The following is a 144179-nucleotide window of genomic DNA, read 5'->3' on the forward strand; positions in this document are numbered from 1 at the left end:
AGAGTTTAAAGGCCAAAAAAGTCATTTATTTATTTGTTTGTTTGTTTGTTTGTTTATGATGGAGTTTCACTCTTGTCGCCCAGGCTGCAGTGCAATGGCACGGTCTCAGCTCACAGAAACATCTACCTCCCAGGTTCAAGCAATTCTTCTGCCGCAGCCTCCCAAGTAGCTGGGATTACAGGCACCCGCCACCATGCCCAGCTAATTTTTGTATTTTTAGTAGAGATGGGGTTTCACCATGTTGGCCAGGCTGGTCTACTCCTGACCCCAGGTGATCCTCCCACCTCGGCCTCCCAAAGTGTCAAGATTACAGGCGTGAGCCACTGCACCCGGCCCCCTTTTTTATTTATTTATTTATTTTTTTAAGACTGAGTCTCACTCTATTGCCGAGGCTGGAGTGCAGTGGCGCAATCTTGGCTCACTGCAACCTCCAACTCTGAGGTTCAAGCAATTCTCGTGCCTCAGCCTCCCAAATAGCTGGGATTACAGGCACCCACCACCACGTCCTGCTGATTTTGTATTTTTAGTAGAGATGGGGTTTCACCGCGTTGCCAAGGCTAGTCTCAAACTCCTAAGCTCAAGTGATCACTCGCCTCAGCTTCCCAAAGTGCAGGGATTACAGCCATGAACCATTGCTTATTTTTTAAAAGAAAACAAACTTGAAAACATACATTATCTGAAGCAGAAGGATTATTTTAAAAGATACAAAAATTTAAAATAGACGTAAATCAATAAAAATAAGCAATGGGGAAAAGACTCCCTATTCAACAAATGGTGAATGGTGCTGGGATAACTGGCTATCTATATGCAGAAGAATGAAACTGGACCCCTACCTATCACCATATACAAAAGTTAACTCACAGGCCGGGCGCAGGGCTCACACCTGTAATCCCAGCACTTTGGGAGGCCGAGGCAGGTGGATCATCTGAGGTCAGGAGTTCGAGACCAGCCTGGGCAACGTGGTGAAACCCTGTCTTTACTAAAAATACAAAATTAGCCATGTGTGGTGGCACATGCCTGTGATCCCAGCTATTTGGGAGGCTGAGGCAAGAGAATCACTTGAACCCGGGAGGCAGAAGTTGCAGTGAGCTTAGACTGTGCCACTGCACTCCAGCCTGGGCAATGGAGTGAGACTCTGTCTCAAAAAAAAAAAAAGAAAAAAAAATTAACTCAAGACAGATTAAAGGCTGGGTGCAGTGGCTCATGCTTGTAATCCCAACACTTTGGAAGACAGAGGTGGATGGATCACTTGAGCCCAGAAGTTCGAGACTAGCCAGGGCAACATGGCAAAACCCCATCTCTACAAAAAATATAAAAATTTAGCCAGGCATGGTGGCATGTGCCTGTAGTCCCAGCTACTCATGAGGCTGAGGTGGGAGGATCACTTAAGCCAGGGATGCAAAGGTTGCAGTGAGCCGAGACTATGCCACTACACTCCAGCCTGGGTGACAGAGTGAGACTCTGTCTCAAAAAAAAAAAAAAAAAAGATAAATTAAAGTCTTAAATGTAAGGCCTCAAACTATAAAAATATAGAAGAAACCCTAATATCATAATACCCTTCTCGATATCGGCCTTGGCAAAGAATTTATGGCTAAGTCCTCAAAAGCAATTGCAACAACAACAAAAATTGACAAATGAGACCTAATTATACTAAAGAACTTCTGAACAGCAAGAGAAACTATCAACAGAGTAAACAGCCTGCAGAATGAGAGAAAACATTCCCAAACTATGCCTCCAACAAGATCTAATATCCAGAATCTATAAGAAACTTCAATCAACAGCAAAAAATAAATAGCCCCATTAAAAAGTGGACAAAGGGTATGAACATAACAGACACTTCTCAAGAGAAGACATACAAAGGTCAACAAACATGAAAAAAATGTTCATCAACACTAATCATCAGAGACATGCAAATCAAAACCATAGTGAAATACCATGTCACACCAGTCAGAATGGCTTTTGTTAAAAAGTCAAAAAATAGCAGGTGTTCACGAAACTACAGAAAAAAGGGAATGCTTATACACTATTGGTGGGAATATAAATTAGTTCAGCCACTGTGGAGAGCAGTTTGGAGCTTTCTCAAAGAACTGAAAGTTAAACTACCATTTGACCCAGCAATCTCACTACTGATTCTTTACCCAAAAGAAAATAAATTGTTCTACCAAAAAGACACATATACTCATATGTTCACAGCAGCACTATTCACAGTAGCAAAGACGTAGAATCAACCCAGGTGCCCATCAACAGTAGGCTGCATAAAGCAAAGATGGCACACATGTACCATGGAATACTACAGAGTCATAAAAAAGAATGAGATCATGTCCTTTCCAGCAACATGAATGCAGCTGAAAACCATTATCCTAAGTAAACTAACACAGGAACAGAAAATCAAATACTACATGCTCTCACTTCTAAGTGGGAGCTAAACACTGGCCATTCATGAATATAAAGATGCCAATAGACACTGGGGACTACTTGAAGAGGGAGAGAGGGAGGAGGCAAGGGTTGAAAAACTACTGGGTACGAACCTACAAAGAACTCAAACAAATTTACAAGAAAAAAACAAACAAAAAAACAAACAACTTGGACTCGGGAAGGGGAACATCACACACGGGGGCCTATCACGGGGAGGGGGGAGGGGGGAGGGATTGCATTGGGAGTTATACCTGATGTAAATGACAAGTTGATGGGTGCTGATGAGTTGATGGGTGCAGCACGCCAACATGGCACAAGTATACATATGTAACAAACCTGCACGTCATCCACATGTACCCTAGAACTTAAAGTATAATAAAAAAAAAAAAAAAAATCAAAAAGTGGGCAAAGGATATGAACAGACACTTCTCAAAAGAAGACATTCATACAGCCAACAGACACATGAAAAAATGCTCATCATCACTCACCATCAGAGAAATGCAAATCAAAACCACAATGAGATACCATCTCACACCAGTTAGAATGGCGATCATTAAAAAGTCAGGAAACAACAGGTGCTGGAGAGGATGTGGAGAAATAGGAACACTTTTACACTGTTGGTGAGACTGTAAACTAGTTCAACCATTGTGGGAAACAGTGTGGCGATTCCTCAAGGGTCTAGAACTAGAAATACTGTTTGACCCAGCCATCCCATTACTGGGTATATACCCAAAGGATTATAAACCATGCTGCTATAAAGACACATGCACACGTATGTTTATTGTGGCACTATTCACAATAGCAAAGACTTGGAATCAACCCAAATGTCCATCAGTGACAGACTGGATTAAGAAAATGTGGCACATATACACCATGGAATACTATGCAGTCATAAAAAAGGATGAGTTCGTGTCCTTTGTAGGGACATGGATGAAGCTGGAAACCATCATTCTCAGCAAACTATCACAAGAACAGAAAACCAAACACCACATGTTCTCACTCATAGGTGGGAATTGAACAATGAGAACACATGGACACAGGAAGGGGAACATCACACACCGGGGCCTATTGTGGGGAGGGGGCAGGGGGGAGGGATAGCATTAGGAGATATACCTAATGTAAATGACGAGTTAATGGGTGCAGCACACCAACATGGCACATGTATACATGTGTAACAAACCTGCACGTTGTGCACATGTACCCTAGAACTTAAAGTAAAATTAAAAAAAAAAAAAAAGAAAAACTACTGGGTACTATGCTCACTACCTGGGTGATGGGATCAATCATACCTCAAACCCCAGCATCAAGCAATATACCCATGTACCAAACCTGCTCATGCACCCCCAAATCTAAAATAAAAGCTGAAATTACTTTTTTAAAAAAAGAAAGAAGATTTGGGGAAAAAAAGAATAAAGTTTTCCATATGGAAAAATAAATAGAAGTCAATTTTCTTCCTCACGCTATACACAATAATTTTGGGTGCATTAAATATCTAGGCGCAAAAAGCAGGAGGTGTTTTCCCCAAGGAAAATTTCTAAAGTCTATGTAGGCAGTTGCCTGCTCAGACTAGAATGTATGTCAACAATTCAGAATTACTTTTTTGAAGATCCCAATCTCTAGGTACATTTTTAACTGTAATCAAACAACTCATATACGAATATAAATCTTTGCATTTGCTTATAACCAATAGCAGAGAAAAGCTTGCATTGGTTTTGAATCACAAAGCTCATGAATCAGAGATAGGAGGGTTAGGCTGTGTAAGGATGAAAAAGTGGTATCTGCTCCTCACCCATTACAAGCATCATAGCTGACACTCCCATAGCAAAAGGTTAACGAGAGAAAAGCATAGCAAATGTATTTAATAAAAGGTCTACATGACATGGAAAACTTCAGAAATAAAGACCCCAAGACCCAGGTGAGACGTGAAGCCAGCTGGACTTCTGGGTTGGGTGGGGACTTGGAGAAATGTTCAGTCTTATAAAAGGATTGTAAAATGCACCAATCAGTGCTCTGTAGCTAGCATTGTAAAATGCACCATTCAGCTCTCTGTTGCTAGCTAGAGGTTTGTAATATGGACCAATCAGTGCTCTGTAAAATGGGCCAATCAGCATGCTGAAAATGGACCAATCAGTGCTCTGTAAAATGGACCAATCAGCAGGACATGGGTGGGGACAAATAAGGGAATAAAAGGCCACCCCAGCCAGCAGCAGCAACCCGCTTAGGTCCCCTTCTATGCTGTGGAAGGTTTGTTCTTTTGGTCTTCACAATAAATCTTGCTGATGCTTACTCTTTGGGTCCGCACTACCTTTAAGAGCTGTAACACTCACCACGAAGGTCTGCGGCTGCATTCTTGAAGTCAGTGAGAACAGGAACCCCCTGGGAGGAACCATCTCCGGACACACAGGAAAAACCATGTGTTTCTATGCTAAGGCTGATAAAACGAGTGGGTAGCTGTGGAGAAACACAATTGGGTAAAAGGGTATGACCTAATGCCAATACACCAGGCGGACGGGAGGAGAACCTAGCAAGGCTTGGCGAATTATTCTTGGCCTCTCTGTGTGTCGCATGCTTTCCCCTGGATATGGGACAGGACTCCTCTGTAATGAGGGTCTTGTAATCTACCTGCAGGGGAGTGACCTGTCCAGGTTTCATGACTTGCTTTGCGGGAGAGAAGTTGTAGTCTCTACGACTTACCTAGGAAAAGAGGAATTCTTAGGGAAGAGAAGGGAGAGGAAGAAAGGAGAGTGAGGGATCAGAAGGATCTTGCTTCTGAGGCCCTCCCAATCTTCTTCAGTTCAAAGTTCTCAGCATGCCAAGATTCCATAGTTTGAGGTACCATGTTTTAAGTCCCAACAGCCATTAAGAACTCTGGTTCTGGGCCAGGCATGGTAGCTCATGCCTGCAATCCTGGCACTTTGGGAGACAGAGGCTGGCTGATCTCTTGAGGTCAGGAATTCGAAACCTGCCTGGCCAACATGGTGAATCCCCATCTCTACTAAAACTACAAAAATTAGCCAGGCATGGCATTGCATGCCTGTAATCCCAGCTACTTGGGAGGCTGAGGCATGAGAATTGGTTGAACCCAAGAGGCAGAGGCTGCAGTGCACCAAGATCACACCACGGCACTCCAGCCTGGGCAACAGAGTGAGAATCTGTCCCAAAAAAAAAAAAAAAAAAAACCTCTGGTTCTGGAACCAGACAGATATGTTTCAAGCCCAGTTCTGCCACTTTCAATTCGTGTGACCTTGAATGAGTTGTCCAATTTCTTTAAGTCTCGGTTTCTTAATCTATAATATGGGGATAATAGCAGCTGACAGACTAAATGAGAAAATACCCACAAAATTCACCCACAGCCCAGCGCATCCTGAACTCCTCAACAAATGTTAGCGCTCATCATGGAGCCATGGGAGCCAATGAAGACACGTGGTCTCAGATGTTGTCTGGGGTCCGTTGAGGAGCAGAAGCTGAACACAAGGTCTCCAGGCTCCCTGGGGGTGCACCTTTCTCACTCTGAGAATGCAACCAAGAGTCCGGATTTGAAACTTGTCCCTAATGCATACAGAGGCTCCTGCACTTCAGCTGCCCACCCAGTCCTGAAGAACATCCAACAGATGCTTGGAGCTCAGGTGTGGAGTATGGCAGTCACCTCCTCCTGGGCCCCCGCTACTCTGTCATCTGTCCCCATCCCCCAGTCCACTCCTAGGTCAGACTTCCCAAATCACAGCCTTCATCAATGATTGCAATTATCTACTCAAAAACCTGTTCCAGGCTGGGCACTGTGGCCTGTAATCCGAATGCCTTGGGAGGTTGAGGTGGGAGGATTACATGAGGCCAGGAGTTCAAGATCAACCTAGGAAATATAGCAAAACCCCATCTCTACAAAAAGTTGTTCTTAAAAATTAGTCAGGCACAGTGGCACATGCCTGTATTCCTAGCTACTCTGGAGGCCGAGGTGGGAGGATCACTTAAGCCCAGGAGTTTGAGGTTACAGTGAGCTATGATCGCACCACTGCCCTCCAAACTGAGACCCTCAAAAAAAAAAACAACAACAACAAAAAACCTGTTCCATCTTCTCTTGTGCCTGATATTGAGGGGCTTCTATAGTATGACTCCATCTTACTGAACCAATCTTATTTATTCCCCTACTCCACATCATCAAACTTCTCCTTAGACCATTTACTCTTACTCCCTGTTCTGTGAATATGCCACCCTCATTTCTGCCTCTCAGCATTTTCCCAACCTGAAGTCTTTCGCAATCCTCTGTCTCCCCAACCTGATCTAGTAGCATAGATACTGCTAGAACCTATAGGCAGAATGTCTAGAATTTGTAACCTCCTGAAAGCATTAAAAATAATAAAATCTAATGTAGAACCCTCTGCTTTTCTTTAATTCATTTGTAAAATATTAGGGTGTATATCCACCATACTCATCATACCAAAGCAAATCACAAATGGATCAAAAATTTAAATTTTTTAATGCACAAAAATAGTTGAAAAGAAACATGAGCAATTTCTCTTATGCTCTCAAAGTAAGTAAATCCTTTCTAAGCATGACACAAAACTCATTGCTCTACATTCCTTGTCTGTTGTCAATTCTTTTTCACCACCCCTCCCTCCTAAAGACTCTTCATTCAATAGAGAAGCAAGGAGGACCTTGCCCAGAACTCTCTCCCCACAGCACCCAGTGTGGTTCTGAGTTATCGTCCTCTAGGGAGAGGCACTGTGGGGGATGAGAGACAGAAGAGAGGAGACAACATTATTTTCCAGAGAGAACTAGGACCAGACGCACTGGGAGATGTGAGACTGGCGCTCCTGGCCAAGTCCTGAGAAGCACCTGCATTGCACCGCATGCAGAGATACATGGTGAAAGCTTCCTAGAGTTTCCCGGCAATGAGCATGTCGGAACCTTCCACTGCAGGGCTTCCAGCTGAGATTTTTGGTGCCACCTTCCCTGACCTTTCAAGTTTTTGAGTAGAGAATTGCAATCATTGATGAAAGCTGTGATTTGGGAAGTTTGACTTGAGAGTAGACTGGCCAGTGGGGACAGATGACAGATGAAGGCCTGACTTCCCCAGGCCTTTCAAGGATATGTAAGCCCTCATTCCTTTTATTAAAACATTTAACACCATTCTATGTATAGAGTAGCTTCTATTTTCCTGACCAACCCCTGTCTGATACATTTATCTTTTGGGAATTTATCCTACAGTACACTCATACACATATGAAATCATGTATATTTAAAAAAAAAAAAAAAAACTTGGCTGGACGCAGGGGCTCATGCCTGTAATCCCAGCACTTTGGGAGTCCGAGGCAGGCAGATCATCTGAGGTCAGGAGTTCACGACCAGTCTGGCCAACATAGTGAAACCTCGTCTCTACTAAAAATACAAACACTAGCCAGGCGTGGTGGTGCATGCCTGTAATCCCAGCTACTCAGGAGGCTGAGGCATGAAAATTGTGTGAACCCTGAGAGGCAGAGGTTGCAGTGAGCCGAGATGGTGCCACTGCATTCTAGCCTGGGCAAAAGTGAGACTCCAACTTAAAAAAAAACAAAAAAACAAAACAAACAAAAAAAAACACCTCATTATTTATAATGGCAAAAGATTGGAAACAGTCTTAAAGTATATCAATGGTGGGCAATTTAAAATATCATGATGCATCCATAGGATAGGATGCTATTTGCCATTAGAAAGGTACAGCGCTTCATGTAGCCATGTGGACTGATCTTCAAGGTAGGGGGAAACCCACAAAATTCAAATTAGCTTATATTATATGCCACTATTTGTACAATATGTACAGTAAACAAATGCACAGAATGTCTCCCGGAATATACATAAGAAACCAGTGACCCTGAGTGCCTTATGGGGAAAGTTATGGATTTGATGCCCAAGAGTGGGAGGTAGAGCTATGTTACTCCATATACCCTTTTTCACTCCTGAATATTCTATCATATGGATATATTTGCCAAAAATAAAACGACTAATTAGCTATAAGATTACCTAATCTTTATGAAATGCCACCAAGGCATCTATAGACAGAACAACATATTTTCTTCCCTTTTTCTATTTCTCAGATTTTAAATTTCTTCCTGAAACTTAAAACAAATTAGAAATAGGGAACTTGACCTTCTTGTTAGAGTATCTGGGAATAATGCCTATTTGCCTTTTGGAAGATTAATTTCCTACATCCATTTACACTGCCTAAAGCATATGCCCCAATGGATGAGGGAGAAGCTGGATTGAGATTTAAATGCTTCCTTGTCTTGTTCCAATACAGGATTACTTAAATTTCAAATCCATGCACTTTAACTCATTGAGTGGAAGTGCCTACTGCCTTCTGGGCAATAAATTCTAGAGATTGATTTGGTTCTTCTCATAACTTCTTTCTAATTAAAAAAGAAAAAACTAAAGCAGGGATAACCTTGATTACTTGGGAACAAAATCCAATTTTTTTTAAATTTGCCGCTACTCTCCTCCTTGCCTAAAAACTGGAAGTCTGAAGTGGATACCCTCCAATGAACAGTGACCATTTCCATTCCAATAACACTACTAAGGCTGGAGCTGAATACCATGAGTCCTAAAAATCCCAGATTCTCTATTCATGATCCCAGAGCTGTAATAAAGTATCTCACATGATTCATCATACAAATATCGCTATTTTAACTCTTCTGTAAGACCTTTTCTAACTATTCCAGCAAAAGCCTCTTCTTTCTTTAAGCCCCTGTAATATTATATATAATTACAGTAATTATTATTATTTTGATTTTATATCACTTAAAAAGTTGGCCATTCACCAGTATACTCAAATATATTTAGATGGCCATTTTTTAGTATTATTACTATTAATAGTTTCTAGGCTGTGATAAAGAGAAATTTTCTGGCTACTTCTGATATTTCCACATAAAGACAATAGGTATGTTTTCTTCTGCTCTGTATACAGTATCTCCTGTCTTTCCAGTTACATGTGTCAATAACTCCACCTGCCTTTTTTCACTTAAGTAGTTTTGAGCTGGGTTTCTCTTGAAAAGGCAGGATCCTTGACAGGTCCCACTCGCACCCTTCTTCTGTGGAACCAACGGTGTGTGCAGCCACACACAGCTCTCCTTGGAGCCATTCTCCTCACTCAAATCCTAATAAAATAGTCCCCCCAACACTGATGATAACTTCTACACCTCACTTCGGTTGTTCTTCCTTCAAATTCTGCCTCAGGTGCCTTCCTGGCTTAATCGAAGTGAAATTTCAATGGGCCTAAACCACTTTCAAGCACCTGAAGGAAAACGGTATATTGCAAGAGATTAGGGTTGAATTGTGTCACCCAAAAAGATATCCCCATGACCTAACCCCAATACCTGTGAATGTGACCTTATTTAGAATTATGGTACTGCTGGGCCCAGTGGCTCACGCCTGTAATCCCAGCACTTTGGGAGGCCGAGGCGGGTGAATCACTTCAGGTCAGGAGTTACCAGCCTGGCAAACCCCCGTCTCCACTAAAAATACAAAAGTTAGCCAGGTGTAGTGGTGTGTGCCTGTGGTCCCAGCTACTCAGGAGGTTAAGTGGGAGAATCGCTTGATCCAGGGAGCCAGAGGTTGCAGTGAGCCAAGATCACACCACTGCACTCCAGCCTGGGTGACAGAACAAGATCTCATCTAAAAAAAAAAAAAAAAAGAAACAGGGTCTTTACAAATGTAATCAAATTAAGATGAGGTCATTAGAGTGTGTCCTAAATCCAACATGATTGGTGTCCATATAAAAAGATAAGAGATACAGATACCCACACATGTAGAGGAAAGACAATGCAAAGAGATGCCAGGAGAATGCCACGTTGCAACAGAGGCAGAGATTGGAGTTCTGCATCAACAAGTCAAGGAATGCCAGTGATTGCCAGCCCTCACCAGAAGCAAGGAGAGGCATGGATGGGACAGACTGTCTACCTCAGAGCCCTCAGAAGAAATCAGCCCTGCTGACACCTTGATTTTGGGCTTCCAGCATTCAGCGATGTGAAAGAATGCATTTCTGCTGTCTTAAGGCACCCAATGTGTGGTACTTTGTAACAGCTGCCCTGAGAGACTCATACACAAGGGTGCTGGGCTGCCTTGTCATGCTCAGAGGCAGTATGAACTTGTCCTTGACTATAACAAGACCCGGTGGCCACACGCAGCCAGGCCCTTGAGCACTGCAGGCTGTCTTCTTTTCCTCTAGGCTCTATTCTCCCTTCCACATCTGCTTCATTCCTCCCTCTCTCAACACAACCTTCCAGAGGGGCAAGGCCATGCTGTCAGCAACTCCATGCTTTGTCTCTTAGAACTTCTGCTACTATATAGAGACTGATTCAACTCTGTAAACACTGGGTAAAAAAATCTAGGGAAGGGCCCAGTTTGGGTCAAGAGCCCCCTTGAGCCAACCAGTTGTGGCAGGGCAGACATGATCACACTGCACAAAATAGTTTCTTGAGCAAATGTGATAGAAGACATCTTCCAGAAGCTTCTAGAGGAAAGGGACAATGCTTTTAGACTTCAGTGCTACTTTCTTCCTCATATGTAATCCTTCCCAAGAGTTCCCTCTTCAATCTCTCCTCACTACCGCCCCCCCACACACACACCCTTGAGGTCCTTTACTTTCTGAAGTATTGTTAGAGAGAGCAACCATTCAACCATACAATGAACAGAAATGTGTATTCCATTCTACAGCGTCTTTTAAGCTAATCTTAACTTTTTATTATAGCAGTATACCAGACTATATTCTTAGAATTTTGTCAATAAGTTAGTGGAATTGCATGTGGTAGAAGTTTTTTATAAATCTTATTATTTAAAAATGTATCAGCCGGTATTCTCCAGTCACTATACCTTGATTTTACAACTGTTGATGGCTGCCCTTGTTCCTGGTTTGTGGTTCATGTTTGTTCAAGCTAAACACGCTCTGAAGATCCACTGGAGGACTCTGTGTTCTTAGTATCAATTCTTCCTGCTTATCTGTTGCAGCCCAAAGCGAATGGGACTGACATTGTGGATCTGAGGCTTAGGCTTCGCTCTGATGAATATATAACCCTTAACCTTACTAGAGGCAGCCGAGTGGAGAGCCGTGAATGGTTTTAAGAGAATCCATCACCACTACTGACAAATTAACTTAAAGCATGTTCTTCTGACAGAAATTCAATAGCATCACCTTTTAATACAAAGCACAGCTCAGTGATGGGTGGGAATAATCGGATGTCGGCTCTACTTCTTTATTTACTGAAGGACAAAACCCAATACATTGAATTAATTGATCACACCATACAACTGAATTCTATGAGGATTTTGGGAATTTTCCCTACCGTTATTATTGATTAGATCAGTCAAAATAGACTAGAGTATGCCACAGTAATAAACAATTCCAGAAATTCATTAGCTTTAAACATTATTTCTCACCCATGCCCACAACTATTGCAGATTGGCTGGAACTCTGCTCCAGGTCATCTGCATTCAGGAACACAGGCTGGCTCACGCTCTGCCATCTGGAATGTCACAGATTGCAGTGACAGGAGGAAGGGAACATGGTAAATTGTGCTTTAGCTCTTAAGGGACTGACTCTGCCTAGAAGAAACACCTGTCACTTCTGCTCATATTTAATTGGCCAAGTGAGCCACATGACCATTCCTATATCCAAGGGGGCATGGAAGTACAATCCTGCCATGCTGGAATATTGGTGAATGTCTGGAGTCCTCATGTAGCTATAATCCACCTCTCCAGTCACCAAATGATCAGTTCAGTGTTTCTCTCTTGAGCAAAATTCATTTATTCTCTCCCCAGGAGACACAGCTTAAAAGTCTCATTCAGTCATGGATCAAGTATCTCTGGGTAATGCATGGTACTATCTTCATCAGGAGCGTGTTAGTTTGCTAGGGCCCGCATAACAAAACACCACAGACCAAGAAGCTTAATAAAACTTTATTTCTCAAAATTTTGGAGGGTGGAAGTCCAAGATCAAGGTATCTTCAGGTTTAGTTTCTCCTGGGGCCGCTCTTCTTAGCTTGCAGATGGCCGTCTTCTCACCGTGTCCTCACATGACCTGTTTTTCTGTGTGTATGCATTACTGGTGTATCTTCTTCTTCTTATAAAGACACCAGTCCTATTGGATCAGAGCCCTGCCTTATGACCTCACTTCATCTTAATGACCTCTAAAGGCCCTGTCTCCAAATGCACTGGAGGTTTGGGCTCCAGCATATGAATTTGGGGGGACACAATTCAGCCTGTTCAGGTGATAGGCAGTCAGTAAACTGGGCCTGGGTGTGGCTCCTCTTATTCTGGAGAGTTATGCAGTAAAAAGACAAGTTATCTACCCTGCACACACCTAACTTACAAAGATAAAACAGGGAACAGATGACTCCAACAAACATTCCTGTGTGGAAAGAGGAAAAATGGGAGATATACAGCAGACACTGGCCTTTAGCAACTCTGGAATAGCTTGAACCAATATTGGCAGGTCTACCCTAGGTCTGAGGATATCAGCCCAGTCCTTAAATATGTTCTGTGCAAGAAGCCTTGTTCTCCATGATTCTCCATGGGCCCAGCTTTCTTTCCCATCATACTCTTTGACACATCTGAAGTAGGCACCGGGGAATACATTTTGCTTGAGATCCACACAGCTTTCTCAGGCCACTTCCCACCCTAAATGTTTGGTGGGCCAGGGGTTCTTTTAAGTCTTTAATACTTGGAATCTCTTTTAATTCAGTCTGGTGATTCCTTTGGAGGTACACCTCTTACAACAACTTAATCTACTTCTTAGCATTGAATTTCAGAAAATTCCAGGTGCCAACAGCCACATTCATGGTTCCCTTCAAGACATATTGTAATGGATAATGTTAGGCATCAACTTGATTGAATTGAAGGATGCCTAGGTGGCTGGAAGAGTATTGTTTCTGGGTGTGCCTGTGCGGGTGTTGCCAGAGGAGACTGACATTTGAGTCAGTGGACTGGGAGAGGAAGACCCTCCTTCAATGTGGGTGGGCACCATCCAATTGGCTGCCAGTGCGTCTGGAACAAAGCTGGCAGGAGAAGGGGGATGAGCAGCTCGCTGAGCCTCCTCACCCTCTCTTCTGCTGCTTGAGGCTTTACTTCCTCTCCTCCTGCCCTTGGACATCAGACTCCACTTCAGTCTTTGGATTCTGGGACATGCACCAGCACCCCCTGGGGTGCGGCAGGGGTCTTGAGCCTTCGGCCTCAGACTGAGGGCTACACCGGCAACTGGCCTGGTTTTGAGGCTTTCCGTCTTTGACTGAGCCATTACTAACTTCTCTCCTTCCCCAGCTCATAGACAGCCTATCATGGGACCTCGCCTTGTGGTCATGTAAGTCAATTCTCCCTAATAAACTCCATTTTATATGTACATATATCCTAATGGTTCTGTCCCTCTGGAGAACCCTAAGAGAGATTTTGGTACTAGGAGTGGTTCTAGAGCAACAGGGTTTTAAGGATGGGTTTCCTTAGTTGGTTTTGGGATTTTGGGAGTTGACTCCCTAATTTGATTAGACCTAAAATGCTAAGGACTCTACTTCTAATAGTATGGAGAGCACTGATTATCCTTGGCGTGAACTCTTTAGAGACTTATGCAAGATACATGCATTTGATTCTCCTGGTTCCCAGCTCTGAAAGGCAAGAAGTTTGCTGACTCCATACATGATGCCTTTGAACATTTGCAAAGAACCAACGGATATAATGAAGTAGGTTGTTTGCTCCTAAGTTCACTGGATGAAGTGATGAAAGAAAAAGGTGAGCTCAGGGATTCTAACTCCCAGCTCCAGAAGCACATACATAGCCTAAAAGTTCCTAAGGGTGCCCTGGGTGAGAATCTTCTCTGCTGTAGACAAAGAATTGAAGTTGCTGAAAATCAAACACAAGCTCTTATCGTGTGAGTGGCTAACCTACAACAAAGGTGATCTCTCAGCCTCGCCGCTGTCTACCGTCAAAGTGAGGGCATTGATTGGGAAAGAATGGGGTCCTGTAAGTTGGGATGGGAACGTGTGGGAGGACCCTGATGAAGCTGGGGACACAGAGCTCCTAAATTCTGACAAGTCTTTTTTTCCAGAGGAAGTGGCTTCCCCACCCACAGTGGTGCAACCTCCTCTCCCCACCCACAGTGGTACCAGCCTTTCCAACTTTTCTGAGGTTAACCTTGCATTGCCTGAGAAAACAGCGATGGCCTCCCTGAGGCAGTTGCCAGGCAACACAACACTGATTCTCCTAAGGACCCACCCCTAACACCCCTCTTTGCTTCCAGACCTATAACCAGACTCAAGTCCCAGCAGAGCTTAGAGGTGAGGTTCAGAGCATAACCCACAATGAGGTGCACTTCACTCCAAAAGAAATACTTGAGCTTTCTAATTTATATAAATCTAGGGAACAAGTAGGGGAGTGGATGTTAAGGGTGTGGGATAATGGTAGAAGAAACATAAAGTTGGATCCGGCTGAATTTATTGATACAGGCCCACTAAGCAGAGATGCTGCATTTACTATTGCAGCCTGGGGAGTTTAAAAAGGTTCTGATCGTTTACTTGCTTGGTTAGCTGAAACATGGATCAAAAGATGGCCTGTGAGTGAGATGCAAATGCCTAATCTCCCTTGGTTTAATGTAGAGGAAGGGGTCCAAAGGTTTAGGGAGACTGAAATGCTAGAGTAGATTTGTCACTTTAGACTTACTTATGCCAACTGGGAGGATCTGGAAGACATACCCTTCACCAGTACCTTGCAAAATAGATTTGTGAGGGAAGCACCTGCATCCTTGGAGAGCTCTGTGATTGTTCTCTGTATGCCAGATCTTACAGTGGGAACTGCAGTCACTCAGGCTGAAAATCTAAATGCAATTGGGATCCTGAGGTGGCAGGGGCCAAGTGGTGGCACTCAACCATCAAAGGCAAGGCCAGCATAGTTGCCATCACAGAGAGCAGAAGCAAAGTAACAGTCAGAATAGTCTGACTTGTGTAGCGCTCTGGCAGTGGCTAATGAATCCCGGTGTTCCTAGAGGTGAAATCAACAGGAAGCCTACTACGTTCTTACTTGATCTGTATAAGCAGAAAACTTCCAGATTAAGTGAATAAAAGACTAATTTGAATTATAAAAACAAAGAATCATGGCCCTTCAGTGAATTTCCAGACTCAAGCCAGTTTACAGACCCAGAACCCCTTGAATGAAGGGAAGGCTGGGTCCCCTTGAAGAAGAACCCCACTACACAACCAAACATTTATACTGTTAATCTTCCTCCCATCCTACACCAAGGGACCTCCAGCCTCTTACCAGAGTAACTGTGCATTGGGAAAAGGAAAATAACGGAACTTTTTGGGACTACTAGACACTGGCTCTGAGCTGGCATTGATTCCAGGAAACCCAAAACATCACTGTGGTCCTTCAGTCAGAGTAGGGGCTTATGGAAGACAGGGAACTAATAGAGTTTTAGCTTAGTTCTGACTTAATCATGGGTCCAGTGGGTCCCCAGGCCCATCCTGTGGTCATTTCTTCAGTTCCGAATGCATAATTGGAATAGACATACTTGGTGGCTGGCAGAATCTCCACACTGGCTCCTTGACCTGTGGGGTGAAATCTATTATGGTGGGAAAGGCCAAATGGAAGACATTAGAGCTGCCTCTACCTAAGAAAACAGTACATTGAAAACAATATTGTATCCCTGGAGAGACTGCAGAAATTAGTGCCACCATCAAGGACCTGGAGGATGCAGGGGTGGTGATTCCCACCACATCCCCATTCAACTCTCCTATGTGGCCTGTGAAAAAGACAGATGGATCTTGGAGAATGACAGTGGATTATCTTAAGTTTACCCAATTGGTGACTCCAATTGCAGCTGCTGTATACCAGATGTGGTATCCTTGCTTTAACCAAATTAACACGTCTCTTGGTACCTGGTATGCAGCTATTGCTCTGGAAAATGCCTTTTGTTCCATCTTTGTCCATAAGACCCACCGGAAGCAGTTTGTCTTCAGCTGGCAAGGCCAGCAGTACCCCTTCACTCTCCTATATCAGGAGTACATCCACTCTCCAGCTCTGTATTAGAATCTTGTTTGCAGAGATCTTGATCACCTTTCCCTTCCACAAGACAGCACACTGGCCCATTACATTGACGGCATTATGCTGATTAAACCAAGTGAGCAAGGAGTAGCAACCACTCTGGACTCTACTGAGATATTTGCATGTTAGAGGTTGGGAGATAAATCCAACTAAAATTCAGGGACTTTCTAGCGCAGTAATATTTCTAGGGGTCCAGTGGTGTGGGGCCTCTTGAGATACTTCTTTTAAGGTGAAAGGTAAGTTGTTGCGTCTGGCCTTATGTGCCTGGGATGTTTGTCCCCTCCAAATCTCATGTTAAAATGTGAGCTTCAATGGTGGGCCCTGGTGGGAGGTGTTTGGATCATTGGGGCGGATCCCTCATGAATGGCTTGGTGCCCTTCCCATGGTGATAAGTGTATACTCATTCTGTTAGTTCACATGTGAGCTAATTGTTTAAAAGCCACCTCCTCTCTCTCTTGCTCCCTCTCTCACTATGAAATGCTGGCTCCCTTTCACCTTCTGCCATGAATGGAGGCTTCCTGAGGCCCTTACCAGAAGCAGATGCTGGCACTATGCTTCCTGTACAGCCTGCAGAACTGTGAGCCAAATAAACCTCTATTCTGTATAAATTAACCAGTCTCGGGTATTCCTTGATAGCACTGCAAATGAACTAGTGCATGGCCCCTCCCACAACCAAGGCAGTGGGGCATGACACCTACTCAGCCTATGTGGATTCTGAAGACAACACATTTCTCATTTGGGTGTGTTACTCTAGCCTATTTATTGAGTGATCTGAAAGGCTGCTACTTTTTTCTTTTTTTTTTTTTTTTTGAGATGGAGTTTCACTCTTTTACCCAGGCTGGAGTGAAGTGGTGCAACCTCAGCTCACTGCAACCTCCGCCCCCCGGGTTTAACTGATTCTCCTACCTCAGCCTCCCAAGTAGCTGGAATTATAGGTGCCTGCCACCACGCCCAGCTAATTCTTGTAGTTTTAGTAGAAATGAGGTTTTGCCATGTTGGCCAGGCTGGTCTCGAACTCCTGACCTCAGGTGATCCACCCATCTTGGACTCCCAAAGTGCTGGGATTACAGGTGTGAACCACCATGCCCAGCCAAAGACTGTTACTTTTGCATGGGGCCAGGACAGAAGAAGGTTCTACAACAGGTCCAGGCTGCTGTGCAAGTTGTTCTACCACTTAGGCCATATGACCCAGCAGATCAACAGTGCTTGAGGTGTCAGGGGCAAATAGAGATGCTGTTGGGAGCCTTTGGCACGCCCCTATAGGTGAGTCAGAGCACAGAACTGTAGGATTTTGGAGCAAGGCCCTGCCATCTTTTGCAGATAACTACTCTCCTTGTGAGAGACAGCTCTTGGCTACTGGGACTTGGTGGGAACCAAACATCTGAGGCCAGGCACGGTGGCTCCAGCACTTTGAGAAGCTGAGGCAGGAGGATTACTTGAACCTAGGAGTTCAAGACAAGCCTGAGCAAAATAGCAAGACTTCATCTCTAAAAAAAAAAAAAAAAAAAAAAAAATTAATTTAGCGGGCAAACTCAGGAGGCTGAGGCAGAAGGACAGCTTGAGCTGAGGAGTTGAGGCTGCAGTGAGCCACGGTCATGCCACTACTCTCCAGCCTGGGTGATAAAGCAAGACGCTGTCTCCAAAAAAAAAAAAAAGGAAACATTTGACTGTGGGCCACCAAGCTACCATGCAACCCGAGCTGCCTATCATGAACTGGGTGCTTTCTGACACTTCTAGTGCAAATGCACTCCATTATTAAATGGAAGTGGTATACATGTGATCAGGCTCAAGCAGGTGCTGAAGGCACAAGTAAGTTACAGGAGGAAGTAGCCCAAATGCCCATGGTTTCCACTCCTGCCACCCTGCCTTCTCTCTCCCAGCCTGTACCTATGGCCCCATGGGGAGTTCCTTATGATCAGTTGACAGAGGAAGAGAAGACGAGGGCCTGGTTTACAGATGGTTCTGCACAATTTGTAGGCACCACCCAAGAGTGGAGAGCTGCAGCACGACAGCCCCATTCCAGGATATCCCTAACGGACAGTGGGGAAGGAAAATCTTCCCAGTGGGCAGAACTTCGAGCAGTGCACCCGGTTGTGCACTTTGCTTGGAAGAAGTGGCTAGATGTTCAATTACATACTGATTCCTGGGCTGCAGCCAATGGTTTGGCTGGATGGTCAGGGACTTGGAAGGAACATGATTGCAACATTGGTAACAAAGAAAATTGGGGAAGAGGTATATGGATGAACTTCTGGGTGGTCAAAAAAATGTGAATATATTTGTGCCCCATGTGAGTGCTCACCAAAGGGTGACCTCAGCAGAGAAGAATTTTAATAATCAAGTGGATAGGATGACCTGTTCTGTGAACACCACTCAGCCTCTTTCCCCAGCCACCCCTGTCATTGCTCAATGGGATCATGAACAAAGTTGCCATGGTGGCAGGAATGGAGGTTCCTGGGCTCAGCAGCATGGACTTCCATTCACCAAGGCTGACCTGGCTATGGCCACAGCTGAGCTAAATCTGCTGCAGCGGAGACCAACGCAGAGACCAACGCTGAGCCCTCGAAATGGCACCATTCCTCAGGGTGATCAGCCAGCTACATGGTGGCAGGTTAATTATATTGGACAACTTCCATCATGAAAGGGGCAGCAGTTTGTCCTTACTGTAATACTCTGGATATGGATTTGCCTTTCCTGCATGCCGTTCTTCTGCCCACACTACCATCTGTGGACTCACAGAATGCCTTATCCACTGCCATGGTATTCAACACAGCATTGCTTCTGACCAAGGAACTCACTTCACAGCCAAAGCACTGTGGCAGTGGGCTCATGCTCATGGCATTCACTGGTCTTATCATGTTCCTCATCATCCTGAAGCAGCTGGTTTCAGAGAATAGTGGAATGGCCTTTTGAAGTCACAATTACTCTGTGAACTAGGTGACAATACTTTGCAGGGCTGGGACAAAGTTCTCCAGAAGGCTGAACATGCTCTGAATCTGCATCCACATATGGTACTCTTTTTCCCATAGCCCGGATTCATGGGACCAAGAATCAAAGGGTGGAAGTGGAACTAGCACCACTCACCATTACCCCTAGTGACCCACTAATGAAACTGTTACTTCCCACTCCTGCAACATTATGTTCTACTGGCCTAGAGGTTTTCATTGTAGAGGGAGGAATGCTACCACCAGGAGACACAACAATGATTCCATTAAACTGCAAATTAAGACTGCCACCTGGCCACTTTGGCCTCCTCCTGCCTCTAAATCAACAGCTGAAGAAGGGAGTTACAGTGTTGCCAGGGGTTGTTGAGCTTCACTACCAAGATGAAATCAAACTACTAGTCCACAATGGAGGTAAGAAAGAGGATGTCTGGAATACAGGAGATCCCTTAGGGCATCTCTTACTGTCCTGCCTTGTAATTAAGGTCAATGGGAAACTACAACAGCCTGATCCAAGCAGGACCACAGACAGGTCTGGGTCACTCCACCAGGTAAAAAACCACAACCAGCTGAGGTGCTTGCTGAAGGCAAAGAGAATATGGAATGGGTAGTAAAACAAGGTAATTATCAATACCAGCTACGACCACGTCACCAGTTACAGAAACAAGGACTGTAATTGTCATGAGTATTTCTTCCTTATTTTGTTAAGAATTCACTTGTGCATATATACACCTGCATTAAGTATCTTTGTTTTATTTCCTTTCTTATTCCTTTATCATGTAACATAAGATTTATTGGCTTCATATCAGCATTTAAGTATTGTTAATTTATGTAACAGTATTTAAGTTAAGGATTAGTGCATTTTCAGTTGTACAAAAAATAGTTGTATGTAATAGAATTATGACTTTGTTACTGTCTTTATTTGGACATTACGTATGAGTTAAGGAGATGTGTATGGGCGCCAAGTTGACAAGGGGTTTACTTGTGATGGTTATTATTAGGTGTCAACTTGACTGGATTGAGGGATGCCTACAGGGCTGGTGAAACATTGTTTCTGGGTACGTCCATGAGGGTGTTGCCAGAGGAGACTGACATTTGAGTCAGTAGACTGGCAGAAATAGACCCACCCTCAGTGTGAGTGGCACCATCCAGTCCGCTGCCAGCATGACTAGAACAAAGTAGGCAAAAGAAGGTGGGATTAGTTTGCTTACTTAGTCTTCTGAATCTCTTTCTTCTTCCCATGCCAGATGCTTGCTTCCTTTCCTGCTGCCCTTGGACATCAGATTCCAGGCTCTTCAGCCTTTGGACTCTGGGACTTGCACCAGTGGCCACTCAGTGGGTCTTGAGCCTTTGGCCTCAGACTCAGGGCTGCATTGTCAGCTTCCCTAGTTTTAAGGGTTTTGGACTTGGACTGAGACACACAACTGGCTTCTCTCCTCCAGCTTGCAGACAGTCATCATGGGACTTCACCTTCTAATTGTGTGAGCCAATTCTTAATAAACTCCCTTTTATGTATACATATATCCTATTATTTCTGTCTCTCTGGAGAACCCTGACTAATACACATGTCTTATGTGGATCTTTACTCTGGTACATGTTAGTCTTTACAGAGGTTTTAATAATGGTGTGATGGCCATGGAAATATATTCAGATGAATGGTTTTTAATAGTAGATATACAGATCATGCCCTTTTCTGCAAAACTCAGTTTTAATATTTTTATTGCCAAATGGTTCTCTCAATTTTATCCTATACTGTTTGAAATCTAAAATCAGATTGGGCACAGTGGCTCATGACTATAATTCCGGCACTTTGGGAGGGTGAGGTGGGCAGATCATCTGAGGTCAGGAGTTCGAGATCAGCCTGGCCAACACAGTGAAACCCTGTCTCTACTAAAAATACAAAATCAGCTGGGCGTGGTGGTGTGTGCCTGATGTCCCAGCTACTCAGGAGGCTGAGGCAGGAGAATCGCTTGAACCCAAGAGGCAGAGGCTGCAGTGAGCTGAGATTGCACCACTGCACTCCGGCCTGGGCAACAGAGTGAGACTCCGCCTCAAAAAAAAAAAACATATCAGTCAACCTTTCCAACATTGCAATTCTGAAATGCCTAATTAATTCCTGCTTGGAATCCAGCTGATTCCTTCCTGAACATGTCTTTTGTAATACCTTGTGAAATGCAGCCGATAGAAACCAACACACATTACTAATATTGTGTTTTCCTGCCTCTTTCCCTAGACCTATAAATTTATTAGCATACAATCTGCCTTCCAAGTCACTGTGGGCAATCTTTTTACCAAGGTTTTTGTCTTTCAGACTTTATAACAATTTCTTCACTGCCTACCACTTGTCCTGCAAGCCAATGACAAATTATAATTTTTTGTTACGTTGGTACCCCACTCCTGGTAGCAATTTTTATATTAGAATAAGCTAAATTATACAAGTAAGAAATAACCTCAAAATGTCCATGGCTAGAAATAATAAATAATTCTTTCTGTCTCAAGTTACATGTTCATTATACATCAGCTGGTGGGTAGCACAGAGCAGACTCAGCTCCATGTCATCTTCACTAATTGACAGAGTTAACCAAAGGCTTCACAACCTGGAATTATTATGGCAGGAAGAAGTGAATTTAGTTGCTGCACTAGATCTCAAAGACTTCTACCCACATTTTACTGACCAAATCAAGTCACATTGCCATACCTACTTTCAAAAGGTTGGGAAAGTCTAATGTTGAGTGTCCTGGAAAATACAGTATCAAAACAGTAAACAGTCCTTATGTTTATCACCGGTTTTTGTTTTTGGTTTTTTTGTTTGTTTGTTTTGTTTTGTTTAGATCGAGGTTCTTAAGAATAAGCTCCAAATGAACTTTCCACAAGACTACACCTAAAAAGGGAACACCAGTTTTAATCTGTGTTTCTACATGTGTAAGGATACCTAGGATCATTTCCCAGACTTATCTTAAAAATGTATGTTCCACTGCTTTTGAGATGCTATGTAAAACCAGAATTGTGCTTCCTAATAGTTTTTTATTTTTAAGATGGGTAAAAATTTCAACAGACTTCTTCACTGCAGAACTACTCAGGAACATCTCATGGAGCTAGAATACCTTGAAATACACTTTAGAAAAAAAACAGCTTTCATTTCTAAAAACATAATTCAATAAGTGAATTTATTCTGTGTTATATATAAGTTTTGTTTCTCAGGTGAATTTACCCTGAGATTGGTTCTTTTAGAAGATACGATCCATGATGTCCAAAGAATTACCTATAAATAGAGAAGCTCTCTCTCTGTGTTGGGGAGCCAGCTTTAGCATGTCACAGTTACATACGCTGCACTTCTGTGACTTCGGGAGGCATCTGCCCGCTAGTGTAAAAAGACGTGATGCTTCCATATAGATAATTATCCCACGACAGATTCTCTATGCTGTCTACTTCTGACCACAGATCAGGCAACTGTGTGGGATTCAGCCTCTTCTTTTCTACACGATGCTGAGTTTGCCCTTTTAGAAGTTCTTTTCCCATAAAGATTATCCTACCATTTGTATTAATGTGATTTTATTCACTTAACAATAGAAGAAAGGTATATCTATATTCCATAACCTCCATGGGCCTGACCCAAACTCACGTGTGCAGCCTCATTGATTCTAACCTACTCCACACATCTTATCTGTTGCTGGAGGCTTTCTTGACTTTTGGCCACAGTGTAACTACCATGCGCTGGATTTCTCTATGAAGCACCAGGAGGTTATCTACTCACTTAAAGCTAGTTACCATTGTGTTTATGACTTTAGAAATGCAAGACTGATTTAGCTCCTGATATTAAACGGCATTATGAACAACTTAATGTTTGACATATTTTCCAGAATGAATTTCCTCTCTTTCTGTTCTCTTGTTTTATTTACTTCAAGAAGAACATCGAGAGCTTACTCAAGAAGGATAATGCTCCATGGTTATGTCTTCTCTGGGAGTTGCAAACAAGACTCAGTCAGCCTGCCAAGCATATGCATATGGGTATTCCGATGTGAAACAGAAGCTTCACTGATCAGTGAACAGAATGAACCACAGCTGCTAGTTTAGATCTGGCTCGAATCAAAAGTTGTGACTTTTGCCATCTCCAAGGGCTGGTTAAAGCTCTGATTCATGCATGAACCACCCAGTCCATATGGGGTAGGCAACACAGCTTGAGCTGGAACTTTCTATTCAAATTGTATTGAGTCCAGGAAAATAGTGCATCTCAAACCAATCCATCCTCATTTTTTGATGATTACATGAATAGATGAATAGCATAATTTAAAGCTACATGCTTTTAATCTCTGAAGATACAATCAGATTTGCTTTAGGTAAAATTTGCAGACAGCTGCGAAAAATCACCCTTCCAACCAAATGGCCCATCTTTATCTCATTTAAATGAAAGCATTAGTCTCTGACAGTCCCCTACCTTGCATTAATATGCCCTCAGGAATAAGTCATCAAGCCTATGCTTCTCAAACTTTCCCACGAAGGCACCCCTGACAGAGAGTAAGGTGTATTAGTAAGAAGAGAGTAAGAGTGTATTAGTCCATACCTGTAACTGGGTAATTTATAAAGGGAGAGGTTTAATTGACGCACGGTTCTGCATGGCTGGGGAGGCCTCAGGAAACTTATAATCATGGCAGAAGGCGAAGGGGAAGCAAGGGCACATCTTACGTGGTGGCAGGAGATGGTGGGGGGAAGTATCACACTTTAAAACCATCAGCTTCAGCTCTCCTGAGAACTCACTCACTATCACGAGAACAGCAAGGGAGAAATCCACCCCCATAATCCAGTCATCTTCCACTAGGCCCCTCCTCTGACATATGGGGATTATAATTCAAGATGAGATTTGGGTGGGGACATAGAGCCAAACCATATCAAAGGGTAGCCAAAAGGGAACCCAGAGGGCATTTCTGAAGAGGGCAGAATTCCTCTGAAGAAGTTCCTCTTTTATCTTCTTTTTTTTTGAGACAATCTCGCTCTGTCGCCCAGGCTGGAGTACAGTGGCACTATCTTGGCTCACTGCAACCTCTGTCTCCTGGGTTCAAGCAATTCTCTGCCTCAGCCTCCGGAGTAGCTGGGATTACAGGCACCTGCCCCACTAATTTTTGTATTTTTAGTAGAGACAGGGTTTCACCATCTTGGTCAGGCTGGTCTTGAACTCCTGACCTCGTGATCCACTGACCTCAGCCACCCAAAGTGCTGGGATTACAGGCATGAGCCACCACATCCGGCCCCCGTTTTATCTTATAAATGTAAATAAATTTTGTGTTCTACTCTGTAAATATTTATGATTATTTTAGTACAATATTAAATACTGACTGAAGTACATATATCACTCAGAGTCAGGTCAAGAAACAGAAACCATGCCCATTATTTTAACATAAAATTTAATAGAAAAAGTTGATAACCAACTATTAGTGACCTAAAAAAAATGTAGAAAGAGGGCACTGAGGTAGCAACGCAGAAAACAAAACAACTAACAACTAGGGCTGGGGAACAAAGGGAAGATTTGAGGATTATTAAACCCTGGAAGCAGGAGCGGCCCCTGAGGGCTGGGACATGCCTCTGAGGAGGGGGCGTAAATGACTGGTGTGGGTGTTACTGTGGGGATCAATGAGGCTGGTTCTGAGCATGTGGGAAAATCTGCAATGTGAAAGCAACCACTGCTACTGAAACATCTGTTTTTTACAGCGAGGTAACCAATTGTCACTGGGCTTTGCGGTCAGTCAGTAACAGGAAACAGACCACAAGAAAGAGGTCCCTTCCTCCTTTTCCCTCCATCTTGCTGGTGCTATCTAGTGCTCCCTCTTGGCAGAACCGAAAAGGGAGCAGCTGGTAAAGCAGAAGTGTATTTCCAGAGGGTCAGCCCCAGCCTCACAAAGCTGAAACACAATAAAGCAAGGTTGGAGCTGAGAGGCAATAACTTAATCATCAGCCCAGTACTTAACTGTTTTCCAATAATAGTTCTAGTTGAGTTGCTGCACCATCTTTATTCAGCCTATGCCTTCATATGTCTCTGCCAAACATTTTACAGACTTGAAAATGCACTGGCTTTTGTCTATTACCAGCCTAGCATGAATTAGCTTAGGAGGCGTTTATCAAGGGCTACGGACACCAGCATTCCCATTCCAGTTCAGGCACTTTTCTATAACCAGGGACACACTACTTTCTCAGTTACCTCTTATTGAACATGAGGGAGTTGCATCAAATTCTCTTCAAGTCTGTTCCAATTCTGTAATTACTGGAGATTATTATGGGAAAGCTCACCTTTTATAAGCATGGCTTTTGTGCAAAGGGGAGTCCAAAACACTGAGATTTCTAAGACTTTGTTGGTCATCCAGACATAGCTAAAGGGTAGGGACTGGGAGGAAAAGAGCCTTAGAAAGGAGATGTGGGAGAAGGAAGCAAAAGCAGGATTAGAAAGGTGCTAAAGGGAAACCCATAGGGGGGTTAAGGGGAGAGCTGGTATGCTGAGCAGGGGGGAGCACCTGGCATTTTTGGGATTTGGATTACCTGAATTTTGCTTGATAGTTCATCTTATGATTTCTGGTGGCTATGAAATGTAAGCTTTATGTGATCTGTAATCCTATGCAGCAACAAGATAGAATGGCACAGGTCTACTCAGGTGACAGGCAACCTTTCTCCTGTAGTAAGGAATTAGAGTTCCAGTGCTGAACACCTAATCCTCTCTTCCCTTCAGGGCTGTAAAAATGGAGAGTGAGAGGCCTGCACATCTTGCCATCTGCCACAAAGCATTTCTTAATCCAACTCCCTTCATCTAGATGAAATACTTTGTGCTTGGCAGAATGGTGTTATTTCAATGTAATGTGTAACTTACTCCCTTGCCAAGGAAAGATTGCTTCTAACTAGATCACAGAAAAGACAGGTGTGAACCAAATGATAGACAATGTTTGGCCAGACTTTGTGTGTTTGGTGTTAATGCCTGAATGCTAACGATTCCCCCTAGAGCTCTCCCTTGAACTTGGTTACAAAACACTCTGTAATTAAATATCCCCTTTAAGATATCATGGTTAATTTAATGAGGGCCAACCCCACTGTAACAGATTGTTAATCTGAGCTGGTAGAGTTTTTTTCTCTTTGTTGCATTTTCAAGAATTTTTATTACTGTAAGAGAGTTGGTAATATTCTTTGCTAGGCTGATACGTTTTGAATCGCTTTTCATTTTATTATCACATTAGTTCCTTCTTAATGGTTTTACTAGAACTCAGAAGTCTCTGGAGTTTTAATAACCTCTCTTTTTTCTGTACTTATAGTCATGGAATTAATTTGATAAAATCACGATCCTTCACTGACTATGTCATTGGGCCAAAAGAATAAAATTCAATAAGAAGAATTAGACCTTGAAGAGTGATTGATAATTCATCTTGCTACTGATTTTTCAACTTTGAGACCTTCATTTGCTTTGCAGCAGCACAATTTCTGTCTCTTCTTTCCACTTCCAAGAATATACTTTAGGCTGAGGAATACTTTAGAATTCTTGAACTGAGGATTATTAAACTTTTTTTATATAAGCTGACTTTTTTAAATATAGGAAAATACATATTCTTACTCACCTAAGAATACAACTCTTTTGTAGCTGACTTTGTTTAAAGAACAGACAACAATAAGGTGAATTTTTAAAATCATCAAATTATCAATCAACCAATTTTCTTAGGATCTTATTTTCATGTTTATCTTCCCTGATCCATAGTGGTAGCAATTCTCTCAAAAAATAAATATCTACTAATTAAAGTCCTGAGGTCAAAATTCCTTTATTAAATATAATTTAATTGATGTTAATTAATATTTAAAGAACAAAATGTCACCTATAACATAGTCTGAAAGAACAAACATTTTTAATCACCCTTTATCTTAGACATTGTCTACAATGAGACTATCAAGTGGAAATCAGTAGTCAAATTTTCAAAGAGGAACAAATAATTAAGTGCCTGATAACAATATTAAGAATTGGGTGAATTAAAATCATAGTTACAAAAAATTCATTATCAAATGAAGGATTATTTCAGGTGATAAGAAACTTCTACTTTTACAGGTATATAACTGAATACATACATTGCTGCTACAGTCTCTTTGGCAACAGGACATTAGAATATTATTACCCTCATGTCACAATTTCTCCTCTAAATCTAACACATAATGGATGTGCAATAAATGTCTACTGAATGAATGGTTTTGTTCAGTTAATGGGTTTAATCAGTTAAAAGAGCACTGAGTTCTTCAAACATAACTCCTTGGTTGGACAAAGCTGCAAATTTTGCAACTTGTCAATTATTGATGGATTTGATCTTTTAACAATTCATTTGGGAAGCTGAATTATCTCTGGATATTTAAATAAGTAAACTATTAAGGTGATAACCAAACTAAGACACCAACTATTAATATGTTCGTTCTTGACACATATAAACTACACACAGATTTTAATTTCTTCCAAAGCATCAGGTACCCAAATAGCTTCATTGGTAAAAACTACCAAATGGTTAAAGAAGAATTAACATCAATCCTTCACAAATTCTAAAATAAACTTCAAAAAATTGGAAAGGAGGGAACACTTCTGAACTCATAAGCCCAGTATTACTCTGATTCCAAAAACAGGTAAAAAAAAGTCACAGGAAAAGAAAACTACAGATGAATATCCTTTACGAGTCTAGGCATAAAAATCCTCAACAAAATACAAGAAAACTGAGTCCAGCAACATATAAAAAATTATTTACCACAACCAAATGGGCTTTATCTTACGAGGATGAGTTGCTTCAACATATAAAAATCAATGTATTAAAAATACACCATACTACTTAATAGAAGAAAAAAACACAATATGATCTTCTAACAGAAACAGAAAAAGTATTTGACAAAATCTAACACCTTTTTACAATAACGATGTCCCATAAATCAGGAATAGAAGATAACTTCCTCATCCTCTTACCACTTCTATTCAACACTGTATAGGAAGTTCTAGCCAAGGCAATTAGATAAGAAAAAGAAAAGAAGACTCCAGATTAGATGATATAATCTTATGTATAGGAAATCCTAAGATATCTACAAATAAACTATTAGATCTAATAGATGCGTTTATAAAGGTTACAGGATGGGGCATGGTAGCCTGAGCCTATAATCCCAGCACTTTGAGAGGTTGAGGTGGGAGGATTGCCTGAGCCCAGGAGTTTGAGACCAGCCTGAGCAACATGGTGAGACCTTATCTCTATAAAATATAAAATAAAATAATTAGTCACGCATGGTGGCACACGCCTATGGTCCCAGCTACTCAAGAGGCTGACGCAGAATTGCTTGAGCCAGGAGCTCAAGGTTCCAATGAGCTATGACTATGCCACTGTACCCAAGCTAGGGTGACAGAGCAAGACCCTATCTCAAAAAGAAAAAAGAAAGGTTACAGGATGCAAGATCAATATGCAAATTGCATTTCTATACACCAGCAATGAACAATCTGGAAAAGCAATTAGGAAAATAATTTATAACGGTACATATTTAGGAATAAACTGAACAAAAGAAGTGGGAGATTTGTATGTGGAAAACTATAAAACATTGTTGAAAGAAATTAAAGACCTAAGTAAAGGGAACAACATCTCATTTTTATGAAGCATAAGACTTAATATTGTGAAAATCTGGTTATGTTTAAAAAAGTGTATAGAAGGTTACAGCAGTCAAGCAAAGATGAAAATGAAAACTCTAAAAATCATACTTTGATTAAAGTCACATCTATTTTACTTAGGGAGATAATTTTTACCATCACTTTTCTATATCATACAGTGTTAACATAAAAATGTATCACATCAAAGCTACATTTCTGTAGGGTAATGGCTAATAAAATGACCCCAAATATCACTCTATCTTCCTCTTTTGTTAGGATAATTATAATAAAATATTCTGCAATTATTTGTTTCATTAGTAGGTAAATCACAAGCATTCTTTTTTTATTATTATCATTATTATTATATTATGTAGAGACACGGTCTCACTCTGTCACCCAGGCTGGAGTACAGTGCTATAATCACAGGTCACTGCAACCTCAAATTCCTGAGCTCAAGTAATCCTCCCACCTGAGCCTCTCAAGTAGCTGGGACTACAGGCACACACCAACATGCCCAGGTAGATTTTTTTTTTTAGAAATAGGATCTCACTAAACCCTCCAGATTGATCTTGAACTCCTGGCCTCAAGTGATCCTCGTGCCTCACCCTCCCAAGTAGGTATTTTTTCATTAATTTTGCCCCACTGACTCCCTTTTCTCAGCAAGCTTTACCATCTTACAAAATATTAATATTTGATCAGTGATGTTTAAATAATGTACCAGCCACAGTTATGACAGTATCTTCAGAGACGGAGGTCTTTTCTTCAGTTTCTGCACCTTACATCTATTCACTGACTCATTGCAAATTTAACACATTTTACAAATTTTACCATTTACACATACTGTGTGTGTATGTATGTGCTTAATTTTGGAAAAACAATTACAATCAGGTCAAGGAAATAACTGTAATCTAATGTTCATTAAAGTGAAGATCAATCTCAAAAGATAAAAATAAAAATACAGCTTAATTCTCTCATAACCTCAGATGTACAAATTGATCTACAAATCTAAAGACCAATCTGTTATTCTTCCCCAAATGGCAGTGAAAAAGACTAAAGAGGCTCCTGAAGATTTAAAACACCAGAGGATAAAATTTCCATTATGTTTAATATCATTCTAGCAGTGATACTCTGGGTCTCTGACAGATTTTAGAGGGCACTGAACATATTGGATTTGAATTATAATGATCAAATCTATCAATCATTATCATAATAGATTTCTTAATTAAAATACATTTTAACTATAATGGTTATAATACCTTTCTTATAAGAAGCCTGCTTTTCAGACTTCCTTCACTAATCCATGTAAAAGGAGGGAGGCAACAGATACTATTAATAATATCTCCATTTCATATTTTAAATAGACAGAAATGAAATGCTTAGCACAATGTCACCTGACATGACAAACATTTTTAACACTAGGCCAAAGGAGAGAGAAAATAAGCTTAACAAACTAAGCATTTGGCACCTGTAATTTAGGGACTAAAAATTTCTACCCTAGGTCAAAGATTACAGGTTGAATGTGAACATAACAGTATTAAAGCTCATACAAGTATCTCTGAATTGGAATGACATTTAGATGTTACTAATACAAATGGGATAAAAACACTGAAAATGTCCTCTCTGAAACAACAGCAATGAAAAAGATAGCAGTTCCTACAAAGTTTAAGAAAGTTGTTCATAAGGGCCAGGCACAGTGGCTCAAGCCTGTAATCCCAGCACTTTGGGAGGCCGACGGAATTCAAGACCAGCCTGACCAACGTGGAGAAACCCCATCTCTACTAAAAATACAAAATTAGCCGGGCATGGTGGCGCATGCTTGTAATCCCAGCTACTCGCGAGGCTGAGGCAGGAGAATTGCTTGAACCTATGAGGCGGAGGTTGCAGTGAACAGAGATGGCGCCACTGCACTCCAGCCTGGGCAGCAAGACTAAAACTCCATCTCAAAAAAAAAAGAAAGAAAGTTGTTCATAGAGTTTTTAAGTTGTCAACAGGAGAATTTTTTGAAAATAAAGGAGATAAAGAAAAAAATATTTAGAGCTAGCACATCCCTACTTATTTTCTCACCATCCCACTATCTAGCATACAGAGAGCTTTTTTCTGCAAATGGAAAATTTCACATGAATATAGGCAAATTGGAAACCTAATTCAGTGATGACACTATTTTCGCACTTTTTAAATTTCTTATGGTATTGATAAAAGATATATTTGTTCTAGTAGTTGTCTTTATATATTTATAGTGCCTTTACACACCTTTCTTCTTACCACTTTACTATCTGCTTTTCAGTCTTCACTGGAATGCTTTGACTGACACATATTAGCTATATAACAAGAAATGGTCTTTTACCATTTTCCCTTTTCTCTCTTTTTTCCTGTATCTTAATAACATTTTTTCAACTTTATCAGAACCTATGACTTTTGCATGTTTTTTCTACTCACATTTCCACTCTAGTTTTAGTCTTATTTCTACAATAAAATATATTAAATTGCCATCATTAGTCCTTTTGCTAAAATTTCCCTAGTTGTTTGTAAGTTTGATGAAGCTCCTCTTCTGGTAGATACCTCAGAAAAGATTCCTGAGTACAGTATTATTCCCTGAGTTCCTGTACATGTAGAATTATTTTTATATAGCTTTGATTCTTAATGAATAGCTCAACTGAAAGTAAAATTCTTGGTTTGCACTTTCTTTCCTTGAGTTTCTTAAAAATGTTGCTTCACTGTTACTTTGCTTTGTACATTGCTATTGAGAAAGCTAATGCCAGCCTAATTTCCTTACCCTTCTAAGTAATACTGTCTTTTCGCATGGAGGCCCTGGGGAAGTTTTTCTTTGCCTTTAAAATCTAAAAATTTTACTATACTATTATAGCCTAGAGTTGATTACTCCATTCCATTGTTCCAGGCATATCATAGGCCATTTCAATATTTAGATTAAGGTTTTCTCTTATTTCCAGAAAGTTTTCTTGAAATATAGTTTTAAGCATTAGATCTGTTTCATTGTTTTATTTTTCTTCTTCTTCAAATATACTTTCATTTATTCTTCTTTCTTGAAACATAGTTTTAATATTAGTTCTGGTCCATGGGTGGTAGTAAATCTTCTCTTTCTCCTCCTTTGTCTCCTCCTCCTCCTTCTTCCTCATTATCATCTTCTTCATCTTCATTGTCTTCTTCGCCTTCCCTCGCTCTTCCTCTTCTTCAGTTTTACAAATGTTAGATCTGCTTTGCCTCTCTTCCAATTCAATCACTTTCTATCTGACCCTTTTACTCCTGTCTTTCTCTCATTGTTATATTCTTGGTTGTTTGCCTACCTTTATTTAATAGTTTTATTAAAATTTCCAGGTACAAATGGCTTCACTAATAAATTTTACCACTGCTTAAAGAAGGAATAATAGCATTTATGTGTCTAATTCTACATAAACTCTATCAGAAAAGAGAAAATAAGGAAACACTCCTGAACTCAAATGGCTAGCACTGCCCTGATACTAAAACCCAAAAAAGACCTTTGCAAGAAAACTAAAGACCGCTATTCTTTATGAATATAGGATACAAAATTTATCACCAAAATATTAGCAAATGAAATCAAGTAATCACAGGAAAGATTATTCATTATAACCAAGTGCAATTTATCTGTGCAGTACACAGCTAGTTCAACATTCAAAAGTCTATTAATGTCATTCATCATGTCAGCAGACTAAAAAAGAAAACATGCGATCATCTTGACAGAAACAGAAAAAGCATTTTGAGGAATGCTTTTAATCAAATGATTGACATCAATTCATTATTTGTAAAACCTCAGCAAACTAAGACTATAATAGAACTTTCTCAAGCTGATAAAGATTATGCTCAAAAAAGCTACAGCTAAAGCTAACATAAAGCTTCATGGTGAAAGATTGAATACTTTCTTCCTAACACACAATAAAAGGCATGAATGTCTTCTTTCCCCACTCTTATACAACATCAAAGTGAAGATCTTCACCACGGCAATAAGGGAAAAAAAAAAAAAAGGCATACAGATTAGAGAGGAAGAAATAAAACTGTCCCAATTTGTAAACAAAATTATGTACATTAAAAATCGCAAAGACAGCTTGGCCAATGTGGCAAAACTCCATCTCTACCAAAAAATACAAAAAATTAGCTGGGCATGGTGGGATGTGCCTATAGTCCCAGCTACTTGGGAGGCTGAGGTAGGAGAATCACCTGAACCCAGGGACCGAGGTTCCAGTGAACTGAGATCACACCACTGTACTCCAGCCTGGGTGACAGAGTGAGACCTTGTCTCAAAAAAAAAAGAAAATGATAAAGAATCTACAAAGGAACTACTAGTAAGCTTAGCAAAGTCATGGTCAGTATACAAAAATATATAAATATATAAGTATGTAAAAATCAGCTGTAATTCTATGTACAAGGAATAAAACAATTCTAATCATAAGTTGAAGTTTTTTAAATACCATTCACAATAGTGCCCAAAATATAAAATACTTGGGTACAAATCAAAAAAAAAATGTGCAAGATTTATATACTGAAAACTATAAAACACTGATGAAAAATTTTAAAGACCTAAATAAATGTGAGATAGACCACGTTCATAGATTAGAAGACTCGATATTGTTCAGATATTAATTCTCCCAATTTAATAGATTTAATTAAACCCTTTCAAAGTCCCAAAGACTTTCTTGTAGAAATTGATAAGAAATGCCAATGAAAAGACAAAACAATTTCAATATGCAAAACAATGTTTATAAGGAACAAAGTTGGAGATGCACCATCCAATTTCAAAATGTACTATAAAGTTGCAATACTTAAGACTGCATAGTATTGAATAAAGGATGGACACATAAATCAGTGGTACAAAATATACAGTTCAGAAATAGACTCACATTTACTTTGGCCAATTAATTTTCAACACAGATGTAATGGCAATTCAATGGAGAAAGAATAGTCTTTTGAACAAATAGTACTGTACTAATTGGGTAGCCACATGCAAATAAACCAACCTTAATTCAAACCTTACCCCATAAAAACTAACCCAAAACAAATCATAGACCTAAACTATAAAACCTAAAACTATAAAACTTCTAAAATTACACATAGAAGAAAATCTTTGTGACTGTAGCAAAGATTTCTTAGATATGACACCAAAACACAATTCATAAAAGAAAAGATTGATTAAATTGGACTTCATCAAAATTAAGGACTTCTGCTTTGCAAAAGACACTAGTAAGTGAACGAAAAGAAAAACTATGCTGGGCACCACGGCTCATACCTGTAATCCCAACACTTTGGGAGGCCGAGGCAAGAGGGTGGCTTCAAGCTGGGAGTTTAAGACCAGCCTGGGCAACAAAGCATGACCCCAGTCTCTATTTTGAAAAGAGAAAGGAAGAAGGGGGGAAAAAAAAAAGAAAGAAAGAAAAGCCCACAAACTAGGAGAAGATGTCGGCAAAATACATTGGACCAGGCATGGTGGCTCATGCCTGTAATCCCAGCACTTTGGGAGGCTGACGTGGGCAGATCACCTAAGGTTAGAAATTTGAGACTAGCCTGGGCCAACATGGTGAAACCCCATCTCTACTAAAAAAAAAATTTATATATACAAAAATTATCAGGGCGTGGTGGCACATACCTGTATTCCCAGCTACTCAGGACGCTGAGGCAGGAGAATTGCTTAAACCTGGGGGGTGGAGGTTGCAGTGAGGCAAGATCGGGCCACTGCACTCCAGCCTGGGTGACAGAGTGAGATTCCATCTCCAAAAAAAAAAAAAAAAATGTCTGATAAAGGATTTGTGTCCTAAATATATAAGGAATTATCAAAACTCAATAGTAAGTAAACAAACAACCCAATTTTTTAAATAGTCAAAACATTTGAACAGACACTTCACCAATGAAGATGCATAGGCAGCAAGCAAGCATATGAAAAGATGCTCCACAGAGTACATCATTTGGAAAATGAAAAATGAGACCCTAATAAGAAACCAGTACAGCAGGACAGAAGGGAGAAAACTAAGAAAACCAAGAGGTGATGAGGAAGCAGAGCAACTAGAGCTGTCATACACTGCAGGTGAGAACGTCAAATGGAACAGCACACTCAGGCAGGTTGGTGGGCCAGGCCCAGGGGCCCCCTGCTCTGTGTAGCCTGGGGTGGAATTATATGGTTTGGCTATGTCTTCACCCAAAATCTCATCTTGAATGGTAATCCCCATAATCCCCACATGTCAAGGGTGGGACTAGGCAGAGGTAATTGGATCATGGAGGCAGTTCCCCCTATACTGTTCTAGTGATCATGAGTCTCATGAGATCTGATGGTCTTATAAGCGTCTGGTATTTCCCTTGCTTGTACTCTGTCTCTCCTGCCCTGTGAAGAAGGTGCCACTTCTTTTTTGCTTCCTGCATGATTGTAAGTTTCCTGAGACTGCCCCACCAATGTAAAACTGTGAGTCAATTAAACCTCTTTACTTTATAAGTTACCCAGTCTCGGGTATTCTTCATAGCAGTGAGAGTGCGGACTAATACAGGTAGCAAGCAAACATATGAAAAGATGTTCCACATAGTATGTCATGAGGAAAACACAAAATGAAAGCCTAATAAGAAACCAGCACATTAGGATAGAAGGAAGAAAACTAAGAAAACAAAGTGCTGATGAGAATGCAGAGCAACTGGACTGTCACACACTGTGGGTGAGAATGCCAAAGGGTACAGCACACTCAGGCAGCTTCTCGTAACATTCAAATACAACCCCACTTACTTACCCAACGTCAACAAAAACTCGTGTTCACAACAGAAAACCTGTATGCAAATGTTTATAGCGACCTTATCCATAATCATCAAAACTGGGGAAAATCCAAATGTTTTTGGATTTTCCAAAACATCCAAACTGGTGAATGGATAAACAAACAGGTACATCCATACAATGGACCGCTACTCATTGATGCAAAGTACTAAACATGCAACAATGTGGATGAAACTCAAATGCATTATACTAAGGGAAAGAAGCTGGACTCAAAGGGCAATTCCATTCTGTGTGAGTCCACCTATACAGCATTATAGAAAAGGCTAAACTAATTGCACTCTAGCCTGGGCAATAGAGTGAGACTCCATCTCAAAAAAAGAAAGAAAGAAAGAAAGAAAAGGCTAAACTATAGGGACAGAAAACAGATCAGTGGTTACCAGGAAGTAGGAGCTAGAGAGGAGTGACTTAGAGGACACAATGGAATTTTGTGGATAATGGAATTTTTCCACCTCTTGATTGTGGTGACAGCTATGTGACTGCATGAATTGTCAGAACTCACAGCACTGTAAACCAAAAAGGGTGAATTTGTCTGTATGTAAATCATACTTCAATTTCTTTAAGCGTATGACTTTCATATTCTTCCATTAACACCTGGAAACATTAAACTAAAACATTCCTACATAGCACTTACATAACTTATCATTATAACCTACATGCAGAAGATATTTCTATTTTCTCAGGACAGAATATTGGTTTTTCTGAACGAAGGATTGAAAACTGAAAGAAAATACTATCAAGCCCACTTTGAAACTTTCTCCTGCTGTGAGGAAAAATTGCCTATAAATTGCAAATCACTGTCCTTCATCATTTCCCTTCACACACAAATTGAGCAGTAAAATCCTCTTTCTTGTTTTAATTTCAGCAATAGTTCATTTGCTTCTGGGAAAGAATTCATCATAATCAATCTGATTATTTTCATGTTTGCTAGCAGGTTGTATGATTTGACCAATAGTCATATGGATAATTTGAAATATTTGTTTGTTCATATCAGTCTAAACATAATCCATTGTGTTCTGTAGCAAAGTAATTCTTTATGCCTGGAAAAAAAAAAATCAGAATCATCTGTTTTAATGAAAACTCCCCTGATACAGTATAAAATTCCTGTCTTAAATGGCATTGAGTAAAACCAACCTGAAGAAATAATCACCAAATGACTGAAGACACAAAACACCTACACGTGAGCCAAACTGTGAAGCAGAATAAAATATAAATCTATCACGCACTTATCTCATCTCAGAGAACTGCTGAGCACTCAAGCGCTTCTTCTTCTTTTTGCCTAAGTGGGTGGAAATGTTTTCCTTTCATTTACTGGAAACAAAAGTGATGTAGCATCAGCAGATAGACTACGAAATGAAACATTAAAAAAAAATAAAAAAAAAAAAAAAAGATGATGCCTAGTTAAATGTAAACAAGGCACACGACCGGAGACTCCATTAGGGCATGAATTTTGCAATCAAAAACTGTATTGGGGGCTGGGCTCAGTGGCTCACACCTGTAATCCCAGCACTTGGGGAGGCTGAGCCAGGCGGATCACCTGGGATCAGGAGTTGAAGACCAACCTGACCAACATGGTGAAACCCCATCCTACTAAAAATACAAAAATTCGCCGGGCATGATGGCACGTGCCTGTAGTCCCAGCCACTAGGGAGACTGAGGTAGGAGGATCACTTGAACCTAAGAAGTGGAGGTTGCAGTGAGCCAAGATCACACCACTGCACTCCAGCTTGAGTGACAGAGTGAAACCCTGTCTAAAAAAAAAAATAAAAAATTGTATTGGGAAAAATGTAAATGTGGAAGGAAAAGGTCAATGATCCTATCAAGGACAGAAAGAGCACACAGCACATGCCAGGACCCACAGGGCCCAAGAGGCAAGACAGATAGGACAGTCAAAAATACAACAAGTTAGCAGTGGAGCGAGGACAAGAGAAGTCAGCTCAGTCAACCAGTGAACAGGAAAAAACCAGTAAGTGGAAAAGAATTCATAAATTGTAAATAAAATCAGAAATATGATCAATGTGAAATAAATAATTGTATCTTTGGAACACTCCCTCCCCAAAAGGCATGTTTTGACATATCATAAATGAAAAAGGTTAGTAGAGTGAAATGTTCTCTCAATTCGTCATTATGTTAAGAGAAAATTTGTTATTAAAAATTCCAATTTGGACTAACTGGACTTTAGGAAGGTCTTTATGGTCAAAACAGAGAAACAGAAGCTAGAAGAGAGCATCATTGAGCAGATTATTAGCCAAATCTACAATCAGCCAGGTGAGGTGGTCCCAGCCCTTTGGGTGCCCAAGACAGGTGGATCGCTTGAGCCCACGAGTTTGAGACCACTCGGGCAATCTGGAAAAACCCTGTCTCTACGAAAAAAAAAAAAAATGCAAAACTTAGCTAGGTGGTGTGGTGGTGTATGCCTATAAGTCCCACCTACCCAGGAGGCTGAGATGAGAGTATCAATTGAACCCAGGAGGTAGAGGCTGCAGTGAGCCATGATCACACCACTGCACTTCAGCCTGGGCAAGAGAGGGAGAGCTGTCTCAAAAAAATAAGTAGGTATATAAATGAACAATCTCCTAAGAGCGCTTAACAACAGCACAAATTAGATACAATTTGTCTGCTAGAGAGGTCTCAGGTGTCTGATCACAGCCCTGTCTCAAAGTTTGTGTCTGTTCCTCTCAGACAACATAGACAAGAACACTGATCGCATGGTTATTAAAGTCGCATGTGGCATAAAGTACACAGAGATAACCAAATGATTGATTAAATTTACACCCAAAAAGCCCTAAATAACCCATAGCAATGGGGCAAATCTAACATGATGAAATTTAAAAAGGAATATATTTCAGGTTCCTCACTTGCTTCAAAAACATAAAACCCACTCGGGTCAAAAATAACTCCACTTACGTGGTTTATATAAGACATATTATGTGGCATATGTGGCTTATCAGAAGTATAAGCAAACATTCCACAGAAGTTGAGAGTATGATGTCCCAGCCTCATTCAAAAGCAAGGAAAGGGGTGGTCTGTTCTCTTCTGCACTAGGTGGGCCACACCAGTGGCTGTGTCTGGCTCTAGGAGCCACATTCCAGAAAGATGATTTACAACCTAGCTTCTGTTAAGGAGAGTTACCAGCCTAGGGGACCACTGGGTTACATAAAGAACTATAAGAACAGAAGATTGACTGGGGAAACGAGAGACCTTCCGGTATTCCAAGTTTTAGCCCATAGTGAAAGTGTTAAGATTTGCTCAGCGTGGTCCCCAGAGGGTGAAATTAGGGCCAGTGGGTGGCAAATGTTAGAGAGCCAGGTTTTAGCCAGGTATAGGAAGACATTTCCAAGGTAGGTGTGGTCCCTATAATCCCAGCACTTTGGGAGGCCGAGGTGGAAGGATCACGTAAGCCCAAGAGTTCAAGACCAGCTTAGGCAACATAGTGAAACCCCTTCTCTATAAAAACGTTTTTTTTTTTTTAATTAGCCAGGTGTGGTGGTGCATTCCCATAGTCCCAGCTACTCAAGAGGCTGAGGCAAGAAGATCTCTTGAGCCCAGGAGGTCAAGGCTGCAGTGACTGCACCACTGCTCTCCAGCCTGGGTGACACAGCAAGACCCTTTCTCCAAAAAAAGAAAAAAAAGAAAAGCAAAAAGAGAAAGACATTTCTGACAGGGGTGCCTCAAGGTAAAACAGGCTGCCTTAAGAATTGGGAGCAAATGGCCTATTTCTGGACACATTTCTGCAGGGACTCCAAAAACCACAAAAGAAATATTTTAGATGAGGGCTGATGGTCATTTGGGGTTAGGAACCTAAAGGTTCCTCTCGGTGCTGTATGTGTGCATCATTTGCTCTTCACCCAATATGTCCTCTTTTAGACAATACAAAAAGCAAAAGAGAACTTGTGTTGGCTTTTATCCTGCTGTCAAAATCTGGTGCGGGACATAACGAGTTCTAAAAGGTAGCACTAAACTTTCAGAGAAGTCAAGAAAGGACAATGGGGGCCAAGGGCAGAGGGAGGGCCGCTGGAGACCAGACATCACCCACTGCAGCCAGGGGATGGAAAGGACCCACCGAGAAGGGGGCTTCTGCCCAAGGCTGCTCCCTTGCTCCTCCAGGCTGAGTCCGACGGCCTTTCGCTGCCCACCCTCTGTCTGCCTCTTGCTAACTTTTTTGGTTCTTTAAGCTGTTGGCCTAAATCTCACAAATAGTATGTTTCTGTCTTTTTCTTTTATTATAAAAACATAACAGAAAAAAAAGGGGGAAAGGCAGAAGCTAAAAAAAAATCACATCATGAACTAACACTATTTACCCAATGCAAGTCATCTGAAATCCCCTTCTCCATCTTCAGGAAAGCTTCCCTCTGAATGCTAATGGATTTGCCCTGAAGCACCCTGGCTCTGATTTCCGGAGCATTATTTACTACTGTACATGGTCATGACAGTTCAGTCTATTTCAGTCCCACAGCGTCACTGAGTATTTCTCTCTTCCATACCTGCTTTAAAAAGTTGCATCTCGGCCAGGCGTGGTGGCTTACACCTGTAATCCCAGCACTTTGGGAGGCCGAGACGGGCGGATCATGAGGTCAGGAGATCGAGATCATCCTGGCTAACACAGTGAAACTGCGTCTCTACTAAAAATACAAAAAAGCCGGGCGTGGTGGCGGGCGCCTGTAGTCCCAGCTACTCGGGAGGCTGAGGCGGGAGAATGGCATGAACCCGGGAGGTGGAGCTTGCAGTGAGCCGAGAGCGCGCCACTGCACCCCAGCCTGGGCGACAGAGCGAGGCTCCCTCTCAAAAAAAAAAAAAGTTACATCTCATACGTGAATCAAAGCTAATCTTCTATTCAAACGTGCAAGTCTTCAAAATTTTTTATTTGAAAAGTCATAGTTAAACTCGGTAAAAATTGCAAAAATTATTTTAAAATATATAATGAAGAAGAAGTCTTCCTCTCAGGTCCCAATCCCCATCCATACCTTCCGCACAGGCACAAGTGATGACCAATTTCCTGTATTAATCTATGCATGGATTATTTATTTGTGTTCGTTTTGAGATGAAGTTTTGCTCTTTTACCCAGGCTGGAGTGCAGTGGCACAATTTCAGTTCACTGCAACCTCCACCCCTCAGGTTCAAGCTATTCTCCTGCCTCAGCTGCCTGAGTAGCTGGGATTATAGGCGCCCACCACCACACCTGGCTAATTTCTGCATTTTTAGTAGACATGGGGTTTCTCCATGTTGGCCAGGATGGTCTCCAACTCCTGACCTCAGGTGATCCGACCACCTCGGCCTCCCAAAGTGCTAGGATTACAGGCGTGAGCCACCACACCCAGCCTGCACAGATTATTTCTAACACGATATGCAAGTGCATGTGTATGCTCACACACGCACACATACACGTGTGCATGCATCAACATGTGAACACTCTTCTTCACGTAAATGGAAGCAGCTCTTACACCGTTCTGCTCTTATTTTTGCACTCAAGGTGTGCTGTGCTACACCTGTCACTATAACACCAATTAACTCACACACCACTGGCACGCAGAGGAATGATGTCAGAGTAACCCACACACCACTGGCACGCAGAGGAATGATGTCAGAGTAACCTGAAAGTTGTGTTGGTTCATAGGCAATTTTTCCTAGGCAAGGGGAGCTTAGCTTTGAATTACAAGAGTAGAATTAGAACCTTCAGCAAGAAAGGAAATGGCTCTCCATATGAAGATCTTTCAGTAGTGTCTTAAGAAAATGTAAAAGGAGTGCCTGCACGGCCACAGAGGGGGGCACCCCACCTTGCCAGTCCTCACCTTGTCGGTCCTGGGCTTGCAACGAGGCATAAATCCTTCAGTGCTCATGTGCCTGTCATCCCCAAAGCAGCATCCCCACGCTATTTATCATTAGTAGTACTATCATCCCCTCAAGCAGTTTCAGCTCCCCTCAGCTACCTGCCTGGACTGCCCAAGTTACCTCCCTATGTACCAGGATCGCTTCTGTTAATGCTCAGGTTTGGAAGTTGCACATGTCTTGAGAGGGGTCCCAATAACACTGCCTTGTCTGTAAAGCTGGTTACGTTTAACCTGTGCCAGGCAGAGTGCATGTGATAGCAGAGAAGGCTGCATCTGGGGAATTCCCCATGAACTGGTGCAGGTCACTGGTGCAGGTCACTGGTGCAGGTCACTGGAAAGTCTTCCTCACAGTTGCTCCATAAATTAGCTATGTACTTCAATAGTCTCCAACCAATACCCATCTAGGCTGCATGCAGTGACTTACTAATTAAATGATGCTGTAGTTAACCATTCATAAGCTGAAGTTTTAACTCCCAGTACCACATATCGTGACTGTATTTGGAGACAAGACCTTTAAAGACATAACGACGGGGCTGGGTGCGGTGGCTCACGCCTGTAATTCCAACACTTTGGGAGGCCGAAGCCAGTGGATCACCTGAGGTCAGGAGTTCAAGACCAGCCTGGCCAATGTGGTGAAACCCTGTGTCTACTAAAAATACAAAAAACTTAGCCAGGCATGGTGGCAGGCGCCTGTAATCCCAGCTACTCGAGAGGTTGAGGCACAAGAATTGCTTGAACCTCGGAAGGAGAGGTTACAGTAAGCTGACATTGTGCCACCCACTGCACTCCAGCCTGGGCGACAGAATGAGACTCTGTCCCACAAAAAATAAAAATAAAATAATAAAGATATAATTAATATAATATATAAAATATAATAAAGTAAAAATAGCAATATGTAATCTAACACTTAAATCAAAGATCAGTGGGCACGTGAAAAAAAAAAAAAAAGCCATGTGACAAAATCACGAAGGGTAAGTGCCTGAGATGAGGCGTAGGAAAGCAGAAAGGGAAATGCCCTGCGAGGCGGAAGCTTTACCTGCCTCACAATCCTGCTAACCGCTGGCTGTGCTTTACCTGCCCCACAATCCTGCTAACCGCTGGCTGTGCTTTACCTAGATTCAGCCTAATGCATCATGTCACCCTGTCCCTCCTTTAACTCTCACAGTCCACACGAGAAACACTACAAAGCCATTTCACAGCAAACCCTATCAGACCGTGCCACTTTCATGTACCACCCAGTGTGGGATACATGTGCATTTTGTGAAATTATTCTGACATCTCGATTCTTTTAAAAAAGAATTGTGTGGCCCACTTTTTCATCCCACAATATTACAGAAAAGAAAACTAACTTGATTCCTCCCTTCCAGCTTCAAATTAAACCTAGCGATCAATGAACTATTGTTTTATCAATCCTTCCTGGATAATGTTCACACCATAATATTAAATTAGAAAAAGAAGACATCTAATTTCCCTCACCTATAAAAGTTATATGATCTTTCTGCTCATGTTCAATTTGCATCAGTCCATTGAGTCACAAGTGTTCCAACTCCAATATAATTGTAATGTGTCATTATTACAGGAGCACCTCATTCTGAAGGAATAAGGTGTTCTGCCTAAGAGGAGTCCCAGATAACTCAAGTTTGCTATTTGAGCACAGGAACTTTACTGTGTTATTTAAATGCAACTATTCTTACATGTATATAAATGTACATTTTTCTATTTAAATATATAGCCCGCATGGTCTTTGGGGGATAATAAGTTCTTTGTGTTTAATAATTGCCGTGGCAAGTGGTATTTCCATTCATCATAAAATCACTTATTTCATAAGTGGAGTTCTTCCAGGAACATGACACTCAATGGAATCAGATGAAGAGACAGGCGGAGACATTCTGAGGTTCAGCGGCAGCTCTGCTCCTGCTGAACCCACAGCCCAAGGCCCCACTGGCCAGTGGATGGAGTGAGCCCCAGGCATGGTCCCACCCCTCAGGACAGTGGCCTGCTCCCTGGGCTCAGAGAAAAGCCTGACTGTTCTCCCATCTCTCTCACAGCCATTGCCATTCCTCTGGCCTCAGTCTCATGACCTTAATTCTATCTGCGCAATCTTTCTGTTCCCTAAATTCTCAACATGGAAGCTGACATCTCATCTCTTCCTGCCGGCCACTTTGCTGGCCAGCCTACAGCCTGGCTTGCTTTGGCTCACAGGCCCAGCACTGATCCCATCTGTTGGGAAAGGGCTGGGAAGGGGCAAGGGTTGGTCCTCATAAGGCTGCTCCCTTGGCAATGAAGCAGTGTCACTTAAAAGAGGATGAGACACCACTAGTGACATATTCCCACCAGGGGCTTCAAGAACAGTCCCCCAGTTCTAATTGGCATGGAGTAAGCATCACTGTGTTAGCTCCAGCTGAACCCTCTGGGATCTGACAGACTCCAACTTTCTCTTCTGAGCATCCACACTTCCTGGCTGGATTCTGATACCGTTTATCTTCATCCATCACCTTTGCCAATATTTTGGCTACTTTGTTAGGCAATAACAGAGTGGAAAACTGCCACAGTCCCCTCGTGTTTAGGGGGATGCTAGGTTTAGACGGAGTTACGTGACACACTTTTATTGCCAAATGTTGCTTTAGTGCCTCACAGACCTGCCACGGAGGTCTGCCGAAAGGACTCAGGTGGCCCTGCTCAGACTGGAAAACTCCTCGTGGTTCAGGGTCATTTTAGGACTCCGTGCCTGCCTGTGGATGGATCCCTTCTACAACATCCCCACCAAGTGGCTGTCCAGACTCCACTCCGCATCTCCAGGAAGAAGGAACTATGCCCACAGGCAACACATTCTAACTTTTAATGACTTTGTTAAGATGGTACTTTGTATTGAGTTTAAACTGAGCTTAAACTTCATGTCCCTTCAACATCCACCCAATGACCCTACTTTGCTCCCCAAAGCCAAGCAGAACAGGTTTACTTCCAGGAAAGCAACTGAGTGTAAGAAAGATCCAGTGTTCCTGTGTCTGGCTGTGACTCTGAGCAAGTTAACTACCCTTGGTTTAAAAAGAAAAAAAAAAAGGCCAGGCGCAGTGGCTCACGCCTGTAATCTCAGCACTTTGGGAGGCCAAGGCAGGCGGATCATGAGGTCAGGAGATCAAGACCATCCTGGCTAACATGGTGAAACTCCATCTCTACTAAAAATACAAAACAAAAACAAAAAAATTAGCCGGGCGTGGTGGCGGGCGCCTGTAGTCCCAGCTACTCAGGAGGCTGAGGCAGGAGAATGGCGTGAAAGCGGGAGTGGAGGCTGCAGTGAGCCGAGATCATGCCACTGCACTCCAGCCTGGGAGACAGAGCGAGACTCCATAAAAGGAAGACAGGGCTACGTCCCTGCGGAGGAGAAGAGTATACAGTGCATGCAAACCTCTGGAACACAGTTGCATCCACTACCTTCCTTTCTTCTGCATGGCAACCCTGCAAATATGTGAAAATATCTGTCATGCTGCCTCCAAACATCCTCTCGTCCAGAGTAAACATCCACGGCCTCTTTAATTGTGTCACCTAGGATATGTTTTCAAGGCACTGACCATCCAGAATGTATTTCTGTTGATCAGTGTGACTTCTGTTCCTTTTTTCTATTTCTAGTTTTTTATCTCATCCATTCTAAACTATTGTTAGTTTAGGGACAGGCCACACCAAAGGCATCCCCCATTGTGAACCAGGAAGTGGAGGCTCAGAGGAGACCCTGCCCAAGAAGACCTCCCCATGGAGGGATGGTGCCAACTGTACCCCCAGTACAAGGGGTACAGGGACAGTGGAATTTCTGGAGCCTGTTTAGCCAACCAGCTGGACTGTCATGCTAGAGGTATGGTTGGCCTCTTCCCGGCCATCCCACTGGAGAATCCTTTGGAAGTACGGCTCCCTCCACATCCCTTCCTAATGAGGACCAAGGAGATGATGGCTGGAGCTGGGAGAAGAGTGGACAGTGACAGGGCTTGGGACTGGGGGTAGCTCTTCTAAGTTACCAGCTCCTATACTTGGTAACCCCATCTGCCAAGAAGAGCAGTCGGAAAGTGACCTTGGTTTCCCTAATTCCTTTCTAATCCTGAGAAGTAGTCTCTTCCCCTATAAAGCTCCCTGTGGTGTGAGGATATGGCTGAGGCTATGCTGTGGCTCGCCCATACCCCTAAGAACAGGACACCCTCCTGGGGGGACTGGTGTTCCTCAGGAGCCGTCTGATCACCTGGCAAGTCTGGTCCAAACGCACAGCCCTCTTGACTAGGTGGAGTTCCCCCAGACACCACTCCTAGGAGCTACTCTGTGAGTGGGGCTCCCTGCCCCTGGGAAGTCTCCATCCCTCACATGCTCCGGACACACCTTCCAGTCCTCTAGTCCTCTCCAGGTGGAGAGAGTAGCCTCACCAAGCCTGCACTGCACACTGTCGGCTCCCCTTGCCCCGGATTAGCCTTAGAAGCCTCCTTCCTCCTTCAGGATGATGTAGGGTGCAAATAACACAACATTCATGTAAAAGCAACTTATAACAGCATGGGCTTATTACTTCACATAACAAGACATCTCGCAGTAGGAGGCTCAGGGCCAGTGCAGCAGCTCAGCAGCATCCCCAAGACTCAGGATCGTTCCATCTGTCTGCTCCACCAGCCTCGGCATCTTGGCTTCCATCTTCCTTTTTCCCCACATGGTTACAGAGTGGCTGCTAAAGCTCCAGGCATTACCGTCTTACATAGCATGTTCAAAAATAGGAAGGATGCTTGCTCCTCATGTAACTCCTTCTATTAGCAACAAAAGCCTTTCCCAAAGCTCCTAGCAGACTTCCCTTCAAATCTCATTGGTAGGAACCAGGTCGCATGCCCACAGCCCACCCCAACACCCATGACAAAGGAGAATGGAATTGGGTAATTGATAGGGCCTCTCTTCCCTGAGCACATAGATCCTGACATCTGAGAAACAAAGGGTTCTGCTAGCAAGACAGAGAGGCAGGGGTAGGAGGCAGGCAGTGTCTGCACACCACCTTCCAGACCCCCTAGCGTCCCTACTCCAGGACAGGCGAGCTGCGTCAGAGGCCTGCATGTTACTGCATAGCCAGGTGAGAACAGCTCCATGGTCCAGGTGACTTACGGTGCCTTAATGAAAGGCTGGTCACACTAAGGCACATAGGGCCCCAAGGGTACTTCTTGTTCTTCTGTTTGTTGACTTCAGTAGACTCCTGAAGTATGCACTGCAATGACTATGAAGTTTTTCCCAGAATGTGTTCAGCCAGGGATAAGCTAAGAAATAAATGCAACAGCACAAGCTTGGAAGCTCCTGGACTTCAGAACACTTATTTCTTCACAGTCAGGTCTTTAACACCTTTGGCCACCGGGAAAAGTACTTTGGCAGAGGAATGGAATCCAGCTGCGTGGCTTAAATGGCAAAAACCTTCTATTCTGTTGAGCTGCAATGTATGTTGTGTACACTATCTCCCAGCAATGGTGAACACAGTGTATCTGGAAGAAAGTCTCATTTCTTAACTCTTTTGACCTTGATCTCACGTGCACTTAATGGAACTAAGGATCTGAGAGAGTCTGAACACCAGAACTAACCGAGGGTCTGAGGAGTCCACCTGAGACACCTGGGAAACACAGGGTTGTGTTCCTGGGGGTCACGCTTTTGGAGGAAGATGCATTCAGATGGGAGTTTGCTTAAGTCATCAGCCCAAGTGTTCATGGAAATCCCCATTTCTGTTTGTCACAGGTCCTGTTAGGCTATATCACCCCTAAACTATACTTCTTTTGTTTTCAATTTTATCGAGTTAGCATTGGCCCCGATTTCAATCTGTATCTGCATTTATAAAACCTACTTTTGACAGCCAACATAGTAGCTCTCATTCCCTAATTCGTGTCATGTACAAATTTGATTGATGTCCTTAATCTAATAACTGATAAAAATTTAAATCAGCCAGAGAAACCTCTAACACACTAACCTCTGCAGGAAAATCCTTACTGTACAGTTTATTTAACAAGCTACAATTTCAAAAAGCCATTAAAGATCCTGCAGACTCCAAATCACAACGCTTCCATAAAACAGCCCGTTTGAGGTTGAGAGACAAGCATCATCTAATTCTTGTGAAACTAAGGGAGATACTCCAAATATGCTAAGTTATTAATAACTCTGCACATAGCCTGATGCCTGTATTAGTCTGTTTTCATGCTGCTGACAAAGATATACCTGAGACTGGGCAATTTACAAAATAAAGGGGTTTAATTGGACTTACAGTTCCACATGGCTAGGGAAGCCTCACAATCAAGGCAAGGAGGGACAAGTCACATCTTACGTGGATAGCAGCAGTCAAAAAGAGCTTGTGCAGGAAACCCGCCCTTACAATAACCATCAGATCTCATCAGACTTACTGTCATAAGAACAGCATGGGAAAGACCTGCCCCCATGATTCAATTACCTCCCACCGGGTCCTTCCCACAACACATGGGAATTCAAGACGAGATTTGGGTGGGGACACAGCCAAACCATATCATTCCATCCCTGGCCCCTCCCAAATCTCATGCCCTCACATTTCAAAACCAATCATACCTTCCCAACAGTCCTCCACAGTCTTATCTCATTTCAGTATTAGCTCAAAAGTCCACAATCCAAAGTCTCATGCGAGACAAGGCAATCCCTTCCACCTGTGAGCCTGTAAAATCAAAAGCAAGTTAGTCACTTTCTAGATATAAAGGGGGTACAGGCATTGGATAAATACAGCCATTCCAAATGTGAGACATGGGCCAAAACAAAGGGGCTACAGGCCCCATGCAAGTCCAAAATCCAGCAGGGCGGCAAATCTTAAAGCTCCAAAATGATCTCCTTTGACTCCATGTCTCACATCCTGGTCACACTGATGCAGAAGGCGGGTTCCCATGGTCTTGGGCAGCTCCACCCCTGTGGCTTTGCAGAGTATAGCCTCCCTCCTGGCTGCTTTCATGGGCTGGTGTTGAGTGTCTGTGGCTTTTCCAGGTGCATAGTGCAAGCTGTTAGTGGATCTACCATTCTGGGGTAGGCCCTCTTCTCACAGCTCCACTAGGTGGTGCCCCAGTAAGGACTGTGGGGGGGGGGCTCTGACCCCACATTTCCCTTCCGCACTGCTGTAGCAGTCCTCACTGCCCATGAGCGCCCCGTCCCTGAAGTAAACTTTTGCCTGGGCATCCAGGTATTTCCATACATCTTCTGAAATCTAGGCGGAAGTTCCCAAACCTCAATTCTTGACTTCTGTGCACCCACAGGCTCAACACCACACAGAAGCTGCCAAGACTTGGGGCTTCCACCCTCTGAAGCAACAGCCCAAGCTTTACCTTGGCCCCTTTTAGTCATGACTGGAGTGGCTGGGACACAGGGCACCAAGTCCCTAGACTGCACACAGCACAGTGACTCTGGGCATGGACCACAAAACCATTTTCTCATAGGCCTTCAGGCCTGTGATGGGAGGGGCTGCCATGAAGACCTCTGACATGCCCTGGAGACATTTTCCCCATCGTCTTGGGGATTGACATTCAGCTCTTTGTTACTTATGCAAATTTCTGCATTCAGCTTCAATTTCCCCTCAGAAAATGTGTTTTTCTTTTCTATCACATTGTCATGCTGCAAACTTTCCAAACTTTTATGCTCTGCTTCCCTTATAAAACTGAATGCCTCTAACAGCATCCAAGTCACCTCTTGAATGCTTTGCTGCTTAGAAATGTCTTCTGCCAGATACCCTCAATCATCTCTCTCAAGTTCAAAGTTCCACAAATCTCTAGGGCAGAGGCAAAATGTCACCAGTCTCTTTGCTAAAACATAACAAGAGTCACCTTTGCTCCAGTTCCCAACAAGTTCCTCATCTCCATCTGAGACCACCTCAGCCTGGACCTTACTGTCCCTATTTCTATCAGGCTTTTGGTCAAAGCCAGTCAACAAGTCTCAAGGAAGTTCCAAACTTTCCCATATTTTCCTGTCTTCTTCTGAGACCTTCAAACTGTTCGAACCTCTGTCTGTTATCCAGTTCCAAAGCTGCTTCCACATTTTCAGGTATCTTTTCAGTAACATACCACTCCTAGCACCAATTTACTATATTAGTCTGTTTTCACACTGCTGATAAAGACATACCTGAGACTGGGCAATTTACAAAAGAAAAAGGTTTAATTGGACTTAAGTTCCACGAGGCTAAATATCTTACATGAATGGTAGCAGGCAAAAAGAGCTTTTGCAGGAAAACACCCCCTTACAATAACCATCAGATCTCATGAGACTTACTCACTTTCACGAGAACAGCAAGGGAAAGACTTGCCCCCATAATTCAATTACCTCCCACCGGGTCCCACAACATGTGGGAATTCAAGATGACATTTGGGTAGGGACACAGCCAAACCACATCAATGCCTCTATAAATCCACCAGGAACACTTCTAGAAAATGTTGAACACCTCCAAGGCCCCACAAAACCCTCCTCTACCCACATCTTCATGGCAAGGAGCTACCATGGATCCCCCTCCGAGTGTGCCCAGACCAGTAACAGGACTGGCTACAATGGAAGGCAACTGAGAGACACAGAGCAAGAGCTGCCCTCCCACCAAAGCCACACGCCACAGAAAGAACTCATTCTTCATAAGGAAACTGAAGCTAGTGGAAAAGGGACAGCCAGTAGCTGCCAAAAACCTGGCTGAAGTCCACAACATCCCATCCCCTCATCTCAGACTCACACGGGTGCTCGCTACACCATCACACTGTTTATTTTTCAGAGAACTCCACACACACTAAGATTCACTCGTTTATTTGTTTGTCTCTCCTTTCCAGAATAGGAATTCCATGAGGCCAGGGGCTTTGCGTGTCTGTCTATTCACCGCAGAATCTCAGAGATTCTTCTACAGTAGATACTGAATACATATCTGTTGAATGAATGAATGAATGTGTCCCCAGATGTTTCTCATTTAAGTGACAATTATCAAACCGACCATATTTTTATAAGTTTAGTTAAAGATGTGACCATCTTACTTCGTTACATCTCCATTAAGACAGTATGGTATTTCAGTTACAGGTGTATGACTGGGAGTTCAATTCTTCTCTGTGATAAGCACAAATGACTCAGGCTACCATTCAATATTCATTTTACAGATATATGAAGCTTGTCTACTCACATTCAAAGGTTTTCGTTAATTTGTCTTTTATCTAAATTAGTCAAGTCTTTTCTCATAAATAAGAAATATTAAGTAAGTGGCAGCTCTCAAGAAATAAAAAAGTGACCAGCAGAAATAATCTGCAACTTCTGTGAATAAGCTTTTTCTCAGTGTCTAAAATAACAAACACCATTTATGGACCAAAGACTAGGTGTCATGAGTTTTAGAAATTGGTACCCAGTCCACTGTTACATGTACCATTATCCCAATGGCAAAGACACACAGAAAGCCAAGGCTCAGAGGCAGTAAGTCATAGGTTCAAGGTCTCTTGCTGATGACAAAACCGGAATCCGAACCCACGCTGGGCTTACATTTACACAAACATGTATACAAATGTATGTATATACAGCTGAGATTCAACAAAATACAGTAATCTAGTGATGGAACAAATTATTTCTAATAAATGTTATAAAATATAAACGCCTCTCTGAATCCTTCAGAAAATTAATTTTGCCATGAAGTACAAAAAGGAAAGAGATAAAACTTAAGTATGAACAAAGTTATAGTAGACAGGAGACTGCAAACATTTGGTAATATGCACTGTCTTTTTTTTGGGGGGGAGGGTACCAAATTTCTTTATTTGAAGGAATGGTACAAATCAAAGAATTTAAGTGGATGCTTTGGTACAACTTATAGAAAAGGTAAAGGAAACCCCAACATGCATGCACTGCCTTGGTGACCAGGGAAGTCATCCCATGGCTACGGGGAAATTAGCCTGAGGCTTAGCTTTCATTATCACTGTCTCCCAGGGTGTGCTTGTCAAAGAGATACTCTGCCAAGTCGGATTCAGGTGCTCCCATCTTGCGCAAGTTGGTCACATGGTCACCCAATTCTTTGATGGCTTTCACCTGCTCATTCAGGTAAAGTGTCTCAATGAAGTCACACAAATGGGGGTCATTTCAGTTTGTGCTGTTCCAGTAGTGACTGACTGACATTTTTTTCCAAATGTAAAGCACACTCCATCGCATTCAGCCCGCTCTCCCAGTCGTCATAGTCTGGTTTCTTGATATCCTGAAGGAAGATTCGGCCACCTCCTTGGTTCTGCAGCTTCATCAGTTTCTCGGCATGTTCCCTTTCCTCATGAGATTGGTGAAGAAAGTATTTGGCAAAGTTCTTCAAAGCCACATCATCGCGGTCAAAGTAGTAAGACATGGACAGGTAAACGTAGGAAGTCTAGAGTTACACATTGATGTGGCGGTGGACGGCGGCCTCTGAGTCCTGGTGGTAGTTTTGGCGCACCTGCAAGGTGGACGCAGTCGTCATGGCGGAGGCTAAGGACAGGAGGCGGTGCTGCAGTGACAGCGGGGGCCTTGGGGCGGTCGGAGGGCGCGGTGAAGAGGTGACGGAGGGCTGGCTATGGGCGGCCAGCAGGGATGGGGGACAAGCGCCGGGTTCCGTCCAAGCACTGTTGAAGCAGGAAACCCTGACCACACTCGGCGAAGAACGGCTGCACTGTCTTTAAAAATCATTTCTCCTTATTGAGGCATTAAGCCATACTGTTTATGATGTGAAGAGCTGTTGGCCTCTTTCCTGCCCATAACCATGACCATCACTTACTCATCTTTTTATGCATCCAGGTGCATGAAAAGGCAGTAAGTACATTTTTTAAGAAAATAGCATCAAAAGCAGATTTTAAATCTACCTGTTTTTCTTCTGTTTGTTTTCTCCAACAGTTAAGGAAAGTAATGGTAATTTCTCATTCCAAACCAAAGACAATTACGCTCCTTTCTAAGGACACAGCTGTAAGTCTCTACAAGATCGGGGAAGACTAGGACATTTCAGAAAAGCACTCTCAGTAAAGTTTATGCTTGAATGGGCGGCTGGAAAAGCATCGATGTTCAGGGTCTCTTTTCACGGCCTCTAAACGTGCTCGCGTCATATGCCCACACTGTGTCTATCCCCTCCCCAGTGACATGGTCTGGAGTCCAGTGTGGGAAGGGGAACCGGCAAGCAATGACTCGTGCATCATCGTCAAGTTCAAGTTCAAGTTTCTTCTCCAACTGCAGCATCTGTGGGGAGTAACAGCTATTATTTTAGTGAGCAGTGAGTCAGAGGAAATGATCCCAAAATTTCTTCTGTACTTAAGAGTCCCTGAAAATACCTGAGCAAAAATTACTACTTGTTAAAAAGAGCATTCTGGGACACAAACACATGAACAAACAATCCACTAAAATACAGAAGATACACTGACAGCAGTTGTAAGAACATCTTCTAGTATTAATTATAAAATGTGCCATTTTTAGCAGATGTCTATCATAGATTTATAGTTTTCTCAATAAAATCAAGATGTGGCAGCAATTATAAGCAGCAGCAGTTTTAAATAATTTAGTTCAACACTTCAATATACCTTGTCTCCTATATTTAAGACATTATTTTTCCACAATTTTAAAGAGATGGGGGTCTTGCTATGTTGTCCAGGCTGGTCTCAAACTCCTGGGCTCAAGCAATCCGCCCACCTCAGCCTCCCAAAGTGCTGGGATTACAGGCATAAGCCACTGCGCCTACATTTTTCCACATTTTTAACATCTCTGAAATCAGGACACATCACACAACACTGTCTTAGAATTATAATTAGCAATTTTTTTTGTTTCTCAATAGCAATGGTGCATCCTAAAATCAAGATCTACAGTCAATGAAACGTAGGATAGTTAGACCATGAAAAAACATACACAATTCTACCAACTGGAAATACCATGAAATATTTCATAATTTTTTAAAATGTACCCATAATGTACTAATAATGGATTTCTTAAGAGTTAGCCTAACTTATACCACTGTTGTACCATTTTGTTGTCAATCTACCAACAAAGAAAAGAGTTTTTACTATTCGCTAAAAGTACTGATATTTTAATTACATCAACAAATTAACAACTACTTAAAAATTTATCTGCAGGCCCTAAAAATGTATTACCACCTTCACATGCTAAAAATACTTTTTTTCTACTTTCTTCTTTTAACTTGTTATTTTGGGATAATTTCAAACTTCCAGAAAAGTTGCAATAACAGAACAAAGAAGAACAAAGAACTCCTGTATACCTATACCCAGGTTCAATAACTTTTTTTTTTTTTTTTTTTTTTTTGAGACAAGGTCTATCACCCAGGCTGGACTGCATTGGTGCGATCTTGGCTCAATGCAACCTCTGCCTCCTGGACTCAAACCATCCTCCCACCTCAACCTCCTACTTTTGTAGAGATGGGGTTTTGCCATGTTGCCTGGGCTGGTCCTCAACTCATGAGCTCAAGCCATCTGCCCGCCTCAGCCTGTCGAAGTGTTGGGACTACAGGCGTGAGCCACTGCACCTGGCCTATGGGTTTACCAATTTTCAACATTTTGTCACATTTGTTCTCTTCCTCTCTCTTTGAACATTTTTTTCCCTAAACCATTGGAGAAAAGGTTGCATACAATATGCTCCTTTACTCCCTTAATACTTCAGTGTGTATTTTCTAAGAAAAATATTTTCATACATAATCCCAGCACAGTTATCTTCAGGAAATTTAACATTGTATTCCAATATAATAATTCCAAATAACACTGCAATTCTGTCATTGTCCCAGTAATGTTCTGTATAACATTTCCCAAAGGTATGATCCTGTCCAGGATCACTTTTGCGTTTAGCCATAGCATTCCTTTGGTCCCCTTAGAGGGAAAACAGCTCCTCAGTCTTTCTTCGGTTTCTGTGACAATAACATTCTTCAGTTATTGGACCAAGCAGCCCTGGCGGTGGGTCCTCTGATGTATGCTCATGAGCAGTGCAGTGTGTGGTCTTTGGCAACACCCCACCTGTGAGGCTGTGAACTTAGCAGGGCTCCAGACACCCAGGAGGCCCTTCTGCTCTTGATGATGGCATCAGTCACACAGTGAAGGTGGAATCCGGTGTCTCCACTGTGCAGTTGCTATTTTTCCTTTTATAATGAGTAGTTTGTGAGGAGATGCTTCGGGTTGATGTGAATCCTGTTACTCATCAGACAGTCCCCACACTTGAAGTAGCACTCACGGACAATTCTGGCCTGAATCAATCTGCTAATTCTGTCCTTTCTTCTAGACGTACAGTTGGCACTCTACCATAAGGCAGGGCTTTCCCCTCACCTGCTCTGCCTCTCTCTCTTCTTGTCTACCAATCTGCTGTAAGGACAAACACCTATATTCTTATTTCATTTGATAGGTTATAATCCATTACTGTCCCTGTGTATTCGAATGCTCGAATTGTCCTAATTGGGCCACTGGGAGGCTCTTGCCGCTGGCTTCTCTGTCCTTTGGACACGCTGTTATCAAACACTGTGAGCACTTCCTTACATTCTGGCTCAATAAAATGTTCCTGGCTTTTGTATCTTCCTTCCACAGCCCTGATTCAGCCTTTTTCTCAAAGATTCCTGATTCCTCTTAGTGAGAAGTGATATTTACAAAACAAGATCTAAGCAAAAATTACTCCTCTAAAAAAACCAGATTACTGTGGCGCAATGGATAGCGCATTGGACTTCTAAAAAAACCAGATTAAATCAAGACGAAATTGATAGGGCTTCTATGATGGTTTTAGTCCTGACCTAAATCTTATACAAGTGCTTAGAAAAACTCTTCTACATGACCTATGGCTGGAATGAGCCAAATTCTAATTGTTCATCAGAATCAATGCCAAGATAACACAGAATAAATTCTATTAAGGATGGAGGAATTTCTATTCTTTCAATAGCCAGTATAGGATTAAAAAAAAAAAAAAAAAAGTTGTGTTCCTTGAGGGAAAAATTAAATAAGCAAAGAATGAAACAATATGTGTTTTTCCAAAATATCAGAGATTTCTTATGGTAATTTTGTTCATAAAAAAGATAATTGTAAACTTATTCATGATGCTATTATTCTTTTCTCTTTTATAGTTTCTTTTATTTCCAAATGATTGTCATATGCTAAGTCAAGATAAACCTAAAAATGAAAGGAGCTATTTCCATCATAAGAAATTAACTGACTAAATTACACATAAATATGCAACGAATCTGGTGCTTGATATCATACACAAAGAGAAGCCGTGATGTGTCATGTCTGCCTAATGGAATTCAAAATTATTCATACAATTATAGGTTTCAAAGTGACATGAACTCATCCTATTCTAATTATGTCTACAAAACTTTAAACATAGTTCTCAAAGGTATAAGATAACCTAGCCCTGCCTTACACACACACCCCGCCCCCTAGGAACCCCGGTTTCACTGGACCACCAGGGTAACTCACTCCTGGCACTTCCTCCTCCCCAGGCTCCCCTCTCCGAGTCCTACTGGTTGCCCTTCATTTCCCAGACCTCTAATGCCAGGGTCCAGAGCTCAGGTCTTCAACGGCTCATCCTCGTGCTCCCCAGGGAATCTCAGCTACTCCCAGGCTTCATCTGTGCTGATACCCAACAAACGTACATCTCCAGCCCGTTCTCTGGCCCGAACCCCAGACTCCTTCTCACCCACCACTGCCAGCCTGATGTCATGCACACCCAAACATCACATGCACATGCTGACTTTCCCAGTCAGCTCCGCTTGCACCTTCCCCAGCACAGTTCAAGGCAACCCCAAGCATGTGGCAGGATGGCCCAGTGGTCTAAGGTGCTAGACACAAGCTTCCACTTCCCAAGGCAACTCCAAACTTCCAGTAACTTGGGCCAACACCCTGGGGCTACCTGTGACCCCGCCTTTGTCTCTCTCCCCATGTTAGATCTGCCAGCTAGTCCTGTGGATTCTACCTTCACAATGCACACAGAATTTGATGCTTCTCACCAGTTACTCCACGGCCTGGACATCTGCAAGAGTTTATAACCTGTCTCCCAGCTTGTACCCACCACTGCCTCCACATGGCAGCCTGTGACCCTTCTCCAGCCCAGCCAGCCCTGCATGCATTCCTCTCTGCTCACTCAAGGCTTCTGTCCTTCCAAGGGCTGGTGTCCTTCCCATCCTGCTTCCTCTCTGACCTCCCCACGCACACTCACGCCATACCTGCCTGCTTGCCGCACTGCCCCCCACCCTGTCCAAGGCGCTTTTTCCTGCAAGCCCCCTCCCTAACCTCAAAGGTCACCTTTGCAGGGATCCTGTCCCTGCCCCACCCCGCCCTTGCTTTGCTTTGCTCCACAGCACTTTTGCTTCTGCTGTATGATGCATCTTCTACAGGCGTCTCATGTAGTATCTGCTCTCCCCACTAGCATATGAGCACCTGGGGCAGGCGTGTTTTCTCTCGTACTCACTGAAATATTCCAAGTGATTAGAACAGGGCTTGCTATAGTGGCCACGCTTGTCAAATGGACAAGGGAAGGAAGGAAGAAAAAGTTATTCAGCTATGAGTTATTTTTCTTTATTAGAACATAATGATAATATTTTTGTTCATCAATTCATAACAGCCAAGCATGGTGGCTCATGCCTGTAATCCCAACACTTTGGGAGTCTGCAGCAGGAGGAATGCTTGAGCCCAGGAGTTCGAGACCAGCCTGGGCAACATAGTGAGACTCCGTCCCTACAAAAACTAAAACAATTAGCCGGACATGGTGGCACACACCTGTATTCCCAGTGACTTGGCAGGCTGAGACAGGTGATCGCTTGAGTCCAGGAGGCTGGGGCTGCAGTGAGCCAAGATCACACATGACTGCACTACAGCCTGGGCAACAGAGTGAGACTCTGTCTCAAAAAAAAAAAGAAAAAAAATTCAGAACAGAATTTGTAACTAAAATTAAATTAGTCATTCTTTGAAGTTATGAAAGTAGATAGCTTTCTGGGAAAAGTATAAATACTGGGTATACTCAGACCACATTCATTCATTCAATGACCGTTTACCAAGCAATGCCTGTGCCAGTGCAGCAGTACTGGAGGCCTGGGCCAGCTAGAAGAGGACAGGCCTGCTCCCTACTCCCGAGCTGATGGTGCAGTGCACACAGCAAGCACTGTCGAAGCCTTCAGACAAAGAAATGCACAATAACCCGTCTAAGGACAGGGCAACAAGATACTACGTGAGCGCAAAGCAGGCCACTGGAGCTCACCTCATTGCCATCAAGGACTGCCTTGCAGAGGCCGGGCACAGTGGCTCACGCCTGTAATCCCAGTACTTTGGGAGGCTGAGGCGGGCAGATCATGAGGTCAGGAGATCGAGACCATCCTGGCTAACATGGTGAAACCCTGTCTCTACTAAAAAAATACAAAAAATTAGCTGGGCGTGGTGGCAGGTGCCTGTAGTCCCAGCTACTCGGGAGGCGGAGGCAGGAGAATGGTGTGAACCTGGGAGGCGGAGCTTGCAGTGAGCTGAGATGCGCCACTGCACTCAAGCCTAGGCGACAGAGTGAGACTCTGCTGTCTCGGAAAAAAAAAAAAAAAATTGCCTTGCAGAGGAAAAGACAGCTGGCCCATAAGTTGTCAGTGCTATTCATCAACGAAGTCCAGAGCCAGGGAGACCACAGTCAGAGGGAAGGACACAGCCCCAGGCTCTGGGAAGAGCAGCAATGGTGAGGTCCAAGGGGCCAAGAGAAGGACGGAGGACTGGTACAGAGAGCTGAGGGCAGCATGGCCCAGAGGAAGCTGGAAGGGAGCAAGGGCCACTGCACGCCAGCCTCAGGGCCACAGTGTTTGGACCTTATCCCTAAAAACAGCAAGAAGTCACAGAAAGGTTTTCACGAGAACAAGATTGGTCTGCTCTGCACTTTGAAAAGATGCTCTTGGTGCATAAGTTCATGTTAAACGTGGATGTTTACAACCCCAGGACTGGCTTGACCAGATCCAAATGGGATTCCTGCTCCTTTTCAGTTAGATACATAATTGTGTGGAACTGCTACAGCACCTCTGATTTTGAGCTACAACTGCACAGAGCTGTTAGGGATCATCAGTCTGGTATCAGAAACAGGGGTGAGGGTTTACAGCCCCAGGGATTCCTGGCTCTGGACCTCCCCAAGGCTCCCCTGGCTCACTGAGTATCTATCTGGGCATCAGCTGCCATGGGAACATCTCATGGCACACTGGCTTTGTGGAGTCACCCAGCCGCAGCTGGCTATGGTTCACAGCACACGCCCCGCCCCCTCATGGCCTCTGCTGAGACACAGCTTAATGAAGGTTGAAAGTGGGGCCCTCCACACACAAAACTCCACCTTCCAAACCAACAGAAGTCATCCCAGCCTCCGCACCCCTGACCGACCCACCAGCATGGAGACGGCGAGCTGGCCAAATCTCTGTTATGACAGGGAACGTGGACACTTTGTGTCTTTCAGCTGCTCCCCTTTTTCCTTGGGAATAGTGAAATGCTACATGTTCCTTATTTCAGATTTCTCTACATACAGAAGAATGGACATTAATCACAAAAGTATTCATAAATAATAAGACTCTTATTTCCCCTGACTGAACAGCTCCAAAAAGTGAGTCAGTCTACTTCAAACATGGTAAGAAGCACCCGGAGTCGGCTCCACAGGTCCTGGAGTGACGATGACTACCAAAGGCCACTGCTGCCCCCCGCTGGGACAAGTAACCATGGTTTCATCATCCTGCCTCTCCACACAGCACGGAATTTCCAGTAAATGCTAACATTCTATCTTTATAAAGCACGGATTCAAGTTAAAGTTACTTGTCTCCAAAAAGCGAACACATTCCATTTTAGAAGTAAAGCCCAAACATCACAGGTAATAAATCACCATCAAAATTACATATCAATCTATGATCCCAATCAGTTTTCTTAAAAATGACCAGGGAGTGTGCCCTTCTACCTCATTTCACTTCTATAAGAAAAGGCTGGATACCAAAGTTTGGTCTTAATTTTAGGCATAATGAGAATTATAAATGTACAGGATACTGTCACTTTCAAGAATATTTTACAAGACTGGGCACAACGGCTCACACCTGTAATCCTAGTACTTGGGGAGGCCGAGGCAGGCAGATCACTTGATGTCAGGAATTCAAGACTAGCCTGGCCAACATGGCAAAACCCCACCTCAACTAAAAATAAAAAAATTAGCTGGGCATGGTGGCAAGTACCTGTAGTCCCAACTACTCGGCAGGCTGATGCAGGAGAATTGCTTGAACCAGGGAGGCAGAGGTTGCAGTGAGCCGAGATCACGCCACTGCACTCCAGCCTGGGCAACAGAGCAAGACCCTGGCTCAAAAAAAAATATTTTACAAAAGCATTTCTAAATTATATTTTAAAATTAAAGACTATGGCATTATACTGAAGGTCTTAGTAGTAGAAATACATTTCTCAAGCACTGAAATGTCTTATACAAAAATGCAGGTATTAATAAAAAAACAAAAAAAAGTAAATTGTCTTTGTAAAAAATTAAAATCCTATCAGCTATATTGCAGCATGTTAGCAAACATCCAATTCTGCCAATTTTATGATGGCTACAATGATAGACTGAAAAGTGAAAAGGGATTTCCTTCCATGGTCTGTGCACCAGCAATACGGTAAAAGCTTCCCACCATGACCATCTTTCCAAAGGCTAAGGAGGGCCATTTTCAGTGCAGTACTGTGGCATTTTCACTTTTGAAAGTACATAATCAAAGTTCAATATGCCATTCTTTAGCAAATCAGTAAACTGAGGTAAACTGAAACTACTCAATGCTCATCCACCCAGAAAATTATCTTCCTGCCAAATGGGAGGAATGATCAATTCAGAGGGAACATCCCATTAACTTTCCAGAGCGACTTCAGCCGAGTGGAAGTGAGTGGCTGTGAAAACTGCCAACTACATTAGACACGGGGACCTCAGAAAGCAGCTTCCAAACTGGAATGTTTAAGGCTTAGGCAAATCATTGAGAATTTCATCTGAAGCCAAAGTTTAAAAGTATGGCTGAATCTTTTATGATTAAACTTCTAGGACTCTGAATTATTTTATTAAATCAATGAACTGAAATCCAGTGTTCCCTAAAATCTCTGGGAGGCCATCACCATCACACGGGTGAGTGGTGGTGTTGCGGCTGGAAGGGCCTTCAACATCATCTAACCCCAAAGAGAGAGCAGAAAAGTGCGTACTCACCATCTGAGGCACACCAAAAATAACAACGTTCGAGTACTGCGAAAAAGTAACCTGAACAAGGTGGGAAAACAATCGGTAGATTAAATGCAAAAAGCCAAATGTTAAGCTTAACTTGTTTCACAGAAATGGGTAGCAGTTTTCCGTTTTACCAAATGGTGGGTTTTGAGAAACTCCTAAAAAGAGCAGCCCTCGTTAAGATTTCACAAGAAAAAGAATAATACATTTATGCTCTCATTCATTTTAATTCAATCCATTACAGTTTTCCAAACGCTTCCCTGTAAGTCATCCCATTTCATCCTCAGGGCGACTCCATGCAGGGCGCGCCCCAGTGGTCATGTGTCAGACAGCTAGTGACCACACTGTGACCACACTGTGACCCCACTGTGACCAGCTGGTGGCACCGGGGCCACATGTTCCTGCACCAGTCCACTCTACACCAAACCAGCTTCACCAGAACGCGAGAGACTTCAGAACCATCTGGGTTTTTTTTGTTGTTGTTGAACCATCCTTAAAATTTGAGTCCCCCTCCTCTTCTCTAAAATACTATGTAAAAAAAGTGCAATAAAATGGTCTATAGTTGAAAAACTGGGGGGAAATGTGCTTTGCCAGTTAAAATTCTTATTGCCCAATAAAAGTCTTATTTACTCTATAGAGAGATCGTTTATGCACATATGGCATAAAAAAACAATGCAAGCAAAACTCAAGTGAATTTTTGTAAGCTACTGATGACAATATTACAATGGAAAATTCTTATTTAAGAAAAAGCATTTTATGGAACATTCCTAAAGCAAAATTACAGAGCATTTTTAGGTACAAATAAATTTGGAAGTATCTTATACTTTATGAGGATAAGAAATAACCATGACAGCATGATTCTCTAGCACCCATCTCTGTGTCTCTAAATATACGAATATGCATACACACACACACACACACATACAGGCACACAAATGGAAAAATCTAATATTTATCAATAATAATTTATAGGATTTCCAAATGAGATGAAAAATCTCATTATTTTGTAAGAAACAGAAATTAGAACACAATAATTTAGTAAATAAATTCTTGGAATTCACAAGACCTATACATAAAAACTTTAAGCTTCTCTCTACAGGAGACTATTTGTAAAATGTATCAATTTTATACATTTCATTATGCCAGAATATTCGCATGGATTTTAATTATTTTTCTTTTAATACATTTTTCAGTTCTCAGTCATACTAATTTTGAATAATAAACTTTCCCTTGGATTTCTCTAGGGCCATTCTCTGCCTTACATACCTTCCACAAATCCGAAATATAAAATTTGGCAGAACCATGCACACCTTCTCGCCAAGCGCGGTATCTGGAGTACCAAACTAGCCATGGGTTTAATTCATAACCAACTGCTGTGAACCCTTCCTTCGCAGCCGCTATGACCTGTGGAGAGAGGCAGGATTTTTTCAAAATATGAAGAAAAAATGAACATATATGGTCAAACAATATGAATATCTCCTATCGATGGTTTAAACAGCCAATCAAAAAGTGCCTCCTGTGACTAAGACATCATTTAAAAATGTGTCTCTAAAGTGATACAGCTTTGTGGACAAGGTAATAGTCAACCTATGTAACTTAGTTTTCTTGATTGGTTAAAGATTTCATCTCAAGTATCAGAATAGACATTCAGGTTCACTTTGAACACCTCCATAATTGATTCTAGGTCAGCCAACCCCCGGGGAGGTTGAACAAAACATTGCCGAAAATCCACTACATCTCTCCAGCAGTGGGCTAGCACAGCAGCAGTGAAATGAATGTGTCAGGGAGGATGATCTTGTGAACAAGTAATAATGTGCAATAAAAATAACCTGTCAATGAAAAATCTGCAATTAGTTACATATTCCCTTTGTAGTTAATGACTATTCACTCAAAACTGAAAACAGGTAAAATAAAATGAAATTAATCCGAATAAAGTCAACTGTGGAATCCCACCAGCCTCCGGAGAGTGGAAAGGATATGGGGCAGTCCTGGGTTCTCTCTGCCCGTCCTGTCCTGCCCCATTCTTTAAGGGAGCATCCCTTGACTCAGCTGTTCCACCTAAGATAGCTCCCAAGTAACTACAGTGCTACAAGAAAACATTTTCTCAGAAACCACAAAGATACCGTTCAAATACGTAAAGCATTCAAATATGGATTTTAAAACTTTCCCTTTGATTTCTTGATATGGTTTGCCTCTGTGTCCCCACCCAAATCTCATCTTGAATTCCCATGTGTTGTGGGAGGGACCTGGCAGGAGGTAACTGAATAATGGGGGCAGGTCTTTCCCATGCTATTCTCATGATAGTGAATAAGTCTTACAAGATCTGGTTTTATAAGGGGGAGTTTCCCTGCACAAGCTCTCTCCTTGCTTGCCACCATCCATGTAAGACATGACTTGCTACCATCCATGTAAGACATGACTTGCTCCTCCTTGCCTTTCACCTTCCACCATGATTGTGAGGCCTCCCCAGCCATGTTAAACTGTAAGTCCAATCAACCTCTTTCTTTTGTAAACTACCCAGTCTCAGGTATGTCTTTATCAGCAGCATGAAAACAGACCAATACTTTTTTTTTTTTTTTTTTTTTTTTTGAGATGGAGTCTCGCTTTGTCGCCTAGGCTGGAGTGCAGTGGCATGATCTTGGCCCAGTGCAACCTCCACCTCCCGGGTTGAAGCGATTCTACTGCCTCAGCCTCCTTAGCAGCTGGGGTTATAGGCGTGTGCCACCACGCCTGGCTAATTTTTGTATTTTTAGTAAAGAAGGGGTTTCACCATGTTGGTCAGGCTGGTCTTGAACTCCTGACCTCGTGATCCACCCACCTTAGCCTCCCAACATGCTAGGATTACAGGCATGAGCCACTGCACCTGGCCACTAACACATTTCTTAGAAACAAATAGTGGCTCCCAGAGGGTGAGGGGAGGAGGGGAATAGAAAGTTATTTAATTGGGGCAGTGTTTCAGTTTTGCAAGATGGAAAGAGTTCTGGAGATGGGTGGTGGTGACAGTGGCACGGCAACGTGAATGTACTTCCCACCCTGAACCGTACACCTGCACATGGTTAAGATGGTAAACATGGCCGGGCGCGGTGGCTCACGCCTGTAATCCCAGCACTTTGGGAGGCCGAGGTGGGAGGATCACAAGGTCAGGAGATCGAGACCATCCTGGCTAACACGGTGAAACCCCGTCTCTACTAAAAAATAGAAAAAAATTAGCCGGGCGCAGTGGCGGGCGCCTGTAGTCCCAGCTACTCGGGAGGCTGAGGCAGGAGAATGGCGTGAACCCGGGAGGCGGAGCTTGCAGTGAGCCGAGATTGCGCCACTGCACTCCTGCCTGGGCGATAGAGCGAGACTCCGTCTCAAAAAAAAAAAAGATGGTAAACACTACGGTATGTGTATCTTAACACGATTTTTAAAGTAAAAAAAATAAATTAAATTAAAAATATCTTAACTTTCTAACCTCCTCCTGAATATTCTAGCTCAGAATCACAAAATCAGTCTCTGTGTCTGTAGCAGCTGGTGAAAGGTGAGAGTCCTGCTGGCCTTCACACTAAACGCTTCCATAGCACCAGCCTTTCCCACTGCTGCTGGAACTTTTCAGCTCATCACTGGGATAAGGCTAAGGATGGTGCCACCCTGCCCACAGAGGAACCTGCTCTGAGACACCCACTTGTCCGTCAGTGGCCTTTTGTCTTTATTTATAGGTGCCCAACTGGGGTCAAGTGAGAGAAGTTCGCTAAAAAAGTCTGATCTTCGGCTTAGTGAGGGTTAATCACTGGCTCTTTCTTATTTTAACTCTATATTACCCCCCAGGAATTATTACTTATACATGGATAAATACAGACAAATGTAGAAGCAAACAACTATGGGGTTGTTTGCATGATTTAACATGTTTCCTCTCATCATGCCACCTCTGTCGGCCCAAGTATTTAACAGACAATTTAATAATTACCAGTTAACCGTTCTTTTTCCCCTGGCATGTCAACAGCGCACTTCCTCCTTTAAGAACAAATTACATCTGGGGAAAATGAATTCCAAACATGCTGGTAGTTTAATAGTTTGGTCAAACAAACACAAAATGAAATGAGCACTCTTTCGAGCTGTCAGATTTAGTAAGTCTTTGTGTAAGCCTTACTAAATGTAAAGCAGAAATTTTAAGTTTTCGTTCCAAACCTTAAAATGTTTTAGCAGAACTCACAATGCGTCCGTCGCCACTACCGATGTCTACAAGGGATCCTCTTCTGCATTGCAACATTTTCACAACATTTTCAATCTGCTTCGTAGTTGCAGGTACAAATGGCAAACAGACTTTTCGAAGGGCTGGCGTTATAAACGGTGTGGCTACAGCATACACAGCCACCAGGGTCCCACCCACAAGCCCAGTAAGAAAGAACCCCCAGTTGCTTTTCTGCAAACTGTTGGCTTCAAAACTTGCAGGTAGAACATGTCTTGACTGACTTTCTTCTGTAAGTGTTTCTAGGGGTATACCTAGAATGAAAGCAAGCAGAAGAGACACACATAGCACCAAATCTGAAATCCAAGAGAGTATTTTTTCCTACAATTCTCACTGACAAATAAACTCATGCTTTTTAAAGGATAATTCAGCTGAATACAAGCTACATGCCAAGTGTAGGATCCCATAATAAATCCTATTAAGATATTTTGGAGAACATTATTCAATACCACGAGAAGACTAAAATCTTTTCTTTCCAACATGTTGATTTTTTGTGTGTCTAGGAGTCATCCTTAGAAAACAATGTACTCAAACTTATCGAGCAATTTATTAATTTAATATCCATTAGTACAAGTTTTAATCATGCACTACATATTTTTAGGTTCTGAGCTAACATATGTTTATTTGTTCATTGTTGTCTTATTTTTAAAAAAAATAAACATAAAGATGTCTAATTATTACCCAATTTCAAGTAGAATTAAAGGATTCCACATCAAATTTGGTCTGGCATCTACAATCCGGTTTCACCAACACAATTTTAAAGTAATAGAAGAGACAAAAATCAGATTTTACCAAATATCTCAAATAAGTATGGTAATAAAGAGACTTTTACAGCAGATCCAAAAAGAATAAAAAATAAGATCATTTTAGTACTATCACAAACATAAAATAATGCAGACCCCAATCACTGATTACAAAGAAATGAATGGTACCTTAAATATCCTCTTGAGATTTGTCCTTTAAAATGCATTTAAATGGGATCTCAGGGTTTTGAAATTAATATTGACTTGAAATTGATTTTAAAATTGATTAACGAGGAGCACAGTACAGGAGGTAAAAGCAGGACTCCTCCAGAGCCAGCCAAAGTTAGGATCCCGGCTCTGCCACCTCATTAATGAGGGGACCCTGAATCCCTTGTCCTTGCTGAACCTGTTTTCTCATCTGTAAAGTGGGGGTCACAGGGATGTTGTGAGGATGAAATGAGTGGATGGAGGTAAAGCACTTAGAACACAGTTGAATGCAATTATAGGTTTCCTATAACTGCTGTAAGAAGTTGCCACAAAATTAATGGCTTAAAATAACACCATTTATGGCCAGGCGCAGTGGCTCACACCTGTAATCCCAGCACTCTGGGAGGCCAAGGCGGGCCTCCCAAAATACAAAATTAGCCAGGCGTGGTGGTGCACGCCTGTAATCCCAGATACTTGGGAAGCTGAGGCAGGAGAATCACTTGAGCCCGGGAGGCAGAGGTTGCAGTGAGCCAAGATCGCACCATTGCACTCCAGCCTGGGCAACAAGAGTGAAACTCCATCTCAAAAAAAAAAAAAAGAAAAGAAAATCACCATTTGTTATCATACAGTTCTGGAGGTCAGTCTGAAATGAACTGGCAGGCCTGCGTTCATTTCTCGGGGCCCTCAGGCAGGTTTTCTTGTCTCTTCCTGCTTCCAGAGGCTGCCCACATTCCTAGGCTCTTGACCCCACATCACTCCAAACTCTGCTTCCGTCCTGACATCACCTTCTCTCACATGCCTGGCTCCCTCTTAATTTATAGGAACCCTCGTGATAACACTGGGCCCACATAAATAATCCAAAATAATCTCCCATCTCAAGCCCATTGATTACATCTGTACAGGTGCAGGAATTAGAATGTGGACATTCCTGGAGAGGACATTTTTCTCCCCACCACATCCATGAACTATGGCAATCTATTCCGGTGCAGTACAAATTTGAACCCAAGACACACAGAAAGCTGGCAAACAGCAGCTGGTTACCCTCAGGGCAGCCAGCCAATCACCAGTATCCCCCACTCAGCGCGGCTTTGTTCTTGATTCCTGAAGACCCTTAAAATGAGTTGTAAAACTGATTTCATAGTGGAAAACCAACTGGGTCGGGGGAGAGGGCAGTGGGAGAAAGAATGCTACTAGTACTAGTGCTAGTGCTAATGCTAGTGACAGTGGTAAAGAAAATTGACTTTAAGAAGGTGATGGCATTTGATAGAAAGCAAAAGCTTTAAATAATTTCAGTTATAATTTTGGCATTTTACGGAGGAACTTACAGGCATACCTTGAAGATACTTAGTTCCAGACCACTACAAGAAAGTGGATATTGCAATAAAGCAAGTTACACAAATATTTTTGGTTTCCCACTGTATATAAAAGTTATGTTTACGCTATACTGGAGTCTATTAAGGGTGCAATAGCACTGTTCAAAAACCAATGTATATAACTTAATTTTAAAATCCTTTATTGCTTGACATTTTGGTCTGGTTTATCTTCAAAAAAATTGTTTAAATTTTAAAAAATAGTTTATTGCTAAGAAATTCTAATGATCATCTGAGCCTTCAGTGAGTAAAAATCTTTTCATGGGCGTAGGATCCGGCCTTGACGTTAACAGTTGCTCACTGATGAGGGTGGTGGTTGCCAAAGGTTGAGGTGGTTGCGGCAATTTTTAAAAATAAGACAACAATGAAGTTTGCTGCATTGATAGACTCTTTCCTTCACGAAAGATTGCTCTGTGGCATGTGATGCTGTTTGACAGCATTTTACCCACAGCAGAACTTCCTTCAAATTTAGAGTCAATTTTCTCAAACTCTGCCACTACTTTACCAACTAAGTTCATAAAATATTCTAAATTCTTTGTCATCGTTTCAACAATGTTTACAGCATCCTCACCAGTAGTAGATTCCATCTCAAGAAACAACTTCCCTTGCTCATCCATCAAAAGTGACTCCTCATCACTGCTATTTTATCATGGGGTTGCAGCAATTCAGTCTCATTTTCAGGCTCCACTTCTAATTCTCTTGCTATTTCGACCACATCTGTAGTTACTTCCTCCACTTAAGTCTCAAAGTCATCCAAAAGGACTGAAATCAACTTCTTCCAATCTCTTATTAATGTTGATACTTTGACCTCCTCGCATGGATCATGAATGTTATTAATGGCATCTAGAATGGTGAATCCTTTCCTGAAGGTTCTGAATCGACTTTGACCAGATCCATCAGTGTGATCACTATCTATGGCGCCTCTAGCCTTATGAAATGTATTTCTTGAATACAAGACTTAAAAGTCAAAATTACCCCCTTGATCCTCGGGCTACAAAATGAATGCTGTGTTGACAGGCATGAAAACAACATTCGTGTCCTTGTATATGGCCACCAGACCTCTTGAGTAGTAACTAGGTGTGGTATCAATAAGCAGTAATATTTTGAAAGGAATCCTTTTTCTGATCAGTAGGTTTCAACAATGGGCTTAAAATAGTCAAAAATCATGCTGTAAAGAAAGGTGCTGTCATCCAGGCTTTGCTGTTCCATTTACAGAGCAAGGCAGAGTAGATCTGGCATCATTCCTAAGAGCTCTATGATTTTCTTTTTTTTCTTTTCTTTTTTTTCTTTTGAGACGGAGTCTCGCTCTGTTGCCCAGGCTGCAGTGCAGTGGCTGGATCTCAGCTCACTGCAAGCTCCGCCTCCCGGGTTCCTGCCATTCTCCTGCCTCAGCCTCCCGAGTAGCTGGGACTACAGGCGCCCGCCACCTCGCCCGGCTAGTTTTTTGTATTTTTTTAGTAGAGACGGAGTTTCACCGTGTTAGCCAGGATGGTCTCGATCTCCTGACTTCGTGATCTGCCCATCTCAGCCTCCCAAAGTGCTGGGATTACAGGCTTGAGCCACCGCGCCCGGCCAAGAGCTCTATGATTTTCAGAACGGCCAGTGGGCATTGGCTTCAACTTAAGATCACCAGCTGCATTCACCCCTAACAAGAGAGTCAGCTTATTCTTTGAAGCTTTGAAACCAGGCATTGATTTCTCTCTAGCTTCCAACAGAAGGTTGTTTCATCCATACCGAAAATCTGTTGGCCAGGTGCAGTGGCTAAGGCCTGTAATCTCAACACTCTGGGAGGCTGAGGCGGGCGGATCACAAGGTCAGGAGCTCAAGACCAGCCTGACCAACATGGTGAAACCCCGTCTCTGCTAAAAATACAAAAATTAGCCGGGCGTGGTGGCACACGCCTGTAATCCCAGCTACTCAGGAGGCTGAGGCAGGAGAATCATTTGAACCCGGGAGGCAGAGGTTGCAGTGAGCCAACATCAGGCCACTGCACTCCAGCCTGGGTGACAGAGCGAGACTCCGTCTCAAAAGAAAAAAAAGAAAAGAAAAAAAAGAAAATCTGTTTAGTGCAGCAACCATCATTAACAATCTTAGCTAGATCTTCTGGATAACCCACTGCGGCTTCTCCATCAGCACTTGCTGCTTCACCTCGCATTTTTATGCTCAGGAGATGGCTGCTCTTTCCTTAAACCTAATGAACCTACCGCTGCTAGCTTCAAACTTTTCTTCTGCACCTTCCTTACTTCTCTCAGCTTTCAGAGAACTGAAGAGAGTTAGGGCCTTGCTCTAGATTAGGCTTTGGCTTAAGGATATGCTGTGGCTAGTTTGATTTTCTATCCAGACCACTCAAACTTTCTCCATATCAGCAATAAAGCTTTTTCACTTTCTTATCATTTGCGTGTTCACTGGAGTAGCACTTTTAATCTCCCTCAAGAACTTTTTCGTTGCATTCACAACTTGGCTATTTGATGCCAGAGGCTTAATTTTCAGTCTATTTCAGTTTTCCACTGCCTTCTTCACTAAGCCTAATAATTTCTAGCTTTTGATTTAAAGTGGGAGAAGTGTGATTCATTCACTTGAACACTTGGAGCCCACTGTAGGGTTATTAATCAGCCTAATTCAATGTTGCTGTGTCTCAGGAAATAGGAGGGCTCAAGGAGATGGAGAGAGATGGAGGAATGGCCAGTGCAGCAGTAGGAACACACACACATTTATTGATTAAGTTCACTCTTATTTGGGCATGGTCTGTGGAGCCCCAAAACATTTACAATAGAAACACCAAAAATCCCTGATCATGGATCACCATAATAGATAAAAAATAGCGGAAAATTTGAAATATTGCAAGAAGTACCAAAATGTGAGAGACAAAAAGTGAGCACGATGCTGTTGAAAAAATGGTGCCAACAGACTTGTAGAGCTGCATAAACCTTCCATTTGTAAGAAGCACACTACTGAATGGGGCATGTTGGTTCACACCTGTAATCTCAGCTACTCAGGACGCTGAGGCCAGAAGATTGCTTGAGCCCGGGAGTTTGAGACCAGCCTGGGCAATAATAGCAAAATCCTATCTCTAACAACAACAAAAAAGTGCATTATCTGCAAAGTGCAATAAAACAAGGTATGCCTCTACTTGCTAAAATGGTAGTCACGCATTTAATTATTTAAGAAAATTTGGCCAGGCACAGTGGTTCATGCATATAATCCCAGCACTTTGGAAGGCCGAGGTAGGAGGGCTGCTTGAGGCCAGGAGTTCAAGACCAGCCAGGGCAACACAGCAAGACCCCATCTCTACAAAAAATAAATTAGCCATGTGTGGTGGCATGCACTTGCAGTCCCAGCTTTTTGGGAGGCTGAAACAGGAGGATCACTTAGGCCCAGGAGGCTGAGGCTGCAGTGAGCCATGATCACACCACTACATTCCAGCCTGGACGACTGAGCAATACCCTGGTATTTAAAAAAAACAAAAGAAAAGAAAAGAAAGAAAAGTCAAGGCACATTTGTCACGCCCTCTATAAAGAAATTATCCTGTGGACATTCCAATTGTACAGTACAGCCGCTAAGGGGATTTGGGTCACACAGTTCTGGAGTCTCAGAACTTAATTAGTTGTTTAACACAAGGTAAGTTGTTACTAAGGCATGGTTTTCTCCTCAGTAAAATTTAGAAATAATTCGTTTAAACACGATTCAAAATTGACCAGACACAGCGGCTCATGCATGTAATCCCAGCACTTTGGGAGGCTGAGGTGGGTGGACCACCTGAGCTCAGGAGTTCAAGACCAGCCTGCGCAACATGCCAATACCTTATCTCTACCAAAAATACAAAAAATTAGCCAGGCCTTGTGGTGCACGCCTGTGGTCCCTGCTACTTGGGAGGCTGAGGTTGGAGGATTTCTTGAGCCTGGGAGGTGGAGGTTGCACTGAGTCGAGATCGTGCTACCGTACTCCAACCTGGATGACAGAGTGAGACCTCATCTCAAAAAAAAAAAAAAAAAAGCTTTTGCAATAATATTATCCTCATAGGATTCTTGGAACAGGTAAATAATGTATGCAAAGCATTTAGCATAAGCCTAAGAGGCTAAGTAATGACTATTAATTGCTAGTATTATTCTCAATACTATCATTTGCAGGGAGGGGCTCAATTTTCAACAGCTTTGAGATATAATTCATACATATACAATTTGCCCGCTTAGACAATTTAGTGTTTCTTTTTATATTCAGATATATGCAACCAACACTACGGTCAATTTTTGAACATTTTCATTACCTCAAGAGGAAACCCCTTATCCTTTAGCTACCACTCCCGTATCCACCCTCTATTCCCCAGCCCTAAGCAACCACTAATCTACTTTTTGTCTCAAGAATCCCCTCTTCTGGGGCCCGGTACGGTGGCTCCCGCCTGTAATCCCAGCACTTTGGGAGGCCTAAGTGGGCAGATCACTTGAGGTCAAGAGTTCAGGACCAGCCTGGCCAATATCATGAAACAACATCTCTACTAAAAATACAAAAAAAAAAAAAAACAAAAAATTAGCCAGGTATGGTGACGCACACCTGCAATCCCAGCTACTTGGGAGGCTGGGGCAAGAGAATTACTTGAACCAGGGAGGCAGAGGTTACAGTGAACCAAGGAGCCAAGATCGCACCATTGCACTCCAGCCTGGGAGAGAGCAAGACTCTGTCCCAAAAAAAAAAAAAAGAATCACCTATTCTGGACTTAAAGGAATGGAATTGTATAGTGTGTGGATTTCTGCAACTGACTTTTTTCACTTAGCATGTCTTCAAGATTCATCCATGTTGCAACTTGTATCAGTTCTTTATTTCTTTTCACGGCTTAATAATATTCCATTGTATGGATATGCTATATTTTTGTTTACGCATTTGTTCACCAAGTTTATTAAACAAACACAAGTCAGATGACCCAAATTTAATTTCACCTGTGTAGATATGTACCTTTCAATTCAACCAGCAAAAGATACAATAAAAAGTTCCTGTTTTTCACAGCCTCCCGTCTAGGCAGATGAGACGTGGGGTCCAGGACAGGCAGACACATGTCAGGTTGTGAGAAATGCTGTAGCACAAACAAAACGATACAGGCATACAAGAGAGGTGGAGAAAAAGACTGATTCCAACAATAGGACCAGTAAGGTGTTGGCAGAGAGAGTATTTGAGCTGGAGTCAAAAGCAGCAAGCCTTGGAGCCACGGTGTGGAAGGCAGGGAAAGCCTTTCTGGAGCAGAGAATGAGAGAGAAACAGGAAGGCAGAGAGAGAAACAGGAAGGCAGAGAGAGAAACAGGAAGGCAGAGAGAGAAACAGGAAGGCAGGCCTCTGAATGCCAGGCTCAGTGTGTATTTTATTCTACGCGCACTGTGATGAAACTTTCTGAGCAAAGTCACTATAATATTTGTGTTTTTAAGAAAGGCAACACAGGGGCAATGAGTCTCTTGATGAAATCGTTCTATTTTCTGTCCCAAGTTTTCATGCCTGCAAGTCTTGCAACGTCACAAACACTTGCATGGGGAAATCAAGATCCATACCCACTGCTGGAGCTCTGGAAGAAGTTACTATGTACATCCAGTACAGGAGTACATCCAACATAGGACTACATTGTTAGCTCCATTCAGCAAAAACAATTCATTCCTTTCTGAGATGGAGTCTCACTCTGTCGTCCAGGCCGGAGTGCAGTAGCACAATCACAGCTCACCACAGCCTTGACCTCTCAGGGTCAAGCAATCCTCCCACTTCAGCCTCCCAAGTAGCTGGGACTACAGGCACATGCCACCACACCCAACTAATTTTTTCCATTTTTTTTTTTTTAAAGACGGGGTCTCCCTATGTTGCCCAAGCTGGTCTCAAACTCCTGGGCTCAAGCAATTCTCTTGCCTCAGCCTCCCAAAGTGCCTCCATGCCAGGCCCTGTATTGATTCTTACCAGTGAAAATCAGGCCCTGAATATTCAAAACTAACATCAAGACTGTTTCTACAAATCCTGCTAATGGAACGTGTTCAGACTCCCAGACTATCCAATATACATAAATGGCAAGAACTTTCTGTCAGGTGTTCTTTGGAACAAGGAGCCATTCTATTAAATAATGGCGGCAGTGGCCACTGGCTACTTTCTTTGAGCACTTAGTAGGAGTCCATCCTTGAAAATCAAACACAGGATGAGGTTAACTTCTACTGTGTCCAGGCCCTGCTTGCTTATTGACTTCTAATATTGGTTGAAAACTTCAATTTTCAGTGGAAGATTTGGATCAGCTGAAGCTAGAGGCAGTGACAGATGTACAATAAGGTACCCAAGGTTCTTATCCAAGTTCAAGCCAAAAGAAAAAGGTCAGGAAGAGAGAAGGACCCTGTTTGGAATAGTGACCAGCCACATGTCTAAAGCGGGCTTATATCGGAATGTCACAACTTGTAAGGACTGTTCATTGTGCACTTGTATATGCACACCAGTTTAATAACTACAACAGATGTTATGTCCCTTTAGCATATATTCTTATGTCCTTACAAAACCTTTCTTATACTAGTCTAATGTCATTTGTGTCCTTTTGACATACATGAGCTATTGATACTAGGAAAAATCCCCTCTTGCTCCCCAGTATTTTGACAGGAAATAAACTACATAGAGGATGCCGTAAGACATTCTATTTTTCACAACAATCAAATGAGCCAAATGAATTGCAGAAGCCACCATTTTTAATGAGGAAACACTGAATTGGCAAAGCTAACGTGAAATAACGTGTCCTTGAAGATGTCTAGCGCATTTAAGTATGCCAAGCATTAAGAGTTAACTGATCACCAACCATCCAATGACAAAATCAGTCCTCCCTGTTTTGTTTTAGAGACAATCTCGCTCTGTCGCCCACGATGGAGTGCAGTGGTGGATTATAGCTCACTGTAAACTGAACTCCTGGGCTCCACCCATCCTCCGGCCTCAGCCCCCAGAGTAGGTGGGAACACAGGCCCCAAGTCAGTTCCTGACTTTCAGGCCAGGGTCAAATGTTATAGTGCATGTATTCATTTCAACATTTACTGAGTACCTAATAAAGTCTGGGAATAATACAACTTTATTAGCTAAGTCCCTGCCTATGGCAGTAGCGGAGAAGTAAGGCTGGAACCCCTCAACAAATAAATCTAAACCTATCAAATATCAAGTCATGATCTTGGAGCGCGCAAGGGAAGGCAGCATGAGATTTAGAGGACAGCTGCGGTTACCTAGATCTTTCTGAGGCAGCATAATACAGGGCTTAAGAGTGGGACCCACAGGGCACTGCGGTTGCTCATGCCCAGCACTTCGGAAGACCTAGACGGGCACATCACTTGAGGTCAGGAGTTCGAGACCAGTCTGGCCACTATGGCAAAACGCCGTCTCTACTAAAAATACAAAAGTTAGCGAGTTTGGTGACCTGTGCCTATAGTCCCAGCTGCCTAAGAGGCTGAGGCACGAGAATCGCTTGAATCCGGGAAGCGGAGGCTGCAGTGAGCCAAGACCGCGCCACTGCACTCCAGCCTGGGCTACAGTCTTGTCTCCAAAAAAAAAAGAGTGTGGCACCCATTGCATCAGGCTGTGCAACTCTGTTTCTTACTAGCTGTAAAACCGTGGCAAGTTACTGGGCCATTTGTGCAAAATGTTAATTGATTTACCAACACTTAAACACAGCTTGCTAAGGGCCAGGCACCGTTCTCCTTGAATCTCACAGCAGCCCTGTAAGGTAGGCACTACTGTTACCACCGTCACTTTGCAGACAGGGAAACCGAGAGATAAAGAAGTTAAGGGATTTCCCCAAAGCCACAGCTAGAAGAGCGGCAGAACTGCGATTCCAATCCATCAGTGTGCCTCCACTATTCCTATTCCTTAACATCGTGCTAAAGGCTGAGTCACTTGCCCTAAGGAGCCCACAACAGTCTCTGGCAGAGAGGAATTCGCACCGGGAAACGCGCCCGCCGCCAACGATCCCCAGAACCGGCGCCGGCACGGCGCGGCGGCCACGAGCTCTGGGCACCGAATGCCAGGCTGGAGGCCAGGGCAGCCGCCTGCCCGACCACCGGCTGGACAGTGGAGACCTCAGCTGACCGCGAGCCCCTAGCCAGCCCGCCCGCACCCCTTCTCACGCCCACAGGAGCCCGCCACGCCTTTCCCGCCTCACCTCCTCCTCCCTCCATCGCGAGATTTGCAAGTGGTTTTGGGGGAAAAAAAAAAAAAAAGGAAATGGGTCCTACCATCTTCTCGGAGCCGGAGTTGGAAGAAATGAAGAAATAATGCTTTAAGTCAATGAATTCCTCCTTGGTACCCACTATCAGAAACTCTCAATGGTAAAATTTATAAAAACTGACAAATTCAATCTGCTCTTGACTTGTGTGTCCTAAGATTTCCACTAAGTGTCTTCAAACCTCCCCCCACGGCTTCCTGGATAATAGAAGTTCCCGAAGGCCGCCGATTCCAGAAGATACTGTCTGGCGTGAAATTAGTCTCAGTTAAAAATATAAGTCCCGCGCGTCTTGTGCTGCGCGTGCGCAAGCTTTTGGGTCCTCCCGCGAGAGAAAAGTGCGTTCTCGCTTCCGTAGCGGTCTCCGCCGGTTGGGGTAAAGTAACTCCGGCTACTCCACCATGGCGTCTATGGGGACCCTCGCCTTCGATGAATATGGGCGCCCTTTTCTCATCATCAAGGATCAGGACCGCAAGTCCCGTCTTATGGGACTTGAGGCCCTTAAGGTAATGGCACAGGGACCTCTTCGCGGTGGGCTGAGGGGAGGCGGCGGAGGCCGTGGCTCTGCGCCTGCGCGAGCTTAGGAGCCGCTGTGCCATGTGCTCCCCGGAAAGGTCGAGAATCCCCGTCTCCCGGCGGTCTCCGGCCGCGCACCCGGCTCACTGAGCTCGGGAGAGGCTAGCGCCTAATCTTGGGCTCGGAATGGGGGGGCCAGGCAGGCTGGGCCGCCAGCGCCCTTCGGAGCTGGGCGGGGCCGCTCAGTGCGGTCGCCCGCGGGAGCGAAGCGGGACCGCCTCCCCGCCCGGCCCCTCCAGCCTGACGGCCGCGTGGGGCTGCGCTCCCGTGGGAAGGCGCCGGGGAGATGCTCCGTCACCTGTTGGTTAAGGCGCTGCTGCTTAACCCTGCGCTGGTCCACCCGCGACGGCCCTTCCGTTTTCTTTGTCACTCGTAAAGGTGTGGTCACTTACAGGGTATTTCATTTCTGAGTGCTTTTTTGCCCACCCTTGAGGAAAAATAGCGAAGAGTGAAAAACGGACGCACAAAATCGTAATGCAAGGCGGTGTGCGGTGAGAAGGACAGCTATGGAGAGAGTTCTGATAAGCGTAGTGCTGGAGGACAGCGTGAGATCAGGGGTGAGAGCATTCTAGGGAGAGGAAACGTAGAAGTAAAGGCTTGGGCAAGAATGCGCATGGCACGTTGTAGAGTGGAAGAGCCACCCGGTTTTAATGGAGCACTGAAGCTATTGAATGCCCAGCATGGAAAATACGACGTTATCCTTGGGGAAGAAGGGGAGCCACTGGGGGGGTTTTGAGCAGAATTTAAGTAGAGCTGCGCTTCAGGCAGCAACGCCTGAGATGGACCGAAGGGAATAAGGAAGACCAAAGGGGTTAAAGAAGCCAGGGCAGGGGTGCAGGTAAGAAAGGGTCATCTGAGTACCAGATGTCGACAGAAAATGCAGAGGAAGGGACACTCCGAGAGGGCCTTCAGGGTTTGTTATAAAGTGAATTCCTAATAGACTATTCAACCAGGTCTCAGGTGTCCCTGTTCACTTAATGTCTTGGAGGTTTACTTACACAAAGTTAGAAACAATACAGTTCCCCCATGGACTCTTTGTTTGACTTAGTGCAAGTTACACAACCTCTCGGAACCTCCTTTTCCAGTGGAGGTGATACGTCTCCATAAAGCTGAAGACTTGACAGTGATGTTCAATGGAGTGACTTAGAGGGGCTGCACAGTGGGTGATCCATGGCAGGCACTCAGTATTTGTTTCCTTTCTAGAAAGAAAAAGGTTTCAAGCTACTTGTATTATGTATCCTATTTTATTTTTCACTTACAGGGACCTGCAGGGAAAGTAACATCCAGTACACACACGCATTATAACAACATAACTAAAGCTATAGGTTGTTTTGCATCAGCCATTTTGTTCTAACTGCATGCATTTGTGCCCAGAAGTCTCACACTCTGAGATAGTTGTTATTTTTCCAAAACTGGGGACTTGGGCCCAGAGCAGTTGAGAAATTGTTCTAAAGAGCAGTTGCAAGCAAAGATCAGCACCATGGTTCAAGGCCACCTCTCGAAGTCAAAGCCAGTGGTCTAGAGCAGCATTCTCAAGCTTGACATTATTGACATTCGAGGTCGGATCATTCTTTGCTGTGGGAGCTCATTTGGACAGTAACGTGGGTGTTTAAATCTCTCTGGATGCTGTGGGTAGGCATCCTTTGAGTGTTGAGGCTCAGCAGTGTAGGGATATACACTTGCTCCCTGACCTCATAAAACGTCCAGCTAACTTGAAGAACCAAAATATATAGAAATTGAAGGCAACAGTGAAAGAAATGTATGGGCCATGACTTGAACGTTTTGATGGTAATGGTCATGGTTCTTTTTCTCTGGTCATTTAGAGCCTTAAAGGTAATATGTATTTTGTTGAGATTCTTCAGTTGTTTAACACTTAGCTGTATAATATTTCACCTTAAAAATGCAGGCATTGACCAGGCGCGGTGGCTCAGGCCTGTAATCCCAGCACTTTGGGAGGCTGAGGCGGGTGGATCACAGGATCAGGAGTTCGAGACCGGCCTGACCAACATGGTGAAACCCCGTCTCTACTAAAAATACAAAAATTAGCCGGGTGTAGTGGCATGCACCTGTAATCCCAGCTGCGTAGGAGGCTGAGGCAGAAGAATCACTGGAACCTGGGAGGCAGAGGTTGCAGTGAGCCAAGATCATGCCACTGCACTCCAGCCTGGGTGACAGAGCAGGACTGTGTCTCAAATAAAGAAAAAAAAAGTGCAGGCATTAGTTGGCTTAGGAAGGAGTCATATTCTAAAACCGTATAATCTAAAACAGAGCAGGCTGAGTTTCCAGGCCAGCCAGCATAATTCTGTTTGTCCATAGTATGTATTATGGCTTGATGTTTAGACTTTTCCCTCTGGAAACACACAGAACTAGCAGAAGGAAGAAAAAGATTTTTTCCACTTTACTGTGCAGTAGAGCAAAATATATCTCGGGATTTTGGGATCTCTCCTATTTGCCAAATTCTTTACATCCTTTTCTTTCTGCCTCTTGCTTTCTCCTAAAAATAATAATAATAATAATAATTTCACTCAATTTGGTAGCTAAATGTGAAAAAAAAAAACCAGGTAACTTTTTTATTATCGCTTTGACAGCTACTTCACCTTCCTTAAGAGGGCCAGTTGCCGGCCAGGCGCGGTGGCTCACGCCTGTAATCCCAACACTTTGGGTGACCAAGGCAGGTGGATCACCTGAGGTCAGGAGTTCAAGACCAGCCTGGCCAACGTGGCAAAATCCTGTCTCTACTAAAAATACAAAAAAAAAAAAAATGAGCCAGTTATGATGGCACATGCCTGTAATCCCAGCTACTGGGGGGCTGAGGCAGGAGCATCGCTTAAGCCTGGGAGGCGGAGGTTGCAGTGAGCCAAGATCATGCCACTGCACTACAGCCTGGGCAACAGAGCAAGACTCCGTCTCAACAACAACAACAAAAAAAAAGCCAGTCACTAACTTTGATCTATAAATATAATTATTAGGCTTTCAGGTGGGTGGAGGAAGATTTTTAAAGCAAGAACATTTTTTCTTTTTATTTTGTAACGGGGTCTCATCATGTTTCCCAGGCTGATCTCAAACTCCTGGCCTCAAGCAATCCTGCCTCAGCCTCCCAAGTAGGTGGGGTTACAGGTGCTAGCCACCGCACCCAGCTCAAAAGATTATAACTCTGCGGTAAATCCAGTAAATCATAGTGTGACAATGAGGTGTTGTATGTTTACAGTTGGACTGTTTCTCATGAGTACAGACCCCTTCTTATCTGCAGATGTGGAACCCACAGATATAGAAGCCTGGATGCAAGGAACTTGAGCATCTATAAATTTTGGTGTCCTCAGGGGCTCCTGGAACCAGTTCCCCATGGATGCTCAGGGAGGACTGTGTTGCACAGTGATCTTGCAAGGCCTGTAAGGTCATGGTCATACTGTCCCTGTTCTCAGCTGTAAATGAGCTGGTAAAAGAATCTGTCTCATTAATGTGTTGAAAATTCAGTGAGATAACACAAAGCACTTAGTTCTTTTTCTTTTATATAAGAATTGCTTATTAAAACTGGAGTTATAAATGTTATAATACTTAGACTTGTCTGTTGCCCCTTAAATGTAGAAGCTTCTAGAAAACAAACTAAATCGTAAGTGATTTTTAATCATCAGATATGTGCTTTTAACCATTGAAATTGTATGTAACAGTATTTGCTTTTTCTGTTTGTTTCATTAGTCTCATATAATGGCAGCAAAGGCTGTAGCAAATACAATGAGAACATCACTTGGACCAAATGGTAAGAGTCCACCATTCCATGTTTTTAGCAAAAGATTTAAATCATAAAACTGTCAATACAAACCTCTCTACAGAAAGGTGGAGTATTGAGGGCAGCATCTTACTTCCTTAACACAGCGAAAATTTTGTCGTGTATCTCAGGTTTCTCAAACATGGTTATAATCGCGTGTAGTTTTAGGTCGGGCCTTTTTTTTTTTAAACATGTTTAATATCATTTCATTAGCATTTTCCAAATCATAGTTGTCTTGAGATTAATACTATACTTAATGATGCTCCATAATTTTTTGCCATTTGCATTAGCCAATCTCAAAATGCCTTCATGCAGCTATTATTTTGTGTATGTTGAAATATTTGCATATAATAAATTGCATAGATAAGAGCTGGGTGCAGAGGTCTTTTTTTATAGTTTGTGATACTGGTTGCCAGTTGTTTGCCCAAAGCCTACTAAATGTTGTCTTTTTAGGGCTTGATAAGATGATGGTGGATAAGGATGGCGATGTGACTGTAACTAATGACGGGGCCACCATCTTAAGCATGATGGATGTTGATCATCAGATTGCCAAGCTGATGGTGGAACTGTCCAAGTCTCAGGATGATGAAATTGGAGATGGAACCACAGGAGTGGTTGGTAAGAAAAGACAAAACATCCTTCCTTTCTCTTTTAACAGATGTCATTTAAGACCACAGGGCTAACATGCCTGCCGAGATTGTTGTCTCTGAATCAGAGCCTGAGGAGACAGACAAATCCAAGTTGAAGAACACACTACAAAACAAATGCCCGGGACCTTCAAAACTGACAGTGTTAAAAAAGAATAGAAAGAGGGCTGGGGATTGTTAGGCAAAGAGAAATCTGTAATGATTGATTGGACGCTGATTTTGTTTGTCTTTTAAGCTGTAAAAGAGGTTTGGGAAAAGTGGAGGAATTTGATTATGGATCATGTACTACAATGCTGAGTTTCCTGAGCGTGACCGCTGTATTGCATATGTGTAAGAGAATACCCTTATTCTCAGTTGTATGCCTCAATACTTAGGAGTGACATGTCATGGTTTCTGCAACTGATTCTCAAATAGCTGAACAGAAACAGTTTGTACATGTAGAGAAAATGTGGCAAAATGTTAATAAGTAAACTGGTACTCATTTTAGTATTGTACCTTGTTTTTTGTAGATTTGAAATCTTTAAAAAGTTGGGGAAATTGAAGACAAAATACCAGTAATGTTCTTTTCTGCAGATAAAATTTGAATTCATTCATTCAGCAAATATTTATTGGATACCATTGTATGCCAGGCACTGTTCTCGGTGCGCTTGGAGAGTGGTAGATTTAAACAAAATTCATCTATGTGACCCTAAAATGAGGAGAAAGGAGGATGGGGGTGGGGGGAATAAATAATAAACAAATGTTTTAGTCTTATCACCAGGATAAATTTTATCGAATAGACCTTGGCCCATGAAACATAATAGCTTTTTACCTCTTAGAAAAATGTTCTTTTTACATTATATTCTTTAGTTACATTGTTTACATCACTGAGGGTTGAATGTTCGTCTATAAGGGGACACGTGTCCTATTAGACCTTTGCTAGAACCAAAACAAGAGGCTTTCTTTTAAAACTAGATAGCTTCTGCCTCTAAGATGACTTCCAGCTTAATTCTGGAAGCTTTTTCTTTCCATGACAGCATCTAACTTGTGCTGATTATACTAAAAGTGAAGTTTTGTTGTTTTCCTAAACTGATTGTCTGCTGGTTTGTTTGCAGTCCTGGCTGGTGCCTTGTTAGAAGAAGCGGAGCAATTGCTAGACCGAGGCATTCACCCAATCAGAATAGCTGATGGCTATGAGCAGGCTGCCCGCGTTGCTATTGAACACCTGGACAAGATCAGTGATAGCGTCCTTGTTGACATAAAGGACACCGAACCCCTGATTCAGACAGCAAAAACCACGCTGGGCTCCAAAGTGTACGTTTCAGTAGACGATACAATCACACATTTGTAGAGGCAGCTTGTTTGCCATCTCTTAAAGGCAGCACAAAATGACCACTGGTGGATTTGTGTTGATTTGATTTCTTTCAGTTACTTGGTTTTGCTTTGTTTTTATTGTAGATGCAGATACATGCATTTTGTATTGTAGTTGAGAACTGAATTTCTAAGTTCATGCATAAATCCCCTTGACAATATTTGCAAAATATAGTTATTTTAATTTAGCAGAATAGATTGTGTTAAAAATCAGTCAGGGCTGGGTGCAGTGGCTCCTACTTGTAATCTCAGCACTTTAGGAGACCAAAGCAGTAGCCTGCTTGAGCTCAGGAATTCAAGACCAGCCAGGGCAATATAGTGGGACCCCATTGCTACAAAACATAAAAAACCAGCCAGGCATGATAGTGCACTCCAGAGGCTGAGGTGAGAGGTTGAGGCGCAGCAAGCCATGATCATGCCACTGCACTTCAGTTTGAGCAACAGAGTGAGATCCTGTCTCCAAAAAAAAAAAAAAAAAACTAGAAAGGGTCCTACCTGGAAGATACGTGAATTTTCTTNAAAAAAACTAGAAAGGGTCCTACCTGGAAGATACGTGAATTTTCTTTTTTCTTTTTCTTTTTTTTTGGGGGGGGGGGGACAGAGCCTTGCTCTGTCGCCCAGGTTGGAGTGCAGTGGCGCGATCTCCACTCACTGCAAGCTCCACTTCCCGGGTTCACACCATTCTCCTGCCTCAGCCTCCCGTGTAGCTGGGACTACAGGCGCCCGCCACCACGCCCGGCTCATTTTTTTTTAATGTATTTTTAGTAGAGATGGGGTTTCACCGTGTTAGCCAGGATGGTCTCGATCTCCTGACCTCATGATCCGCCCGTCTCGGCTTCCCAAAGTGCTGGCATTACAGGCGTGAACCACCATGCCCGGCCAGGATATGTGAATTTTCATAACACTTTCTATAATTTCTTTGCTGGGGAGCCACTGGGTGGGTTCTCCTTTTTATTCAGCAAATTGCCGATCCAAAATTACAATTTAGTAAAGAGAGTCTTGAAAGTGACTTGTCTCTGGTGTTTTCAGTGTTTGCATACTACCCGTTTGCCAGGCTTACTGCCAGGTCTTTTGGGCACTGAGACACAGCTCTCCCCCAGGAGACTCTAGGCAACCTCAACCAAGGGGTGCACTGATGATGAACCATGACAAAGACTTGAGGTCTGTTGCCATAATGTAACAAAAATCCAGTGTAAGCTGCTTTATGGCATTATATTAAGTCAGTGAGGTTTTCATTTGTGTGCTTGTGGTGGTTTTAGCAAAAAGGAAGGAGGGGTCTTCTCAACTCAGAGTAATCAGAGAAAATGTAGGAAAAGTGTCTGCTTCTGTTGCCTTTTCCCCTGAGCAAAGCCTGTGTTAAGGCAGAAGCCTTCAGCAGCGCCTGCTGTCCTCCTCTAACCACAGATCTCAGCAGAGACTAGCTCCCTAGGCGAGAGTGAGTACTCTACGGGTAGCCTCTGTCATAAGTGTAACACTATTTTCTCATGAAAGGAGGACAACATCATTACTTGAAGTGTACAAATCTATTGTTGCTTTATAAGTTGGCCCCGTTCTGTTTGCGAGTATTAAGTCGTCTACTTAAGATAAAACGTTTACTTTCATGGTTCTCTTTTATAGATAATCTACGATTTCAGACATTATTTCAAGTGCTAGGTTTCCCTAGTTGTTTTTCTTGACTCTAAAATGAATTTATTGAGCAGTCTATTCACATGTTTGAAAGCTTTCAAAAAGGTAACATCCTCCATCTGTAACGGATGTTGTGGTGAATTCTTAGAAAGTGAGCAGCCCTGTCCAGTCCTTTCACCTCCAGATTAGTGCTACGCTTCATTGATATAAGACTGACTTTTCCTGAGTGATTACTTACCTTTCTCATTCTGTTCTGAACTTGTGAAATAGTAACAGTATTCTGTAGAAGTCGTGCATTCTAAGACCTTAGTTCATGCCAGACTACAGTGGTTTCTTGAGTACATTCATAATGGAAGGCAATAGTAAATTTCAGAGTTAGCGAAAATAAAGATGTGATTTTTTTCCCCATAAAAGTATACGGTCCCCTTTGGGGCTCATGGATCACAGGTTAAGAATCTCTGCCCCAACCTGTTGAAAATGCAGGTTGAGGTGGCATTCCCTTCTAGAAGACTTAAAATATCATTTGATTTATATCTTTGAGTAACATTGTATCATGTGGCCTGCTTTGGTTGTAGTAGTTGTGAAACCAGTGAAGTTTGTTTTGTGTTTTCATCAGGGTCAACAGTTGTCACCGACAGATGGCTGAGATTGCTGTGAATGCTGTCCTCACTGTAGCAGATATGGAGCGGAGAGATGTTGACTTTGAGCTTATCAAAGTAGAAGGCAAAGTGGGTGGCAGGCTGGAGGACACTAAATTGATTAAGGGCGTGATTGTGGACAAGGATTTCAGTCACCCACAGATGCCGAAAGTAAGCCATTGCATTTCACAGCTTCGCACTGTTGGTTAACTCTTAATTCCACCAATTAAAATGTCTTTATGTTCCCCCATAGAAAGTGGAAGATGCTAAGATTGCAATTCTCACATGTCCATTTGAACCACCCAAACCAAAAACAAAGCATAAGCTGGATGTGACGTCTGTTGAAGATTATAAAGCCCTTCAGAAATACGAAAAGGAGAAATTTGAAGAGATGATTCAACAAGTAAGACTTACCAGAGTCCTCAGTGGAATTTAAACTCCCAAAGGGTACAATTAGTTAGGTTTGGTTAGTAAATATGTGTAGTCTTTCTTCAGTTCTAAAACATACACAGAAAAAAAATCACATAGAAAAGCATAAACAGGGAAGAATTCTGATTTTGTCTTAAAATGGTAGCGTGTTCAGGCAGGGTGTGGTGGCTCACGCCTGTAATCCCAGCACTTTGGGAGGCCAAGGCAGGCTGATCATGAGGTCATCGAGACCGTCCTGGCCAACACGGTGAAACCGCATCTCTACTAAAAATGCAAAAAATTAGCCAGGCGTGGTGGCAGGCACCTATAGTCCCAGCTACTCGGGAGGCTGAGAAAGGTGAATCGCTTGAACCCAAGAGGCAGAGGTTGCAGCAAGCTGAGATCGCACCATTACACTCCAGCCTGGGTGACAGACCGAGACTCTGTCTCGAAAGGTAGTATGTTCAGGGTCCTGAAAGAAGTGACCCTGTTACCTAAAGCCATGTTTTCAATTGTACATATTATATTTGCTCTACTGGACAAATTGAATGTAGCTTACCTTTAGATTTCTGACTATACATTTTAGACAAGAGTTAATGAGTAACTGGAGTTAAACCAGAATGCACTTAGAGTAATCCCAGTTCTTCGCTCGGTTAAGTCTAGTTTGGGTTATGAATACCTTAGCATAGGTGTGCTTTCTCTCTGACCTACCAACTCCTCTTTGGGGGCTGTGTCCTTGGGAGTTGAAAACACCGGTACTCAAGAAGACAGGAACGTGTTGGTTAGAGCATTATTTATCATAGCAAACCAACTAGAGATGATTTTCATGTCTGTTCCTGGGAAAGTCATTGTACTTACTCATTGATGATACAGTTCTTTGTGCCTACAACGTACCAGGCTCTGTTGTAGGCATTAAAAGTACAGCAGGGAATGAAGCCAAGCTTGTGCTCTTGAGGCACAAATAGGGGAAAGATGGGTACAGCTCCATTACAGACACTGGTCAGAAGACGTGACCTGTAAGGAGAGGCCAACATTGAGTGAGAGCAGCGCCCCTAGGGGAGGAGCGTTCCAGGCTGAGGACAGAAGGGGATGCTGTTGAGCTAGGAACGTGTTGGCTTCTACAAGGAGCAGCCACCCTCAGGGATTGGAGCATGCTGGCAGGAGCTTATGCATAAAAGGCCATCAGTGGTCATGAGAATGGTGGCTCAGCTGCGCTGGCAGGTCAGAGATAAACTGAGAGGCCAGGGATGTTACTGGATCATGCTGGTGAGGCGCAGGTTGCTGAGAATGAGAAAGGAAGGGGGATGGGGCTAGATGCTAAAAATGTTACAGAATGAGAGGCAGGGACCCAAAGAGGAACATTGTAGGTGACTGAGGAGCAAGAAGGACCCCTCTCCTGTTTTGAGCACATGAGAGGGAAAGCAGCTGCCATCTGAGGAGGGTTGCAGGTGCAGGCTGGTTTTCAGGGGTTGTATAAGGAGGCTGCTGTTCTGGACTGAGTTCAGAGGGTCAGGGAAGGAAGAGAGGGAGAGCCAGGCAGTAGCAGGTGGTCTGGGAGGCCTGATGGAGACAGGTAGGTGAGAGTTGTGGGGCATGGTGTGGTAGTCCCAGGTGAGCACCAGAGGTGGGGTGGGCAGCCGGATCGTTTCCCTCCTATTTGGGAAAAGTCACTTTGCCCTTTGCAGGTCGAGGTGAGGGTGCTCCTTACGGGAAGCAGGGTCGCCTCTGTGGGCACCTGATTTAGTTTGTATCTATGGATCCACTGAGGATTGTCCATCCAAGTGAGATGGGCAGGTTGCAAGTGGTTCATAGCATTGTGTGTTTAAAACATACTCAGATGAAACTACTCCGTAGGTATTGGTGACAGGACAGAGCTGTTAGCCATTTCCCCCGTGGTTGGAAAGGGTATTAGCTTTGTTTGTTGACATTTCTGTTGACTTCGCATCGTTTTAACAATAGGGTTCAGCATGAATTACTACTTGCGGTTTTTAAAGCATCTTTAGACAATGAGGTGATCCCCATTGATAAAATACTCACTATTTAGAATTTGGAACTGACAGAAAAGTGGACACTTGTCTGTTTCCTTCCTTCTCTTTCCTTTGGTTTTGTGTTCAAGTGCACATGCCTTACACCCAATTGTGCCTCTCCTTTTTTCAAACATTATAGCGAAGAATAAATACCCACTTTCTCTTAATACGATTGCGGTGTTTCTTTTCCCAGATTAAAGAGACTGGTGCTAACCTAGCAATTTGTCAGTGGGGTTTTGATGATGAAGCAAATCACTTACTTCTTCAGAACAACTTGCCTGCGGTTCGCTGGGTAGGAGGACCTGAAATTGAGGTAGGTTGCTCCACATGAAGAGACTTTGAGATGTAGGGGTTCAGCTTATGTGTTGAGGGGTGTTTTGATAGCCCTGCCTTAAATAACTGCATCATACCAAGGCTGGGAGATGAGGGGAGGGTGAGCTGGGAGAGAGGAAAGCACTGGAATCTTTGTTACTGTTTGGTTAACAGTGCTGTGTGTTTCTGGTGTTCCCTGGCATGTTGAAATTCTCTCCCTGTGTTGTCTCACTTGGCCCTGTCATTGACTTACTAAGGCTGGAAGACCTGGTCTCATCCAGATACTAACGGCAGTCCCGGGCAATGCTGCCTTGGTGGTTCTCACTGCAGCACAGTGCAAGGAACATGCAGGCTGGGTTCCCAGAGAGAGGGAGGGCTGCGCAGAGGGGAGATGAGGGCATGAGCTTAGGGGACGGGCGCAGGGTGATAGATCCGGGCAGCACCAAAGCCCCAGATCAAGACGCCCAGCTCCTCAAGAGCCTTGTTACCTAACAAGGTGCTTTGGGTTGAACTGAAGATGTTTTGGTCAAAGTGGGGCAGCAATTCTAGTGAACAAGGTGGTCTTAGATCAAGTTTTGCTCATTTGTGCCCGGTTTTGAAAGTTAACTTCACCAGTACTGTCTTCGTCCTTCTCCCTGACCACCCCGATTAGCTGATTGCCATCGCTACAGGAGGTCGCATCGTCCCCAGGTTCTCAGAGCTCACAGCCGAGAAGCTGGGCTTTGCTGGTCTTGTACAGGAGATCTCATTTGGGACAACTAAGGATAAAATGCTGGTCATCGAGCAGTGTAAGAACTCCAGAGCTGTAACCATTTTTATTAGAGGAGGAAATAAGATGGTGAGAATTCAACTATTTGTCCTATACTATTGCTTATTTTGCTTCATGGTCTGGTTTTTTTGTCTGTATATATTTAACAGAGACACAGTCACCCTAAGAAAAATAATCATGTTTCTCAAACAATGATGTATCATGGTTAATTTCACGAGGCACATTTGCCTTTCTGCTGTCCTTATAGTGTACAATATACACTATGAGATTTTTATATCTTTTTAAATACTTAAACACAGTTTAAATATTCAAGTCTTGGATTTTAGAATGTTGGGTACAATTACCTTAGGGGTTGGTTAAACTGCTAGTCCTAGCAACATAAGATTCATTTTAATAACAAATTACAATATGGTATTCCCAAGGATGACTTACATCTGTCCTTAAGGTAGAAAAAGGGAACCCAAGTGAATAACCATCGATGATCTCTGTTCTTTGAGAATGAGTTGTAGCACATTGTGATAAATCTTTGTGAGGTTTGTTGGTTTTTGACTCTTGCTTAACCGTGTATCCTAGAACGAGTCACTGGCCACCTCTGCCTCTTGAATTTTATTAACTACGTTACAGGAAGGAAAGCTAGAAAGATACAGATCATCCGATAGTGGAGGCCATCTAAATATTAGAGCACAGCCTGTCTGTCTTTAAAAAGGTGCCAGATACTTGCCTCTAAATTGAATAGATCTTGATCACATTAATTTAGGCAAAGCTGTTTTCCTTAGATCATTGAGGAGGCGAAACGATCCCTTCATGATGCATTGTGTGTCATCCGGAACCTCATCCGTGATAATCGTGTGGTGTATGGAGGAGGGGCTGCTGAGATATCCTGTGCCCTGGCAGTTAGCCAAGAGGCGGATAAGGTAAGGGATATGTGCAGACTTAGTGAAAGACTCGGGCCTCGCCGATAGTGGAGGCTGTGAGGCTGCAGAACAGCGAGGTGCTGGATGCAAAACGAACAAAAGCATCGTGAGCTGTGTGTAGGTGACAGGTGTTTTAATCTAAGTTAATTCCCATGTTCCTGTATTCAGATTCAGGTTACCATAAACTAGCATTTCTCAGCTGTTTTCAGCGAGTTCATTCTTAAAATAATAAATCTCTGGTCTTTTAATGTTATGTGAAATTCAAAATTAGTAGTATAACTTAAAGATAAGTCGTAAGAGCTGCTGTATTTTGAGACATCTCTCATGTATGTATACCCTCTGCCCGTATTCTGTAGTGACATTATAATATTCTGATAGATACAGAAACAGAGACAGCCTATTCTTTTTTTTTTTTTTTTTTAAATTAAGTTCTAGGGTACATGTGCATAACGTGCAGGTTTGTTACATATGTATACTTGTGCCATGTTGGTGTGAGAGACAGCCTATTCTTAAAAGTCTTTGTGAGCTGACTTTTCCAAGTATGTGATACAGTGTGTTTTCAAGGTGCTGCTGGGTTGTTTTGTTTTGCCAAGTGCACTTACCATACCTCCGCACCTTTCCAGTGCCCCACTTTAGAACAGTACGCCATGAGAGCGTTTGCCGACGCGCTGGAGGTCATCCCCATGGCCCTCTCTGAAAACAGTGGCATGAATCCCATCCAGACGATGACCGAAGTCCGAGCCAGACAGGTGAAGGAGATGAACCCTGCTCTTGGCATCGACTGTTTGCACAAGGGGACAAATGGTGAGGAGCTGTCACACCTCTGCGTGGGGTGTCTGATTTAAACTGAATAATCATCCACTGTGTGTACTGTGAGATGATGGTATCTTTTTAAATATGTAAACCCACTTCAGGTCTTCAAATCCTGGATTTTAGAATGTTTGATTGATTGCCATAGGAATTGGTTAGACTACTAGACCTAGCAACATAAGACTCATTTTAGTAACAGTAAACTACATATGGTACTATCACCAAAGATGACTTAGGTTTTAATCTCTGGTTTTTGGGAAGTAATGCCATATTGCTGTTTTTACACAAATGTCTGTCTCAGTGGACAGCGTATAAAACAGCTCTGAAGTGGGCTTTAGTTCACAGTTCACTATGTGGTTAATCCAGCACACTGTGGAGTGTTTTCTAAATGTAATACTATAACCTCTGTAGCCCAGCTCCCAAAAAGATACGGTGACTGTAGCTTGTTGAAACAGTGGTCCCAGGCATTTCTGTACTGAATCAGGCCATGTCTGTAATCCATCCACAGAATGTGACAGTTTGTTTTTGCTTAAAAGTATAGGTGGTACATTCTGCTTTCCATGCTCATATCCCAAGAGTTTCAATAATAGCAACTCTTTGTGAGGCAAATATGTAATGTTTCTAACTTGAATGCTTGGTTGTGCTCAAATTTAGCATTTCTAGGGCCGGGCTCAGTGATTCATGCCTGTAATCCCAGCACTTTAGGACGCCAAGCTGGGTGGATCACCTGAGGTCAGGAGTTTGACACCAGCCTGACCAACATGGTGAAACAGCATCTCTACTGAAAATATAAAAATTAGCTGGGCCTGGTAGCGGATGCCTGTAATTCCAGCTACTCAGGAGGCTGAGGCGAGGCAGAGGTTGTGGTGAGCCGAGATCACACTATTATACTCCAACCTGGGTGACACCTGTCTCCAAAAACAAATTAGCATTTCTAGATCTTTCTTGGAAATATCTTACATTTCAGCTATGGTCGGATTCACTTACTTTAGATTTCCTAAGTTAGGGTATGGTTACTTTGTGGGATAAGATGTTACTGAAAATTTTCATCCTGTAGCTAGTCATTGAAGAAAGCCCCCTCTCAACAGCTCTCTCTACCAGGTTCGAGTTCCAGAGTGTCATTGGAAATAATGAAATTACATTCATCTGAAAATGAAATAGAACTGAAATTAGTGGCCTCCTGCTTGGCTTCCAGGAGCTTGTATTTCTTAAGTCTTACTGTGATTCCATAAACCAGAAAGTAGAGCTGGTTATTGATAGTTTATTGTATGCTATTTTAGGATAATCAATTTCCTTGTATTTTTCAGATATGAAGCAACAGCATGTCATAGAAACCTTGATTGGCAAAAAGCAGCAGATATCTCTTGCAACACAAATGGTTAGAATGATTTTGAAGATTGATGACATTCGTAAGCCTGGAGAATCTGAAGAATGAAGACACTGAGAATACTATGTAGTAAGATCCACTTCTCTGATTAAGTAAATGGATGTGTTGTGATGTGTCTACAGTTATTTATTGTTACATCCTTTTCCAGACACTGTAGATGCTATAATAAAAATAGCTGTTTGGTAACCATAGTTTCACTTGTTCAAAGCCGTGTAATTGGGGTACTATCTCAACATGCTTTTGTATTCATTGTATTAAAAGAATCTGTTTAAACAACCTTTATCTTCTCTTCAGGTTTAAGAAACATTTATTGTAACAGTAATTAAATGCTGCCTTAATTGAAGGGGTTTGGGTGGATTTTTTTTCCCCCTCAAAATAAGCTGTAGGGACTATTTTAACAGCTTAAACATGAGCTCTCAAGATGCACTTTCGTATTGAGAGGAATATGGGCTTGATCCTCTTCCTATCTAAATGGGTGGGCCCTTTGTAGAGGGTCCACCACAGAATTACGGGATGCCTTAAGTGCTGTTACTAGGTTGCTCACAGCCTAACCGAGGATATTGTTTAGAGCTGATGGAGACCCATGTGAGCCTTTGCTTTCCTCTGGCCCTGGCCCCACCCTGAACACAGCTTATGTGCAGAATCAGAAGCAGCATGTGCAGAGCTGACCACCAGCACAGGCTTAGGGCAGTTCAGAACCCACTTGTTTTCCTATCAGAGGGACACGGTAAGTGGAGGTTAAAGTAAATTACAGGAAATAAGGGAGAAATCTTGCAGTTACCATGTTCAGATAGAGTGACTGAAATTAATTGTGCTTACTAAAGTAGTACTGGCTAACAGTGTTGGGCCAAGACATGCTCTGAGAACTCGACACAACCCAGTGAGGCAGATACCCTTTCCTACTGCTCACATCTTACAGGTGAGTACTAATAATTTGCCAGCATCTCACCACCAGCAAGTAGTAGAGCCAGGTCAATCCCAGGCAGTCTGACCCCAGAGTGGCCCAGCTCATCCCCTACCCTATTCTGCTATTTGCTTGTGATTCTCTAGATTTTCTAAAATAGTGTTTCTTAAAGAGCATCGTGATGATAAAGCTCAACGTGATGAACTTTATCACTAGTTATGCCACCATAACTAGTCAGATTCCCTAGAATTAGGAAGTGGTAACTCTTGTCTAAATTTGCTTAAGTGATTAATTTGGGTTACCCTCTCATGTGAACCTGGAGATTTCCCAGTCGTAACTATTGGGTCATTGTGTTTTCTCTGTACATTCATTTTCTCTGTACATTCATTTCTCTGTACAAACATTGGATGTTTTGCTAAATAACTCCTGTGGATTTAGGAATGTGTGCTAATAATTGCATTCTTCCTAATTTTCACGTTTATATGGAACTAGGCAGTTAAGTATTGAAAGCGTTAAACTGAGTTTATTTACAAGGACTGATTCTAGCCTACAGAGAACATACGGCAGCCTTCTTTGGACCAGAGTCTTATCTGAGGGGTCCGTGGTTGTATCAGAAGAGCCATAAACCAATCCCCCTTTCCAAAATTGAACCTCACAGACATTCCTGGTGTTTTTTTGTGGTTGAGAAACTGGTCAATGAACAGAGAAACTTAGAGATGTTTTACAAGCCTTTCATGTTTAATGAGTTTCATTTGTTGATTTGTACTAAACCTCTTCCAGGTGATGTATTTTATCTTCCACATTCCAAATCACTCAAGTTTGATTTTGCTGGTACTTTGGCCACACCCTCTCCTTCCCCATGTGGAGCAAAAGCAACTTAGGGTGCGTGACCCAAAGGCTAGATTCCCATGTAAGTCCCCATGTTTTACTGCTGGTTCCCAATTTCTACACGTGCTGGATTCATTGGAGGTTTGTTGAATGTCGTGTTTTTAATTTCAGCCTACTCAATCTCCATGTGGGGGTGGTTCCAGGATGTCCTGCAGGTGCCAAATTTCATGGATGCTCAAGTCCCTGATAAAAATAGTGTGGTATTTGCATATAACATACATCTTCCTGTATACTTTAAATCATCTCATTATTCATAATACCTAAGGTAAATGATATGTAAATATACTGTATTTAGGAAGTAATGACAAGAAAAATCTACATGTTCAGTACAGATGCAATTTTTTTCCCTGAGTGTTCTCAACCTGAGGTTGGTTGAATTCAGATGAGGGTCAACTCTGTAAGCAGCTGCTGTGAAGCACAAATGCCACTGGGAGGGCTGAGAGGCCCGTCTTTCTTTTACATGGGACTGAATTTCTTGAATCTCATTTTCTTTTTGTAGGTGAAACAGCTGCAACAGATTAGGGGTTGGGGGGCCAGAGGAAGGTGACATGGTAGTAATTGACTAATCAGTAATTTGTAAGCATGGAGAAGTTTCTCCAACGTAGGTGTTTCTTGCAGGCAGCCTTGGCAGGACGGGGTCATCTAAAAGCACCAGAAAAGCGGGGACCAAAGGCAAATGCCCGAGAAAGTGTTGCAGGGCAAGAAAAGTGGGGAAAACAGGACAAAGTAGTAAAGATGTAAATGTGTGTGCCCTATCACTGCTCTAAACGGTTTATGTACATTAAAACTGGTTTTCAAAGTCTGCTCCATGGATCCCTTGGGGTCCAGGGCCCTTTCGAGGGGCCCACGAGGTCAGATGTATTTTCCTACACTAAACTTACTGCGTTTTTCACTGTGTTGACATTTGCACTGATGGTGCAAAAGCAATGACCATTAAAACCACAGCTTAGTGTGAGTCAGGCAGCGGCATCATACACTTTCAAAAAGAAAATCATTTTTTTGGCCAGGCGCAGTGGCTCACGCCTGTAATCCCAGCACTTCGGGAGGCTGAGGCAAGAGGATCACTGTAGCCCAGGAGTTAGAGACCAGCCTGGGCAACACAGACCCTGTCTCTACCAAAAATAAGTTAGCTGGGCCTGGTGGCATGCTCGTGTGGTCCCAGCTACTTGGGAGACTAAAGTGGGAGGATCCTTTTGAGCCCAGGAGGTTGAGGGTGCAGTGAGCCATGATCACACCACTACAATCCAGCCTGAATGACAGAGCAAGACACTTTCTTAATAATAAAGGATGAATCTTTGACGTTGCATAATGAAATGTGTCAACAACTGGAAGATCTGCTCACTAGACCAATATTTGCCAAATATGCATATGATGTTACAGTGTCATGCACAGGTTATAAGACCTTTTCAAAATGCAAGATGGACCAGTGTGACAGAAGAAAGTGTATTTAGTCTATCACTTGCTTGGTTTTGGTGTAATATTGAAGAATATCCAGTTTTGTGAAAGGCAATTAAAATACTACTCTTTTCCAACTACATATCTGTGTGGCCAGATCTTCATATTCCAGAACATGCTGTGGCTAGGCACAGTGGGTCATGCCTGTAACCCCAGCACTTTGGGAGGCTGAGGCAGGAGTATCGCTTGAGCCTAGGAGTTCGAGACCAGTCTGGGCAACAAAGTGAGACTCTGTCTCTACAAAAAAAAAAAATTTAATTAGCAGGGCATGGGGATCTGTGCCTATAGTCTTACCTACTTGGGAAGCTGAGGCAGGAGGATCCCTTGAGCCCAGGGGTTTGAGGCTGCAGTGAGCCATGACCATGCTGTTACTTGCGTTGAATCTGTACGGGTCTGCAACAGCCTCAGTTCTCACCTCCTCAGAAGAAAGAATTCGACTGAGGAGCGTAATGCAGAAGGAGAGACCAAGGCAAGTTTTAGAACAGGAGTGAAGATTGGTTAAAAATCTTTAGGCCAGGTGCAGTGGCTCACACCTTTAATCCCAGCACTTTGGGAGGCCAAGGTGGGCGGATCACTTGAGATTAGGAGTTTGAAACCAGCCTGGCCAACATGGTGAAACCCTGTCTCTACTAAAAACGCAAAAAAATTAGCCGGGTGTAGTGGCAGGAGCCTGTAATCCCAGCTATTCGGGAGGCTGAGGCAAGAGAATCGCTTGAACCAGGGAGGCAGAGGTTGCAGTGAACCGAGATCACGTCGCTACACCCCAGCCTGGGTGACAGAGGAAGACTCCGTCTCAAAAACTAAAACTAAAAATAAGCTTTAGAGCAGGAATGAAAGAAAAGTGCACTTGGAGGAGGACCAAGCAGGCAACGAGAGAGCCAATGAGGGCTGGGCCTTTAAACTTGCAGTTTTATATGTTGGCGTACTTCCAGGGTCCTGTGTTACTTCTCCCCTGATTATGCCCCTGGCGAGGGCTGTCGCATGCGCAGTGGCCTGCCTGCACTTGGGAGAGGAGCAGGGCAGTGTGTTTAGTAAACACACTGAGTTCTACACATGTTCACTTGAGGCCTTCTTCCCTTACCAGTCTAGCATTCCGGTTAGATGACGCCATTTTGCCTCTTAATGCGCATGCTTGAGCCCACCTGCCCCACTCCTGAGCTCTTGTTGGGAAGCTGCTCATCACCAGTTTCAGGTGTTTTCTATCTATTGGGAGCCTGCCCTTCCCTGGCACCAGCTGTGACCAACTATTTTAGGGTAACAGTTAAAAACTGCCTGACCCAATCACCTGAGGGTCAGCTGGCATCACCTGAGGCGGCAAAGGCTTAGGGGCCGCTGTTTCTGCCCTGCTTATGCCTGACTAGCTACCTACTGTTAACACTGCCACTGCATTCCAGCCTGGTCAACAGAGTGAGACCCTGACTCAAAAAAAAAAAAAAAAAAGTGTAAAAGAATCCTGAAACCAAAACGTTTGATCCTCATCATAATCCTAGTCATTGACAAGTCCAAGAGACACTGCATAATTTGAATGGACCACTCCCTTATGGAAATAAACTTTTTAACTTTATATAGTTTTCAGTATAAGCAGCTGAAAATGTCCACTTAGCAGGGTCTCTATTTATCACATGATCTTGACGCCTACTGCAAAAACACAACTGAAGCCAGCAGTGTGGACTTTCAGCTCATAGGCTCCCACTTCGCTGGCAGCAGCTCATCCTCCCTCACCTCCTGTGGGAGGCAGAATTCTAAAGCTGTGCTCCCAAGAGCGCATCTGGTTATTCCTTCAGGCACTGATCTAGATACTGGGAGAAGGGACTTTGCAGATTTCATTAAGGTTGCCAATCAGCTGACCTTAAAAGAGGGCAGTGATCCGGGAGGGCCCAGTGTAGTCACACAAGCCCAGAGGGGCTCACGGATAAAGGTGAAAGATTCAGCAGGAGACTCGAGATGGCGGCGTTGGCCGGGCGCAGGGGCCCGCACCTGTAATCCCAGCACTTTGGAAGGCTGAGGCAGGTTGATCACTTGAGGACAGGAGTTCCAAACCAGCCTGGCCAACATGGTAAAACCCCATCTCCACTCAAAATATAAAAATTTTCCAGGCATGGTGGCGCATGCCTGTAATCCCAGTTACTCAGAGGCTGAGGCAGAAGCATCACTTGAACCCAGGAGGTGGAGGTTGCAGTGAGCTGAGATCACACCACTGCACTGGGTGACAGAGGGAGACTGTAAAAAAAAAAAAAAAAAAAAAAAAAAAAGGATTCCACATGCCATTGCATGGTTTAAGTTGCTATGTTTGTGAAAATTTGTCAAAGCAGCGATCGGAAACTCTTACGCTTCTGTCTTGCCTCAGTGGGGGAGGGGAGAGGGAAGGGTACCCTCCTTCTGCCCAAGACAATTCCAGTGTCCCATTGATTCCATCTCTCAGAGCTTGTTTCCTCATTTCTGCATCTGAGAGTGTCTTTAGTGCTCCTCAGGACACATTCTGGACTTATAGTAGGATTGCACTGCCCAGATTCCTTGTGGTTGGATGGGGTTCTGTGACTGGTGAGGGTCTCAGAATACAACACCCCAAAATGAAGGCTTCAGAAGCAGCTCTCTCTGACCTCCTTCCCTCCTGTTTCTGGCCCTTCATTCTGCCCTGAAGCTGAAAACTAGAATGCCTCTTCCCCTAGGTGGTCATAGAAACCAGAACCTCCTTCCCCCAAAGCCAGCCACAAAACCTGAAAGTATTACTCTAAAACCACCCCCTGTTGCCACTTCCCTGTAAAAACTGGCCATAAAGAAATTATCTGACCTATCTTGTTTGCCTGTAATTCAAAGACTCCCATTGCAGAGAGGGTCCTGATAACCAGAAGGAGGAAATGCTGCCCTGGGAGGCCAAGAAGAGTCTTACCAGGCCTTGCTGGGGCTCCTACTTAGTCCACTGGCATTAGATTAGACCCTTTTTCTCCAATTGTTTTTCCACATGCTGCCCACACTTCATTGAACCTAAGCATAAAAATGGACAGTTTCGTGGCTCATGACTGTAATTCCAGCACTTTGAGAGGCTGAGGTGGGAGGATCACTGGACCCCAGGAACTCCAGACCAATCTGGGTAACATAATGAGACCTCATCTCTATAAAAAAAAAACATAAGCCGGTGTGGTGGCATGCACTGGCAGTCCCAGCAACTTGAAAGGCTGAGGCTGGAGGATTGCTTGAGCCAAGGAGTTGGAGGCTGCAGTGAGCCATGATCACACTACTTCACTGCAGCCTGGCTCTAAAACAATCAACCAATCAATAAAGTACAATTTCCCCTGTATCTTTTGGTCATCGTTCTGATGGCTCCCATGTCACCTAAAACTATGATCAAATAAATTTGTATGCCTTTTTTCCTTTTAATCTGCCTCTTGTCAGTGACTTTCAGAGGGTGATACGGAAGTTTTCACTTAACCCCTACACTACTGCAGACCAGTGCCCTGTGGCAGCAGCATGATTTCCAGGTTAGAGCATGTACATGCCAAGGCAAGACCCTCCAAGTCTCTTTCTTCTGAGCACACAGCACAGTGCACTATTCAAGGCAGTGGCTGCCCCCATCCGTGGGGGCTCCCTGGAGGTGGTGATGATGTAAGTCCTCTGCCAACACGCAAGGGACATGGAACATGGTAAGAATCCAGCTCTTTGCTGGTTTAGACCCTGAGAATAGGCTCCTCCTGTCTGTAAATCTCTTACCTGCACACACAGCCTCCCCTCCTCTGTTGGCACTTTCCAGCATGAATCTCACCTTAAAAAGCAAAAACCAGCCGGGCTCAGTGGCTCACACCTGTAATCCTAGCACTTTGAGAGGCTGAGGCAGGAGATCTCTTGAGTTCAGGAGTTCGAGACCAGCCTGGGCAACACAGTGAGACTCTTTCTGTATCTGAGAGTGTCTTTAGTGCTCCTCAGGACACATTCTGGACTTATAATAGCCAGGTGTGGTGGTAGGTGCCTGTAGTCCCTGCTACTCAGGAGGCTGAGGAGGGAGGTTTGCTTGGGCCTGGGAGACAGAGGTTGCAGTGAGCAGTGATTGGACTACTGCACTCCAGCCTGGGCAACACAGCCAGATCCTGTCTCAACAAAAAAAAAGAAAGAAAGAAAGAAAGAAAAAACCAAAGCATAGGAAAACAAAACCCTTCAATTGTGTCCCCTGGAGCCACTCCCTTCCTGTTCACTCCGTTTCTCTGCGGCACTGTTGTTGGCCCCTCTTCCTCTCCTGCCTTCCACCTTCTGCCCCCTCCACCCACAGTGATGGTCTGTGGACCCCGCCCTTCATAGAAACCACCTGTGCTGCAATCACTGTGTCCTGCTGCTGCAAATCCCGGGGGGTGCCCTCTGAGGTGGAGTCCTCTTTCTCACACACACAACCTTTTCCTGTCTTTTTATTTTTTATTTTTTTATTCTCTTCCTTTTTGAAGCTCCTCTGGTGGCTTTCCTGGAGCTCTGCCCTCTAGTTGCTCCTACATCCCTGGCTGCTCCCCACCTCTGGCTGTCCCCCTCTGCGGTTGCCACTTAATATGCATTCAGGGAGAACCACCCTGTATCCACCAGCATTTATTCAAGGGTGAGGCGTGCTGATGACACTTCACCTACTGTTACCAGTGTGAATCTGAAGGGTCTACATCAAATCAAATCCTTGCCTCCTCAAAGAAAAGAATTCAGCTGAGGGGCACAAGGCAGAGGGATAGACTGAGGCAAGTTTTAAAGGAGGAGTGAGAGTTTATCAAAAAGTTTTAGAGCAGGAACGAAAGGAAGCAAAGTACACTTGGAAGAGGGCCAAGTGCCCTGCTCAGTCTGTGACTTGGGGTTTTATACATTGGCATGGTTCCAAAGTTTGCATTTCTTTTCCCTTCCAAGGGAAGACTCAAACTCTTCCCTTGGACCAGGCTGTCCACCATCTTGCCTCTCAGGGTGCATGCTTGGGCCTGCTTGCCCAAATCCTGAGATCTTATTAGGAAGCTGCTGATCACCAGCTTCAGGCCTTTCTATCTGTAGAGAGACTGCCTTTCCCTGGTGCTGGCTGTGACCAAGTATTATTTTAGAGAGCCAGTTTAACAACCACCTGACCGTCACCTGATGGCCACCTGACATTCCTGGGGAGGTAGACCTCTCCTGCCCTGCTCCTGACTACCTACTCTACACGCGCCCCTGCAGAGTTATGTTATTTTACTCAGTTTATAGCTTTTACTGAGTCAGAGGGTCAGAGAAGTAAGTTGCCCAAATCCACAACAAGGTAAACATGGAATGTGGACACATCCAGCTCTTCCCTCCTGAACCTCCTCTTCTCACCCTCATCTTCCTCACACTCTCCCTCTGCCATGCCTGCCACAGCCACCTGATGGACGACTCCCAACGTTACACAGCCACATGGGTCTCACGCAACTGCCCGCCACAACAAGCCTCCACACTCCTCTTCATAGCCCACCAAAGCCCAGCTCTGTCCAGAGGCAGCGCACCCATCTCTGGCTGAGTGAGTCAGGGTCTTATCCAATCCAGTCACCAACTCCCCTGCAGCTGATGCCCAGGTCCTCGGCCTCTCCCACGGCACAGGAGGCACACAGCTGGGGGATTTCCCTCCCTCGCTAAAACAGAGGTGCAGGAAAGAGCTCCTTCCTTCCTTCCTTCCCTTCCTGCTGTGGCTGGGATTTGTAAGGCCCTGGGGCCCAGAGAATGCAGGCACCAACCCCAGGTCCTGACACCAGGAAACCCCCAAACCACCTTGGATCTCTGGAGGACTGTGGGAGACACTTAAACGTTACTCTCTTAGCCACTGTCAGTCGGGTTTTCTGTTGTTTATAGCCCAAGAAAACTCAACTGATACTCGAGGCTGAACCAAAATTAAATTCTCTTTCCTCACAGCCCGCTTCTCTTCAGGATTCCTGCTGGATAATCATCTCTAAGCCAACCTCAGGGTCTTGCTTCTTGGTGTCTTCTCAGTCTCTGCAGTAAAAGCAGCTGCATCTCTCAGCAACTCTCCACTCTGCTGCCTCGGTCAACATATTATTCTGTTCTCACGCTGCTACTAAAGACATATCCGAGACTGGGTATGTCTAGTAAAACACACTGGGTATGTTTTACAAAGAAAAGAAGTTTAATTGACTCACAGTTCAGCATGGCTGAGGAGGAAACTTACAATCATGGTGGAAAGGGAAGCAGGCATATCCTTCTTCACATGGCGGCAGCAAGGAGAACTGCAGAATGAAGTCGGGGGAAAGCCCCTTATAAAACCATCAGATCTCGTGAGAACTCACTCACTTGCATGAGAACAGAAGGAAGGTAACCGCCCCCATGATACAATTACCTCCCACCAGGTCCCTCCCATAACACGTGGGGATTATGGGAACTACAATTCAAGATGAAATTTGAGTGGAGACAAAGCCAAACCATATCAGTCAGGCTCACATCTCTGCTTCCTGCTGCTGTGCTCCTTCCCTCTCCAGAGGGGCCCAACTTTAATCTTTCTAAAATGCAAATAACATTGATAACTTCTGCTGCTCTCACCTAAAGGCCTGAAAAGCACACCCCCACCCTGGGACTCAGAGGGGCCAGCCCCGTGGAGACTGGCTGCCTTTTTACAGAAGAAGGGTGGGTGTGATCCTGAGGCTGCAGGCATCCTTCTTGCTTGGTCTTCCAGAACACGAATGCACTGAGTTTGCAGGTTGCTGGCGCCCCAGGACTGACAAGACTTTACCCACGCTGGCCAGGCACTGGGATGAAAACAGCCCCAGTGTGGAACCCAAGGAGAACTAAGGTCTCACCTGATAGAGGGAGCTGCCTGCAGGGCCCAGGCCTGAATGGGAGGGAAAACAAATGGCCTTTTTGGTGTCTGTGGACATGAAGAGGGGCTAAGTGTAGGCACAGATCTAGGCTTGAGCAGTTTGCCAAGTAAATAAATTATCTGGCTGTAATTGAGAAAGACCATGTTAACCAAAAAGTGACCAAGGCAGCTGTCAATCCATAGAGGTTTATTTTGCCAAGGTTGAGAACACACCCACGAAAACCACCACAAGCCACAGACACATCCGTGAGCTGTGCTTTTTCCAAAGGGGGTTTGGTGAACGGCAATATTTAAAAAGGCAAGGGCAAGCAGGAGGGAAAAGACGGGGGAGGGAGACAGTGAGGCAGACGCTCGCATTCTTGTGAGGCTCTGAGTCTCAGTAAATCTACATTTTACACGTCAGAAAGCAAGCAGAGGAAAAGTCAATTATGCATTTGTCTCAGGGATGATTTCTGGTCTTTGTCCTCTCTGTGAGGATCAGCTGGTAATTGACATCGTCAGGGTGAGATCCAAAAAACTTGTTTCAGGGCTAGTTTAGAGGGGGTGGATATAGCCTGAAAGATCTAGCTGCCCACGAGGAATTTCCAGGTGAGCGCTTTGGGAGGGAGGCCATCTGGGGAGATGTGTGGCCTTCCGTGGTTGTGGGATCCTGGCTTACGGATGAGGCTGTAACACAGGGGTGTGACATTGCAGCTGTCTGTCTGGGAAGGAAAGGAAGGCAGTATCACACAGTTCCCAGGCCGAACCTTCCCTCTGGCATAGTGACTTTTGGTCCTGAGAGTCTATTTTCTTTCACAACCGGCTGCAGGGCTGTCACGAGGCGGACAAACAGGATTAATGGAAAGTCAACAGGGTGCCGTTGGGATGTGATACAAATCTTCCTCGCCCAGTGTAGACCAGCACGTGCGGCCAGTGACGACCCTGCTACAGGGTTAGTGCACCTGGGGAGGCCAACTTTTCATTTCATTTTAATTCATTTAAATTAAAAAACTGAAGCAGTGTAAAATACTCCTCCTGGGCCGGACACCGTGGCTCATGCCTGTAATCCCAGCACTTTGGGAGGCCGAGGTGGGCGGATCACTTGAGGTCACTTGAGACCAGCCTGGCTAACATAGTGAAACCCCATCTCTACTAAAAATACAAAAATTAGCCAGGCGTGGTGGTGGGCACCTGTAATCCCAGCTGCTCGGGAGGCTGAGGCAGAAGAATCACTTGAACCTGGGAGGCAGAGGTTGTAGTGAGCTGAGATCGCACCACTCCACTCCAACCTGAGCGACAGAGCAAGACTCTGTCTCAAAACAAACGAACAAACAAACAAAAAACTTCTCCTGAAAAACACAACAAGAAAAAAATATTGAGGAAAGCTCTGTTGATCCCACCACACTTGGAGCTCTCTGTTCAGTGTGTGCTAGACCCTCTGACCTCAGTGCTGTCAGCACCAGAATGACAGTGACACAAAAGTGACACAAAAGTGAACGTGTTATATTAATCACAAGTTCACTTAATTTAGATTGACGTCGTTTTGAAATGAATACGCTTTTGCTTCAAAGTCAAATCAATTCTTCTAAAACAAATGAACCAGTTTTGTCAATGTGGGAGGTGAACTGTAAAGGAAATGACTTTTGATGCAAGACTCAGTTATCAGAAAACTTAAATATGTAAACCTACTTTCTCAACTATAAATTTTGTGAAATCTAAACACAAATCAAGTACTTCTTTTTTTTTTTTTTTTTGACAGGGTCTTGTTCTGTGGCCCAGGCTGGAGTGCAATGGCACCATCTCAGCTCACTGCAACCTCCACCTCTGAGTTTAAGCGATTCTCCTGCCTCAGCCTCCCCCAAGTAGGATTACAGGTACCCACCACCATGCCTCACTAATTTTTGCATTTTTATTGGAGACAGGGTTTCACCATATTGGCCAGGCTGATCTTGAACTCCTGACCTCAAGTGATCCACCCGCCTCAGACTCCCGAAGTGCTGGGATTACAGGCATGAGCCACTGGCCAAATCAAGTACTTCTGATGAAGTTAGTATCCAAACTGAGATATGTGTAAGCAGAAAATACACATCAGATGTCAAAGATAGAGGACCAAAAAAAAAAAAAAAAAAAATATCTCACTCATGATTCGTTATATTAATTACAAGCTGATGGAACATTTGTGATAAACTGGGCTAACATGTATTATTAAAATTAACTTCACTTATGTCTCTTTTTTTTAATGGGGCTATGAGAAAATTTAAAATTATATACACGGGGAAAAAAGCTAAAGTTGCCATTTTTTCCCTTTACCTTCATTTATCTGCTTGTCTAACAGACACTGAAGAACAAATCTTTTTAAAGAAGTACGTGTGTGACTTACATTATACTTCCATCTGCAGTGCTGGTTCAGACCACCAGGACATTTGACCAAAGGACTCAGCAGAGAGAAGGCTGCCCAGGCCCCAAGCTCACCATCAAGGATACAGCCACAACCTTGGTTCATTCTCGCACGAATTTTAGACCCTCCCATCTGTGTTGAAGACTCAGGCTACTGTCTACATGCTCACCAATACCAATCCAGGGCAAAAGCCCAGCACATCTCAGGGGTTTCCTGGGAGGCCAGATGAATGTGTGAGGCCTCCTGGGAGCAGCCCTCAGCAGGCAATCGCTTTGGCCTGTAGGAGTCCACAACTAAGTGTTCACAGCAGACCAGCCCTGTTCAGGCTTGGATTCTCTCAACATTAGGCAAAAGGTCCCCTCATACCCATTTGACAGATGCAAAAACTGAGGCTCAGGAAGGTCAAGTTTGGGGAATTCTTTTAATTTCATGTTTCCTGAGCATCCATTTGATTATAAGTTGGACTTCCTCATACTAGAAGCAGAGATTAGTAACACAGTTTCTAGTTATCCAGCTTCTCCCAGTTCCTCGAGGTGGTGAATCCAGACATCTGCCTCATAAAACCACCTCCTGGGACCACCTCCTCATGGACAGCTGGATACCACCTGCTTGACTTGTCCCACTGCCCCCCACACCCACATGGGCCGTGCTGATATCCTACCCACACCAACTCCTCTCAGTCACAGCACGAATCCCTGGGCTCATGCCCGCCTGCTCTAAACCCCCCAATTAGAACCTCCATGGGAAACCTGCTTAGATAGCACCCTGGGCTCCAGTAAAAGCTTTGGCTCACAACTCCCTCTCTCTCTCTCGTTCTCCACCTTCTGGTTGAGCCCACGTGTCCTGGATGGCTCCCCCTTTTTGCTGGGCCTGCGAAGCGTGCTGCCCTCTGTTCTCTGGATCTCTAAGCAATAAACTGCTTCTGTCATTTCATGGTTCTTATGAGCTGCCTCCTCTACCCCATCCTAACTTCTTTCCTGGTCAGGGGTCTCTGGGAGAGTGGCTGTCTCCATAGGAATAAACTGGACACAGGTCAGACGAGAGCCACAAGGGCACGTGCCAGGATAAACAAGCTTCCCGTGAGAGGGACACCTGGCCACAGGTTGGACACTTAGGTATCAGGTCGTCTGCCAGGACAAAGAAAGATCCCATGAAAGGCACATGGGAAACACCCACGACCACATCCCCAGAATCCCCATCAGGGCACGGCTAGACTTTACAGCCACTCTCTCCTTAGAAGGACGTCAATACAAAATTAGGGAAAAAATGACAACATCAAGTCACTTGCCCGAAGTCACACGCACGCACCCCGCAGGTGCAGGTGCAGACTCTCTCGCCGGCTCTCCCCTTTATGCTACCACCAGAAACACAGGAGAGATTTCTGAGGTAGCCTCAGGCCCTGCGACAGAAAAATGCCAGTGCTTGGAAATCCACTGCCTAGGAGACAGTGGCTGGGTGACAACTCTAGCCCCCCGTTTTCTGCTATCTTTTTAAAAATGCTACAAATACAAAAATTCAAAAAATTAGTTTATTAAATTAATATAATTAGGTCAATGCAATCCTGTTTTGATCTCAATACTTCCCATATTGCAATATATAAATGTGTCAAATTCAGATGTTTTGTGGCATAGATAAGTGTCTAAGCTGGGTGGTGGTCTACCCCAGTTTATAGTTCATGTTCTTCATGGCTTTGCAGCATTTGTCACTTTCTATGATGTGTTCAAAGACCAGAAAACGCCACACTTGACCTGTCAGCTGGTCCTTGAACAGCTGTAGGTTTGTTTTTTGTTTTTTTGAGATTTCTGAGACAGAGTCTCACTCTGTCACCCAGGCTGGAGTGCAGTGGCGCAATCTCGACTCACTGCAACCTCTGCCTCCGGGTTCAAGTGATTCTCCTGCCTCAGCCTCCCGAGTAGCTGGGATTACAGGCACACACCACCACGCCCGGCTAATTTTTGTATTTTTAGTAGAGATGGGATTTCACCATGTTGACCAGGCTGGTCTTGAACTCCTGACCTCAAGTGATCCACCTGCCTCGGCCTCCCAAAGTGCTGGGATTACAGGCGTGAGCCACTGTACCCAGCCTGTAGGTTTTAACTAACAATTAGGGTATTACTCTATCATTCAAATTCTCCAAGTACTGACCTGGGTTTTATTTTATTTATTTATTTATTTATTTATTTACTTATTTATTTTTGAGACAGGGTCTCACTCTGTTGCCCAGGCTGGAGTACAGTGGTGACATGATCTTGAGTCACTGCAGTCTCCACCTCCTGGGTTCTACTGATTCTTGTGCCTCAGTCTGCCAAGTAGCTGGGACTATAGGCGTGCACCACCACATCAAGCTAATTTTTGTATTTTTTGTAGAGATGGGGGTCTCACTATGTTGCCCAGGCTGGTCTCAAACTCCTAACCCCAGGTGATCCGCCCACTTTGGCCTGCCAAAGTGCTGGAATTACAGGCATGAGGCACCGCACCCAATCAGACCTTGTTTTTTTGTTGGTTTTTTTGTTGGTTTTTTTTTTTTTGAGACGGAGTCTCGCTCTGTTGCCCAGGCTGGAGTGCAATGGCCAGATCTCAGCTCACTGCAAGCTCCGCCTCCTGGGTTTACACCATTCTCCTGCCTCAGCCTCCCGAGTAGCTGGGACTACAGGCGCCCGCCACCTCGCCCGGCTAGTTTTTTGTATTTTTTAGTAGAGACGGGGTTTCACCGTGTTAGCCAGGATGGTCTCTATCTTCTGACCTCGTGATCCGCCCATCTCGGCCTCCCAAAGTGCTGGGATTACAGGCTTGAGCCACCGCGCCTGGCCCAGACCTTGTTTTTAAATTATGATTTGAGGTACATGTTAAAAATCAAATCATTTCATGCATTATTTCCTACTGAATTTGTGTTTCAAATGAAATAATGAATTTTAGGATTCCTACATTTATTTTATAAAAGTGAAAATTAAATGATCTAAGTATTTCCAAGCAAATTTTGGGATGAAAGCTATTCTAGGAAGGCTTGCCCTTGATTCTTGCTACATGTACTTGTTCAGCCACTCGATTAAATTCCTTCTCGCCTCATCAATGTAGGGCTTGTCTGCAGGTGAGCAATCTTCTCTCTTCCGATGCACGAACCCATGAGTCTGCCCAGAAAATGTTTTAATTTGATATTCAACTTTGCAGTGTTCTTTCAACTTCTGGGTCAGCAAAGATACCTGGTGTGCAAAAGATTTCATGATTTTAACCCTTTAGTGGCACTTTCCATTCTCCAAATCTTCAGTGACTGCTCATAACAGAAATTTAACATCAATGCTTTAAATTAGAAACAAGTTCCACAGTTACATTGAATTCTTTCCCGCTAATTTTTTTCTTTTTAGACAGGGTCTCACTCTGTTGCCCAGGTTGTAGTTCAGAGGCACCATCTCGGCTCACTGCAACCTCTACCTCCCAGGTTCAAGTGATTCTCCTGCCTCAGCCTCCGGAGAAGCTGGGATGACAGGCACATGCCACCACGCCCAGCTAAATTTTGTATTTTTAGTAGAAACAGGGTTTCACCATGTTGACCAGGCTAGTCTCAAACTCCTGACCTCAGGTGATCTGCCTGCCTCAGCCTCCCAATGTGTTGGGATTACAGGCGTGAGCCACTGCACCCGGCCTTTCCTGCTAATTTTATAACTAACACAGTTCTTATGTCTGGCAAAGGAGAGATTTCAGAGCAATGTAAAAATGATCCATCTATTATGTGAAATCATTTGCATTAATGTATTAGTTACTAATATTATAAAATAATTTCTAAATGACTACTTTTTTTTCTTAGAGTCAGGGTCTCACTCTGTCGCCCAGGCTGGAGTACAGTGGCACAATCGTGGCTCACTGCAACCTTCAACTCCTGTGCTCAAGCAATCTCCCTGCCTCAGGCTCCCAAATAGCTGGGACTATAGATGTGTGCCACCACCGCAGCTGATTTGCTTATATTTTTGTAGAGAAGGGATCTAGCTAGATTGCCTGACCTAGTCTCAAACTCTCAGCCTCAATCAATCCTCCCACCTCAGCCTCCTGAGTTGCTGGGATTACAGGCATGAGCCACCACGCCCAGCTAACTGACTACTTTTGAACCATACTTTTCTTCTGCTTTTTCCTTATCAACTGACTGTGTTTAATAAATCCTTGTCTTTAAGGTCATAGACTTTACGGCAATTTGTGGGTTAGCATGGAGCAGGGCAAGAGGTCCTGTTTCTCCACCAGGTAATCAGGCCATGCTGAGAATACCTCCCTCAGACATTTCCTTAAGCATGTTTTGGGAACGTCACACTTCCACGGTGGAATTATATAAGTGGAATTGAATAAAACCCATCTTTAAAATGGTAATGTTGGAAATATTTGGAGCAACAAATGTATCCTTCAAGACTTCCCACTCCCGGCAGAATGTCAAATCATGCTACTAAATATACAAATGATGCCGGGCGCGGTGGCTCATGCCTATAATCCCAGCACTTTGGGAGGCCAAGGCGGGCAGATCACCTGAAGTCAGGAGTTCAAGACCAGCCTGGTCAACATGGTGAAACCCTCTCTCTACCGAAAATACAAAAATCAGCCAGGCGTGGTGGCGGGCGCCTGTAGTCCCAGCTACTCGGGAGGCTGAGGCACGAGAATGGCTTGAACCTGGAAGGCAGAGGCTGCAGTGAGTCAAGTTCGCGCCACTGCACCCCAGCCTGGGCAACAGAGCAAGACCCTGTCTCAAAACAAATAAATACGAAGAGAAAAGATGCCAACTTACATTCTCGAGTGGAATCACAACATCATTTTCAGCAAAAATGAACAAGGTGGGGTTCTTTAAATTGTAAATGCCTTCAGAATCCTTGACAATGCCTGAAAAACGAGCACAGAGGCATGATGTATGACCCCCACACTCATGCCACAGAAAACTACAGCATTTGGGTTTGATTTTTCAAAGTAAAATCTCTGCTTTGGGGCTCTATTTCCTTTTTCAGTCATTCTACAGAAGTGGCCCAACTTACAAGATTAGCGTAAAAGAAGGCTGGGCACAGTGGCTCATGCCTATAATCCCAGCACTTTGGGAGGCTGAGGCAGGTGGATGGCTTGGGCCCAGGAGTTTGAGAGCAGCCTGGGTGACATTGCAAAACCCTGTCTCTACAAAAAATACAAAAATAAGCCGGGTGTGGTGGTGCATGCCAGTAGTCTCAGCTACTTGGGGGGACGAATGTGGGCAGATCACTTGAGCCTGGAAAGTTGAGGCTGCAGTGAGCCATGTTTGTGCCACTGTACTCCAGCTTGGGCAACAAAGTGAGACCCTGTCTTTAAAAATAATAAAATAAAAAATAAATAAATAAACAGTTAATACAAAAAAACCCAAAGGCTGGGCGTGGTGGCTCAAGCCCCTAATCCGAGCACTCTGGGAGGTCAAAGAGGGCGGATCATGAGGTCAGGAGTCCGAGACCAGCCTGGCCAACATGGTGAAACCCTGTCTCTACTAAAAATACAAAAACTAGCCGGGTGTGGTGGCAGGCACCTGCAATCCCAGCTACTTGGGAGGCTGAGGTAGGAGAATTGCTTGAACCCGGGAGGTGGAGGTTGCAGTGAGCCGAGATCATGCCATTGCACTCCAGCTCTGGGCAACCAGAGCAAGACTCCGTCTCGGAGGAAAAAAAAAAAAAAGGATTATAATAGTACAAGAGAAATGTATTTAGTCAGATCTTCCTACTCTCTATCTCCCCACTTTATGGACTAGGAATCAGGCCATTAAATAATTGAACGAGACCTCGTCTGCATCTGCTGCTTTAATATGGAACGACGCTGGAGCAGCCTGAGGAATGCTCCCGCTGGGATCTACCTTCATTTACAAACAGGACCATTTTCAAACCTTTGCTTGAGAAGTTTCTCAGGTCTACACAAGCCCCACAGGTTCCGGTTTGAATGCACTGAGTAGTTTTGTTTGTAAGAGGAGCTGTCATTTGAATGGGTATTTAGATTCGCACCAGACCACGAGTGTGCAAGTGTGAAACTGCCTGGGCCTAGCAGGTCAGTCTATAAAAATCAGGTTTTGGTTGGGCAAGGTGGACCACACCTGTAATCCCAGCACTTTGGGAGGCCAAGGCGGGTGGATCACTTGAGGTCAGGAATTCGAGACCAGCCTGGCCACCAATGCAAAACCCTGTCTCTACTAAAAATACAAAATTAGCTGGATGTGGTAGCCCCAGCTACTCAGGAGGTTGAGGCAGAAGAATTGCTTGGACCCAGGAGGTGAAGATTCAGTGAGCCAAGATCGTGCCACTGCACTCCGGCCTGGGTGACAGCAAGATGCCGTCTCAAAAAATAACAATAATAGTTTTCATCTTTCATCTCAGCATTCGAGATTAATTCTGAAATGAGAAGCATGCTCTGCCTGACCCAGGCTGTCTGAAAACAACCTGTGGGTGTGTCCAATTCTATGGGAAAAGAAGTATGCAAAAGATTTGCAGCAAGTTACCATTTTAAGATAAGAGGTAAATAACATAACTTTTTTTCCACTTCCTGCTGGCAGCACAGAAGAGCTAAGTAACAGACAGAGCCTCCTTCACCTGTAACTCCTCTTTAGGAGGCAGGGAGCCACGGGAAAGGTGGCCACGCTCCCTTCCCCACTCTGGCAAAGCTACTTCTGCGAATGGGCCTCTTTTAATATCCTGAGCCTGAGCCCGGCCACGCTCGGCAGCTCACGCACTGCACAACCGCGGCCAGAAGGTGGCGCCGGGGAGGCATCCGCTCCTGACCGCCTTTTGCTAAACGCGCAAAAGCATGGTCTAGACAAAGCAACTCTCAGCTCCTTTGTTCCCAGAGGCAGCTGGCCACTGACTTGAGTTTATGTCCTTTTGTGTTGTCCTAAGTCAATATTTAAAGGGTTTTTAAATGCTAAAAGTAGTTGAAAATACCACAGTAAGGAACCATTAAGCCAAGAAAGAATCATTAGTATAACTTTAGGATCCACTTCAGATGGTCCCAGGCCTAACGATGGTTCCACTTGCCATTTTTTGACTTTATAATGGTGCACAAGCGACACCCATTCAGTAGAAACTGTACTCCAAGTACCCAGACAACCGTTCTGTTTTTCACTTTCAGTACAGAATTCAATAAACTGCATGAGATATTCAAGACTTTACTATAAAACAGGCCCTGTGTTAGATGACTTTGCCCAACTGTAGTCAGATGCAGGTGTTTCGGGCAGGCCAGGTGAGGCTATGATGTTTGGTAGGTGAGGTGGATTAATGCATTTTCGACTTGGGATATTTTCAATTTACGATGGGTTTATCAGGACTTAGCCCCATTGTAAGTAGAGGAGCATCTGCATTATTTTTAAAGGCTATATTTCCTATGTGCCTTTTTATCTATTGGTCTGAATGCTTCTATATCATGAGTTTAGCAAGCAGCTTCTATATACAGATATAATGTTATTTCATTGCTGTAATAACTTTGGTTTGTTTTGGCAAAAAATGTATAAATTGCTATTTACATTTTAGAGTGTGTTTTCTTTTGCTTTCTTTCCTTTTTTTTTTTTTTTTTTAAGAGACAAGGTCTCACTCCCTGTCACCCAGGTTGGAGTACAGTGGTGCATTCATAGCTCACTGCAGCCTCAAACATCTGGGCTCAAGTGATCCTCCTGCTTCAGCCTCCTGAGAGGCTGGGAGCACAGGCACGTGCCAGTACATGCAAGTAATTTTAATTTTTTTTTTTTTTGACAGAGTCTCACTCTGTTGCCCAGGTTGGAGTGCAGTGGCACAGTCTTGGTTCACTGCAACCTCCACCTCTCGGGTTCAAGCGATTCTCCTGCCTCAGCCTCCTGAATATCTGGGACAACAGGCGCCTGCCACCATGCCCAGCTAATTTTTGTATTTTTAGTAGAGACGGGGTTTCACCATATTGGCCAGGCTGGTCTCGAACTCTTGACCTTGTGATCCACCCACCTTGGCCTCCCAAAGTGCTGGGATTACAGGTGTGAGCCACCACACCAGGCCTTAAAATTTTTTTATAGAGACAAAGTCTCTCTATGTTGCCCAGGCTTGTCTCAAACTCCTGGGCTCAAGCTATCTGCCCATCTTGGACTCCCAAAGTGCTAGGATTACAGGCGTGAGCCACCGTGCCTGGCTGCTTTTGCTTTCTTTCTGTCTTTAGTGTGTGTGCATGTTTGTGTACAGTTAGAGCAATTTGTATCTTGGAAAAATCAATCTTTCTTTCTTTCTCTCTCTTTCTCTTTTTTTTTTTTTTTTTTTTTTTTTTTTTTTTGAGACAGGGTCTTGCTCTGTCGCCCAGGCTGGAGGGCAGTGGCGTGATCATGGCTCACTGCAGCCTTAACCTTCTTGGCCTCAAGCAATTTTCCCACCTCAGCCTCCTGAGTAGCTAGGACTACAGGTGTATGTGACCACGCCCAGCTAATTTTTGTATTTTTTGTAAAGACAGGGTTTTGCCATGTTGCCCAGGCTGGTCTTGAACTCCCGAGCTCAAGTGATCTGCCCGCCTAAGGCTCCCAAACTGTTGGGATTACAGGCATTAGCCACCACCAGAAAAATATTTTCATAGATGTTGCTCATAAAAATCTTGTGTGATACTGATCATGATTACATTAAAAAAAAAATACTATCCCCTTCATCCTAGGTGAAGAAATGGAGAGCTCAGGTTAGGTGGCTTTTCCAAAGTCACACCATTGGGACCAAGGCCTCTTGACTCCCAGTGACATCCTCTGGTTAACTGCATGACAAACCCCCACCTCTATTTGCAGATTCTTAAAGCCCATTTCCATAAGCTAGGCGGTCTTCACATTATTGGGGGTTGTGTTACACTGGATGGGGAGGCTTCTGATTGCTGTCACTCTTCCACCCCTCCCTTTCGCATGGAGTAAAATACACAAGGCAGATTTACCATAGACAGACACCCCTGCTCTGAATTCTGAGTATTTCACCATCAAATGATGGACAGCAGTTCCACCCCAGCAGAATCCCACGACGCCAATTTTCTGGGCATGACACTGTTGTTTCAGATACTTCAAGACAGCACTGATCTCTCTAGAACAGAAAGAAAAAATATTCAAGAATCAGGGTTATTTTGTGAACCCCTCAAAGGGCTGTGCTGATGATAACAGGACTGTATCAGCAACTGTTCTTGAAGTTGCCAAGGATTCTTCTTTTGGGAGCTCTATCCTCACTACCTCTGCCCTGACTGATGCATCATCCCAGCACGTCTTCCTGCCAAGCCCAGCCCTCCTCCAACTGCCTGACAGCTGCAGGCAAGCTGGGCTCTTCCCAAAATACAGATCCAACCAGCTCACTCCCAGCTGAGAGCTGAGCAGTCTTCCACAGCCTCGGGATGAAGGCCACAGCCCACAGCATGGTTCGTAAGACCCGAGTCCACGACCTGCTCCCTGCAGAATGCCCCAGTCTTCTCTGTCCCCTGAGTCTCCCAGAAGAGTCTCCTCCCTCCTCTCTCCCATGACCAGCCATAACTATGGGCAGACACCCAGACACTCTCTGACTTCACACATTCACTCTCTCCCCAAAACTCCCCACTCTGCATGGCCAAATTTGGAAAGCCATCAGGACTATTTCAGCCATGAGGGGCCCAAGAATTGTGACCCTTGCCTGGCAAATGATTCATCTGCAAACTGATTGGAACTTAGAACACATTTTCAACTAGAAACAATGTACCAAAGTGGAGGTGGGCTGCACGTGTGTTTATTGCAGCACAATTGCAAAGCTACGCAACCTAAGCACGCATTGACCAATGAGTAGATAAAGAAAATGTGGCCGGGCGTGGTGGCTCAAGCCTGTAATCCCAGCACTTTGGGAGGCCGAGACGGGCGGATCACGAGGTCGGGAGATCGAGACCATCCTGGCTAACACGGTGAAACCCCATCTCTACTAAAAATACAAAAAACTAGCCGGGCGAGGTGACGGGCGCCTGTAGTCCCAGCTACTCGGGAGGCTGAGGCAGGAGAATGGCGTAAACCTGGGAGGCGGAGCTTGCAGTGAGCTGAGATCCGGCCACTGCACTCCAGCCTGGGCGACAGAGCGACACTCCGTCTCAAAAAAAAAAAAAAAAGAAAAAAAAAAAAGAAAATGTGGCACATATACACCATGGACTATTACTCAGCCATAAGAAAGAACAAAATAATATCTTTTGCAGCAACTTGGATGGAGCTGGAGGCCATTTTTCTAAGGGAAGTAACTCAGGAATGGAAAACCAAATACTGTACGTTCTCACTTATAAGTAGGAGCTAAGCTGTGGGTAGTTCGCAAAGGCACACAGAGTGATATAATGGACTACGGAGACTCAGAAGGGGGAGGGCTAAAAAACTATATATTAGGTAAAATGTACACTACTCAAGTGACAGATGCACTAATATCTCTATTTTCATAGATGGTGCTCATAAAAATATTGTTTGGTATTGATCATCATCACATAAAGAATGCTATCCTGGCTGGATGCGGTGGCGCATGCCCATAGTGAGACCCCATCTCTATTTTATTTTAAAATTTTTAATTAATTAATTTTTTTTTTTTTTTTGGACGGGATCTTGCTCTGTCCCCCAGGCTGGAGTGCAGTGGCGCGATCTCGGCTCACTGCAACCTCCGTCTCCCAGGTTCAAGTGATTCTCATGTTTCAGCCTCCCGAGTAGCTGGGATTACAGGCGTGCGTCATGATGCCCAGCAAAGTTTTTTGTTTATTTGTTTGTTTTTTGTATTTTTAGTAGAGACAGGGTTTCACCATGTTGGCCAGGCTGGTCTCAAACTCCTGATCTCAAGTGATCAGCCAGCCTCAGCCTGCCAAAATGCTGGGATTACGGGTTTGAGCCACCATGCCCAGCCTAAAAATTTTAATTAAAAAAATATCCCAGCCTGGCCAACATGGTGAAACCCTGTCTCTACTAAAAATACAAAAATTAGCCGAGCATGGTGGCGGGAGCCTGTAATCCCAGCTACTTGGGAGGCTGAGGCAGGAGAATGCCTGAACCTGGGAGACAGAGGTTGCAGTGAGCTGAGATCGTGCCACTGCTCTCCAGCCTGGGCAACAGAGCAAGACTCCGTCTCAAAAAACAAAAAAAAAATTTTTTCTCCTTTGTGCCATGGGAAGGATTCCACTGGCCGTGGAGAAGTCCCACCCTGAGGTAAGGAGTACTGTCTGAAAGGTGAAGCCCACCCAGCTCTCACCTCCCTGGGCCATACCGCGTACATGGCCACGTCTGCGGATAACTCACCTATCGATCTGCTGGGCATTTCTTGTTTTCACCCACTCAGGGAAGGTGGACCAGTCGCTAGAGGGGTCCCAAGGCTCTTGCCCTACAAAGAAGTCTGGAACAATGGTTCTGCAAAATATGGACATGAATTGATCTTAGTTTCAGAGTTGCTTGACTCAGTATTTTGCTTGCATTTATTTAAAAACTTGCTACGTTGGTGATTCTGGCTCGGAGAAAAGGAAAAGGAGTGGGTGTGAAGGCCAACTTTGAGCGCGGCAAAGCAGCCACCTGGCACTGGGCCAAGCCATCTTAGGTTTCACAACCGCAGGTGCACAGCGTCTGGCAGCCTGCTGGTAACCCAGGCCTGCAAATGATGAGGCTATCCACAGGGCACACTCCCATGGGATAGGCTGGCATGGGATGTGGGGGCCCCTGGGGGAGTGGGCCTGAGGCGGGTGGTTTTGAGGGCCCCTCCAGCCCCTCTCAGCCAACCTGGGGACTCCTGGCCTTTCACATGAGCCTCAGGCCAGAGGGCACATGTGGCTAACATGTCCAGTCACTATGACCAGGCAATTTTCTCAGCCTCCACCCAAGACGCCGGCGAAGCACCGTTTCCTATCCAGAGGGTATGTTCTAAGACGGGCAGCAGGGAGCAAAGAAACCTGGCCCCAGTCCAGGTCGCTCTTCCATGCAAATCAACCCAGAGGGATGAAGCCAACTGTTCCAGTCGAGTCTTGTTTCCCAACTGTTTCCCCAAATAGAACTGCCACCTGGTTGGAGGAACAGGGCTCCCCCTGTAGGGGTAAGAAGAATTCTGAAACTGGAGTGAGAATATCCAAGTTCAAGGCTCAGTACACCCCATGCTGCTGTGTGGCCTTAACAAGCCATGTCACCACTTCTAGCCTCATTTTCTCATCTGACAAATAAACAGCACGCTTGCACTGCACAACCTCAGAAGATTCTCTCGAGGGCAAAAAAAAAAAAAAATGGTGTACATGAGAAAGTGCTTTGTAAAACAGGGGTCTTTCATTATCTTTTATGTCCTGAACCTTGTTCAAGGACCCGCCGTGAAACAACAGACACAGCAATGCCATTTGATGGGCTGCTTGGGCCCGTGATCTGGGGCAGCCGCAGAGCGCTCTTTATGTCCTGGTTTCCTAATCTGCAAAATGAGAGCAGTAACAGCTCCTCCCTCAAGGGGCTGCCAGGAGGATTAAGGGCAATAAGCCCAGTCATGCCCTTAGCACTGGCTGTAGCTGAGCAACCGAAGCTAGCTATTTTATTTCTTTATTTTTTTTTTTACTGGGTTTGCCCCTAGAAAGTTAAGTCCCCTCATCTGGGGACGTGAAAAAGGAAAACTTCAAGGAAGGTCTTTTCATTCGGCACTGACTCGGCATCCCGCCAGCGTGGACATGATTCCTTTAAGCCAGTTTCTCTTCTTAGAAAAACGAGGTAGGCTCACCCTTGGGTTTCCTTTCACAGAAAGCTTCTCTTTCTGTGAAAACAAAGGAAATCTAGCCGTGCACCAAGCTCAGGGCTTGCTGGGTTGATGCTTCCCAACGCTGGAGAGGAAGGAAGGTTCTGGCTCTCTGCGCTTTTCACCAGGGGCAAATAAGAAGCAATCAGGTATCGGCCTTTGTCAAAGGTGACCACGGCCACTTGGCCAGACAAAGAGGTAAACTTGGGGAGGGGAGCAAGGTCTCACCGTGCCACTTCTGAACCCCAGTCTAATTCAGACGGGGCCGCGACCGTACGTGTATGGACCAGGAGGAGCCTTGGACACCCTGCCATCCAAAGAGGCCTGTGAAATCTGACACGAGGCTGAGCTGCTTGAAGAGCCAAGTCACAGGTCCATTTGGGAGCTGGTGAGCTCGGCCCATGATGTCCAGTGCCTACGTCTGGCTGAGGCCCCACGGGGGAAAAGAATTCTCAGTGTCCACCAAGTCTAGAGGCCAGGTACTCCCAGGAGGACACAGGCGGGTGTTTAATTTCCCATGACATTTCCCATCTATCTTCACCACAGTCAGATAAAGAAGTTTCTGGTGTACATTAGGTACTGTAGAGTCAGACTGGTGTGGTTTTATTTTTTAAAGGGAACAAAATAAACCACCGAAATTTATATGAATGTAAACAAAGAAACGCAACTTTATACATACGTGTATCCATTTCCTGAGATCATGTCAGCCATATATCTGGTATTGGGCAACTGCCAGCCAAATATGTCTTGAATGACAATCACAGCTTTGCCTGCATCAACGGGGGATTTGGTGACATAAGCCTTGATGTGCTCGATTTGAACCTCGCGGCCTAGCCCTCCATACTCAAGTCTGTGGCCAATGTCACACGGACAAGGATAAGCTTCGTTAGCCATCGCAGAGATTGAAGTCGGGCTATGGAGAGAGAAACAAGAATTATATTCTGAATGCTGCAAATTTAAAGGCTGTAAATGGTAAGTAAAGCTCAAATCAAGATTATAGGAAAAAATGCATTTTAACGACATCTATGGTATTATGTAAGAAATCAGTGGTAACCTCTGGTTCTGGCCACATAGCAGAGTAAGGCTATAAACACTAGAAATGCCAGACTGAATAATTAAAAAAAAAATAGAGGCCGGGCGCGGTGGCTCAAGCCTGTAATCCCAGCACTTTGGGAGGCCGAGGCGGGTGGATCACGAGGTCAGGAAATCGAGACCATCCTGGCTAACATGGTGAAACCCCGTCTCTACTAAAAATACAAAAAACTAGCCGGGCGTGGTGGCGGGCGCCTGTAGTCCCAGCTACTCGGAGGCTGAGGCGGGAGAATGGCGTGAACCCGGGAGGCGGAGCTTGCAGTGAGCCGAGATCGCGCCACTGCACTCCAGCCTGGGCGACACAGCGAGACTCCGTCTCAAAAAAAAAAAAAAAAATAGAGATGAAAGAACTCACAGGGAAAAGTGACTCTTCAGGGGCCAGGACTGGAGAGGAAACAGAACCCAGAGTGAGGATGACACTCACAGATGCTGACGGGGTGCAGTGATGTTGGGGGACAGGACCCAACCCAGGAGCACACCCTAACAGTCGGGTGCTTAGGATTTTGTGTTGACGTGTGGAATGAGCCTTGGAAGCACATGAGATGGGAATTTGTAAGAGACCCAAGCCTGCCATGTGGAGCCCCCAAAGGTTCATGTCTCAGGTAAAGGGGCCAAAGCAAAACGAGGACAGCTCCATCCGCCAGGCTCAGGCGTGTGCAAAGAAGCCCATCTCAGTCTAGATTCTGAGTGGAAGGGAAAAAAGAAAGCAATCCTCAAATGTATACCATGCTTGCAAAGTAGGAATACCTCGCTGAGACATTAATACAATTGACCCGGGGCCAGTGAAACGCCTGGAACACCAGGCAGAGGCAAATGCAAATCCACTTTACCACAAGACTTCCACAATCCAGGCCAAAAATACCACCCACTGAAGAGCAGCTCATCAGCAAAAACGATACACAAGGAGGCGATCCAAATAAACAAGAGTCAGCAGACACAACACCTGGGACGAATTTCTGGTGGGAATGGGGTTTGAAATTCACCTGGAAACACTTGGTGAATCAAAATAGAAAACAGGAAGGAATTAGGAAATTAAAAACCTGTTCATTACAATGAGATCACTTGGACTCGGGAAGGGGAACATGACACACCGGGGCCTATCATGGGGAGCGGGGAGAGAGGAGGGATGGCATTGGGAGTTATATCTGATGTAAATGACGAGTTGATGGGTGCTGACGAGTTGATGGGTGCAGCACGCCAACATGGCACAGGTATACATATGTAACAAACCTGCACGTTGTGCACATGTACCCTAGAACTTAAAGTATAATAATAAAAAAACAAAAAACAAAAACCTGTTCATTAAAAAGCATGAAATGATGCAGCGAAAGTGGGAAAGGAGTAGAACAAGGAATATGATTTGTAAATGACTGAGATAACTCGCTGCCAGCAGGCCTGCCTACATTTAAATAAATGGAAACAGATTAAACTCACTAGCTGAGACAGATTCTCAACTTGGATTTGTTTCGTTTGGTTTTGTTTTTTGAGACAGGATCTCACTCTGTCACCCAGGCTGGAGTGCAGGGTCACAAACACGGCTCACTGCAGCCTCCACCTCCTCCCTGGGCTCGAGTAATCCTCCCACCTTAGCCTCCCAAGTAGCTGGGACTATGGCACACACCACCACAATCAGCTTCTTTTTTAAAAATAAAAATGTTATATAGACGAGGTCTCACTATATTGCCCAGGTTGGTCTCAAACTCCTGGGCTCAAGCAAACATCCCGCCTCACACTCCCAAAGTGCAAGGATTACAGGTGTGACCCACCCGTGCCTGGTTCAAATTAGACTTTTTAAAAATTAAGGTTCTGGACCAGGCATGGTGGCTCACACCTGTAATCTCAGCACTTTGGGAGGCTGAGGCAGGCGGATCACAAGGTCAGGAGTTCAAGACCAGCCTGGCCAATATGGTGAAACCCCGTCTCTACTGAAAATACAAAAATTAGCCGGGTGTGGTGGCCAGCGCCTGTAGTCCCAGCTACTTGGGAGGCTAAGACAAGAGAATCGCTTGAACTCGGATGGTGGAGGTTGCAGTGAGCCGAGATCATGCCATTTTGCACACTCCAGCCTGGGCAACAAGAGCGAGATTCTGTCTCAAAAAACAGAAGAAAAAAAAAAATTAAGGTTCCATCAAAAAAGAGGAACTAGGAGCACTAAACCCAAAGACATATGTAATTCCCTTCATTAACATCTGGAGAACACAGAGTCTTTACAAGCAGAGGTGAAATGCCTGCATATTAAATCACAATCAAAGATTCAGCAAAGATTTTATATAACAAATGTTATATAAATGCAATGAAGAAATTATAATAAAACCCAAAAGATTTAGAACTGGATTGTTACCATGAAAACACTATATAGCAAAACTTGATGCAAACAATATGGCAGTAGAGGCATCTTTACAGCCTAGACTGCATATACTTGAACAAGAGGAAGGAATGAAAGTAAGCTAAATATCAAGAAGTTAGAGGAAAAAAATAGAATTAAGCCTTTCTTAGTTCATTCAGGCTGTTATAACAAAATACAATAAACTGGGTAGTTCATAAATGCAGAGGTTTATTTCTTACAGTCCTGGAGGCTGGGAAGTCCCAGTTCAAGGCACTGGCAGATGCAATGTTGAGTAGGGTCCACTTTCTGGTTCATAGATGGCGCCCTCTCCTTGTATCCTCACAGGGTAGAAGGGACTAGCTGGCTCCCTGGGGTCTCCTTTATAAGGACACTAATCCCTATAGCAAGAGCTCTGCCCTCAGACCTAATCACTTTCCAAAGACCTGACCTCCCAGGGGGTGATACAATTACCTTGAGGGTTAGGATTTCAACATAGGAATTCTGGGGAGACACAAACATTCAGAATACAGCAAACACTACAAAGAGGAAATAAAGAGATGAAAATAAAGAAATAGGCTGGGTGCAGTGACTTACAACTGTAATCTCAGCACTTTGGGAGGCTGAGGCGGGCAGATCAGGAGGTCAGGAGTTCGAGACCAGCCTGGCCAACATGGTAAAACCCCATCTCTACTAAAAATACAAAAATCAGCTGGGCATGGTGGCATGCATCTGTAATCCCAGCTACTCGGGAGGCCAAGATAGGAGAATCGCTTGAACCTGGGAGGCGGAGCTTGCAGTGAACCAAGATGGCGCCACTGCACTCCAGCCTGGGCGACAGAGCAAGACTCCGTCTCAAAAAAAAAAAAGAAAAGAAAAAGAAAGAAATAATAGAAGGAAACCAAAGAGATTAAAATATGATTCCTTAAAAAGTTATAAAATAGGCACATCTCCAACAAAATTGATCAATAAAAGGGAAAGAATGATGAACACACACACACACAACAATAAAACAGTATCTGGAATGAAAAGGTCACATAAAGATTTTGTCAGGCCTCTGAGCCCAAGCCAAGCCAGCGCATCCCCCTGTGACTTGCACGTATATGCCCAGATGGCCTGAAGTAACTGAAGAATCACAAAAGAAGTGCAAATGCCCTGCCCCACCTTAACTGATGACATTCCACCACAAAAGAAGTAAAAATGGCCGGTCCTTGCCTTAAGCGATGATATTATCTTGTGAAATTCTTTTTCCTGGCTCATCCTAGCTCAAAAAGTTCCCCCACTGAGCATCTTGTGACCCCCACTCCTGCCCGCCAGAGAACAACCCCCTTTGACTGTAATTTTCCTTTACCTACCCAAATCCTATAAAACGGCCCCACCCTTATCTCCTTTCGCTGACTCTCTTTTCGGACTCAGCCGGCCTGCACCCAGGTGATTAAAAAGCTTTATTGCTCACACAAAGCCTGTTTGGTGGTCTCTTCACACAGTCAAGCATGACAAATTCTATCTTTAGAAATCATAAAAAATTAATACAAACAACTTTATGTTAATAAATTTGAAAACAAAACAAAAAAAAAAGAACAAATTGGTAAAAGAGAAAAGAGAGGAAATGTTTCCCAACTATTTTATATGTCTGCCTTTGAAATTTGGCCAGGTGTGATGCCTCACACCTGTAATCCTAGCACTTTGAAAAGCCAAGGTGGGAGGACTGTTTGAGCTCAGAAGTTGGAGAAAAGCCTGGAAATCATAGTGAGACCCTGTCTTTACAAAAAAAAAAAAAGGCCTGGTGTGATGGTGCACACCTGTGGTCCCAGCTCCTTGATAGGCTGAGGTGGGAAGATCCTTTGAGCCTGAGAGGTCGAGGCTACAGTGAGCTATAATTGATTTGACTGCCCACCACACTCCAGCCTGGGCAACAGAGCAAGACCCTGTCTCAAAAAAAAAAAAAAAAGCTAAAAAAAAATTTCAAAGTAACAGGAAAAAAGGTGGTGAGGCAACTCCGGATTAAAAGAAACAAAAGAGAAATAAACCTAATTGCATTGCACCATGTGAACCTTAACTACATCCTGGTTCACAATTAAGAATAGCTATAAGAGACATTTGGGGGACAACAGGAGTGAATATAGATGGGGGTTGATATTATGAATTACCATTACTTTTTTAAGGTATGAGAACAGCAGTTATACAGAATGTTCCTAGTTCGATGATATATACTAAGTACTGAACAACGAAGTGTCATAACCTCTGCAATTTATCCCCAAATGGCTCATAAAATACACATGTACACGACACACACAGAGATGTGTAAAGCAATATGGCAAATTGCCAAGAATTATTGAATCCACTTGATCCATATATAAATGTTTGCTGTACTATTTATTCCATTTTTCTGGATTTGAAAATTTTTTATAACTGAAAGTTGGGGTGAGGGACCTGACCAAAAATATTCACCAATCAAAAAAAAAAAAAATCAGAAGTAAATGTCTACTTGGAGCAAATAATATCTTGGATACAAAAAGTGAACAAAGACAAATTGAAAATGAAAAATTGAATGTCCCTCTTACTTACAAATGTAGGTACAAAAATCCTACGTGAAATATTTGCACGTGAATTCTGACAATATATTTTTAAATGTATATATAATGACTATATCATGAATGCAAAGATGGTTTGCCATTGCACGTTCTATGATGTAATCCATGATATCAACAAATTAAAGGAGTGAATTCACATAATCATCACAAGAAGTACAGAAAAGAAAACACTCAGATAAAATTCAACATGCCATGGACCAAATGTTTGTGTCCCCTCAAAATTCATGTTGAAACCCTACCCCTCAGTGTTACTGTGTTTGGAGAAAGGATCTTTAGGAGGTAATTAAGGATAGATGAGCCATTATGTAGCAGGACCAGCCACAGACAAAACTCCTCAGACACCGAGTTAAAGAAGGAAGGGGTTTATTTGGCCCAGGGCATCATCGGCAAGACTTCTGTCTCAAGAGCCGAACTCCTCGAATGAGCAATTCCTGTCCCTTTTAAGGGCTCACAACTCTAACGGGGTGCATGTGAGAGGGTTGTGATTGATTGAGCAAGCAGGGGGTATGTGACTGGGGGCTGCATGCACCGGTAATTAGATTGGAACAAAACAAGATAGGGATTTTCACAGTGCATTTTTATACAATGTCTGTAATCTATAGATAACAGAACTAATTAGGTTTGGGTAGATCTTTAACCACCAGGCCCAGGGTATGGCGCCAGGCTGTCTGCCTGTGCATTTCATTTCTGCCTTTTAGTTTTTACTTCTTTCTTTGGAGGCAGAAATTGGGCAATGGCCCATCTTGGCTCACCGCAACCTCCACCTCCTGGGTTCAAGCGATTCTTCTGCCTCAGTCTCCCAAGTAGCTGGGATTACAGGTGCGTACCATCACGCCCGGCTAATTATTTGTATCTTTAGTAGAGATGGGTTTTCATGTCAGCCAGGCTGGTCTCAAACTCCTGACCTCGTGATCCGCCTGCCTCGGCCTCCCAAAGTGCTAGGATTACAGGCGTGGGCCACCGTGCCCGGCCTAATTTTTGTATTTTTAGCAGAGATGGGGTTTCACCATGTTGGCCAAGCTGGTCTCCAACTCCTGACCTCAGGCTATCCGCCCGCCTTGGCCTCCCAAAATGCTGGGATTACAGGCATGAGCCACCACGTCTGGCCAAAACATATAATTTTTATATGATACCACTCATAACACCAACATTTGTTAACTAGGAACAATGCTAACAATAGATGTGCAAGATATTTAAAGAAAATTTACCTTTTAACATTAAGGATAAAAAAGACCTAAATAAATGAAGACATGTATCTTGCAAATTGATGAGTCATTAGCAATGTGCAAAATAAGTAATATTGTAAAGATAGCGGTTTTCTTCAAATTAACCTATAAATTCAATGCAATTAGAGTAAAAATTCCAAATGAATTTTCATGTTAAAACTAATAAAAAGAGGTAAGAAACAAGAATAGCCACGATAACTGAAAGAAAATGGAGAAGGAGAAATTAATTTACCAAACAATAAAACCTATTAAAACAGTATGGTATTGCTGGATAGATGAATACATCAATAGAACAGACCAAAGACTCTAGAACCAGACTCATGTATATTCATCCAGTCATCCACAGAATGTTTATTGAGGCACCACTCTGTGACAAACACTGTCGAAGGTTCTGGGGAAACAGCAAAGCATGAAACAAATAAAAATCCCTGACCTCAGGAATCATACAGTCTAGTGGGATGAAATATACAGAAACAATGTGCTTTTCAGATGGTAATCAATGCTAAGAAGAAAAACAGAGCAGAGAAGGAAAGAAGACAATCTTGGATTGAGTGTGTGGGTTGCAATTTACAACGGTGTATTGGGGAACAGCTTGTTGGAAAGGCACCATTGGGCAAAGGAGGCGAGGGGTGGTGCCCTGCATATATCTGGAGGAAGAGTGGTCGAGGCAGAACAAACAGCAAGTGCCAAAGGCCCTGAGGTAGAAGCACGTCTGACATGTCTGATGAACAGCAAGACCAGTGTGGCTGGAAGAGAAAGAGCCAGGGGAGAGAGCAGCGGGGAATAGTGTGAGTTCCCAGAGCCTTACTGGAAGAATTCAGTTTTTCCTCAGTGTGAGACAGAAGCCACTGGAGAATTTTGGGGAAGTGAGTGGCTTTATTTGAGTTGATTAAAAGTATCATTGGCCTGACACGGTGGCTCAAGCCTGTAATCTCAATACTTTTGGAGGCTGAGGTGGGAGGATTGTTTGAGACCAGCCTGAACAACATAGCAAGACCCCATGTCTGCCAAAAAAAAATCAAAAATTAACTGGGCATGGTGACACATGCCTGTATTCCCAGCTACACGGGAGGCTGAGGTAGGGGGATCCCTTGAGCCTGGGAGGTCAAGGCTGCAGTGAGTCACGATTATGTCATGGCACTCCAGCCTAGATGACACAGAGAGATCCTGTCTCAAAAAAAAAAAAAAAAAAAAAGTATCATTGAAGATGCTGTTTTAAGAAGAGATCATCAAGTAGCAAAGGAAGAAAAGAAAGTCCAGTTGGATAGCTCCAGCAACAATCCAGCCAAGAGATGAAGCAGCTCACACCAGGATGGTGATGGTGAGAGGGAGGGAATGGTCAAGTGTGGGCAGATTTTACAGGCAGAGCCACTCAGTTCTGCGGACAGATTGTTTGTGTGGGGACATCAGACAAAAGGAGGAGTCAGTGATGATTACAAGGGTTCCTGCCTAAGCAACCGGAGGGTGGAGTGTGTTTAAATGAGAAGGGATGCGGGAAGAGCTGGTTTGAGGAGATAAGGACTTCAGTTTGGGGCATATTAAGGCTCAGGTATCTATAACACATCCCAGAGAAAAGCTGGGTGACATGATAGAGGTTCAAGGGCCAGGGGCCCAAGCTGAAATGACAACTTTGAGAGTGATGTGAGTATACGGCTGACCCTCGTTATTTGCAGATTCTGTATTCATGAACTCATCTACTTGCTGATTGTTTTTTGTTTTTTGTTTTTTTTTTTTGAGACACAGCCTCACTCTGGTTGCCCAGGCTGGAGTGTAGTGGCGTGATCTCGGCTCACTGCAACCTCCACCTTCTGGGTTCAAGTGATTCTCCTGTGTCAAGTGATTCTCCTCCCTAGTTGCTGGGAAAACAGGCGCCCGCCACCATGCCTGGCTAATTTTTGTTTGTTTGTTTGTTTGTTTGTTTTTGAGACAGAATCTGGCTCTGTCGCCCAGGCTGGAGTGCAGTGGCGTGATCTCGGCTCACTGCAACCTCCACCTTCTGGGTTCAAGTGATTCTCCTGCGTCAGCCTCCCTAGTTGCTAGGAAAACAGGCGCCTGCCACCATGCCTGGCTAATTTTTGTATTTTTTTTCTTTTTTTGAGACGGAGTCTGGCTCTGTCGCCCAGGCTGGAGTGCAGTGGCGCAATCTTGGCTCACTGCAAGCTCTGCCTCCCAGGTTCACGCCATTCACCTGCCTCAGCCTCCAGAGTAGCTGGGACTACAGGCGCCCGCCACCACGCCCGGCTAGTTTTTTGTATTTTTAGTAGAGATGGGGTTTCACCATGTTAGCCAGGATGGTCTCGATCTCCTGACCTCGTGATCCACCCACCTCAGCCTCCCAAAGTGCTGAGATAACAGGCGTGAGCCACCACGCCCAGCCAATTTTTGTATTTTTAATGGAGGCGGGGTTTCACCATGTTGGCCAGGCTGGTCTCAAACTCCTGACCTCGGATGATCCTGCCCACCTCATCCTCCCAAAGTGCTGGGATTACAGATGTGAGCCACTGTGCCCGGCCATACCTCTGAGTGTATTTTGTAACCCCTCCATCATTCATGGACATTCAAAAAATGTGAACTGTCGATGTCCACATTCCCAGCTGAGGACACACAGGGTGCAATAGACTGAATGTGTCCCCAAAAAGTCAGATGTTGAAACCCTGATTCCAATGGAATGATATTTGGAGGTGGGGTCTTTGAGAGGCAAGTAGTTCACAAGTGCAGAGTCCTCAAGAATGAGTTGAAGGCCTCAGAGGAGCCCAGGGGGCTGGCTTGCCTTCTTTCTGCTGGGTGAGAATACAGCCAGAAGATGACCATCTGCAAACCAGAAACAGGCGCTCAGCAGACACTGGATCTGCCAGCGCCTCGATCTTGGACTTCCCAGCCTCCAGAACTGTGAGAAATGTTTGTTGTTGAAGCCACGTTTCTTAGAGCAGTCCAAGTGCCCACAACACTTTGCTTCTCATTTCAGCTCTCACAGTATAAACAAGTGTCCTTTGCATGGTCTTAGTGCACATTTTTGTGCTTTTTGAGGGGTTGATTTTGCCGTTTAAAAGGGCCCCGCACTTAGGGCTCACATGCTGTCTAGTGTTGCTAAGCACGGGAAGGCTGTGATGTGCCTTATGGGGAAAATGCGTGTATTGGAGAAGCGTTTTTTCAGGCACGAGTTACAGACCTGTTGGCCATGAGCTCCCTGTCAATGAGTCAACAATATATATTAGAATGGTGTCTTCCCCAAAAACACACATAAAACCAGGCTGATGTGTGGGTCAACTGAGGAAACTGCTGTGACCAGGCCACAGTTTTACAGAAAGCTAACCTGTATTTTCCCCAGGAGCAATGGTTTAGGGTTTGCTAACTCAGTGTCTGTAGTGACTTTACTACTACAAATACCAAGAATGACTGTATGTAGGTTTGGTTTGTTTGTCTGTTTGAGATACAGTCTCACTCTGTCCCCTAAGCTGGAGTGCGGTGGCACAATCTCGGCTCACAACAACCTCCACCTACCGGGTTCAAGCAATTCTCCTGCCTCAGCCTCCCGAGTAGCTGGTACTACAGGCAAGCACCACCATACCTGGCTAATTTTTGTCTTTTTGGTCGAGATGGGGTTTCGCCATGTTGGCCAGGCTACTCTCAAACTCCTGACCTCAGGTGATCCACTGCACCGGGCCTGTAGGTGATATTTAAACTTTAAGAATGAATGACATCCTTCAGGGAATACTGGTGGATGAATAAAAGAGAAATCGAGAAGACTGAGCCCTGGGGTCCTTCAACACAAACATTCAGGCAGATCGGAAGGAACCAGCAAGTGAGGACTGAGCCTGAGAAGGAACAGCCAGTGATGGGGGAGGAAGACCCCAAGTGTGGTGTCCTGGACCCAAGTGAAGAACGGGTATCGAGGAGAGAGCAACGAATGGTGAGAGTTGCCCTCAGGGCTTGGCAAAGTGAAGGTCATTGGTGACCTCCACAAGGACAGGCTTGGACGAAAGCATGGGTGACAGCATAATCATAGTGGGCTTAAAAGAGACTGAGAGGAGACTGGGCACGGTGGCTCATGCCTGTAATCCCAGCACTTTAAGAGGCCAAGGTGAGCGGGCTGCTTGAGGCCTGGAGTTCAAAACCAGCCTGGCCAACACAGTAAAACCCCGTTTCTACTAAAAATACAAAAATTAGCCAGGCGTGGTGGCACATGCCTATAATCCCAGCTACTTGGGAGGCTGAGGCAGGAGAACTGCTTGAACCCGGGAGGCAGAAGTTGCAGTGAGCTGAGATCACACCATTGCACTCCAGCCTGGGCAACAGAGCGAGACTCCATCTCAAAAAAAAAAAAAAAAAAGAGAGAGAGAGAATGAGAGAGGAGAGAACTAAAGACAGTGAACATAGAAAACTCTTAGAAGACTTCCGACAAAAAAAGGAGCAAAGAGGCCAGCCGTGGTGGCTCACGCCTATAATCCCAGCACTTTGGGAGACAGAGGCAAGTGGATCACTTCAAGTCAGGAGTTCAAGACCAGCCTGACCAGCATGGGGAAAACCCGTCTCTACTAAAAATACAAAAATTAGCCAGGCGCGATGGCAGATGCCTGTAATCCCAGCTACTTGGGAGGCTGAGGCAGAAGAATCGCTTGAACCCAGGAGGCAGAGGTTGCAGTGAGCTGAGATCGCACCATTGCACTCCAGCCTGGGCAACAAGATCTAAACTCCGTCTCAAAAAAAAAAAAAAAAGACCAAAGAGACTGTGCAAAAGACAGAGGGAAGATACAGTGATGAGCCTTTTTTTTTTTAAGTGGAAGAAATCTCAGCCTATTTGTATGTGGATGAGAATGATACCACAGAGAGGAAAACAAACAAATCACAACCAGTGACCCAGGGTGAGAGGAAACTGGAGAGCAGGAGGGGAGGTTCTGGTGCATAGCGGAGGAGCTGCCTTCTTTGGCAGTGTGGACAGTCCTCACGCGCCCAAGCCAGGCTGAGGACGTGGACACAGACACAGGTGGTGGTGGGTGTGGGGCGGGAGAGTGTGAATGCTCCCTGTTGGCATCTGTTTGCTCACAGAACTGAGAAGCAGAGTCAGCAGCTCAGGGTGAGAGGCAGGAGGAGGGCTGGGGAGAGGATAAGCAGGAAAACGGGGGACCAGGGAGAAGTACTGTGGTCGGGGAAACGTATGGCTGTTTCCTCCAGCCAGGTCCAGCAGCGGGAACATGCGCAGAGCAGGCGCAGAGCAGGCAGAGAGAGGGGGTCAGATACAATGGGGCTCTGTAGTCATGAGAGGGGGCAGCAGGGACCTGTCGGGGGAGGAGGCACTGGCCATCAATGGGGCAAGGCTGCAGCACTGAGCTACCCAGGTGAGAAAACCAACCACCACGGATCCCCACCTACCCCAGTGTGCGAGCATATCAGATGGCTAGAAATCTAAGTAGGAAAGGCAAACTTCAGCGATCAGAGGGAAATACTGAATACTTTCTTCTTGTACTTTGGAGTAATGAAGAATTTCTTAAATTTGACCCAAAAAGAAAAAAAAAAACCCATAAAGGATTAGAAATCCCATTTCATGGCTGGGCGCGGTGGCTCACACCTGTAATCTCAGAACTTTGGGAGGCTGAGGCGGGCGGATCATGAGGTCAGGAGATCCAGACCATCCTGGCTAACACGGTGAAACTCCGTCTCTACTAACAATAGAAAAATTAGCCGGGCGTGGTGGCGGGCGCCTGTAGTCCCAGCTTCTCGGGAGGCTGAGGCAGGAGAATGGCATGAACCTGGGAGACGGAGCTTGCAGTGAGCCGAGATCACGCCACTGCACTCCAGCCTGGGCGACAGAGCAAGACTCTGTCTCAAAAAAAAAAAAAAAGAAGAAATCCCATTTCATGGTAACCAATTTTTTTTGTTTTTTTAAAGGGAAGACAACTGAAGAAAACTGAATACTAAGTGGATATTTGATGATATTGCAAATTATTGTGAATTTAGGCAAGGAAAGATGATGGCATTGCAACCATGTGTTTCTGAGTCCTTGTCTTTCACAGATGCATCACCATATCATGATATACACACAGATAACATGACCAGAGGTCTGGGATTTACTTCAGAATAGCCCCCTTTTGGGCTGAACACGGTGGCTTACACCTGTAATCCCAGCACTTTGGGAGGCCAAGGCTGGTGGATCACCTGAGGTCAGGAGTTCGAGACCAGCCTGGCCAACATGGTGAAACCCCGTTTCTACTAAAAATACAAAAATTAGCCAGGCATGGTGGTGAGCGCCTACAATCCCAGCTCCTCGGGAGGCCGAGGCATGAGAATCGCTTGAATCCAGGAGGCAAAGGTTGCAGTGAGACGAAATCGCGCCACTGCACTCCAGCCTGGGCGAAAGAGCAAGACTCCATTTCAAAAAACAAACAAATAAAAACCCAAAATAGCGCCGTGTGGGGTAGGGTGGACAAGGTGTCCATGTGCTGATGGTGGTGCAGCTGGAGTGTCTTCTGTACTAATCTCTCTACTTTTATATATGCCTGAGATTTTCCATGACTAAAAGCTTTTAAAATTGCATTAATAAGATAGCAACTAAGATGAAAGATTAATAAGATAATGATTAACATTAATATTAAGATAAAAGTATCCATAAACAAAGTGAGAAAACAAGATAGACTAGGAGAAGGTATTATTATAGGAACAGAGGACTTCGTGTCTAGATAAAATATATAAAGAATTATTGCCGAGCGCGGTGGCTCAAGCCTGTAATCCCAGCACTTTGGGAGGCCGAGACAGGCGGAACACAAGGTCAGAAGATCGAGACCATCCTGGCTAACACAGTGAAACCCCGTCTCTACTAAAAAATACAAAAAAACTAGCCGGGCAAGGTGGCGGGCGCCCGTAGTCCCAGCTACTCGGGAGGCTGAGGCAGGAGAATGGCGTGAACCCGGGAGGCGGAGCTTGCAGTGAGCCGAGATCTGGCCACTGCACTCCAACCTGGGCGACAGAGCGAGACTCCATCTCAAAAAAAAAAGAATTCTTATAAGTCACCAAGAAAAAGACAACGCAGCCGGGCGCGGTGGCTCACGCCTGTAATCCCAGCACTTTGGGAGGCCGAGGCGGGCGGATCACAAGGTCAGGAGATCGAGACCACGGTGAAACCTCGTCTCTACTAAAAATACAAAAAATTAGCAGGGCGCGGTTGTGGGCGCCTGTAGTCCCAGCTACTCGGGAGGCTGAGGCAGGAGAATGGCGGGAACCCGGGAGGCGGAGCTTGCAGTGAGCTGAGATCCGGCCACTGCACTCCAGCCTGGGCGACAGAGCGAGACTCTGTCTCAAAAAAAAAAAAAAAAAAAAAGAAAAAGAAAAAGACAACGCAATAGAAAAATTCATACGAATGGGCAATTTACAAAAAAGTATACCTGAATGGCCCATAAACATATGAAGAGATATTCAACTTCACTGTACTTACGGAAATTACAATAAAAACAAGAATGAAGTACTGTTTTCCATCTTGCAGATTGCGAAAGTCTGTTAACACACAGAGATGATGGTACACTTGTAGGGAAATGGGAGGGCACGTGAAATGATTCAAACCCTGGAAGCTGTCTGGCAAGGTCTAGCAAAGTTAAAAAAGCAGATGCCCCGCACACCAGATATCCCACCACTAGATGTTTCCCTAGAGAAATTCATGTCACATGTGGTGGGACACGGTGGCTCATGCCTGTAATCCCAGCACTTTGGGAGGCCAAGGCAGAGGGATCACTTGAGCCCAAGAGTTTGAGAGCATCCTGGGCAACATGGTAAAACCCCATCTCTACAAAAAAAAAAAAAAGGAAAAATTAGCCAGGCATGGTGGTGTGCACCTGTGGTTCCAGCTACTCAGGAGGCTGAGGTGGGAGGATTGCTTGAGCCCAGGAGGTCAAGATTGCACCACTACACTCCATCCTTGGTGTTAAGAGTGAGACCCTATCTCAAAAAAAAAAAAAGAGAGAGAGAGAGAAAAAAAATTTGCACGTGCCCACACAGGCACGTGCAGTGATTATGGAAAAATGTTCTTGGCACCACTAATATGATGACAACACCTGGAACCAATCTAATTGACCACCAACAGGAGAGTGAATAAACTGTAATTTATTGATTGATGTGGGTTGAATTGTGTTCCCCCAAAATACATGTTTAAGTCCTATCCCCTACTCCCTTTGCATGTGACCTTAACTAGACACAGGGTCCTTGCAGATGTCCTGTAGTTAAGATGAGGTCATATTGGAGTACAGTAGACCATAAATCCAATGACTGGTGTCCATCTAAGAAGGCGATGATGTGGACAAAGACACAACGGACACACAGAAGAGAAAGCCGCATGACAATGGAGGTGGAGACGGGAAGGATGCACCTGCAAGCCAAGGATTGCTGGCCCCCACCAGATGTTGGAATAGGCAAGGAAAGGTTCTCCTCTACAGGTTTCAGAAAGAGCAGAGCCCTGCTGACACTTTCAATTTGGACTCCTGGCCTCTAGAACTATGAGGTACTTTGTTGCTTTAAGTCACCCAGTATCTGGTAATGTTATGGCAGACCTAGAAAACAAATACATTCATAAAAAGAATATTACACAACAGTTTAATGAACAGGCTGCACCTGTAATTTATCAATACAATAAATCTCCAGGCCCACATGGTGGCTCATGTCTGTGATCCCAGCACTTTGGGAGGTCGAGGCATGGTCATAGCCAGAGGCCAGGAGTATGAGACCAGCCTGAGCAACATAGGGAGACCCTATCTCTACAAAAAAATTTTTTTAATTAGCCGGGCGTGGTGGCGTGCACCCGTAGTCCCAGCTACTCAGAAGACTGAGAGGAGGATCACTTGAACCCAGGAATTCAAGGCTGCAGTAAGCTATGATCATGCCACTACACTCCAGTCTGGGCAACACAGAGAGACCTTGTCTCTAAAAATAAAAATACAAAACTTAAAAAAATCTCAAAAACATAATACGTAAAAAGACATAGCATTTTGATACTAAACAACAGCCAAAAAACATACATTTTGATGCTAAATAAAAAACAACCAAAAAATATACATTTTACTAATGAACATACTGTAGGAAAAGTATCACGCATGGGAATGAATTATCACCGTTAGGACAATGGTTACTGGGATGAGAGGGGAGAAAAAACGGAGATTGTGGGCTTTATTATATTTTCTTTCCTTAAAAAGTTTTGATTTGAAGTATATAGGGCAAAATGGTACTATCTTTTAAATATGGGTGATGTGAAAGGGTGGCTGTTATATAATTTCCTTCACATTACTGAATATTCTTAGTGTTTCATAATTAGAAATAAAGTAATTAGATTTTGAGAAGAAAGAAATTAATAACTAGTTATCCAGTCAAGGACAACTGGACTCTAGTTTTATTGGTTTGGTTTTCATAAGCTACATTATAGAACTATAATTAGTAAGACAAATAATTCAACATTGTTATTTGACACCATTTCAGAAAAACTCTCAAGCCATGTTTCCCTCTGCTCTCACAATACAACGATCATCAACACGACGACCAAATGTAAGGGGGTGGGGCAGGGGGTGGTGAGGGCTCAGATCCCAAGACTGCCCCACCCCTCAGACACAAGCAGCAAGTCCAGGCCTGTAGAGTTTTCTTTTTTCTTTTTCTTTTTGCTGGAGGGCAGTGCACGATCTCTGCTCACTGCAAACTCCGCCTCCCGGGTTCAAGCGATTCTCCTGCCTCAGCCTCCCAAGTAGCTGCGACTACAGGCGCCTGCCACCACACCCGGCTAATTTTTATACTTTTAGTAGAGACAGGGTTTCACTATGTTGGCCAGGCTGGTCTGGGCTGACTTCTTATCTGAGCTGTTTGTTCTATGAGGATCCAGGGATCACAGAAAATCCTGGCCATTCCAGGAAGCCTCTAATCTGAATGTTTTTACTTTATTTTCAGTTGACATCCATTTTGCAAAAGGAATGCTTACAGGCAGGTGAGCAGCCCTCCACACTGATCCTGCAAGGTTATTCTCCTGCAGGAGAGGCCCGTGTGTGGTGCATGTCGAAGGCTGGACTCCTGCCCAGACCCTCCACAAGGGCACAGCAGCCAGGCCACGCCTTGTGCCAAAGGCCAAGTTTACAATGGGCAGGGCGAACAGTTTCTACCCTGGTAAGTCTTAGGGAACATACCCTTGACCCTCAACTAACTGTACTATATTTTCTGTATATACCTTTCAGGATTTTAGCTTCCTCCCGCAGATGCACTGTAAACCAAAAATAAAATTCCAAGCCTCCCAACTAACTGAATGGACCTCTCCTCTTGGCCAAGGGGATTCTAAAGAAACCCATAGGCCGGGCGCGGTGGCTCAAGCCTGTAATCCCAGCACTTTGGGAGGCCGAGACGGGCGGATCACAAGGTCAGGAGATTGAGACCATCCTGGCTAACCCGGTGAAACCCCGTCTCTACTAAAAAATACCAAAAACTAGCTGGGCGAGGTGGCGGGCGCCTGTAGTCCCAGTTACTTGGGAGGCTGAGGCAGGAGAATGGCGTGAACCCGGGAGGCGGAGCTTGCAGTGAGCTGAGATCCGGCCACTGCACTCCAGCCCGGGCGACAGAGCGAGACTCCGCCTCAAAAAAAAAAAAAAGAAACCCATAAAACTAATTTAGGCCATGACAGGAAGGAGGGGCTGGGCTCAGTGGCTCATGCCTGTAATTCCAGCACACTGGAAGGCCGATCTCTACAAAACCCCATCTCTACCCAAAAAAAAAAAAAATTAGAAAATTAGCCAGGCTTGGTGGCACACACCTGTGGTCCCAGCCTTTTAGGAGGTTGAGCTAGGAGGATCACTTGGGCCCAGGAGGTCAAGACTGCAGTGAGTCAATGATCATGCCACTGCACTCCAGCCTGGGGGACACAATGAAACCCTGTTCCAAAAATATTAACTAATTAATTATTTTAAAAATTTGTAGCCCCTCCTATAGCTTATTGAATCTGTGTATTTGGCCACACCGTTCAGCACAGATCCCTGTACTATTCTTCCCACACTGGAAGGGTTTGTTTCCAGCTTCTGGCCAGAGACTACCCTTCCCAGCCTGTCAGAATGGCCGCCTTGCAGGCTGCAACACTTTATGAGAAATAAAGCTCTCTTTTGCCAAATTTATGAAACTCCCCATTCTTTAGTTGACAAAAGAAACGTTGAGATGAATTGCAAACGAAGACAAGTGCAGTGGCTCACACCTGTAATCCCAGTACTTTGGGAGGCTGAGGCAAGAGGATTGCTTGAGACTGCGAGTTAGAGACCAGCCTAGGCAACATGTCTCTCTTTTTTTTTTTTTTTTTTTTTTTAACTTTTCTCCACAGGAGGGGAAAGAGTCCATTACTTCCGCATGGAGACAAGACAGAATTTACAAATCTATCAGATCTGCCACTTATCCCTAAAAATGGCTCCAGTACAATGAACGAAGCTGGAATTAGACAGCTTCATGCAGAGGGTGTGCTATAGACATGGGTACTTTTCCACTGAGGCACAAAATTTATTTTACATATGATGAGGTGCTTTATTGTGAGTAAGAAGGTTTCCTTTTCCTCCTGTGCTGGGGCAGGACTGTGTGTCTGAGATGCATGACAGAGTCCTCGTTACACATGTGTCAATAAAGGCTTTTCTGCATCATGGCAGATGTGTTTGGGGCCATCTTCTGGTCATCCCCAGGTCACAGGTCAGTTCTGTGGTCTCCACTGGTGAGGTCTCTGGAAATCAGGACGCTCTTCCTAGCTCTGGGGAGTGCCCTGCAGGACACCCTGGGGGCCATGCTCTTTGGCAATATCCACCCTGGCCACCAGCACGAATGCACGATTCCCCATAGACATTGCTGCAAGGTGCTGCATATGTGTGAATGACTTCTATGTGATGGTACACACAGGAGAGGAGCATATGAAACTGGAATTTGCAGATCAAATACTCAACAGTGATCCCCATGGGTTTTCATGAGTAATTTTCCAGAAGGACTTGCTTGTGTGAGGCAAAGCTGGAAGGGCCACAAGAGTCACTCTGTAGGGGTGAAGGAGACTCACTCTGCCTCACACAAGCACGTGCCTTTTACACATTAAAACCCATGGGGATCACTGGTGTTTTTTTGTTTTGTTTTGTTTGAGACGGAGTCTCGCTCTGTTGCCCAGGCTGGAGTGCAATGGTGCAATCTCTGCTCACTGCAACCTCTGCCCCACTGATTTAAGCAATTTTCCTGCCACAGCCTCCTGAGTAGCTGGGATTACAGGCACATGCCACCACGCCTGGCTAATTTTTGTATTTTAGTAGGGACGGGGTTTCAGCATGTTGGCCAGGCTGGTCTCAGACTCCTGACCTCAGGATTCATCTGCCTCGGCCTCCCATAGCGCTAGGACTACAGGTGTGAGCCACCGCACCTGGCCTTACAGTTGAGTATTTGATCTGCAAATTCCAAGGGTATGCTCTCCTGCGCGTACCTTCACGAGGCATTCCTTTACTCCATATACATTTCCACTTCTTGACTTCTTTTTTGAACCAGTTACAACATCTGCCTATTTCTCTCTTTAATGAATAAAATAAAATATTTACCACTTTTATATCTGTATAAAAGTCATGATTTCACCTTTGGCTGAAAATTATCTTTTAACAATGTAATCAAACATTCCCTCACACTGGCAGTCAGAGAGATGAGAGACAGGTGGTTAAGTATGGTGGGGGTGTAGTTTTCCTGATTTCATGTCCTAAGGATTCAAATAACTCACAAGTCAGACTTCCAGGCACAACACAGTTCTCCAACAGAAATAGAGAAAACAGATCTTGACAAGCAAAGGGGACTGGTGCAGTTGGGGTTATAACAAGCAGGGAAGTCTAGGAATACATCTCCAGCCTCCTGGGAGAGCCGGAGCCTCGAGGGGGCGGAGAGGAGGAGGAGGGAGGCCTGGGGGAAGAGAGGTCTGCAAAGTCGAGAGAGGGAANGAGAGGAGGAGGAGGGAGGCCTGGGGGAAGAGAGGTCTGCAAAGTCGGAGAAGGGAAGGAAGGCCAGGAGGGAGGGAGACGCAGAGGGGAGGAGAGGAGAGAGGGGAGGGAGGAAGGTAAGGGGAGGGGAAGAAGTGGGGTGATTGGAGGCTGGGGGAGGGAGAAAGAGGGAGGGAGAGATGGGAGAGGCTCCAAGGTAAAGAAATGTGCAGGGAGAGGGCGTGGGAGGAGGGGAACCACAGAGCGCAAGGGAAAAGAGAATCAGGAAGCCTTGAGGGAGGAGGCAGGGAGGCCAGGAGAAGGAAGACAGCCAGCCTTCTGTGAGATTTCCGTGCGTGCCTGGCTTCCAACACAAGTAACTTCTGTTGTAAATAAAAATTAAGCTATTTTTTGTTTATTTTATTATTTTATTTTACAGATAGGGTTTTATTCTGTCACCCAGGCTGGAGTGCAGTGACACAATCATAGATCACTGGAGCTTCGAACTCCTGGCTTCAAGTGATCCTCCCCTCTCAGCCTCCTAAAGTGCTGGGGTTACACGTGTGAGCCACCATGTCCAGCCACATTTCTTTTTTTTTTTTTTTTTTTTGAGGTGGAGTCTAACTCTGTTGCCGAGGCTGTAGTCACTCAGGCTGGAGTGCAGTGGCACGATCTCAACCTCAACCTCACTGCAACCTCCACCTCCGGGATTCAAGTGATTTTCCTGCCTCAGCCTCCCCAGTAGCTGGGATTATAGGCATGCACCACCACGCCCAGCTAATTTTGTGTTTTCAGTAGAGACGGAGTTTTACCGTGTTGGCCAGGCTGGTCTCGAACTCCTGACCTCAAGTGTTCCACCTGCTTTGGCCTCCCAGAGTGCTGAGATTACAGGCGTGAGCCACTGTGCCCGGCCCCAGCCCCAAATGAAGCCTTTAAAAAAAAAAAAAAAAAAAAATGAGTACACGTTTCATCGTTTCATCGTTTCATACTTGCCTCCTCCTTCGTATTTTCTCTGGTCATCTGACCAAGGTTATGATAACAGCTTCAACTTGGCTGCAGAAGCACACCCCTGTGGCTCACCCAAACTGGAAACGCACAGGAAAAGGGAATTCTAGGAATATAGCTCAGAATTGAGACACGATTCTGGACAAACAGGCACATTACCAAGCCGTTGCACCATGGTGGCCGCACTTCCTGCCCTCCCCACTGCAAAGGTTTTGTTATGGACAGAATGTTTGTGTCCCCTCCGAAATTTGTATGTTGAAATCCTAACCCCCAGTATGGTGGTATTTGAAGGCGGGGCCTTTGGGAGACGCTTAGGTCATGAGGGTGGAGCCCCCAAGAATGAGATTTGTGCCATTACAAAAAGAGGCAAGGGAGCTTGCTTCCTCATCTGTATGTCAGGAAGAGGACACTCACCAAGAACCCAATCCTGTTGGCCCATCCCAGACTTCCACCTTCCAGAACTGTAAGAAATAAATGTTGTTTCAGCTACCCAAGTCTATCTATGGTGTTTTTGTTGTTGTTGTTGTTTTTGAGACAGGGTCTCGCTCTGTCACCCAGGCTGGAGTGCAGTGGTGCCATCTCGGTTCACTGCAACCTCCGCCTCTTGGGTTCAAACAATTCTCCTGCCTCAGCCTCCCAAGTAGCTGGGATTACAGGTGTGTACCACCATGCCCACCTACTTTTTGTATTTTTAGTAGAGACAGGGTTTCACCATGTTGGTCAGGCTGGTCTCAAATTCCTGACCTCAGGTGATCTACTGGCCTCAGCCTCCCAAAGTGCTGGGATTACAGATGTGAGCCACCTTGCCCAGCCTGGTGTTTTTGTTATAGCAGCCCAAACGGACCAAAACAGTGTTTTCCTGCTAGAGATACATTAATTTCCTTTCAGCCAAGATCTTTCAAAACCCGGTCTGAAGCATCTGCAGTTGAATTATTTTACGGGCTTGGAATTTCTCTAAAATAATGGGTAGGGATTTTTTAAACACCAGAATAATTTAAAAAGTTACCAAAGTGTTATTACCCAGAACAAATTCAGGATCAACCCCAAAGAAAAAAATTTATTTACTTTTTTTGAGACAGGGTCTCACTCTGTCACCCAGACTGGAGGGCAGTGGGACGATCACGGCTCACTACAGCCTCTACTTCCCTGGGTTCAGGTGATCCTCCCACCTCAGCCTCCTAAGTAGGTGGGACTACAGGCATGTCACCCAGCTAAGTTTTTTTTTTTTTTTTTTTTTTTTTTTTTTTGTGGAGACAGGCTTTCACCATGTTGCCCAGGCTGAAGAAAAATTATTGTTTCCATCCTACAATGTGCAAATTGCTTGTGACACCCAAAAGGACAATATTTCAACTTCACCAATTTTAGCGCCAAACTCCACGGAAAAATAATCACACAAGTGATTATTTAACCTGGGCTCTTAAAAAAAATTGTTTCCTTCTTACAGAAACTCTTAGCGGAAATGAACACTAAGATTTCATGGAGTTCCCTATAAATTAAAGAGGTATGACTCAGCGTTTGCTGCTCATTACTCCTCCAAAGTTATTTTTATTTTTCATTCTTAAATAGGTAACTAAATTCCAGGGACAGAATGAGTCCAAGCTGAGGGCAAGGTCAAAGTTAAACAAAATTGCTGACTCTGCTCAAACGCCTGTGATTTCACTGACTTTGAAGGCAAGGTCAGGAAAAGTATTCCTTGGAATTGCTCCTCTAAAGACACTTGGAGCAAAATCAGAAAAAGTGCTGCTGTGTTTCAGAACATCTCAAAATAATACCTGAGGGCAAACATATTCTATGTCATCTGTTACCATTTCCTGGCTGTGTTGCTGACTCAGCCTCCAGCTCTCCTCAGTGGAGCTGCAGGGAGTCCGCTGGGAAAGCGCTGAATCCTGTGCACAGGGCAGGCACTGCTGGTGAAGACAGGTGAGAGGCTGGGTAACTGATTTCTAGAAGGTTCTTGAGCACCAGTCGGCCATCTTGTCATCCCCAGACAGAAAGCTTCAATTTGCTTTTTTTTTTTACTTTTTATTAATGAAAATGTACAAACATATAGAAAGGTAGAAAGAAGAATACAATTAACTCCCATATATCCCAGGCCTAAATATAATTATCTTTAGTATTTTACTAAACTTGCTTCATCAATTTTTTTTCAAAAGCGTGGAAATTATAGACAACCTGACCTTTCACCCCTTAATAATTTTGCAGTAGTCAGCCTCCAAGATGACTCATAACGTGCCCTGCCTCTGAGAAATCACAATCCTATGGAGTCTCCCACACTTACCAGGGTTGGTCTGTGTGACCGACAGAATACAGACATAGTGATGGTGTATTAGTTTGTTTTCATGCTGCCGATAAAGATATACCAGAGACTGGGCAATTTACAAAAGAAAGAGGTTTAATGGGCTTACGGTTCCACGCAACTGGGGAGGCCTCACAATCATGGTGGACGGCGAGGAGGAGCAAGTGACATCTTACGTGGATGGTGGCAGGAAAAGAGAGCTTGTGCAGGGAAACTCCTTCCTATAATACGATCAGATCTTGTGAGAGTTATTCACTATCACGCCTGTAATCCCAGCACTTTGGGAGGCCAACGCGGCCAGATCACCTGAGGTCAGGAGTTTGAGACCAACCTGGCCAACACGGTGAAACCCTATGTCTACTAAAAATACAAAAAATTAGCCAGGCATGTTGGTGAGCACCTGTAATTCCAGCTACTCAGGAGGCTGAGGCAGAAGAATCGCTTGAACCTGGGAAAGGGAAGTTGCAGTGAGCTGAGATTGCACCACTGCACTCCAGCCTGAGTAACAAGAGCGAAACTCCATCTAAAAAAATAAAAATAAAAATGAAAGGCCTGCCCCCATGATTCATTACTTCCCACTGGGTCCCTCCCACAACACATGGGAATTCAAGATGAGATTTGAGTGTGGACACAGCCAAACCATATCAAGACATACCAAGAGATGGTATGTCTCTTCCAACATTAGATTAGAGGACTCTGGGACTTCCACCTCTCTCTTCTGTCTCTCTCTCTCTCTCTTTCTGTGTGTGTGTCTGTGTGTCTGTGTCTGTGTGCGTGTGTCTAGCTTTCTCTCTCAGATCACATGCTCTAGGGGAAGTCAGCTCCCAGCCATGTCTTGAGTAGCCTCTGGAGCAAAGAAATCTGTGACCCACAGCCATGTTCCTGGGCCATCCTGGACAAGAATCCTCCAGCCTCAGCCAAGTGTTAGATGCTATAACCCCATGGTAACCTCCTGAGAGACCCTGAGCCAGAACCTCCACCTAAGCCACTCCCAGACTCCTGAAACTCAAACTGTGCAAGATAATAATGTTTATTGTTGTGAGCTGCTAAGTTTTGAGCTAAATTGTTACACAGCAATTGTTAGTTCACACAGATGTTGATACCTGGAAGTGGGGTGCTGCCATAATAGCACCTCATGTGTGATAGTGACTTTGGAACTGTGGCTTTGGATTATTGAGAGTGTTAGTGAAAGCCTTGATTTACCTGAAAAAAGCTGCTGGTAAAAGATTCAGGTCTTGACCGGGTGCAGTGGCTCACGCCTGTAATCCCAGCACTTTGGGAGGCCGAGACAGATGGATCACAAGGTCCAGAGATTGAGATCATCCTGGCTAACACAGTGAAACCCCGTTTGTACTAAAAAATACAAAAAATTAGCTGGGCATGGAGGAGGGTGCCTGTAGTCCCAGCTACTTGGGAGGCTGAGGCAGGAGAATGGCGTGAACCCAGGAGGCAGAGCTTGCAGTGAGCTGAGATAGTGCCACTGCACTCCAGCCTGGGTGACAGAGTAAGACTCCGTCTCAAAAAATAAAGATTCAGGTCTTTTTTTGTTTTTGTTTTGTTTTGTTTTTTATTTTTTATTTTTTATTTTTTTTTGAGACGAAGTCTCGCTATGCCGCCCAGGCTGGAGTGCAGTGGCCGGATCTCAGCTCACTGCAAGCTCCGCCTCCCGGGTTTACGCCATTCTCCTGCCTCAGCCTCCCGAGTAGCTGGGACTACAGGCTCCCGCCACCTCGCCCGGCTAGTTTTTTGTATTTTTTAGTAGAGACGGGGTTTCACTGTATTAGCCAGGATGGTCTTGATCTCCTGACCTCATGATCCGCCTGTCTCGGCCTCCCAAAGTGCTGGGATTACAGGCTTGAGCCACCGCGCCCGGCCTTGTTTTGTTTTTTAGAGACAGGGCCTCAAGCTGTTGCTCAGGCTGCAGTGGCACGGTCATAGCTCTTTGCAGCTTCAAACTCCTGAGCTCAGCCCCGCAAAGTGCTGGATTACAGGCACATGCCACCACACTGGGCCTAAGACTCGGTTCTTTAAAGGTTGCAAAGTGAGCATTTGTAGGAAAGTGAGGTCAATGAACTAGAAGCTGGAGGAAGGGGGTCCTTGTTATGCAGTGGCAGAAAGTTTGGCAACGCTGTTGACTGCAGTTATGTAGACAGAAGCAAATTAGCTGAGTAATCTGGCCAAGGAGATCTTCAATTGGTGTTGAAAGTACTACCTACTGTTTTCTAGTTCCTTCTAGTAAGATGCTAGAGGAGAGGTCAACAAAAGGAAAGAAAGTTAAATATAAGTAAGTTAGAACTGGATAGTTCTGGAAATTCTCAGTCTGCCTAGACGGCAAATGTATTAGGCCGTTCTTGCACTGCTATAGAGAAATACCTGGGCCAGGTGTGGTAGCTCACACCTGTAATTTCAACACTGTGAGAGGATCACAAACAAAGCAGGAGGATCACTTGAGCCCGGGAGTTTAAGGCCAGCCTGGGCAAGGTAGTGAGACTCCGTCTCTACAAAAAAGTGAAAAAATTAACTGGATATAGTGGTGCATGCCTGTAGTCCCAGCTATTTGGGAGACTGAGGTGGTAGGATTGCTTGAACAAAGCAGTTCAAGGCTGCAGTAAGCCAAGATCACACCACTGCACTGCAGCAACAGTCAGGCTCTGTTGCTCAAGATGGAGTGCAGTGGCATAATCTTGGCTCACTGCAGCCTCAACCTCCCAGCCTCAAGTAATCCTCCCACTTTAACCTCCTGAGTAGCTGGAAATACAGGTATGAGCCACCACACCCAGCTATTTTTTAAATTTCCTTGTAGAGAGAGGGTTTCACCATGTTGCCAAGGCTGGTCTCAAACTCCTGGGCTCAAGCTATCTGTCCACCTTGTCCTCTCAAAGTGTTGAGACCACAGCACCTGGCTGCCAGACACTTTTACACAAGCAGATCTCGTGGGAGCTTACAGCAAGATCTCACTTATCACCAAGAGGATGACTCAAGCCATCCATGAGCTTCAGTGTTTGAATCACCCCCATGATCCAAACTCTTCCCTCCTACCAGGCCCCACCTCAAACATTGAGGATTATATTTCAACATGAGATTTGGGTGGAGACAAATATCCAAACTATATTAGCAAATTATGCAACAATTGAGAAATAACTTCTAAGCAAAGATCAAATGCAGGGTCCTGCCAGAAAAACTGTGGTCCAAGATGAATCCTTAGGTGTGACTGTAAGATTCCAAAGAGATATAAGGTGGCCTCTCAGAGTACCACTGAGTCAGACAAAGGGCCTGCTCTATAGAGTAAAGGTGCACCCCACGGGTTCTCTCAATCAAAGGAGAGTGCTTCTAGGAAGCTTAAGGGCTTTGGCCCTCAGCTGTCTGCAGAAGCCAAAGGTAGAGAACAGATTTGTGGGTGTTGCATTTGTCTGTGGAGTGAACCCAAATAAAATTCACAGAAAATCCATAGTTTAAGAGAATTGTATATACGGAAACTTCACCAGCTTGGACTGAAAGGAACAGAGATAATACGACCTAAAAAGAAGGCCTTATTTGTTATTTATTTTTCAGGGAGGGGACAGGGTCTTGCTCTGTCAATCAGGCTGGAGTGCAGTGGCACGATCTTGGCTCACTGCAGCCTGGACCTCCTGGGCTAAAACAATCCTCCCGCCTCAGTCTCTCCAGTAGCTGGGACTACTGGCACATGTCATCATGCCTAATTAGCTATGTCATCATGGCTAATTTTGTTTTTATTTTTTGTAGCAATGGGAGTTTCACTATGTTGTCCAGGCTGGTCTCAAACTCTGGGGCTCAAGCAATCCTTCCACCCCAGCCTCCCAAAGTGCTGGGATTACAGGAATGAGCTACCATGACTGGCCAAAAAGAAGACTTTCAAAATTCTACTGTCAGGAAGTGGGCTGAGGCTGCTACTCCGTCACACAACACCTTTTTTTCCTCCCTTTGTGAACAGGGGCATCTGGAGTAGTTATTGTGTGTTCTCTTATATGTTCAATTGGGGAGGGACAGGCAGAGGTAGACAGACAACTTATCGAGAAGAATTATAATGTAGAAACTGTATTGAAGGAAATAAAGTCCCACCTGGACCCGATTTACATGATCTGGAGACAGAACTGATGCTACAATAGGATGAGCCTTTGGGGAACTTTGGAAGGAGTTGACGGTATTTTGCATGTGGGAAGGATACGAACCTCTGGAGACCAGAAGGTGGACTGTGGCTGTCTGCTGGCTGGCCCATGCTGATTCTCACCTTCTAGCAGTCATACCCTTCAGTAGTCCCCAGCCCTGCTGTGCCTTAAGGCACAATAGTTGGTCTGCGAGACCAATGACATGCAACAGAAGTAATGTGCTATGGTTTGAATGTTTGTCCCCACCAAAGCTCACATTGAAATTTAATCCCCAATGTGGCAAGGTAGGGCCTTTCTTTTTTTTTTTTTTTTTTTTTTTTTTTGAGATGGAGTCTCGCTCTGTCGCCCAGGCTGGAGTGCAGTGGCCGGATCTCAGCTCACTGCAAGCTCCGCCTCCTGGGTTCACGCCATTCTCCTGCCTCAGCCTCCCAAGTAGCTGGGACCACAGGCGCCCGTCACGTCGCCCGGCTAATTTTTTGTATTTTTTAGTAGAGACGGGGTTTCACCGTGTTAGCCAGCATGGTCTCGATCTCCTGACCTCGTGATCCGCCCGTCTCGGCCTCCCAAAGTGCTGGGATTACAGGCTTGAGCCACCGCGCCCGGCCGGTAGGGCCTTTCAGAGGTGATTGGGTCATGAAGGCAAAATGGATCAATCCATTCATGGATTCATGGATTCATGGTTATCTTGGGAGTGGAACTTGTGGCTTTATAAGAAGAGGAAGAGGGACCTGAGCTAGC

At 44.2% G+C, this 144179-nt stretch overlaps 3 protein-coding genes and 1 pseudogene across 7 annotated transcripts; 1 reads left to right on the forward strand and 3 right to left on the reverse strand.

Annotated features, from left to right (window-relative positions):
* Nucleotides 1–49757: 49757 nt before the first annotated feature.
* On the reverse strand, nucleotides 49758–75518 carry FAM173B (family with sequence similarity 173 member B). Its single transcript, XM_025387778.1, has 6 exons — nucleotides 75481–75518; nucleotides 64985–65274; nucleotides 62103–62196; nucleotides 60778–60828; nucleotides 52261–52818; nucleotides 49758–51353 (listed from the first exon to the last, which is right to left on the reverse strand). The coding sequence occupies exons 1-5, from the start codon at nucleotides 75494–75496 to the stop codon at nucleotides 52793–52795; spliced, it is 477 nt and encodes a 158-aa protein (XP_025243563.1). The 5' UTR covers nucleotides 75497–75518; the 3' UTR covers nucleotides 49758–51353; nucleotides 52261–52792.
* LOC112626046 lies at nucleotides 51376–52278 on the reverse strand (annotated as a pseudogene). The gene has a single exon (XR_003119819.1). The product of XR_003119819.1 is annotated as a ferritin heavy chain pseudogene (transcript).
* A 5-nt stretch (nucleotides 75519–75523) lies between the features above and the next one.
* On the forward strand, nucleotides 75524–91113 carry CCT5 (chaperonin containing TCP1 subunit 5). 4 transcript variants are annotated; one of them, XM_025387773.1, is made up of 11 exons: nucleotides 75524–76046; nucleotides 79813–79873; nucleotides 80336–80500; nucleotides 81624–81822; nucleotides 84122–84314; nucleotides 84397–84546; nucleotides 86772–86891; nucleotides 87543–87728; nucleotides 88436–88573; nucleotides 89197–89377; nucleotides 90691–91113. In XM_025387773.1, the coding sequence occupies exons 1-11, from the start codon at nucleotides 75942–75944 to the stop codon at nucleotides 90816–90818; spliced, it is 1626 nt and encodes a 541-aa protein (XP_025243558.1). In that variant the 5' UTR covers nucleotides 75524–75941; the 3' UTR covers nucleotides 90819–91113. The 4 variants fall into 4 exon arrangements, with proteins under 4 accessions (XP_025243558.1, XP_025243559.1, XP_025243560.1 ...); XM_025387774.1 differs by having other exon boundaries at nucleotides 75536–76494; XM_025387775.1 differs by lacking the exon at nucleotides 80336–80500 and having other exon boundaries at nucleotides 75817–76046.
* A 14764-nt stretch (nucleotides 91114–105877) lies between these two features.
* On the reverse strand, nucleotides 105878–116779 carry CMBL (carboxymethylenebutenolidase homolog). The gene is made up of 5 exons (XM_025387999.1): nucleotides 116544–116779; nucleotides 114409–114516; nucleotides 112077–112219; nucleotides 107947–108038; nucleotides 105878–106384 (listed from the first exon to the last, which is right to left on the reverse strand). The coding sequence occupies exons 1-5, from the start codon at nucleotides 116756–116758 to the stop codon at nucleotides 106205–106207; spliced, it is 738 nt and encodes a 245-aa protein (XP_025243784.1). The 5' UTR covers nucleotides 116759–116779; the 3' UTR covers nucleotides 105878–106204.
* Between the last annotated feature and the right edge of the window lie 27400 nt (nucleotides 116780–144179).

Source organism: Theropithecus gelada, chromosome 6 (genome assembly GCF_003255815.1).
Source record: "Theropithecus gelada isolate Dixy chromosome 6, Tgel_1.0, whole genome shotgun sequence".
In the NCBI taxonomy this organism is placed as follows: domain Eukaryota; kingdom Metazoa; phylum Chordata; class Mammalia; order Primates; family Cercopithecidae; genus Theropithecus; species Theropithecus gelada.

What these genes read in the sequence shown, in the direction of transcription:
- FAM173B (XM_025387778.1), bottom strand. An exon ending in GTAGTGGCGACGGACGCATT is followed by an intron (nt 62,197 to 64,984) that starts GTGAGTTCTGCT and finishes CTCTCTCCACAG; the next exon opens with GTCATAGCGGCTGCGAAGGA. An exon ending in ATACCGCGCTTGGCGAGAAG is followed by an intron (nt 60,829 to 62,102) that starts GTGTGCATGGTT and finishes CACCTTGTTCAG; the next exon opens with GTTACTTTTTCGCAGTACTC.
- CCT5 (XM_025387773.1), top strand. Translation starts at nt 75,942, where the DNA reads ATGGCGTCTATGGGGACCCTCGCCTTCGATGAATATGGGCGCCCTTTT. An exon ending in AACATCACTTGGACCAAATG is followed by an intron (nt 79,874 to 80,335) that starts GTAAGAGTCCAC and finishes TTGTCTTTTTAG; the next exon opens with GGCTTGATAAGATGATGGTG. An exon ending in TGGAACCACAGGAGTGGTTG is followed by an intron (nt 80,501 to 81,623) that starts GTAAGAAAAGAC and finishes GTTTGTTTGCAG; the next exon opens with TCCTGGCTGGTGCCTTGTTA.
- CMBL (XM_025387999.1), bottom strand. Translation starts at nt 116,758, where the DNA reads ATGGCTAACGAAGCTTATCCTTGTCCGTGTGACATTGGCCACAGACTT. An exon ending in AATGCCCAGCAGATCGATAG is followed by an intron (nt 112,220 to 114,408) that starts GTGAGTTATCCG and finishes TTTCTGTTCTAG; the next exon opens with AGAGATCAGTGCTGTCTTGA. An exon ending in AGCAGGGGTGTCTGTCTATG is followed by an intron (nt 108,039 to 112,076) that starts GTAAATCTGCCT and finishes CTCGTTTTTCAG; the next exon opens with GCATTGTCAAGGATTCTGAA.